At 45.9% G+C, this 144,179-nt stretch overlaps 3 protein-coding genes, 1 long non-coding RNA gene and 2 pseudogenes across 7 annotated transcripts in view; 5 read left to right on the top strand and 1 right to left on the bottom strand.

The window, feature by feature from the left end:
* The window catches only part of LOC115183938 (C-terminal-binding protein 2-like), a 10,416-nt gene extending 1,882 nt beyond the window's left edge, over window positions 1–8,534 (top strand). Inside the window, exons 2-4 of one of the 3 annotated variants that reach the window (XR_003874127.1) lie at window positions 1–66; window positions 3,761–3,834; window positions 7,833–8,448. The exon at window positions 1–66 is cut by the window's left edge and continues 52 nt beyond it. Coding sequence is in view for 2 of the 3 variants with exons in the window: in XM_029744921.1 (XP_029600781.1) it covers window positions 7,988–8,491 (504 nt within the window). In the remaining variant the exon portion in view is untranslated. Of the gene's footprint in view, window positions 67–3,662; window positions 3,835–7,832 lie in introns of those variants that run through there. The other 2 variants (XM_029744922.1, XM_029744921.1) reach the window with 2 other exon arrangements.
* A 20,223-nt stretch (window positions 8,535–28,757) lies between these two features.
* On the bottom strand, window positions 28,758–77,980 carry LOC115183942 (ubiquitin thioesterase ZRANB1-like; annotated as a pseudogene).
* Window positions 77,981–88,345: 10,365 nt separating this feature from the next.
* On the top strand, window positions 88,346–93,606 carry LOC115183934 (4-hydroxyphenylpyruvate dioxygenase-like protein). Its single transcript, XM_029744915.1, has 5 exons — window positions 88,346–89,246; window positions 89,647–89,813; window positions 91,134–91,285; window positions 92,231–92,367; window positions 93,151–93,606. Exons 1-5 carry the CDS (start codon window positions 88,546–88,548, stop codon window positions 93,377–93,379), a joined length of 1,386 nt encoding a protein of 461 aa, XP_029600775.1. The 5' UTR covers window positions 88,346–88,545; the 3' UTR covers window positions 93,380–93,606.
* Window positions 93,607–106,605: 12,999 nt separating this feature from the next.
* On the top strand, window positions 106,606–133,293 carry LOC115183939 (protein FAM53B-like; annotated as a pseudogene).
* On the top strand, window positions 114,733–116,228 carry LOC115183937 (circumsporozoite protein-like). The gene is made up of 2 exons (XM_029744919.1): window positions 114,733–115,489; window positions 115,525–116,228. The coding sequence occupies exons 1-2, from the start codon at window positions 115,354–115,356 to the stop codon at window positions 116,226–116,228; spliced, it is 840 nt and encodes a 279-aa protein (XP_029600779.1). The 5' UTR covers window positions 114,733–115,353.
* Window positions 125,236–126,604, top strand: LOC115183940 (uncharacterized). 2 transcript variants are annotated; one of them, XR_003874128.1, is made up of 3 exons: window positions 125,236–125,883; window positions 125,987–126,105; window positions 126,386–126,604. It is a non-coding gene; the product is annotated as an uncharacterized LOC115183940 (long non-coding RNA). The 2 variants fall into 2 exon arrangements; XR_003874129.1 differs by lacking the exon at window positions 126,386–126,604 and having other exon boundaries at window positions 125,236–125,508; window positions 125,596–125,883; window positions 125,987–126,198.
* Window positions 133,294–144,179: the final 10,886 nt, after the last annotated feature.

Genomic DNA, 144,179 nt, shown 5'->3' with positions numbered 1-144,179 from the left:
CACAGGACCGTGGGCAGTAATGGACCAGCAAGGTGTCCACCCAGAGCTCAATGGCACCACCTACAGGTAGGCTGAGGAAGCACAGTGACAAGTGTGACATCTACTGTGTGTGTGTGTGTGTGTGTGTGTGTGTGTGTGTGTGTGTGTGTGTGTGTGTGTGGTGTGTGTGTGTGTGTGTGTGTGTGTGTGTTTTCCTTCAGCATTCTCCCTTACACACACACACACACACACACACACACACACACACACACACCATTTTATTTTATTGCTCATTTCACCACTTGACATATAGGTTTCTGAGGTTATTTTCATAGTCCTGGATAACTTTACTTTACTAGTTCCATACGGCAGTCAGATACTTTTATGAAATACAGGGACATTTACAGGCACAGTAAGACGGTTGAGATAAAGAAACTGTCAGTTTAAAAAAAACATGAAAGAAATGTCAATGTTATGTTTTTCCTAGAATATAGTAGAAACTCTCCTGTAGGTTTTAACTGCAACCCTGTTCCTGGAGAGCTACCCTCCTGGAGGTTTAACTCCAACCTGTTCCTGGAGAGATACCCTCCTGGAGGTTTTAACTCCAACCCTGTTCCTGGAGAGATACCCTCCTGGAGGTTTTAACTCCAACCCTGTTCCTGGAGAGATACCCTCCTGGAGGTTTTAACTCCAACCCTGTTCCTGGAGAGATACCTCCTGTAGGTTTTAACAGGACAGCTCTAGTAACAGGGTCTAGTAACAGGGTCTAGTAACAGGGTCTAGTAACAGGGTCTAGTAACAGGACAGCTCTAGTAACAGGGTCTAGTAACAGGGTCTAGTAACAGGGTCTAGTAACAGGGTCTAGTAACAGGGCAGCTCTAGTAACAGGGTCTAGTAACAGGGTCTAGTAACAGGGCAGCTCTAGTAACAGGGCAGCTCTAGTAACAGGGCAGCTCTAGTAACAGGGTCTAGTAACAGGGTCTAGTAACAGGGTCTAGTAACAGGACAGCGCTAGTAACAGGGTCTAGTAACAGGGTCTAGTAACAGGGTCTAGTAACAGGACAGCTCTAGTAACAGGGCAGCTCTAGTAACAGGGCAGCTCTAGTAACAGGGTCTAGTAACAGGACAGCTCTAGTAACAGGGCAGCTCTAGTAACAGGGCAGGTCTAGTAACAGGGTCTAGTAACAGGACAGCTCTAGTAACAGGGTCTAGTAACAGGGTCTAGTAACAGGACAGCTCTAGTAACAGGGTCTAGTAACAGGGTCTAGTAACAGGGTCTAGTAACAGTGTCTAGTAACAGGACAGCTCTAGTAACAGGGTCTAGTAACAGGTTCTAGTAACAGGGTCTAGTAACAGGGTCTAGTAACAGGTTCTAGTAACAGGTTCTAGTAACAGGGTCTAGTAACAGGGTCTAGTAACAGGGTCTAGTAACAGGGTCTAGTAACAGGGTCTAGTAACAGGGTCTAGTAACAGGGTTTAGTAACAGGGTCTAGTAACAGGACAGCTCTAGTAACAGGGTCTAGTAGCAGGGTCTAGTAACAGGGTCTAGTTAACAGGGTCTAGTAACAGGGTCTAGTAACAGGACAGCTCTAGTAACAGGGCAGCTCTAGTAACAGGGCAGCTCTAGTACAGGGTCTAGTAACAGGACAGCTCTAGTAACAGGGCAGCTCTAGTAACAGGGCAGGTCTAGTAACAGGGTCTAGTAACAGGGTCTAGTAACAGGACAGCTCTAGTAACAGGGTCTAGTAACAGGGTCTAGTAACAGGACAGCTCTAGTAACAGGGTCTAGTAACAGGGTCTAGTAACAGGGGTCTAGTAACAGGGTCTAGTAACAGTGTCTAGTAACAGGACAGCTCTAGTAACAGGGTCTAGTAACAGGTTCTAGTAACAGGGTCTAGTAACAGGGTCTAGTAACAGGTTCTAGTAACAGGGTCTAGTAACAGGGTCTAGTAACAGGGTCTAGTAACAGGGTCTAGTAACAGGACAGCTCTAGTAACAGGGTCTAGTAACAGGGTTTAGTAACAGGGTCTAGTAACAGGACAGCTCTAGTAACAGGGTCTAGTAGCAGGGTCTAGTAACAGGGTCTAGTAACAGGGTCTAGTAACAGGGTCTAGTAACAGGACAGCTCTAGTAACAGGGTCTAGTAACAGGGTCTAGTAACAGGGTCTAGTAACAGGGTCTAGTAACAGGGTCTAGTAACAGGGTCTAGTAACAGGGTCTAGTAACAGGACAGCTCTAGTAACAGGGTCTAGTAACAGGACAGTTCTAGTACAGGACAGTTCTAGTAACAGGGTCTAGTAAACAGGGTCTAGTAACAGGACAGCTCTAGTAACAGGGTCTAGTAACAGGGTCTAGTAACAGGGTCTAGTAACAGGGTCTAGTAACGGACAGCTCTAGTAACAGGGTCTAGTAACAGGGTCTAGTAACAGGGTCTAGTAACAGGGTCTAGTAACAGGACAGCTCTAGTCCACAGGGTCTAGTAACAGGGTCTAGTAACAGGTTCTAGTAACAGGGTCTAGTAACAGGGTCTAGTAACAGGTGTCTAGTAACAGGGTCTAGTAACAGGACAGCTCTAGTAACAGGGTCTAGTAACAGGGTCTAGTAACAGGGTTAGTAACAGGGTCTAGTAACAGGACAGCTCTAGTAACAGGGTCTAGTAACAGGGTCTAGTAACAGGGTTTAGTAACAGGGTCTAGTAACAGGACAGCTCTAGTAACAGGGTCTAGTACAGGGTCTAGTAACAGGACAGCTCTAGTAACAGGGTCTAGTAACAGGGTCTAGTAACAGGACAGCTCTAGTAACAGGGTCTAGTACAGGGTCTAGTAACAGGACAGTTCTAGTAACAGGGTCTAGTAACAGGGTCTAGTAACAGGACGCTCTAGTAACAGGGTCTAGTAACAGGGTCTAGTAACATGGTCTAGTACAGGACAGCTCTAGTAAACAGGACAGCTCTAGTAACAGGGTCTAGTAACAGGGTCTAGTACAGGGTCTAGTAACAGGGTCTAGTAACAGGACACTCTAGTAACAGGGTCTAGTACAGGGTCTAGTAACAGGGTCCTAGTAACAGGGGGTCTAGTAACAGGACAGCTCTAGTAACAGGGTCTAGTAACGGGTCTAGTAACAGGACAGCTCTAGTAACAGGGGCTAGTAACAGGTCTAGTAACAGGACAGCTCTAAGGAACAGGGTCTGTAACAGGGTCTAGTAACAGGGTCTAGTAACGGGTCTAGTAACAGGGTCTAGTAACAGGGTCTAGTAACAGGGTCTAGTAACAGGTCTAGTAACAGGACAGCCTTATAGTAACAGGAGTCTAGTAACAGGGTCTAGTAACAGGGTCCTAGTAACAGGACAGCTCTAGTAACAGGGTCTAGTAACAGGGTCTAGTAACAGGGTCTAGTAACAGGACAGCTCTAGTAACAGGGTCTAGTAACAGGACAGCTCTAGTAACAGGGTCTAGTAACAGGGTCTAGTAACAGGGTCTAGTAACAGGTTCTAGTAACAGGGTCTAGTAACAGGGTCTAGTAACAGGGTCTAGTAACAGGACAGCTCTAGTAACAGGGTCTAGTAACAGGGTCTAGTAACAGGGTCTAGTAACAGGGTCTAGTAACAGGGTCTAGTAACAGGGTTTAGTAACAGGGTCTAGTAACAGGGTCTAGTAACAGGGTCTAGTAACAGGGTTGGAGAGGCCTGATAGAGCGTTACCTCTTACTCCTTCACCATGTGACCTCCCTGGATGTTGATCTGATCTCAGTCTGTCCACCTCCGTGTGCTTCTCTCACACAGCCAAGCCAACCAACCTCTGCACGCCCTAACAACCGGTGTTCCTCAAGACAAAATGTAATACCTTTAGCGCTCAGGTAAATACTGTGTGATGATCCGGGCCAGCCTCGTTCCGCCAGGCCTGGATATACTAACAACCATAGAAATATAATCTATAGAACTGTTCTCCCCATTCACTCTACAGACTGTATTTCTATGACTAGAACCTCCCTGTTTCTCACCTATTTGCTGTGGACTGTAATGTTGTTATCACCCTCTGTTCTGTTCTCTGAAAACATCCCTTTAGTGTAGAAATAGATATAGATAGATTTACTTCTTTCCGCATGGCTCTATTCAACTATTACTCCTCTTTGCTCCCTGTGGAGCAAAAGGCGACAACAAGTCCACACTTGTTGCATAGATTTATACGCTAGCAAAGGTAGTGTTCTCAACCCCCTCTACCATTAGACAGACCAACCCCCTCTACCATTAGATAGACCAACGCCCTCTACCATTAGACAGACCAACCCCCTCTACCATTAGACAGACCACCCCCTCCACCATTAGACAGACCAACCCCCTCTACCATTAGACAGACCAACCCCCCTCTACCTTTAGACAGACCAACCCCCTCTAGACAGACGCAACCCCCTCTAGACAGACCAACCCCCTCTACCATTAGACAGACCAACCCCTCTACCATTAGACAGACCAACCCCCTCTACCATTAGACAGATCAACCCCCTCTAGACAGACCAACCCCCTCTAACCATTAGACAGACCAACCCCCTCTACCATTAGATAGACCAACCCCCTCTACCATTAGACAGACCAACCCCCTCTACCATTAGACAGACCAACCCCCTCCACCATTAGACAGACCAACCCCCTCTACCATTAGACAGACCAACCCCTCTACCATTAGACAGACCAACCCCCTCTACCATTAGACAGACCAACCCCCTATACCATTAGACAGAACCAACCCCCTCTAGACAGACCAACCCCTCTACATAGACAGACCACCCCCTCTACCATTAGACAGACCAACCCCCTCACTACCATTAGACAGACCAACCCCCTCTACCATTAGACAGACCAACCCCCTCTACCATTAGACAGACCAACCCCCTCTACCAGACCAACCCCCTCTACCATTAGACAGACCAACCCCCTCTACCATTAGACAGACCAACCCCCTCTAGACAGACCAACCCCCTCTAGACAGACCAACCCCCTCTACCATTAGACAGACCAACCCCCTCTATACAGACCAACCCCCTCTACCATTAGACAGACCAACCCCCTCTAGACAGACCAACCCCCTCTACCATTAGACAGACCAACCCCCTCTAGACAGACCAACCCCCTCTACCATTAGACAGACCAACCCCCTCTACCATTAGACAGACCAACCCCCTCTACTATTAGACAGACCAACCCCCTCTACCATTAGACAGACCAACCCCCTCTAGACAGACCAACCCCCTCTACCATTAGACAGACCAACCCCCTCTAGACAGACCAACCCCCTCTACCATTAGACAGATAACCCCCTCTAGACAGACCAACCCCCTCTACCATTAGACAGACCAACCCCCTCTACCATTAGACAGACCAACCCCCTCTACCATTAGACAGACCAACCCCCTCTAGACAGTCCAACCCCCTCTACCATTAGACAGACCAACCCCCTCTACCATTAGACAGACCAACCCCCTCTACCATTAGACAGACCAACCCCCTCTACCATTAGACAGACAAACCCCCTCTACCATTAGACAGACCAACCCCCTCTACCATTAGACAGACCAACCCCCTCTAGACAGACCAACCCCCTCTACCATTAGACAGACCAACCCCCTCTACCATTAGACAGACCAACCCCCTCTAGATAGACCAACCCCCTATAGATAGACCAACCCCCTCTACCATTAGACAGACCAACCCCCTCTACCATTAGACAGACCAACCCCCTCTACCATTAGACAGACCAACCCCCTCTACCATTAGACAGACCAACCCCCTCTAGACAGACCAACCCCTTCTACCATTAGATAGACCAACCCCCTCTAGACAGTCCAACCCCCTCTACCATTAGACAGACCAACCCCCTCTAGACAGACCAACCCCCTCTACCATTAGACAGACCAACCCCCTCTAGACAGACCAACCCCCTCTACCATTAGACAGACCAACCCCCTCTACCATTAGACAGACCAACCCCCTCTACCATTAGACAGACCAACCCCCTCTAGACAGTCCAACCCCCTCTACCATTAGACAGACCAACCCCCTCTACCATTAGACAGACCAACCCCCTCTACCATTAGACAGACAAACCCCCTCTACCATTAGACAGACCAACCCCCTCTACCATTAGACAGACCAACCCCCTCTAGACAGACCAACCCCCTCTACCATTAGACAGACCAACCCCCTCTACCATTAGACAGACCAACCCCCTCTACCATTAGACAGACCAACCCCCTCTAGATAGACCAACCCCCTATAGATAGACCAACCCCCTCTACCATTAGACAGACCAACCCCCTCTACCATTAGACAGACCAACCCCCTCTACCATTAGACAGACCAACCCCCTCTACCATTAGACAGACCAACCCCCTCTAGACAGACCAACCCCCTCTACCATTAGACAGACCAACCCCCTCTACCATTAGATAGACCAACCCCCTCTACCATTAGACAGACCAACCCCCTCTAGACAGACCAACCCCCTCTACCATTAGACAGACCAACCCCCTCTAGACAGACCAACCCCCTCTACCATTAGACAGACCAACCCCCTCTAGACAGACCAACCCCCTCTACCATTAGACAGACCAACCCCCTCTACCATTAGACAGACCAACCCCCTCTAGACAGACCAACCCCCTCTACCATTAGACAGACCAACCACCCCCTCTACCATTAGACAGACCAACCCCCTCTACCATTTGACAGACCAACCCCCTCTACCATTAGACAGACCAACCCCCTCTACCATTAGACAGACCAACCCCCTCTACCATTAGACAGACCAACCCCCTCTAGACAGACCAACCCCCCTCTACCATTAGACAGACCAACCCCCTCTACCATTAGACAGACCAACCCCCTCTACCATTAGACAGACCAACCCCCTCTAGATAGACCAACCCCTATAGATAGACCAACCCCCTCTACCATTAGACAGACCAACCCCCTCTAGACAGACCAACCCCCTCTAGACAGACCAACCCCCTCTACCATTAGACAGACCAACCCCCTCTAGATAGACCAACCCCCTCTAGATAGACCAACCCCCTCTACCATTAGACAGACCAACCCCCTCTAGATAGACCAACCCCCTCTACCATTAGACAGACTTACCCCCTCTAGACAGACCAACCCCCTCTAGATAGACCAACCCCCTCTACCATTAGACAGACCAACCCCCTCTAGATAGACCAACCCCCTCTACCATTAGACAGACCAACCCCCTCTAGACAGACCAACCCCCTCTAGACAGACCAACCCCCTCTAGATAGACCAACCCCCTCTACCATAGACCAACCACTAAGCAGATCTAGATGTTGACACTGGTAGGAGGAGGTGTGTTGTTCAGGAAGCATGACGTCACCTACATGACTTCTGTCATTCACATGGACAGTCTGCTTCTTCATCTCCAGACTGACAGTGGTAGATATGTGTGTTATCACTGAACATATTTGTTTCAGTGTGATGTGGTAGAGGTAGTGGTAGAGGTAGAGGTAGAGGTAGAGGTAGAGATAGAGGTAGAGATAGAGGTAGAGATAGAGGTAGAGGTAGAGGTAGAGGTAGAGGTAGTGGTAGAGAGGTAGAGAGGTAGAGAGGTAGAGAGAGAGAGACAGACAGACAGACAGACAGACAGACAGACAGACAGACAGACAGACAGACAGACAGACAGACATTAAAGTGTCTCTGGGTGAAGAAAGGTCTTCTCCTACTTTGATGCCTGTCCTCATCACTCAGTCACACAACGCTTAGGACTCTTCAGCTCTGGGCTGCTTTGCTATTGCCTGTCTGTCTACGGATGACCTTTGACCCTGACCTCTAACCTCCCTCTCCCTAGGTACCCGCCAGGCATGATGGGCATGGCTCCAGGGGTGATCCCGAGTGGGTTAGAGGGGATGGTGCCAGGGGGGGTACCAATCGCCCATACCCTGCCCTCTGGTACGCACCCGTCCCAGGCACCCTCGCCCAACCAGCCAGCCTCCAAACACTGTCATGGAGAGACCAGAGAGCACCTCACCGAGCAATAGCACCCTGACCGCCAGCATAGCAGCCAGCCAACCAACCAGCAGAGAGGACAACAACAACAGGAAGAGCAACATGCTCCTCAACACCTCAAACTCAACCAGTAGAGAGGACAACAACATCCTCAACACCTCCTCAAACTCAACCAGTAGAGAGGACAACAACATCCTCAACACCTCCTCAAACTCAACCAGTAGAGAGGACAACAACATCCTCAACACCTCCTCAAACTCAACCAGTAGAGAGGACAACAACATCCTCAACACCTCCTCAAACTCAACCAGCAGAGAGGACAACAACAACAGGAAGAGCAACATCCTCAACACCTCCTCAAACTCAACCAGTAGAGAGGACAACAACAACAGGAAGAGCAACATGCTCCTCAACACCTCCTCAAACTCAAGCTATACTCACAACCAACTCAAGAAAAACAAACACACAAACAAAAGAGCCTCAGTGAAGTGGGACCAATAAGACACAGAACACAACGATAGAGAGCGTCAGTTCTGGGAATAAACATACCGAGCTGTGAAAGAAGAGAGGAAGCAGTTCCTTCACGGATTTGTACTTAACATTTTAGTTTTGACTGTCTCGTTGGTTGGTACGGTCTCTTTAGGTTCAGTACCAACTGCTACAGGACTCAGTTTTATTCCGGAACATGCCCATTTGGACCGTATGTGTGGGACCATGGGTCCAGTGTTAGCTATCTATCGCCGTCGTATAGTGGCAAGCAGAGAGGAGACTGACAGTCCCCGCCCACACCTCAGAGCATCATGGGAAGACTTCCTGACCAATGGGAGAACATTGAGAGAAACCTTTAACATCCCCCCCCCATCCTTTGACCCCTCATCCTTTGACCCCCATACTTTGACCCCCCCATACTTTGACCCCCCCCATCCTTTGACCCCCCCCCATCCTTTGACCCCCCCATCCTTTGACCCCCCCATTGTCAGGTCTCTAGGTTTATTCTGTTTTATGCCACAAAATATAAGATTTTTTATTTTGATCTTAATTAGATTTTGATCAAAAATATTTTTTGATCTAAAATAGACAAAGAAAATATGATAATAAACTATATATATATATATATATATATTATCATCAAACAGAAAGAAAAATACATTACAGATGACTTTATCATCAGCAATTGTAATCTGAGTGAACTTTAACCACTTTCCCGACCAATACGTCCTGCTATCATCATCATCATCATCATCATCAGGGTTTCACAGTTGTTTCAGTTCCCAGGTGTTTACCACCAAAGAGCCCTATTATACTGCAGCGGATTGGTGGAAATGCCCTTTTCCCTCCCTATTATACTGCAGCGGATTGGTGGAAATGCCCTTTTCCCTCCCTATTATACTGCAGCGGATTGGTGGAAATGCCCTTTTCCCTCCCTATTATACTGCAGCGGATTGGTGGAAATGCCCTTTTCCCTCCCTATTATACTGCAGCGGATTGGTGGAAATGCCCTTTTCCCTCCCTATTATACTGCAGCGGATTGGTGGAAATGCCCTTTTCCCTCCCTATTATACTGCAGCGGATTGGTGGAAATGCCCTTTTCCCTCCCTATTATACTGCAGCGGATTGGTGGAAATACCCTTTTCCCTCCCTATTATACTGCAGCGGATTGGTGGAAATGCCCTTTTCCCTCCCTATTATACTGCAGCGGATTGGTGGAAATGCCCTTTTCCCCTCCCTATTATACTGCAGCGGATTGGTGGAAATGCCCTTTTCCCTCCCTCAGCCACGGAATATCATAAACAACAAAGTGTTGTGTTACCGAGAGGGCATGTGTTGGCCGATCTCTGACATAACATATTGTAGATAGAGCCCCTGTAAGAACAGAGGACAAACGTAGCTGGTTACTACAGCATGGATGTGATGATGGCCCGGGATTCAATCCGATAACTTTTACATCCTCGTTTTACGCTGTTGAACGTGACGCGGCGTGACGTCATACTTCCAGGCTCAGTCCCGTAATCTTTTTTTTTGAATTCGGCTCGACAAATCTATCATCAAATTCGTGAAAACGCGGTCATTTAAGATATCACATTATATTTGTGGATGAATTTACTTTCTGCCAGATGCCTTTTTATAAAATTTTTGTTGTTGTTGCGATGAAGACCATTTGCGCTACGTTTTTTTTTTGCACGTTGAAGAACATTCAAAAAGCCAACAAAAGTTTTTTTTTAAAACGACAAGGCTACTTCCTAGAAAAAATGGCGTGTCACTTTCATAGCGTATAACGTGCTGGACTTAAAAGATAATTTACGATTGAGACGTCATATGAACTGTTTACCGTGAATGCGGTCATTGCCTTTTGTTAAGAGTCTAAGCCGGGTTTACTAAAGCTAACATATTGAAATTATTTTTAAGATGGTCCTACCAATGATTTTGAATCTTTTAGGACCCCCTTTAGGTATAACAAAAATATATATTTAAAAAATAATTATTTGATGAAATGTTGAATTTGGCCTTAATGCTCTTAGCCATAGAAACGCATTGAATAACATATTAATACATGGGGATAAAACAGTCAAAGAAAATTATCAAAAGGAAGTTTGTTTTAAAGTTTCTGCCCTATATCTGAGAGATATAAAGAAAGATCAGGAAATGATTCATATATATTTTTACCCATATTTACTGAGAAACAAAATTATTTTACTGGTACCAGGCTACCTTTAGACAAGTCTTGACAGGCTTTTGTGTTCGTGAGAGTCTCACCTTGCCATAGTGGTCATATTATACTGAACAAATATATAAAACGCAACATGTAAAGTGTTGGTCCCATGTTTCATGAGCTGAAATAAAAGATCCCAGGAATGTTCCAGATGCACAAAAAACATATTTCTCTAAAATGTTCTGCACAAATTTGTTTACATCCCTGTTAGTGAGCATTTCTCCTTTGCCAAGATAATTAATCCACCTGACAGGTGTGGCATATCAAGAAGCTGATTAAACAGCATGATCATTACAAAGGTGCACCTTGTGCTGGGGACAGACCACTCAAATCTGCAGTTTTGTCACACAACACAATGCCACAGATGTCTCAAATTTTGAGGGAGCGTACAATTGGCATGCTGACTGCAGGAATGTCCACCAGAGTTGTTGCCAGAGAATGTAATGTTAATTTCTCTACCATAAGCCACCTCCAACGTTGTTTTAGAGAATTTGGCAGTACGCCCAACCGGCCTCACAACCGCAGACCACGTGTAACCATGCCAACCCAGGACCTCCACATCCGGCTTCTTCACCTCCGAGATCGTCTGAGACCCCCCCCCCCCCATCCAGAGACAGCTGATGAAGCTGAGGAGTATTTCAGTCTATAATAAAGCCCTTTTGTGGGGAAAAATTCACTCTGATTGGCTGGGCCTGGCTTCCCAGTGGGTGGGCCTTAGCCCTCCCAAGCCCAACCATGGCTGAGCCCTTGCCCACTCCCATCCTAATTTATTCATTTCAATTGACTGATTTCGTTAAATGAACTGTAACTCAGCAAAATCGTTTAAATTGTTGCGTTTATATTTTTGTTCGGTATAGTTTTGTAGGCCAAACCTTTCGGGCGCTACAGACGTTTTCTTGAGAAGACCCATGGTCTCTTGGTCTGACAAACACCCTGCAGCTCAGCCACCTTCCACCACAGATGGAAGGCTGCCACTGGTGGATGCTATGAATTGAGACACAGTCCATGCAACAAAATATATATATATATTGTATCTCTAGCTTAGACATATTTGATGGGGATATTTTCTATTTACTATGCTAATTGATTTTCCGTGGGGGGGGCCACAGATATCGACTCTAGGGGATAAAAGTTGCACAGCCGACAAAAGCGCGATGGGATTGAATCGTGGTTACATTGAAAATATTCAAAATACATCAATAAGACATAAAAAATATTCAAAATACATCAATAACACATTAAAAATACATCTATAATACATTAAAAATATTCAAAATACATCAATAATACATCAAAAACACATTAAAAATATAAAAAATACATCAATAACACATTAAAAATATTAAAAATACATCAATAATACATTAAAAATATTAAAAATACATCAATAACACATTAAAAATACATCAATAATACATTATTTTGGCAATTGTAAGTTCCAAGGTAAAACAATATTGTTCCACATCGTCCAGTGTTCAACAACACGTTTCTCCCAACGCTCTGATTGTAGTTAATCATATCCGACTTATTGGGAGTCGAGTTACACACGGCGCTCCAGAGACAACAGGAGACAGTTCAGTTTATTACGGAGGGATTCCACTCCTCTCAGAGCTTTAGGATTCAATCTGATCGCGAGTTATAAGCCACTCCTCTCAGAGCTTTAAGATTCAATCTGATCGCGAGTTATAAGCCACTCCTCTCAGAGCTTTAGGATTCAATCTGATCGCGAGTTATAAAGCCACTCCTCTCAGAGCTTTAGGATTCAATCTGATCGTGAGTTATAAAGCCACTCCTCTCAGAGCTTTAGGATTCAATCTGATCGTGAGTTATAAGCCACTCCTCTCAGAGCTTTAGGATTCAATCTGATCGCGAGTTATAAAGCCACTCCTCTCAGAGCTTTAGGATTCAATCTGATCGCGAGTTATAAAGCCACTCCTCTCAGAGCTTTAGGATTCAATCTGATCGTGAGTTATAAAGCCACTCCTCTCAGAGCTTTAGGATTCAATCTGATCGTGAGTTATAAGCCACTCCTCTCAGAGCTTTAGGATTCAATCTGATCGCGAGTTATAAGCATTGTGGGTTTTTTTTTTCTTTTTTAAAGGCAATTTCTGATTGAGCCGACCCATTGCAGCGTTTACCGTAAATGGGATCTCCACGGACGCTGTAACATCACCTTAACACGCTGCGTTGTCGACAGCGTTTATACGGATTGAATCCCAGCCCGACTCTCTCTCTCTCTCTGAACCTCAACATGAAACTGGACTATTCCCTCAGATAGCCCTGTGTCTATCCTGAAAGACGCTGAGTGAGACTCTCTCTCTCTCTCTCTGAACCTCAACATGAAACTGGACTATTCCCTCAGATAGCCCTGTGTCTATCCTGAAAGACAGTGTGAGACACATCTCACTGTCAGCAAGAGGGGAGGACGTCATTTGCTGTACATTATTGGATAAGAATACATTTTGTGCAGCTGTCAAGATACACAATGTTTATTACTCACTGAAGAGGATGTTTGTGGTTTTAACTGTTTTGCGAGAGGACACACTGTCTGTTTTTCTCTCTGTTTGGCAAGATAACATTTTTATGGGTCTCCTTGCAAATGGACAAGCAAGTCTGACTCTCTCTCCCTTATTGACGGCGAAAGGAAACCGCTTGTGACTCTCCTACGTGAGCGATTTTAGTTGTGTTGAGCCCCACTACACATCTCTGATCGATTGATCTCCGTGATCAGGAAAGGATTCAAGCTCAACTTGCATTCCTTTATGACTCAGGAAAACACACCATTTTTTTGCAGATATCATTTCCCCTCCAAATGGCTTCCAATAATGTGGGTGGTTCTGGATATTTTCCCCCTCTTCCTTCCTTCCTCCATTGTGGTATTTTTATATAATGAGGCACATCCCCCCCATTGTTGGTGTTTAAAAGAGTTTTGCTAGATTTGTTCCTGTTAGATTTGTATTGCCTAGTTCAATGTTCCTATAACCATTAGTCCCATGTGATCCCTCCATCCTCCTCCTCTCTTCTTCGTGCTATTGAAAGACGTGGCTCTTTGGGCCGTTTTGCTATTTTACTCTATTATTTTAAAAAAACGGGTAGTTTGTATCCTGGATGCTGATTGGTTGATAGCCGTTAGTTATTCACGATAATACATAAATGCCTGTTTTACAGTTCCATTGGAATGAACTCTGTACTTGATCAGAGTACTAGGGAAACGGTGTCCCAGCAATAGCAAAAGAAGAGACAGCCAGCCAGCAGTGGGTTTTATTTTAGTGTGAGTATTTGTTACTTGTGCAAGGTGATCATTTATCATTCAGTGCAGCTCAAATAAAATAAAAAAATGATTGAGATTTAGCTGTGTGTGTGTGTGTGTGAGAGTGTTTAAAAGCAAATGACTCCATCATCTAACATCTACCTGGGGCTGGCAGGGAGCCTAGTGGTTAGAGGGGAGGGGAGGCAGGTAGCCTAGTGGTTAGAGTGGAGGGGTGGCAGGTAGCCTAGTGGTTAGAGTGGAGGGGAGGCAGGTAGCCTAGTGGTTAGAGTGGAGGGGCGGCAGGTAGCCTAGTGGTTAGAGTGGAGGGGAGGCAGGGAGCCTAGTGGTTAGAGTGGAGGCGCGGCAGGTAGCCTAGTGGTTAGAGTGGAGGGGACGGCAGGTAGCCTAGTGGTTAGAGTGGAGGGGAGGCAGGTAGCCTAGTGGTTAGAGGGGAGGGGAGGCAGGGAGCCTAGTGGTTAGAGGGGAGGGGAGGCAGGGAGCCTAGTGGTTAGAGTGGAGGGGAGGCAGGGAGCCTAGTGGTTAGAGGGGAGGGGAGGCAGGGAGCCTAGTGGTTAGAGGGGAGGGGAGGCAGGGAGCCTAGTGGTTAGAGGGGAGGGGAGGCAGGTAGCCTAGTGGTTAGAGTGGAGGGGAGGCAGGGAGCCTAGTGGTTAGAGGGGAGGGGAGGCAGGGAGCCTAGTGGTTAGAGGGGGGGGGGGGCAGGTAGCCTAGTGGTTAGAGGGGGGGGGCAGGGAGCCTGGTGGTTAGAGGGGAGGGGAGGCAGGTAGCCTAGTGGTTAGAGGGGGGGGGGCAGGGAGCCTAGTGGTTAGAGGGGGGAGGCAGGTAGCCTAGTGGTTAGAGTGGAGGGGTGGCAGGTAGCCTAGTGGTTAGAGTGGAGGGGAGGCAGAGAGCCTAGTGGTTAGAGTGGAGGGGAGGCAGGGAGCCTAGTGGTTAGAGGGGAGGGGAGGCAGGTAGTCTAGTGGTTAGAGGGGAGGGGAGGCAGGGAGCCTAGTGGTTAGAGGGGAGGGGAGGCAGGTAGCCTAGTGGTTAGAGTGGAGGGGAGGCAGGTAGCCTAGTGGTTAGAGTGGAGGGGAGGCAGGTAGCCTAGTGGTTAGAGTGGAGGGGAGGCAGGTAGCCTAGTGGTTAGAGTGGAGGGGAGGCAGGTAGCCTAGTGGTTAGAGTGGAGGGGAGGCAGGTAGCCTAGTGGTTAGAGTGGAGGGGAGGCAGGTAGCCTAGTGGTTAGAGTGGAGGGGAGGTAGGTAGCCTAGTGGTTAGAGTGGAGGGGTGGCAGGTAGCCTAGTGGTTAGAGTGGAGGGGCGGCAGGTAGCCTAGTGGTGAGAGTGGAGGGGAGGCAGGTAGCCTAGTGGTTAGAGTGGAGGGGGGCAGGTAGCCTAGTGGTTAGAGTGGAGGGGCGGCAGGTAGCCTAGTGGTTAGAGTGGAGGGGGGCAGGTAGCCTAGTGGTTAGAGTGGAGGGGAGGCAGGTAGCCTAGTGGTTAGAGTGGAGGGGAGGCAGGTAGCCTAGTGGTTAGAGTGGAGGGGAGGCAGGTAGCCTAGTGGTTAGAGTGGAGGGGAGGCAGGGAGCCTAGTGGTTAGAGTGGAGGGGCGGCAGGTAGCCTAGTGGTTAGAGTGGAGGGGCGGCAGGTAGCCTAGTGGTGAGAGTGGAGGGGAGGCAGGTAGCCTAGTGGTTAGAGTGGAGGGGGGCAGGTAGCCTAGTGGTTAGAGTGGAGGGGCGGCAGGTAGCCTAGTGGTTAGAGGGGAGGGGGGGAGGCAGGGAGCCTAGTGGTTAGAGGGGAGGGGCGGCAGGTAGCCTAGTGGTTAGAGTGTTGGGCCAGTAACCTGAAAGGTTGCTGGATTGAATCCCCGAGTTGACGAGGTAAAAATCTGTCGTTCACGGGCAGAACAAGGAAGTTAACCCACTGTTCCCCGGTAGGTCGTCATTATAAATAAGAAGAATTTGTTCTTAACTGACTTGCCTGGTTAAATAAAGGTTACACACACCATACTGACCCAAAAGTTATTTTATTGGCATTTACATATGTCCCCATTATCAGTAAAACATAATCAAAACCTATTTCTTTCACTTAATTGCTGTGTTGTTTCATTCTCAACCAGGATTTCTATGGAACGCCGTTTGGGTCAAAAAAGATACACGTCAAATAATCTTGTGGACCAATCAGGACCTGAATATGACTGCACGTCACATAATAATTTATGTGTTTAATTTAAATAAAGGTTAAATAAACAATAAGTACACAGACCTCTCTACATACATCTGCTGTATTCATATACACTGAACAAAAAATATTAAACGCAACATGTAAAGTGTTGGTCAAATTTTTTAAGAGTTGAAATAAAAAGACCCCCCCACAAAAAATGACATACACACAAAAAAGCTTATTTCTTGTTTACGTCCCTGGTAGTGAGCATTTCTCCTTTGCCAAGATAATCCATCCACCTGAGGCATATCAAGAAGCTGATTAAACAGCATGATCATTACACAGGTGCACCTTGTGCCGGGGACCAAGTGTAACCATTGCCAGCCCAGAACCTCCACATCTGGCTTTTTCACCTGTGGGATCGTCTGAGACCAGCCACCCGGACAGCTGATGAAACTGTGTGTTTGCACAAACTGTCAGAAACCGTCTCAGGGAAGCTCATCTGCATGTTTATCCTCCTCACCAGGGTCTTGACCAGACTGCAAATACTCACCTTCGATGGCCACTGGCATGCTGGAGAAGTGTGTTCTCTTCACGGATGAATCCCGGTTTCAACTGTACCGGGCAGATGGCAGAGTGTGTATTTAGGAAAGGTATTCCTTGCCACCCATTCTAAAACGAACTGCAGCTCTTTGTTAAGCGTGGCAGTAATTTCAGTCGCTGTAGTAGCTGACGGGTATAGTGTTGAGTCCATCCGCATACATAGACGCTCTGGCTTTACTCAAAGCCAGTGGCATGTCGTTAGTAAAGATTGAAAAAAGTAAAGGGCCTAGACAGCTGCCCTGGGGAACTCCTGATTCTAACTGGATTATATTGGAGAGGCTTCCATTAAAGAACAACCTCTGTGTTCTGTTAGACAGGTACCTCTTTATCCACATTATAGCAGGGGGTGTAAAGCCATAACACATATGTTTTTCCAGCAGCAGACTATGATCAATAATGTCAAAAGCCGCACTGAAGTCTAACAAAACATCCCCCACATTATTTTTTATCATCAATGTCTCTCAGCCAATCATCCGTCAATTGTGTAAGTGCTGTGCCTGTTGAATGTCCTTCCCTATAAGCGTGCTGAATGTCTGTTTACTGTAAAATAGCAATGTATCTGGTCAAACACCATTTTTTCCCAGAAGTTTACTAAGGGTTGGTAACAGGCTGATTGGTCGGCTATTTGAGCCAGTAAAGGGGGCTTTATACTATTCTTGGGTAGCGGAATAACTTTTGCTTCCCTCCAGGACTGAGGGCACACACTTTCTAGTCGGCTTAAATTGAAGATATCGCAAAAAGTAGTGGCAATATCGTCCACTTTTATCCTCAGTAATTTTCCATCCAAATTGTCGGACCCCGGTGGCTTGTCATTGTTGATAGACAATGGTTTTCACCTCTTCCACATTCACTTAACAGAATTCTAAATTACAACGCTTGTCTTTCATAATTTTGTCAGATATACTTGGATGTGTAGTGTCAGTGTTTGTAGCTGGCATGTCATGCCTAAGTTTGCTAATCTTGCCAGTGAAAAAAATCATTAAAGTAATTGTCAGTATCAGTGGGTTTTGTGATGAATGATCCATCTGATTCCATGAATGATAGAGCCGAGTTAGCCCCTTTTCCCCAAAATGTCATTTAAGGTGCTCCAAAGCTTTTTTTTACTATCATTCTTAATATAATTTATCTTTGTTTCATAGTGTAGTTTCTTCTTTTTTATTCAGTTCAGTCAAATGATTTCAAAATTTGCAATACGTTTGCCAATCGTTTGTGCCGCCAGATTTATTTGCCTCATCTCTCTCAACCGAACCATTTTTCAATTCCTCATCAATCCACAGTTTTCACAGTTATTTTCTTAACGGCTGCATGCTTATTAGTAACGGAAATAAGCAATTTCATCAATGTGTCAAATACAGCGTCTGTTTTGCTCCTCATTACACACCAACAAATATTATTTACGTCAACAACATAGGAATCACAACAAATCTTATTGTATGACCTCTTATACACTATATTAGGCCCAGCCTTTTGGAACTTTGGTTTTCCTACATGTGGCTATTATACTGTGATCACTACATCCGATGGATCTGGATACTGCTTTCAAGCACATCTGAGTTTGAGTTTTTTTTAAATTACAGGGACAGTGAACATTAAATCAACTTTTCAATAAAAGTGGCGGTTTTAGCCAGCCGGCTAATTTTCAACCGCAGTCCCTGGGCAGCTTATTAAAAACAATTATAGTAACAATACAAACAAACAATGAGCAGAGAGCTAATGCAGAGCAACATAGGACAAGCAACATGTAGCATGCAGACAGAGCAACATAGGACAAGCAACATGTAGCATGCAGACAGAGCAACATAGGACAAGCAACATGTAGCATGCAGACAGAGCAACATAGGACAAGCAACATGTAGCATGCAGACAGAGCAACATAGGACAAGCAACATGTAGCATGCAGACAGAGCAACATAGGACAAGCAACATGTAGCATGCAGACAGAGCAATAGCACAAACATAAAAAAAACTAAATACATAAAAAAAGGAAACAGTGTTTCCACACCTCACAAGCTACAGACAACATGGAAAGCGGCAATACACAGCTAGGGATTATGTTCACTAGTCTGACTGTCCTTTAGCCATGTCTTTATGTTGACAAGTCTGATTGTCCTTTAGCCATGTCTTTATGTTCTATGAAGCTCTCACAGAGAAAGCAGATTGACTAAAGGTGTTTTTCCTTAAGGGAACTATACAGTCACCTCTCGTGGCAGACCTTGTGGATCTACTGCTTTTGGGTTTTCTGTTTAACAAAAGTACTAAGTCTACTATTTCTGCAGCGTTAGTAAAGATGTGATCAATACATGTTGATGATTTTCATTCCTGTACTGTTTATACCCTGGTAGGTTGACTGGTTACAGTTTGAAGCTTTTTCTTGACTGGGCAGTTTGATGAAAGCCAGTCAATATTTAAAATTACCCAGAAAATATACCTCTCTGTTGATATCACATACATTATCAAGCATTTCACACATATTATCCAGAGACTGAATGTTAGCACTTGGTGGTCTATAGCAGCTTCCCACCGGAATGGGCTTTAGGTGAGGCAGATGAACCTGTAGCCATATTACTTCAACAGTATTTAACATGAGATCCTCTCTAAGCTTTACAGGAATGTGGTTCTGAATATAAACAGTAACATCTCCACCATTGGCATTTGTCTTTTCTGTAAATATTATAACTAGGGATGCACGATATATCGGTGAACATATCGGAAACATTGATGTATAAACTCAGTGAGCGAGTTTATTAGCAAGTGCATCAGTGATGTTGTACCCACTGTGACTATTAAAACCTTCCCTAACCAGAAACCGTGGATTGATGGCAGCATTCGCGCAAAACTGAAAGAGCAAACCACCGCTTTAAATCAGGGCAAGATGACTGGAAACATGACTGAATACAAACAGTGTTTGTATAACATGACCGAATACAAACTATTCCCTCCACAAGGCAACCAAACAAGCTAAGCGTCAGTATAGAGACAAAAGTAGAGTCGTAATTCAACGGCTCAAACACGAGACGTATGTGGCAGGGTCTACAGTCAACTACAAAACTGAAAACCAGCCCCGTCGCGGACATCAACGTCTTGCTCCCAGACAAATTAAACAACTTCTTTGCTCGCTTTGAGGACAATACAGTGCCACTAACACGGGCCGCTACCAAAGCCTGTGGGCTCTCCTTCTCCGTGGCCAACGTGAGTAAAACATTTAAACGTGTTAACCCTCGCATGGCTGCCGGCCCAGACGGTATCCCTAGCCGCGTCCTCAGAGCATGCGCAGAGCAGCTGGCTGGTGTGTTTACGGACATATTCAATCAATCCCTATCCCAGTCTGCTGTGGCAACATGCTTCAAGATGGACACCATTGTTCCTGTCCCCAAGAAAGCAGGTAACTGAACTAAATGACTATCGCCCCTGTAGCACTCACTTCTGTCATCATGAAGTGCTTTGAGAGACTAGTCAAGGATCATATCACATCCACCCTACCTGATACCCTAGACCCACTCCAATTTGCTTACAGCCCCCATAGGTCCACAGACGACGCAATCGCACACTGCCCTATCCCATCTCAACAAGAGAAATACCTATGTAAGAATGCTGTTAATTGATTACAGCTCAGCATTTAACACCATAGTACCCTCCAAACTCGTCATTAAGCTGGAGACCCTGGCTCTCAACCCCGCCCTGTGCAACTGGGTCCTGGACTTCCTGACGGGCCACCCCCAGGTGGTGAGGGTAGGAAACAACATCTCCACCCCACTGATCCTCAACACTGGGGCCCCACAAGGGTGCGTTCTCAGCCCTCTCCTGTACTCCCAGTTCACCCATGGCTGCGTGGCCATGCAAAGACCCACACGGCGTTCCATAGAAATCCTGGTTGAGAATGAAATGACTGACCAAATGAACAACGAAACAGCACAGGAAGTGAAAGAAACAGGTTTTGATGATGTTTTACTGGTAATGGGGACATACGTAAATGCCAACAAAATAACGTCTGGGTCAGTATGGTGTGTGTGTGTGTGTGTGTGTAACCTTTAACTAGGCAAGTCAGTTAAGAACAAATTCTTATTTACAATGACAGCCTACCCCGGCCAAACCCGGACAACACTGGTCCAATTGTGCCCTGCCCTATGGGACTCCCAATCACGGCCGGATGTTATACAGCCTGGATTCGAACCAGGGACTGTAGTGACGCCTCTTTCACTGAGATGCAGTGCCTTAGACCGCTGTGTCCGTGTGTGTGCGTTAACTATTTAACTGTACTAGAATGCTTAAAACGCCGCAAAAATGTATCGGTTATTGGGTTTTTTGGCAAGGAAAATATCGGATATTGGTATCGGACAAAAATGTCATATCGGTGCATCACTGGTTATAACCTTGTATTGCTACCACTGTATCAGAGGTATTATCTGTGTTTCAGAGATAGAATATGAATGTCATCTGTTACTAGCAAATTATTGATTTCATGAACCTTGTTTCTTAAGCTACATATGTTATCATGAGCTATTTTGGCCACTTTTCTGGGATGCTTGCTTGTTTTCATTGCTTTACTGGGAAGTTTAGCAGAAGTAGATATGCTCATGTTATTTACGTTAGTGCAAGGTGAGCTGCACACAGCGGACATCCTTCTAGGGTACGCCGCCTCAGTGCTAACAGTATAAATCTGGTTCATTGGCACATGATTACTGCATACAATAGCTGTAGGATTAGCAGAGGCTTTCAGGGCAGTAATTAGGTCACTTACATTGTATCTACCAATGCACCTGGTATAATGTACATTTACAAAAGCATTTTAATGACTAAGCGACACAATGGTAGGGATTAACTGAGCTGGGCTTGGGTCATTGATAAGTCATTGTCTCAATGCAGCTTTATAATGCTGTGAAAAGATCCAGGAACCCAAATGATTTGGGTGGAAACCATCCCCCTTATAAAACGTGTTTTGTATCCAAAAGGCATCGAAATTGTCTACATTAATCACGTAGCCAGTTGTGAAGAGAAAGAATCCTGCTAAAGCATTCAGTGCCACGATTCAGAGAGGGATCAGAGAGGGATCAGAGAGGGCACAGGGCCAGATATGATGGGTCTTTTATTAGTTTCTAGCAGAGAATCAATCAGCTCTTTAAAATCCTGATTCAACTGTTCAGAGATGCCCTTCATAATGTCATTAAAACCCACATGGACGACGATAGAATCGATTTCCATGTCCTGGTGTAGTACATTCAGGAGAGGCTTAGTAATGTAATTTAATCGAGCTCCGGGATAGGACATTGTTTTTACACTAGGAGCGGTCACATTTCTTACCATGGAGCCTCCCAAAATCACGGTTGGCGAGAAGGACGAGGGAATCCTTCCACTCCCACACTTCACAGGATTCTGAGAACCCTTTATGGACAGGCGGGAGGCAGGATAACATGAGCCCGTAACTCCTGGCTCAGGCCTACGACAGATGGAGAAGCCCCGCTCAAACCAGAAAAGGGAGGGAAGGTTGCCGACGTCGACTTCAAAAATCGTAGGGGAAGGAGTAGGCACAGCGGCCGCTGACACAGGTACCCCCAGCGATGAAGGTCCAGGAAGATCAGGCTCCAGGGTGGAGCCTGATCGGTGGTTTTGTGTCGGCTCTGGGCCTCTCGTTGGGGGTGTAGACTGCTTTGCGGGAGGCCGCCGCGCTTTGGATTCCACGATTCGTGTCATGCGACCATCGTTGATTGCCATGCTCCTCTTGCTGTGCTCCTTCGACTCCATTATCAGATGGGGGAGGAGAGGCAGGAGATGACAGCCCTGGTGAAAAAAAAACTCCGGGCAACACGAGCCCGTCGGATAACGACAAACGACAAGGCGGAAATGCATTCAACAAGCGTGAACGCCGTCCAGCCACCGGCGTAGAAAAGGTAAACATTCCACACTGCGTTTTCCCCAGTTTCTTTGTAGGCTGGCGACCTGCGTGATCAAGGAAGCCACCTCAAGCCTATAATCAATGGCCGCATTGAGTGATGTAAGATATGTAAAAATTAAAATGGCATTATTTAAAGTGACTAGTGATACCTTTATTAAATCCATTTATTAAAGTGGCCAGAGATTTGGGTCTGTATGTTGGCAGCAGCCTCTCTATGTTAGTGATGGCTGTTTAACAGTCTGATGACCTTGAGACAGAAGCTGTTTTTCAGTCTCTCTGTACCAGCTTTGATGCACCTGTACTGACCTCGCCTTCTGGATGTTAGCGGGGTGAACAGGCAGTGGCTCGGGTGGTTGTTGTCCTTTTTGGCCTTTCTGTGACATTGGGTGCTGTAGCTGTCCTGGAGGGCAGGTAGTTTGCCCCTGATGATGCATTGTGCAGACCGGTTGATGGCGGTGCAGTTGCCTATCACCTTACCAGGTGATACAGCTCGACAGGATGCTTTTAATTGTGCATCTGTAAAAGTTTGTGAGGGTTTTAGGTGACAAGCCAAATTTCTTCAGCCTCCTGAGGTTGAAGTGGAGCTGTTGCGCCTTCTTCACTACACTGTCTGTGTGGGTGGACCATTTCAGTTTGTCCGTGATGTGTACGCCGAGGAACATGAAGCTTTCCGCCTTCTCCACTGCGGTCCCATCAATGTGGATAGAGGGCTGCTCCCTCTGCTGTTTCCTGAAGTCAACGATCATCTCCTTTGTTTTGTTGACGTTGAGTGAGAGGTTATTTTCCTGACACCCCACTCCGAGGGCCCTCACCTCCTCCCTGTAGGCCGTCTCGTCGTTGTTGGTGATCAAGCCCACTACTGTTGTGTCGTCTGCAAACTTGATGATTGAGTTGGAGGCGTTTATGGCCACGCAGTCGTGGGTGGACAGGGAGTACAGGAGAGGGCTGAGCACGCACCCTTGTGGGGCCACAGTGTTGAGGATCAGCGAAGTGGAGATGTTGTTTCCTACCTTCACCACCTGGGGGCGGCCCGTCAGAAAGTCCAGGACCCTATTGCACAGGGCGGAGTTGACTAGAGGTTGACCGATTAATCGGCCATAGGGCCGATTTGAAGTTTTCATAACAATCGGTAATCTGCCTTTTTGGACGCCGATTACGGCCGATTACATTGCACTCCACGAGGAAACTGTGTGGCAGGCTGATCACCTGTTACGCAAGTGCAGCGTCAAAAGGACCTTGTGGCAGCAAGGAGCCAAGGTAAGTTGCTAGCTAGCATTAAACTTATCTTATAAAAAACAATCAATCTTAACATAACCACTAGTTAACTACACATGGTTGATGATATTACTAGGTTAACTAGCTTGTCCTGCGTTGCATATAATCAATGCGGTGCCTGTTAATTTATCATCGAATCACAGCCTACTTCAACTTCGCCAAACGGGTGATGATTTAACAAAAGGGCATTCGTGAAAAAAGCACAATCGTTGCACGAAATGTACCTAACCATAAACATCAATGCCTTCCTTAAAATCAATACACAGAAGTATATATTTTTAAACCTGCATATTTAGTGAAAAGAAATGTATGTTAGTAGGCAATATTAACTAGGGAAATTGTGTCACTTCTCTTGCGTTCAGCGCAAGCAGAGTCAGGGTATATGCAGCAGTTTGGGCCGCCTGGCTCGTTACGAACTGTGTGAAGACCATTTCTTCCTAACAAAGACTGTAATTAATTTGCCAGAATTTTACATAATTATGACATAACATTGAAGGTTGTGCAATGTAACAGCAATATTTAGACGTAGGGATGCCACACGTTAGATAAAATACGGAACGGTTCCGTATTTCACTGAAAGAATAAACGTTTTGTTTTCGAAATTATAGTTTCCGGATTTGACCATATTAATGACCAAAGGCTCGTATTTCTGTGTGTTTAATATAATTAAGTCTATGATTTGATATTTGATAGAGCGGTCTGACTGAGCGGTGGTAGGCAGCAGCAGGCTCGTAAGCATTCAAACATCACTTTACTGCGTTATCCAGCAGCTCTTAGCAATGCTTCAAGCACAGCGCTGTTTATGACTTCAAGCCTATCAACTCCTGAGATTAGGCTGGCAATACTATAGCGCCTATAAAAACATCCAATAGTCAAAAGGTCTATGAAATACAAAATGGTATAGAGAGAAATAGTCCTATAATAACTACAACCTAAAACTTCTACCTGGGAATATTGAAGACTCATGTTAAAAGGAACCACCAGCTTTCATATGTTCTCATGTTCTGAGCAAGGAACTTAAACGTTAGCTTTTTTTACATGGCACATATTGCACTTTTACTTTCTTCTCCAACACTGTGTTTTTGCATTATTTAAACCAAATTGAGCATGTTTCATTATTTATTTGAGACTAAATTGATTTTATTTATGTATTATATTAAGTTAAAATAAAAGTGTTCATTGTTCATTCAGTATTGTTGTAATTGTCATTGTTACAAATATATATATATAAGAATCGTCTGATTAATTGGTATCGGCTTTTTTGGTCCTCCAATAATCGGTACCGGCGTTGAAAAATCCTAATCGGTCGACCTCTAGTTGAGACCCAGGGCCTTAAGCTTAATGATGAGCTTGGAGGGTGTAATGGTGTTGAAGGCTGAGATGTAGTCAATGAACAGCATTCTTACATAGGTATTCCTCTTGTCCAGATGGGATAGGGCAGTGGGCAGTGTGATGGCGTTTACATCGTCTGTGGACCTGTTGAGGCGGTAAGCAAATTGAAGTGGGTCTAGGGTGGCCGGTAAGGTGGAGGTGATATGATCTTTGACTAGTCTCTCAAAGCACTTCATGATGACAGAAGTGAGTTCTACGGGGCGATAACTGAACTGAATGACTGACTACCTTTGCCTTCTTTGGTACAGTAGCTATCGAGGCCATCTTGAAGCATGTGGGGACAGCAGACTGGGATAGGGAGCGATTGAATACATCTGTAAACACACCAGCCAGCTGCTCTGCGCATGCTCTGAGGACGCGGCTAGGGATGCCGTCTGGGCCAGTAGCCTTGCGAGGGTTAACACGTTTAAATGTCTTACTCTCGTCAGCCACAGAGAAGGATGGGGGGGGCTGCAGTCCTTGGTAGGGGGACGCGTCGGTGGCACGGAATAATCCTCAAAGCGAGCAAAGAAGGTGTTTAGCTTGTCTTGTGTTTCCAGTACTTGTCTTATATTATGTCCAATGTAACGTCCATGTAAAAAACCTGTCTGATTAGGATGAATAATATCTGACAAAACATTTAAGTCATTTAGCAGATATTTAAGTCATTTAGCAGACGCTCTTATCCAGAGCAACTTACAAATTGGTGCATTCACCTTATGATATCCAGTGGAACAACCACTTTACAATAGTGCATCTAAATCTTTTAAGGGGGGGGGTTAGAAGCAGCTCCGTAGGCAAGCACCATGGTCTTGTAGCGGATGCGAGCTTCAACTGGAAGCCAGTGGAGAGAGCGGAGGAGCGGGGTGACGTGAGAGAACTTGGGAAGGTACTTTAATTCTATGCGCCAAGCGTTTAGCTACAATTTTTGCATCACAGCACTGAAGTGTAAGAGTCCACCAATTTTTTTTTTAAATGGACTGGATCTTTATATATATATATATACACACCACTTGGATCCTGTTTCAGTAATAATGAAATCAGACCTTGTCGAGTGTCTGATAATCTACCATTTATATAGAAGTGGTTAAAACATGCTAATAAAGTTCTCTTCAGTATATCAAAAAAAAGTTTGGTATACCTCCACTGGTATGCCATCCAGCCCTGGAGTTTTCACAGAATTAAAGGCTTTAATTGCATCAAGAAGTTCCTCCTCTATAATTTGGCCTTCACACGAATCTTTCTGTACAGATGTTAATTTCACATTATTAATAGTAAAAAAAAATCCATACAATTAGCTTCGGTTAGTGGAGATGGAGGAAACTGAAACGAAAACATGTTCTTAAAGTACTTTACTTCCTCTTTCAAAATATCGTTTGGTGAATCATGGGCAACTACATCATTTGTAGTTTCGGTAAAATAATTTTTGGTAGCATTTCTACGTTGACGATTTTTAAAAAGAATTTGGTGCATTTTTGCCCATATTTCATTCAGTTCGCTAAATTTTTTTATAATATATTACACTGGATCTTTCTTGAATAAGTTCCTCCATTTCTTTTACCTGGCACTGTTTCCAAATGCTAACATTTTTAGCATCTCATTCAAAGTCATGGTACTGATGTTAGCATTACAGTATGTACCAATCATCTACCAGAAGAGAAGATTGCAAAACGAGAGGGTTTACTTCGCCCCAAAAAATCTCTCAATAAGTGTTGGATTGTCAACAAAAAAAGTGAACCGCTAATTTGCTACGTGAGGTTTATATGCAGACTAGGGCGCGTGCGCCATCGCCCGCATGTGGATTTTGTACATCCACACCAGGCGCAAATCTGGACGCGTAGGTTGAAATACCAAAACGAACTCTGAACCAACTAACACATTAATGGACATTTTGGCTAGCTAGCTTGCTGTTGCTAGCTAATTTGTCCTGGGATATAAAAATTGGGTTGTTATTTTACCTGAAATGCACAAGGTCCCTTTTTTCTTCCTGGATCTTTCTAGAATTTCGACCCATTTTGGAGCCACATCGTGTTTTCTCTACTCTGACAATTCATCCACAGATAAAAAGGGGAAACCTAGTTGGTTTATAGTCATCATTTATCTTCTTCTTCTGTGGACTTTATAAGGCGGTTTGGTAACCAACTTTAAGGTGCGTTACCACCACCAACTGGACTGGAGTGTGGACCTCAGTTCACCTTTCAATCACCCACATGGGTATATGCTCCTAAAAACCAATGAGGAGATGGGAGAGGCGGGACTTGCAGCACGTCATCCAAACTGCTCGCGCACATCAACGAGCTTCTGTTTGGCTACTTGGCTCTATTTCCAAACTGCTCACGCGCGTCTAGCCAGCATGTTAGGTTGTTACAAATGGATGCCGTGGCATTTCGGCAACTGTGAAAAAAAACTACTTTATATGGGAGTTGTGCCCGTTGTTCACACTCGTATCTGCCCTCTCATTGGCTAGAATGGTCCCACTCAATTATCTTGTCAATATAATAGAACATCTTTGCTGTAAGTGACTCTGTTGAGCTTCACAATCCATTTGAGATACTTTCAGATGATTTGGACATGATGCCGGAAAATGCTAATAATCGCTAGCATGACGTGAATGGGATATGTGCCAAAAATGCTAAAACAGTGTCAGGAAATAAAACCAAATCATGGATTGTCGTCATACCTTCTCCATAAAACCGCTTACAGTGTAAGCAAATCAATTGTGTCATTTTGTAATTTGGGTGAACTATCCCTTTAATGGACTCCTTTTAGAAAAGCAGCTGAGTGTTTGTTATTTTAGGCCCATCTCTTCTCCCACCATAATATTGATCCACCGCTGGAACATCAATGACTTAATACATCACACTAACAAATGGCACCCAACTTGTACAGGTTTTCTCCTCACAGAGTGAATGATGGAAATAATCAAACAAAAACACAGAAAAACCAGAGCAGAAAAAAGTATAAAACTCTCCTCTCTCTGCCCCCCAGCCCTCTCTCTCTCGCTCTCCCTGTGCCTCTCTCTCTCTCTCTCCCTGTGCCTCTCTCTCTCTCTCCCTGTGCCTCTCTCTCGCTCTCCCTGTGCCCCTCTCTCTCTCTCGCTCTCCCTGTACCCCTCTCTCTCTCTCTCGCTCTCCCTGTGCCTCTCTCTCTCTCTCGCTCTCCCTGTGCCTCTCTCTCTCTCTCTCTCCCTGTGCCTCTCTCTCGCTCTCCCTGTACCCCTCTCTCTCTCTCTGTGCCTCTCTCTCTCTCTCTCTCCCTGTGCCTCTCTCTCGCTCTCCCTGTGCCCCTCTCTCTCTCCCTCGCTCGCTCTCCCTGTACCCCTCTCTCTCTCGCTCTCCCTGTACCCCTCTCTCTCTCTCTCTCCCTCGCTCTCTTAAACACAGTTTTACCATCCAACTTTTTTTAAAGGATTTTGCAGAAGGGATAAACGATCCAGAAAAACAGATGCTCTTCCTGGTTAACCTTGTAGATACACACATTGTGGGATGAAAAGTCTCCTTAATAACTCTGCTTTAGCTTTTAAGCTAATTCTGTTAGCATTTATAATCCTCTAAATAGAATAGTTTAATTTCATGAGTGCAGCAGTCTTTTAAGTTTCCTTAAATATAACTATAGCTTCCTAAACATAGTGCTACTTCTCTCTGGTGGAGGGGATTGAAAACGACAAGTATTCTCAATAACAAAATAGGTAGCGGAACACTTTAGAAAAATTGTTAAGTAATGTGGTTTCGTAGGTAGATGTCCATAGTAGTGATGGTCAATGAGGATTCCTGTCTTCCACTTTGATGCTGGTATTTTTGTTGTTGTTTCCTAGTACATCATTTATACAACACATGCATTATTACAATGATGGATAAATAATTACACTGGGAGAAATGGAAAAACTAAATATTTTAAAGATGATTAACATTTCACAAACTATAGTTGTTTATTTAAAATACTATGGGTTGCTACTTGTGGTAGTCGCTGTCCTTGGGGGCGTTCGTAAATTCACTCCGGCTATCTACTCCCATTTCAGAACACTGTCGTCAGTGTGAGAGAGGGACAGAATATCTGATTCATTTATAAAAACACGCAACACCCGCTGAATACGACCGGTGTCAGTAAACCTCTGCAAAAAAAACTAAAAATAACGTAATTCAATTGTTGCCAACAGAACAGTTACAAACACTCTGGATAACATGTAAACAGCCTAACCTGCTCTACTAGGGAGAGTAAAATAGTCAGAGTGAGTTGTTCTCTCATTATGTGTCTGGAAGTAGCTAGCAAGGTAGCCACCAGTTAGCCAGTTAGCTTGGGTGCTTGATTGCCGTTGTGCGCTCTGAATTTACAACCTGACAAGGCTCTCCTGAGTGAATTTACGAACGCACCCATTGTTGTTGTCATGGTTTTGTCGAGGAGATTCTAGAACGTGTTCTAGAGTGTTCTTTCAGAACCAGGGCAAGTCTCCTCTCTTCAGTGCTTCTGAGACGGCAGAGTGAAAAGACCATTGAACGCTCCGCCCGCGTCCCAAATGGCAACCTATTCCCTATATAGTGCGCACTACTTTTTTGAGCAGAACCCCTATGTGCTTTGGGATACAGCCTCAGGTGGCAGCGCAGAAGACCGTCGATCCTCTTCGAGGTGAGGAGGCGTATGGTACTGTATGAAGGATGCTAGTGGTCTCGAGTCCCATCCAGTGACGCCATCTCCTCCTCTGTCACCCTCTCCTGTGTCTGTCACTGTGTCCTTCACCTCCTTCACTCATCTTCATCCTCCTCCTCCCCGTCGGAGAGAGAGGCGCAGGGACAGATCTGTCGGTATCCATCCAGCCAGTTCTCCACCATTTGTGTGACCAGAGGGTGGTTGCGTCGACGGGACGACTTCTGCATTGCGGCCAGCATGCCTCCCTCCGTTACACAGCAGTCCAACCACTCCCTCAACAACTTCTCCTGCTGCTCCTCGTTACCCATCTAGAGAGAGAGAGAGAGAGAGAGGTAGGAGACAGAGAAAGAGAGAGAGAGAGAGAGAGAGGAGAAAGAGAGAGAGAGAGAGAGGTAGGAGACAGAGAGAGAGAGGTAGGAGACAGAGAGAGGTAGGAGAAAGAGAGAGAGAGAGAGAGAGAGAGAGGAGAAAGAGAGAGAGAGAGAGAGGTAGGAGACAGAGAGAGGTAGGAGAAAGAGAGAGAGAGAGAGAGAGAGGAGGAGAAAGAGAGAGAGAGAGAGAGAGGTAGGAGACAGAGAGAGAGAGAGAGAGAGAGAGAGAGAAACCATGCTTTAGACAATGTATCTGTTACACAGCAGTCCAACCACTCCCTCAACAACTTCTGCTGCTCCTCATTACCCATCTAGACAGATAGAGAGACACACATTGGAAAGAATTAACAAAAAAACTAAGCAAACTAGAATGTAATGTATGTGGGTATAACTGACAGTAAAGGGACAGTTATTAATGTATGTGGGTATAACTGACAGTAAAGGGACAGTTATTAATGTATGTGGGTATAAGTGACAGTTATTAATGTATGTGGGTATAACTGACAGTAAAGGGACAGTTATTAATGTATGTGGGTATAACTGCCAGTGATGGGACAGTTATTAATGTATGTGGGTATAACTGCCAGTGATGGGACAGTTATTAATGTGTGTGGGTATAAGTGACAGTAATAGGACAGTTATTAATGTATGTGGGTATAACTGACAGTAAAGTGACAGTTATTAATGTATGTGGGTATAAGTGACAGTTATTAATGTATGTGGGTATAAGTGACAGTTATTAATGTATGTGGGTATAACTGACAGTAAAGGGACAGTTATTAATGTATGTGGGTATAACTGCCAGTGATGGGACAGTTATTAATGTATGTGGGTATAACTGCCAGTGATGGGACAGTTATTAATGTATGTGGGTATAACTGCCAGTGATGGGACAGTTATTAATGTGTGTGGGTATAAGTGACAGTAATAGGACAGTTATTAATGTATGTGGGTATAACTGACAGTAAAGTGACAGTTATATATATATATATATATAAAAAAAAAACATCTTTCTATAGTTTAAACAGATGTATTTTAATATTATGTAATTAGATTTACGCTGGGGGCGCGCGGAAATTGTAGGCTAAGAGTTAATGTTTACCTCGTGTGCAGACAGGAAATGTACGTGCAGCAGTTTCCTCTCGCTGTCCACCAGCGGCAGGAAGGTTACGGTGACGTCGTCGTCGGTGTTGAGGTTGGCGCCCGCGCCGCGATTGTCGTAGCCGTCGTTCTCCATGGCGACCAGGGCAGAGAAGTGTCCACGCGTGTAACCCAGGGCGATGGGACTCTTCCAACAGAAGCTCTGCTCCCACAACAGGGGCAGGTACACACCTGTACAGGTAGAGAGACAGGTCAGTCTCAGACAGGTACACACCTGTACAGGTAGAGAGACAGGTACACACCTGTACAGGTAGAGAGACAGGTACACACCTGTACAGGTAGAGAGACAGGTACACACCTGTACAGGTAGAGAGACAGGTCAGCCGTGTACGTCCCAGTACATCACTAGTACAGAGGTCCCAGTCATCCAGGACCTCTATACCAGGCGGTGTCAAAAGAAAGGCTCTAAAAACTCCAGCCACCCAAGTCACAGTCTGTTCCCTCTGCTACCGCACGGCAAGCGGTACCGAGTCGTCGAGTCTAGGTCCAAAAGGCTCCTGAACAGCTTCTACCCCAAAGCCATTAGACTGTTGAACAGTTAATCAAATGGCTACCCAGACTTTGTGCCTTTCTCTCCTACCGACATGTACATAGATTTTTAGTACTATCCCTCCAACTACCTCGTACCCCACTACCCCGACTCACTACTACCTCGTACCCCAGTACCCCGACTCACTACTACCTCGTACCCCACTACCCCGACTCACTACTACCTCGTACCCCGACTCACTACTACCTCGTACCCCAGTACCCCGACTCACCTCGTACCCCAGTACCCGACTCACTACTACCTCATACCCCAGTACCCCAACTCACCTCGTACCCCAGTACCCTGACTCACTACTACCTCGTACCCCAGTACACCGACTCACTACTACCTCGTACCCCACTACCCCGACTCACTACTACCTCGTACCCCAGTACCCCGACTCACTACTACTTCGTACCCCAGTACCCCGACTCACTACTACCTCGTACCCCAGTACCCTGACTCACCTCATACCCCACTACACCGACTCACTACTACCTCATACACCAGTACACCGACTCACCTCGTACCCCAGTACACTGACTCACTACTACCTCATACACCAGTACACCGACTCACCTCGTACCCCAGTACACCAACTCACTAATACCTCGTACCCCACTACCCCGACTCACAACTACCCCGACTCACTACTACCTCGTACCCCGACTTCCTACTACCTCGTACCCCAGCACCCCGACTCACTACTACCTCGTACCCCAGTACACCGACTCACTACTACCTCGTACCCCACTACCCCGACTCACTACTACTACCTCGTACCCCAGTAAGTACCCCGACTCACTACTACCTCGTACCCCAGTAAGTACCCCGACTCACTACTATCTCGTACCCCAGTACACCGACTCACTACTACCTCGTACCCCAGTACCCCGACTCACCTCGTACCCCAGTACCCGACTCACTACTACCTCGTACCCCGACTTACTACTACCTCGTACCCCAGCACCCCGACTCACTACTACCTCGTACCCCAGTACACCGACTCACTACTACCTCGTACCCCACTACCCCGACTCACTACTACTACCTCGTACCCCGACTCACCACTACCTTGTACCCCAGTAAGTACCCCGACTCACTACTACCTAGTACCCCAGTACACCGACTCACTACTACCTCGTACCCCAGTACCCCGACTCACCTCGTACCCCAGTACCCGACTCACTACTACCTCGTACCCCGACTCACTACTACCTCGTACCCCAGTACCCGACTCACTACTACCTCGTACCCCAGTACCCCGACTCCCTACTACCTCGTACCCCAGTACACCGACTCACTACTACCTCGTACCCCACTACCCCGACTCACTACTACTACCTCGTACCCCACTACACCGACTCACTACTACCTCGTACCCCAGTACCCTGACTCACCTCATACCCCACTACACCGACTCACTACTACCTCATACACCAGTACACCGACTCACCTCGTACCCCAGTACACCAACTCACTAATACCTCGTACCCCAGTACCCCGACTCACCACTACCTTGTACCCCAGTAAGTACCCCGACTCACTACTACCTCGTACCCCAGTACACCGACTCACTACTACCTCGTACCCCAGTACCCCGACTCACCTCGTACCCCAGTACCCGACTCTCTACTACCTCGTACCCCGACTCACTACTACCTCGTACCCCAGTACCCCGACTCACTACTACCTCGTACTCCACTATCCCGACTCACTACTACCTCGTACCCCAGTACCCCGACTCACTACTACCTCGTACCCCAGTACCGACTCACTACTACCTCGTACCCCAGTAAGTACCCCGACTCACTACTACCTCATACCCCAGTACCCCGACTCACTACTACCTCGTACCCCACTACCCCGACTCACTACTACTACCTCGTACCCCAGTAAGTACCCCGACTCACCACTACCTCGTACCCCAGTAAGTACCCCGACTCACTACTACCTCGTACCCCAGTACACCGACTCACTAATACATCGTACCCCAGTAAGTACCCGACTCACTACTACCTCGTACCCCAGTACACCGCCTCACTACTACCTCGTACCCCAGTATCCCCGACTCACCTCGTACCCCAGTACCCCGACTCACTACTACCTTGTACCCCGACTTACTACTACCTCGTACCCCAGCACCCCGACTCACTACTACCTCGTACCCCAGTACACCGACTCACTACTACCTCGTACCCCACTACCCCGACTCACTACTACTACCTCGTACCCCAGTAAGTACCCCGACTCACCACTACCTCGTACCCCAGTAAGTACCCCGACTCACTACTACCTCGTACCCCAGTACACCGACTCACTACTACCCTCGTACCCCAGTACCACCCGACTCACCTCGTACCCCAGTACCCGACTCACTACTACCTCGTACCCCGACTTACTACTACCTCGTACCCCGACTTACTACTACCTCGTACCCCAGCACCCCGACTCACTACTACCTCGTACCCCAGTACACCGACTCACTACTACTCGTACCCCAGTACCCCGACTCACCTCGTACCCCAGTACCCGACTCACTACTACCTCGTACCCCGACTCACTACTACCTCGTACCCCAGTACCCGACTCACTACTACCTCGTACCCCGACTCACTACTACCTCGTACCCCAGTACCCCGACTCACTACTACCTCGTACCCCAGTACACCGACTCACTACTACCTCGTACCCCAGTACCCGACTCACTACTACCTCATACACCAGTACCCCGACTCACCACTACCTTGTACCCCAGTAAGTACCCCGACTCACTACTACCTCGTACCCCAGTACACCGACTCACTACTACCTCGTACCCCAGTACCCCGACTCACCTCGTACCCCAGTACCCGACTCTCTACTACCTCGTACCCCGACTCACTACTACCTCGTACTCCACTATCCCGACTCACTACTACCTCGTACCCCACTATCCCGACTCACTACTACCTCGTACCCCAGTACCGACTCACTACTACCTCGTACCCCAGTAAGTACCCGACTCACTACTACCTCATACCCAGTACCCCGACTCACTACTACCTCGTACCCCACTACCCGACTCACAACTACCTCGTACCCCACTACCCCGACTCACAACTACCCCGACTCACTACTACCTCGTACTCTACTACCCGACTCACTACTACCTCGTACCCCAGTACCCCGACTCACTACTACCTCTTACCCCAGTACCCCGACTCACCTCGTACCCCGACTCACTACTACCTCGTACCCCAGTACCCCGACTCACTACTACCTCGTACCCCAGTACCCGACTCACTACTACCTCGTACCCAGTACCCGACTCACTACTACCTCGTACCCCAGTACCCCGACTCACTACTACCTCGTACCCCACTACCCCGACTCACAACTACCCCGACTCACTACTACCTCGTACTCTACTACCCCGACTCACTACTACCTCGTACCCCAGTACCCCGACTTACTACCCTCGTACCCAGTACCCCGATCACTACTACCTCGTACACCCCTACCCCGACTCACTACTACCTCGTACCCCAGTACCCCGACTCACTACTACCTCGTACCCCAGTACCCCGACTCACTACTACCTCGTACCCCAGTACCCCGACTCACTACTACCTCGTACCCCAGTACCCCGACTCACTACTACCTCGTACACTGACTCATTACTACCTCATACTCCACTACCCTACTCGGTACAGCTACTCCTTGTATATAGACTGTATATAGCCTCGTTTATTTTATTGTGCTACAATTTTCTTATCAATTTGCTAATTTTCGTACTTTTTAACTGCAATGTTGGGAAAGAGCTCGTAAGTAAGCATGTCACGGTAAAGTCTACACATAAAATTTGATTTTATTAAGATTTTATTTGATCCCAAAATAATAGCAAATGAAAACACTTATTCCCAAACGAGGTCCTTGAGTGGTCCTTTTCATGATCTAGTGTTGCATGCATTGGTTGCTAGAGCTTTTCTATTAATTGTAGTCTGTTTAGAACATGAAAGGAAAGGATTTGGAGATCTGTGTAGTTTTGATGTTACCCAGCAACCATGTTGTTCCTATAAGGTTTCATATGTAGGCTCAGCTTAGGTACACACACACACACACACACACACAACACACACACACACACACACACACACACACAGTCTCTATCTACAGCTTCCTCTGGTCTAATAACACACTATTTCACCTGATTGTTTTCATGCAGGGTCCAGGTTGTTAAAGTCCTGCCACCCACTCTATAATGACATGAAGTGTGTGTGTTTCTCTCTCTCTACAGGTCTGGGGTCAGACTGACTGGTCTGTGAGTTATAGCTATAACCGTTACGTAGCTGCCCATTACGCTTGGAGGAATGAAGTGTCTGGGTCCTTGTAAAGCGCTACGTTAAACCTGCATATTATCACAATAGACTCCCAAGATAATGATTTTACCGCTCCACTCACCTTGGAAACGAGTGTAGCCTAACGTTTCTCCACTCCGCTCACCTTGGAAACGAGTGTAGCCTAACGTTTCTCCGCTCCGCTCACCTTGGAAACGAGTGTAGCCTAACGTTTCTCCACTCCGCTCACCTTGGAAACGAGTGTAGCCTAACGTTTCTCCGCTCCGCTCACCTTGGAAACGAGTGTAGCCTAACGTTTCTCCACTCACCTTGGAAACGAGTGTAGCCTAACGTTTCTGCACTCACCTTGGAAACGAGTGTAGCCTAACGTTTCTCCGCTCCGCTCACCTTGGAAACGAGTGGAGCCTAACGTTTCTGCACTCACCTTGGAAACGAGTGTAGCCTAACGTTTCTGCACTCACCTTGGAAACGAGTGTAGCCTAACGTTTCTGCACTCACCTTGGAAACGAGTGTAGCCTAACGTTTCTGCACTCACCTTGGAAACGAGTGTAGCCTAACGTTTCTCCGCTCCACTCACCTTGGAAACGAGTATAGCCTAACGTTTCTCCGCTCCACTCACCTTGGAAACGAGTGTAGCCTAACGTTTCTCCGCTCCACTCACCTTGGAAACGAGTGTAGCCTAACGTTTCTCCACTCACCTTGGAAACGAGTGTAGCCTAACGTTTCTCCACTCACCTTGGAAACGAGTGTAGCCTAACGTTTCTGCACTCACCTTGGAAACGAGTGTAGCCTAACGTTTCTCCGCTCCGCTCACCTTGGAAACGAGTGGAGCTAACGTTTTCTTGCACTCACCTTGGAAACGAGTGTAGCCTAAACGTTTCTGCACTCACCTTGGAAACGAGTGTAGCCTAACGTTTCTTCCGCTCCACTCACCTTGGAAACGAGTGTAGCCTAACGTTTCTTCCGCTCCACTCACCTTGGAACGAGTGTAGCCTAAACGTTTCTCCGCTCCCACTCCCTTGGAAACGAGTGTAGCCCTAACGTTTCTCCACTCACCTTGGAAACGAGTGGGAGCCTAACGTTTCTTCCGCTCCGCTCACCTTGGAAACGAGTGTAGCCTAAGGTTTCTCCGCTCCGCTCACCTTGGAACGAGTGTAGCCTAACGTTTCTCCGCTCCGCTCACACTTGGAAAACGAGTGTAGCCTAACGTTTCTCCGCTCACTCACCTTGGAAACGAGTGTAAGCCTAACGTTTCTCTCCGCTCGACCTATGGGAAACGAGTGTAGCCTAACGTTTTCGGCACCTCACCTTGGAAACGATTGGTAGCCTAACGTTTCCTCCGCTTCCGCTCACCTTGGGAAACGAGTGTAGGCCTAACGTTGCTGCACTCACCTTGGAAACGGAGTGTAGCCTAACGGTTCTTCTCCGCTCCACTCACCCTTGGAAAACGAGTGTTAGCCTAACGTTTCCGCTTCCGCTCTCCATCACCTTGGAAAAACGAGGTGTAGCCTAACGTTTCTCCGCCTCCACTCACCTTGGAAACGAGTGTAGCCTAACGTTTCTTCTCCGATCACCTTGAAACGAGTGTAGCCTAACGTTTCCTGCACTCACCTTGGAAACGAGTGTAGCCTAACGTTTCTCCACTCACCTTGGAAACGAGTGTAGCCTAACGTTTTCTCCTCTCCACTCTCCTTGGAAACGAGTGTAGCCCTAACGTTTTCTCCGATCACCTTGGAAACGAGTGTAGCCTAACGTTTCTGTACTCACCTTGGAAACGAGTGTAGCCTAACGTTTCTCCACGGAAACTCTTGTAATACTTCACTCCGTACACGATGATTGGTCGACGAAGAATGTGCGCTAGAACAAAGATGTGAGTCTGTTCCAGGCTGGCACCAGGCTGGGGGGAAAACAGACAGACAGGAAGACAGGAAAACAGACAGGAAGACAGACAGACAGGAAAACAGGCAGGTAGACAGGAAAACAGACAGACAGACAGACAGGAAAACAGACAGACAGACAGGAAAACAGACAGACAGACAGACAGGAAGACAGACACAGACAGACAGGAAAACAGGCAGGTAGACAGGAAAACAGACAGACAGACAGACAGGAAAACAGGCAGACAGGAAAACAGGCAGACAGGAAAACAGGCAGGTAGACAGGAAAACAGGCAGGCAGACAGACAGACAGGAAAACAGGCAGGTAGACAGGAAAACAGACAGACAGACAGACAGGAAAACAGACAGACATGAGATTGGTGATTAGGAGATATTCAATGTACTACAATACTTTAGTCTCCTCACAATGGAAGGCTTAAAGGGATAGTCTACCCAAATGACATTGGTTTTCTTATCCTGTCAACAATCTATGGACAAGGTATGACAGCAATCCGTTCTCTGGTTTAGTTTTCCTGGCCCTTTTGCCACATGCTAATGTTTTAGCATTGGTGGCACAAATCCCATTCAAGTCATTTTTATTTTTTATTTATTTGACCTTTATTTAACTAGGTAAGTCAGTTAAGAACAAATTCTTATTTATAATGACGGCCTACCAGGAAACAGTGGGTTAACTGCCTTGTTCAGGGGCAGAACAACAGATTTTTACCTTGTCAGCTCAGGGATTCAAACTTGCAACCTTTCGGTTACTAGTCCAACTCTCTAACCACTAGGCTACGCTGCCATTAGCATTTCAATCAATTTGAGAAACTTTCACATGATTTGGTCATGATAGTGACAGCTGTATATTGTATAACTCAGATCAGATAAACAAAGTACATCAAATAATAACATGGCATTATATAATACAAAAGCAGATAGAAAGGCTGATCTCTCTCTGTGTGTGTGTGTGTGTGTGTGTGTGTGTGTGTGTGTGTGTGTGTGTGTGTGTGTGTGTGTGTGTGTGTTACCTGGCTGGCCAGAGAGAGTATGAAAGCCCAGTCCTCCTGCCACTGTTCCTCTCGGAGGGAGAAGTGGAGACCAAAACTCTGAGAATACCAGACTCCCACTCCTTCCACCGTGTGTAGAACCTGGAATACAGAACAAACACCTCATTACCAGGACTCCCACTCCTTCCACCGTGTGTAGAACCTGGAACACAGAACAAACACCTCATTACCAGGACTCCCACTCCTTCCACCGTGTGTAGAACCTGGAATACAGAACAAACACCTCATTACCAGGACTCCCACTCCTTCCACCGTGTGGAGAACCTGGAATACAGAACAAACACCTCATTACCAGGACTCCCACTCCTTCCACCGTGTGTAGAACCTGGAATACAGAACAAACACCTCATTACCAGGACTCCCACTCCCTTCCACCGTGTGTAGAACCTGGAATACAGAACAAACACCTCATTACCAGGACTCCCACTCCTTCCACCGTGTGTAGAACCTGGAATACAGAACAAACACCTCATTACCAGGACTCCCACTCCTTCCACCGTGTGTAGAACCTGGAATACAGAACAAACACCTCATTACCAGGACTCCCACTCCTTCCACCGTGTGTAGAACCTGGAACACAGAACAAACACCTCATTACCAGGACTCCCACTCCTTCCACCGTGTGTAGAACCTGGAATACAGAACAAACACCTCATTACCAGGACTCCCACTCCTTCCACCGTGTGTAGAACCTGGAATACAGAACAAACACCTCATTACCAGGACTCCCACTCCTTCCCACCGTGTGTAGAACCTGCAACGCAGAACAAACACCTCATTACCAGGACTCCCACTCCTTCCATCGTGTGTAGAACCTGGAATACAGAACAAACACCTCATTAGCTTTTCCTGCCAAGGATCAAAGACAACCCAAAGAACCAGCTAGACAGCAGTAGCCATCATCTAATCTCCTATGGATGTAACTACCTGCCGGGAGTCTCCTACTCTGCAACAAGGCTCCACTTAGTGATGGAGGAAAATACTGATAGTTACATATCGGGATATCTGTCTCTGTCTCTCTGTAGCGGACCTATAGTGGGCCATATCTCTCTGTCTCTCTGTAGCAGACCTATAGTGAGCCATATCTCTCTGGAGCAGACCTATAGTGAGCCATATATCTCTGTAGCAGACCTATAGTGAGCCATATCTCTCTGTAGCAGACCTATAGTGAGCCATATCTCTCTGTAGCAGACCTATAGTGAGCCATATCTCTCTGTAGCAGACCTATAGTGAGCCATATCTCTCTGTAGCAGACCTAAAGTGAGCCATATCTCTCTGTAGCAGACCTATAGTGAGCCATATCTCTCTGTCTCCCTGTAGCAGACCTATAGTGAGCCATATCTCCCTGTAGCAGACCTATAGTGAGCCATATCTCCCTGTAGCAGACCTATAGTGAGCCATATCTCTCTGTAGCAGACCTATAGTGAGCCATATCTCTCTGTCTCTCTGGAGCAGACCTATAGTGAGCCATATCTCTCTGTAGCAGACCTATAGTGAGCCATATCTCTCTGTAGTGGACCTATAGTGAGCCATATCTCTCTGTAGCAGACCTATAGTGAGCCATATCTCTCTGTAGCAGACCTAAAGTGAGCCATATCTCTCTGTAGCAGACCTATAGTGAGCCATATCTCCCTGTCTCTCTGTAGCAGACCTATAGTGAGCCATATCTCCCTGTCTCTCTGTAGCAGACCTATAGTGAGCCATATCTTTCTGTAGCGGACCTATAGTGAGCCATATCTCTCTGTAGCAGACCTATAGTGAGCCATATCTCTCTGTAGCAGACCTATAGTGAGCCATATCTCTCTGTAGCAGACCTATAGTGAGCCATATCTCTCTGTCTCTCTGTAGCAGACCTATAGTGAGCCATATCTCTCTGTAGCAGACCTATAGTGAGCCATATCTCTCTGTAGCAGACCTATAGTGAGCCATATCTATCTGTAGCAGACCTATAGTGAGCCATATCTCTCTGTAGTAGACCTATAGTGAGCCATATCTCTCTGTAGCAGACCTATAGTGAGCCATATCTCTCTGTCTCTCTGTAGCAGACCTATAGTGAGCCATATCTCTCTGTAGCAGACCTATAGTGAGCCATATCTCTCTGTCTCTCTGGAGCAGACCTATAGTGAGCCATATATCTCTGTAGCAGACCTATAGTGAACCATATCTCTCTGGAGCAGACCTATAGTGAGCCATATCTCTCTGGAGCAGACCTATAGTGAGCCATATCTCCCTGTAGCAGACCTATAGTGAGCCATATCTCTCTGTAGCAGACCTATAGTGAGCCATATCTCTCTGGAGCAGACCTATAGTGAGCCATATCTCTCTGTAGCGGACCTATAGTGAGCCATATCTCTCTGTCTCTCTGTAGCAGACCTATAATGAGCCATATCTCTCTGTAGAAGACCTATAGTGAGCCATATCTCTCTGTCTCTCTGTAGCAGACCTATAGTGAGCCATATCTCTCTGTAGCAGACCTATAGTGAGCCATATCTCCCTGTCTCTCTGTAGCAGACCTATAGTGAGCCATATCTCTCTGTAGCAGACCTATAGTGAGCCATATCTCCCTGTAGCAGACCTATAGTGAGCCATATCTCTCTGTCTCTCTGTAGTAGACCTATAGTGAGCCATATCTCTCTGTAGCAGACCTATAGTGAGCCATATCTCCCTGTCTCTCTGTAGCAGACCTATAGTGAGCCATATCTCTCTGTAGCAGACCTATAGTGAGCCATATCTCTCTGTAGCAGACCTACAGTGAGCCATATCTCTCTGTAGCAGACCTATAGTGAGCCATATCTCTCTGTAGCAGACCTATAGTGAGCCATATCTCCCTGTAGCAGACCTATAGTGAGCCATATCTCTCTGTAGCAGACCTATAGTGAGCCATATCTCTCTGTAGCAGACCTATAGTGAGCCATATCTCTCTGTAGCAGACCTATAGTGAGCCATATCTCTCTGTCTCCCTGTAGCAGACCTATAGTGAGCCATATCTCCCTGTAGCAGACCTATAGTGAGCCATATCTCTCTGTAGCAGACCTATAGTGAGCCATATCTCTCTGTCTCTCTGGAGCAGACCTATAGTGAGCCATATCTCTCTGTAGCAGACCTATAGTGAGCCATATCTCTCTGTAGCAGACCTATAGTGAGCCATATCTCTCTGTAGCGGACCTATAGTGAGCCATATCTCTCTGTTGCAGACCTAAAGTGAGCCATATCTCTCTGTAGCAGACCTATAGTGAGCCATATCTCTCTGTAGCAGACCTATAGTGAGCCATATCTCTCTGTAGCAGACCTATAGTGAGCCATATCTCCCTGTCTCTCTGTAGCAGACCTATAGTGAGCCATATCGCCCTGTCTCTCTGTAGCAGACCTATAGTGAGCCATATCTCTCTGTAGCGGACCTATAGTGAGCCATATCTCCTCTGTAGCAGACCTATAGTGAGCCATATCTCTCTGTAGCAGACCTATAGTGAGCATATGTTTGGAACATCGAATCGCAATATGGGGGGGTTCACTGTAAATATGAACATAAAGTTATATTGTATTGTATTGGCAACAGCGTGTGGATACGGGGGCCACAGCCGGCCACAGCCCGGCCACAGTGTGTGTGTTTCTCAAACAGGAAGAGCAGTCGTGCAGTCTGTCCTGGAAATCTTTGCAGAGGACAGTGTGTGTGTGTGTGTGTGTGTGTGTGCTGTGTGGTGTGTGTGTGTGGTGTGTGTGTGTGTGTGTGTGTGTATCCATATATCCGTGTGTTTCCTACCAGTGAGAGCAGTCATGCAGGCTGTCCGTGGAGGGTCTTGCGGAGGACAGAGTCCTTGTCGTATATCCCCCAGGTAGCCTGCAGTACCGAGTCTAACAGGCAGTCTCCCCTGTGTTACGGTTCCACAGGGCATACAGTCTGCTGTCCAGCCTGGTACCCAGCTCACAAAGACCAGTTGATGATGGGAGACTCTTCCTCTAGCTCTGTAGAGACCACACACACACACACACACACACACAGAGAAAGGACACACACACACACAAAGAGAGAGAAAGGACACACAGACAGAGAGAAAGGACACACACACACACACACACACACACACACAGAGAGAGGACACATAAATTGTTATCCATTTGGAGAGGGAGGGAGAGAGAGGACACACACACACACACACACACACAGAGAGAGAGAACACACACATTGTTATCCATTTAGAGAGGGAGGGAGAGAGAGGACACAGCCACTCAATGACTATTTCTTCTCTCTCGTCTCCACTTGGCCCTGCAACAACCAACTGGAGCATCCTATTTCTCCCACGTAACCCAATACACTACTAGCTGAAATAGGTCACAAGACACCTCCGAGACCTAGAGCAACACCTGGGAAAATCAGAGCAAGTGAACACTTATAAGGATGTAGCAGCTGAAACGTCTGTATAGTTAACCCTGATGGTACTAGCTAGCCTGAGGAGAGGAGAGGGTGGTGAGGTAACTAGGCTAGCTGAGGAGAGGCGGTGAGGTAACCTAGCTAGCTGAGGAGAGGAGAGGTGGTGAGGTAACTAGCGAGCTGGGAGAGGGAGAGGGTGGTTAGGTAAACTAGCTAGCTGAGGAAGATGGCGGTGAGGTAACTCAGCTAGGCTTGGGAGAGGAGAGGGTGGTGAGGTAACATGCTAGCTGAGGAGAGGAGAGGGTGGTGAGGTAACTAGCTAGCTGGGGAGAGGAAGGGTGGTGAAGGTAAACTAGCTTAGCTGAGGAGAGGGCGGTGAGGTAACTAGCTAGCTGGGGAGAGGAGAGGGCGGTGAGGTAACTAGCTAGCTGGGGAGAGGGTGGTGAGGTAACTAGCTAGCTGAGGAGAGGGTGGTGAGGTAACTAGCTAGCTGGGGAGAGGGTGGTGAGGTAACTAGCTAGCTGGGGAGAGGAGAGGGTGGTGAGGTAACTAGCTAGCTGGGGAGAGGAGAGGGTGGTGAGGTAACTAGCTAGCTGAGGAGAGGAGAGGGTGGTGAGGTAACTAGCTAGCTGGGGAGAGGGAGGTGAGGTAACTAGCTAGCTGGGGAGAGGAGAGGGCGGTGAGGTAACTAGCTAGCTGGGAGAGGAGAGGGTGGTGAGGTAACTAGCTAGCTGGGGAGAGGAGAGGGTGGTGAGGTAACTAGCTAGCTGGGGAGAGGAGAGGGTGGTGAGGTAACTAGCTAGCTGGGGAGAGGAGAGGGTGGTGAGGTAACTAGCTAGCTGAGGAGAGGGTGGTGAGGTAACTAGCTAGCTGAGGAGAGGGTGGTGAGGTAACTAGCTAGCTGGGAGAGGAGAGGGTGGTGAGGTAACTAGCTAGCTGGGGAGAGGAGAGGGTGGTGAGGTAACTAGCTAGCTGAGGAGAGGAGAGGGTGGTGAGGTAACTAGCTAGCTGGGGAGAGGGAGGTGAGGTAACTAGCTAGCTGGGGAGAGGAGAGGGCGGTGAGGTAACTAGCTAGCTGGGGAGAGGAGAGGGTGGTGAGGTAACTAGCTAGCTGGGGAGAGGAGAGGGTGGTGAGGTAACTAGCTAGCTGGGGAGAGGAGAGGGCGGTGAGGTAACTAGCTAGCTGAGGAGAGGAGAGGGTGGTGAGGTAACTAGCTAGCTGGGGAGAGGAGAGGGTGAGGTAACTAGCTAGCTGGGGAGAGGAGAGGGCGGTGAGGTAACTAGCTAGCTGGGGAGAGGAGAGGGTGGTGAGGTAACTAGCTAGCTGGGGAGAGGAGAGGGTGGTGAGGTAACTAGCTAGCTGGGGAGAGGAGAGGGTGGTGAGGTAACTAGCTAGCTGAGGAGAGGTTGGTGAGGTAACTAGCTAGCTGGGGAGAGGAGAGGGCGGTGAGGTAACTAGCTAGCTGGGGAGAGGGGAGGGTGGTGAGGTAACTAGCTAGCTGAGGAGAGGGTGGTGAGGTAACTAGCTAGCTGGGGAGAGGGTGGTGAGGTAACTAGCTAGCTGGGAGAGGAGAGGGTGGTGAGGTAACTAGCTAGCTGGGGAGAGGAGAGGGTGGTGAGGTAACTAGCTAGCTGAGGGAGGGTGGTGAGGTAACTAGCTAGCTGGGGAGAGGAGAGGGTGGTGAGGTAACTAGCTAGCTGGGGAGAGGAGAGGGTGGTGAGGTAACTAGCTAGCTGAGGAGAGGAGAGGGTGGTGAGGTAACTAGCTAGCTGAGGAGAGGAGAGGGTGGTGAGGTAACTAGCTAGCTGGGGAGAGGAGAGGGTGGTGAGGTAACTAGCTAGCTGGGGAGAGGAGAGGGAGGTGAGGTAACTAGCTAGCTGGGGAGAGGAAAGGGTGGTGAGGTAACTAGCTAGCTGAGGAGAGGAGAGGGCGGTGAGGTAACTAGCTAGCTGGGGAGAGGAGAGGGTGGTGAGGTAACTAGCTAGCTGGGGAGAGGTAACTAGCTAGCTGGGGAGAGGAGAGGGTGGTGAGGTAACTAGCTAGCTGAGGAGAGGAAACTAGCTAGCTGAGGAGAGGGTGGTGAGGTAACTAGCTAGCTGAGGAGAGGAGAGGGTGGTGAGGTAACTAGCTAGCTGAGGAGAGGAGAGGGTGGTGAGGTAACTAGCTAGCTGGGGAGAGGAGAGGGTGGTGAGGTAACTAGCTAGCTGGGGAGAGGAGAGGGTGGTGAGGTAACTAGCTAGCTGAGGAGAGGAAACTAGCTAGCTGAGGAGGAGGAGAAGGGTGTGAGGTAACAGCTAGCTGAGGAGAGGAGAGGGTGGTGAGGTAACTAGCTAGGCTGAGGAGAGGAGAGGGTGGTGAGGTAACTAGCTAGCTGGGGAGAGGAGAGGGTGGTGAGGGAACTAGCTAGCTGGGGAGAGGAGAGGGTGGTGAGGTAACTAGCTAGCTGAGGAGAGGAGAGGTGGTTGAGGTAACTAGCTAGCTGGGGAGAGGAGAGGGTGGTGAGGTAACTAGCTAGCTGGGGAGAGGAGAGGGTGGTGAGGTAACTAGCTAGCTGAGGAGAGGAGAGGGTGGTGAGGTAACTAGCTAGCTGGGGAGAGGAGCAGATTGGGGCTCCTAAAGGAGGACTCTTCGCATTTTCACCAGCTCATCTGAAAGACTGACTGACGCAGAATTATCACCCATAAAATTCACACCTAATATACACTGAGTGTACAAAACATTAGGAACACCTGCTCTTTCAATGACAGACTGCCCAGGTGAATCCAGGTGAAAGCTATGATCCCTTAAATCCACTTCAATCAGTGTAGATGAAGGTGAGAAGACAGTTTTAAAGAAGGATTTTTAAGACTGGAGACAATTGAGACATGGACAAAATAGTTAAGTGCCTTTTGAACAGGGTATGGTAGTAGGTGCCAGGCGCACCAGTTTGAGTGTGTCAAGAACTGCAACGCTGCAGGGTTTTTCCCACACTCAACAGTTTCCCCGTGTGTATCAAGAACGGTCCACCACCCCAAAGGACATCACAGTCAACACGACAACTGTGGGAAGCATTGGATGTCAACATGGGCCAGCAGCCCTGGTGGAACGCTTTCGACACCTTGTAGAGTCTTCCATCATTTTATCTGGTCATCTGAGACCGGACGCAAAAGGATCACACACACACACACACACACACACACACACACACACACACACACACACACCTAACACATATTTGATTCTAATGGTAAATCTACAACATGCAGTACGTATCCCTGGCATGGGGTTGATGGGAGATATTGAGAAATACCCAGAATCCTCTGAGATCTTTTTACCTTTCTGTACATCTCGATCTAACACCTCATCAAACAGCTTCTCCTGGACTGCAGTGGGCAGGTCTTCGATGTCTGCAGAAACACACAATGAGAGAGAAAGAGAGAGAGGAATTAGGTGACTTAATAATATATTTGCTTTTTTTTTATCAGCTAGATTACAAAATGCCCCTTGTTCACATTTGCCTATATTGACTGCCTAACACCCCCACTAATCAAAACGGTCATAGTGAAAATAGAAACAGCACTGAGAAAAGATGCTTGTAATGCTGCTCCATAAAACGGTCTACATTTTGCCAATGGTGACTGAACAGTAAACATGCTCTTCATAAACTGCTGCCTTCACAAAGAATTCATACCCCTTGACCTATTACACACTGTGTTGTGTTACAGACAGAATTCAAAATGGATTAAATAACAAAAAATCTCCCCCATCTACCCACAATACCCCATAATGACGAAATTAAAACATGTTTTTAGACATTTTTACTAATTTAGTGAAAATGAAATACAGAAATATCAAATTTTCAAAAGTATTCACATCCCCTAGTCAATACTAATCCGTTTCAGCTTTGAGGCGTCTTGGGGATGTCTGTTTCAGCTTTGAGGCGTCTTGGGGATGTCCGTTTCAGCTTTGAGTCGTCTTGGGTGTGTCTGTATCAGCTTTGCACATCCTGGATTCGGGGATTTTCTCCCATTCTTCCTTACAGATTTCCTCAAGCTCTGTTAAGTTAGCTGGCGAGCGGCGGTGAACAGCAATCTTCAAGTCTATCCACAGATTTTCAAATGGGATTCAAGTCTGGGATTTAGCTGGACCACCCAAGGATTTTCACACACTTGTTCTGAAGTCATTTCAGCGTTTGAGTTTATTTTATTTTTACAGGGACAGTGCACATTAATCAACGTTTCAGTAAAAGTGTCGGTTTTAGCCAGCCGGCTAATTTTCAACCGCAGTCCCCGTTGCGCTTTGGCTGTATGCTTGGGGTCATTGTCCTGTTGAAATGTAAATCTCCACAGTTTAAGGTCGTTTGCACTCTGAAGCAGGTTCTCATCGAGGCTTTGCCTGTTTTTGGCTCTATACATTGTTCCCTCCATCCTTACCAGTCTCCCAGTCCCTGCCGCTGAAAAGCATCCCCATAGCATGATGCTGCCACCGCCATGCTTCACGGTAGGGATGGTGTGATGAGCTGTGTCTGGTTTTCTCCAGACATAGCGCTTTGCATTCAGGACAACAACAAAAAAAATCCGATGTGTCTCATCAGACCACAGAATCTTTTGCCTTTATGCTCTTAGTCTTTCACGCGCCTATTTGCAAACTCCAGGCGTGCTGTCATGTACCTTATTCTCAGGAGTGGCTTCCGTCTGGCCGCTCTCCCATAAAGCCCAGATAGGTGAAGTGCTGTAGAGACTGTTGTCCTTCTGGCAGGTTCTCACATCTCAGCCAAGGAACTCTGTAGTCATTGGTGGTCATTGGGTTCTTGGTCACCTCCTTGACCAAGGTCCTTCTAGCCCGGTAACTCAGTTTGGTCAGACAGCCAGCTCTAGGCAGCGTCTGGGTAGTTCAATATTTTTTCCATTTCCCAATTATGGAAACTTTCAAGATTCTAGAAATTGTTTTATACCCTTCCCCAGATATATGCCTCATCACAATTATCAGGGATCTACGGAGAGTTCCTTGGACTTCCTGGTATAGTTTCTACACGAACATGCGCTGTCAACTGTGAGACCTTATATAGACAGGTGTGTTTCTTTCTAAATCATGTCCAAACTATTTAAAATTGGCCGCAGGTGGACTCCAAATAAAGTTGCAGTGACATCAAGAACGACGAAAAGAAATTGAATGAACCTGAGCTCAATTTGGAGTGTCATAGCAAAGGGGTGTGAATACTTAAGTAAATTAGATTCCATTTTCAATATATTTGTAACCAAAAAAATTCTGAAAAACATGTCTTCACTTTGTCATTGCGGACTATTGTGTTTAGATGGTTGAGAAAAAGAAAAAGGGAGATAAAAAAAAAATCCATTCTGAATTCAGGCTGTAACAACAAAATGTGGAATAAATCAAGTGGTATGAATAGTTTCTGAAGGCACAGTAGCTGCATGGCTAACTGCATACACAGAAGAGAACACTGATGGCCATTCTCTGGCTCAATAGTGAATACACTGGACTTGACAGAGAGAGAGAAAACCCTCTCACTGTAATGGCCTGAAGCCAAGCTCTGCCTGCACAGAAATACTAGCCTGCTCTGAAACAGAATACAACCCGGCAACTCTACTGTGTGTGTGTGTGTGTGTGTGTGTGTGTGTGTGTGTGTGTGTGTGTGTGTGTGTGTGTGTGTGTGTGTGTGTGTGTGTACAGTTAAGTGCACATCTCTGAAATCTCAATGACGATATTATGCAGGCAGGAAAAGACTGGCTGCAGTCTCTCTCTCTCTCCCTCACTAAGGCTAGCTACTGTACTACAAGACTGGATGCAGTCTCTCTCTCACTAAGGCTAGCTACTGTACTACAAGACTGGATGCAGTCTCTCCCTCACTAAGGCTAGCTACTGTACTACAAGACTGGATGCAGCCTCTCTCTCCCTCACTAAGGCTAGCTACTGTACTACAAGACTGGATGCAGTCTCTCTCTCACTAAGGCTAGCTACTGTACTACAAGACTGGATGCAGTCTCTCCCTCACTAAGGCTAGCTACTGTACTACAAGACTGGATGCAGCCTCTCTCTCCCTCACTAAGGCTAGCTACTGTACTACAAGACTGGATGCAGTCTCTCTCTCACTAAGGCTAGCTACTGTACTACAAGACTGGATGCAGTCTCTCCCTCACTAAGGCTAGCTACTGTACTACAAGACTGGATGCAGCCTCTCTCTCCCTCACTAAGACTAGCTACTGTACTACAAGACTGGATGCAGTCTCTCCCTCACTAAGGCTAGCTACTGTACTACAAGACTGGATGCAGTCTCTCTCTCCCTCACTAAGGCTAGCTACTGTACTACAAGACTGGATGCAGTCTCTCCCTCACTAAGGCTAGCTACTGTACTACAAGACTGGATGCAGTCTCTCCCTCACTAAGGCTAGCTACTGTACTACAAGACTGGATGCAGTCTCTCCCTCACTAAGGCTAGCTACTGTACTACAAGACTGGATGCAGTCTCTCCCTCACTAAGACTAGCTACTGTACTACAAGACTGGATGCAGTCTCTCCCTCACTAAGGCTAGCTACTGTACTACAAGACTGGATGCAGTCTCTCCCTCACTAAGGCTAGCTACTGTACTGCAAGACTGGATGCAGTCTCTCCCTCACTAAGGCTAGCTACTGTACTACAAGACTGGATGCAGTCTCTCCCTCACTAATGCTAGCTACTGTACTACGAGGATAACCTACATTGTTTATTCACACACTTAAACATACTTGCTATATGTATTTTATATACAGAACAACTTGAAATTGGATCAAACATTTCAGTCCTTTTGCACATTTTTTTTATCATGATGAACAAATCTCCCTCGGACATTTAGCCTACAGCTTGTTAACCATCAATTCATCATCACTGAGGAACACTTGAGGACAAACAGCTTGATGTACAGTAAAGACAGGGCAGGTCGGTCACCTGCGGGCAGTGTGAAGGTCACCAGGTCAGAGAGGAAGTAACAGTTGAAGTCTCCTTTACGTTGGTGCAGAGAGGCAGCGATCTCCCTGCGGATCTGTTCTGTCAGCTCACCACACGCCATGGCAGGAATACACTTAGCTGCCTGCTGGGACACCTGCACGGGGATGGAGGGAGGAGAGACTCGTTATGACAAGACACGTTTTTATTTTCTGGTACCCTGCTGCTCCTGGAATAACCTCCTCCAGAATTAGTTGATTTTAGACAGTTTTATCCAGTTAAAGGAATTCAAGTTGACAGTAACAGACTTGCTACAGGAGATATGTAACTGAGAGGATGGATGACAGTAATAGACTTGCTACAGGAGATATGTAACTGAGAGGATGGATGACAGTAACAGACTTGCTACAGGAGATATGTAACTGGGAGGATGGATGACAGTAACAGACTTGCTACAGGAGATATGTAACTGGGAGGATGGATGACAGTAATAGACTTGCTACAGGAGATATGTAACAGAGGATGGATGACAGTAACAGACTTGCTACAGGAGATATGTAACTGGGAGGATGGATGACAGTAATAGACTTGCTACAGGAGATATGTAACAGAGGATGGATGACAGTAACAGACTTGCTACAGGAGATATGTAACTGGGAGGATGGATGACAGTAACAGACTTGCTACAGGAGATATGTAACTGGGAGGATGGATGACAGTAACAGACTTGCTACAGGAGATATGTAACTGGGAGGATGGATGACAGTAATAGACTTGCTACAGGAGATATGTAACTGAGAGGATGGATGACAGTAACAGACTTACTACAGGAGATATGTAACTGAGAGGATGGATGACAGTAACAGACTTGCTACAGGAGATATGTAACTGAGAGGATGGATGACAGTAACAGACTTGCTACAGGAGATATGTAACTGGGAGGATGGATGACAGTAACAGACTTGCTACAGGAGATATGTAACTGAGAGGATGGATGACAGTAATAGACTTGCTACAGGAGATATGTAACTGGGAGGATGGATGACAGTAACAGACTTGCTACAGGAGATATGTAACTGAGAGGATGGATGACAGTAATAGACTTGCTACAGGAGATATGTAGGACGTGCCTTGTTGATAGTGTTGTTAAAAAGGCAGAACAGCGCTTTACTACGGACAGACTTCTCCCCATCTTAGTTACTGTTGCATCAACATGTTCTGACCATGACAATTCACAATCCAGGGTGACTCCAAGCAGTCATCTGCAAACAGACACACTGGCTTTACTCAAGGCCAGTGGCATGTCATGAGTAAAGATTGAAAAAGGTAAGGGGCCTAGACAGCTGCCCTGGGGAATTCCTGATTCTACCAGGATTATGTTGAGAGGCTTCCATTAAAGAACACCCCCACTATACACACACGTACACATGGGTTTTGTGTTGTAGAGTAGGGACTTGAGGTGCACACACTTAATGCGTTTGGAAATATGTTGTGAATGTATTGTAATGTTTTTAAAATTGTATAACTGCCTTAATTTTGCTACACCTCAGGAAGAGTTTCTGCTGCCTTGGCAGGAACTAATGGGGATCCATAATAAACCCCAGGAAGAGTAGCTGCTGCCTTGGCAGGAACTAATGGGGATCCATAATAAACCCCAGGAAGAGTAGCTGTTGCCTTGGCAGAAACTAATGGAGATCCATAATAAATACAAACCAAACATTTTCTCATATTCTATGCTAGTTGTACCCATGCTAGCATCTTTAGATCTCCCCTTTCTTAATTTCTAACAGATATTTTAATCTCTGTCACATGAAACCGCTCACACATGCGGTGTGCTTTTGAGAACAATGTTTCCCCGCTAATTGCAATTTGGAAGATTTGCGCATACAGCCATGTGCGTATTGTTGAGCTTATAATATGAATAAATAAAACTGGATCAACATTTTAAGCTAAACGATCTGATATGTTGCATCAGCCTCATTGCATTAAAAAAAAAATTATAAAAATACTTGGATTAGTAAAAAAAAAAAAAAAAAAAAAAAAAAAATCTGTCCTACTTGCAAAAAAAAAGTTACATGTGACCCGTTTCAGGAAACTTATGTTGGATTTTCAAGATGTCTGATTCGGGAAACGAATGAGTACAGCTGCTTGCTTATATGTGAATTACAGTTGTGACAAGTCTGACCAAGAGTCAGATGCCATTTTGTTTTTTGTCTCCCTTTGTCTCCTTGACTTGCAACCACTTTACGTTCGAGCCATTAGGATAATTGGTACTGTTCTAAATAGCTAGTCGGTCCACGTGAGGGAAAAAAAATTATCCGAATCTGGACATTCACCTTCACTCTTATGTATTTAAAAAAAATAATAATAATGTAACTTTACCTCAGTGAGAAGGATAGCCAACATGTCTTGTCTCTGGAAGCGGATGGCCAGGTGAACTAGCGTAAAGCCATCGTTGAAGGCAGTGGCACGGTTCAGGAGACGGACCTCGTCTGAAGTCATCTGACGGGCGATGTCACCGCCGGACGACTTGTAGGCCTCGACAGCAGCCATGTTCCCCTCCACCACACCTGCAGCACAGACATTTTTTTCCCCCATTTAGGCTACATTTTTTAAATCATAAGTAGACACCTAGGCTACATTTAGACAGGCAGACCAATTCTGATTTTTAAAAAAAATAATTGCTTTGAAAAGAGCTTATGTGATCAAAAGAAGATCAGAATTGGGCTTCCTGTCTAAAGGTAGCCAGAGAGACAGGGGAAAGGGAGGGAAGAACTCATTACTGGGGATGACCCGGAACAAGTTATATTAAATTGAAACTTTATTTGTCTCTGCAGAGAAATTGATTGTGCAGCCAGGAGTAGGCTACACAAAACAACAAATAGTACTACAGTATACACGTTTTTTTTTAAACAAATTATGGATCTATACATAGTCTGTGAGGGTGCAGAAGAAGGGAGGAATGAAGTCGTAGTGTTGTGTGTTGGGGGGGGGAAATTCAGTCCATTGACTTCACTGAACACAACACACTGTGTACCTACCACTGTGAGACTGTCAAGATAAATAACAATTCTGTACAGACATTGTTTGAACACCCTCCCCCCCTCCTCCCTCCCTCACTACCACAAACACTGTTCTACTGTCAGATCCCGACTGTCCTCTCTCCCTACTCTTGTCACCCACAGAAAGGAGCTGGCAGTGAACAGTCAGGCTGGTCATTGTTAAGAGATTTACTGTAGGTCGAGGCCTGTAGAGCAGGCAGTGAACAGTCAGGCTGTCAGGCTGGTCATTGTTAAGATATATACTGTAGGTCTAGGCCTGTAGAGCTGGCAGTGAACAGTCAGGCTGGTCATTGTTAAGATATATACTGTAGGTCTAGGCCTGTAGAGCTGGCAGTGAACAGTCAAGCTGGTCATTGTTAAGAGATATACTGTAGGTCGAGGCCTGTAGAGCTGGCAGTGAACAGTCAAGCTGGTCATTGTTAAGAGATATACTGTAGGTCTAGGCCTGTAGAGCTGGCAGTGAACAGTCAGGCTGGTCATTGTTAAGAGATATACTGTAGGTCGAGGCCTGTAGAGCTGGCAGTGAACAGTCAGGCTGGTCATTGTTAAGAGATATACTGTAGGTCTAGGCCTGTAGAGCTGGCAGTGAACAGTCAGGCTGGTCATTGTTAAGAGATATACTGTAGGTCGAGGCCTGTAGAGCTGGCAGTGAACAGTCAAGCTGTCAGGCTGGTCATTGTTAAGAGATATACTGTAGGTCGAAGCCTGTAGAGCTGGCCGTGACCAGTCAGGCTGGTCATTGTTAAGATATATACTGTAGGTCGAGGCCTGTAAAGCTGGCAGTGAACAGTCAGGCTGGTCATTGTTAAGAGATTTACTGTAGGTCGAGGCCTGTAGAGCTGGCAGTGAACAGTCAGGCTGGTCATTGTTAAGAGATTTACTGTAGGTCGAGGCCTGTAGAGCTGGCAGTGAACAGTCAGGCTGGTCATTGTTAAGAGATATACTGTAGGTCTAGGCCCGTACGCTTGCTTCGCTTTGTGCAGGCCTTTAGCCTAGATAACGTCCCTCAATGTACTTTGACGTACATCCAACCCATGAAGCAAGTTTGCATCGTCAACATTCATGTCATGGCAGACAGATACATGAGCTTTCCATTTGAAATATTATGTGTAGCGTGGCCATTAAAGAAGAGATATCGTACATGGACTTTGTTATGAGATATAGTCCTACACAGCCTTCCCTGTGGCTCAGTTGGTAGAGCATGGTGTTTGGAACGCCAGCATGGTGTGTGCAACGCCAGGGTTGTGGGTTCGATTCCCACGGGGGGCCAGTACAAAAAAAAAATAACAACAAAAAAATGCATGAACTGTATTCACTACTGTAAGTCGCTCTGGATAAGAGCGTCTGCTAAATGACTAAAATGTAAATGTAAAAATGTACATTGCTTTGTGTGTCGCCTAGGTAATAAAAAAAAATATCCCTTGATGTTGAAATACACCTGTAAGGAAAGTTTAAAATCGTCAACATTCATATCATTGCATTACAGATGTAGAAGCTTTCCCATTTGAAATATGATGTCCCAAATGTGCAGCTTCTGCAACAGTATCTGAATGGATTGAAGCTTGGATCGACTCCAGAGGTACGTCCCCCATACAGAAAGCTGGTTAGAAAATGCTAGATGTAATTGACAGGCTGTGGTGTTCATTAAAAAGACCTACATCATTTTCCATCACATACTGAATGGGCTCCATACTGTTCCTAGTCTTCCATAGGGCTTTGGTCCTAAGTCCTTATGTAGGTTAGTGTTCCTAGTCTCCCATAGGGCTTTCGTCGTAAGTCATTATGTAGATTAGTAGGCTTTATGAAGCCATTATGTAGGTTATGAATGAAAGTCACCCAGTAAAAACACTACTTGAGTAAAAGTATAAAAGTATTTGGTTTTAAAGATACCCAAGTATCAAAAGTAAAAGTATAAACCGTTTCAAATTCCTTATATTAAGCAAACCAGAAGACACAATTTTATTTTTATTGACTGATAGCCAGGGGCACACTCCAACACTCAGACATAATTTACAAAACGAAGCATTTGTGTTTAGTGAGTCCGCCAGATCGGAGGAAGTAGGGATGACCAGGGATGTTCTCTTGATAAGTGTGTGAATTGGACCATTTTCCTGTCAAAATGTAACGAGTACTTTTGGGTGTCAGGGAAAATGTATGGAGTAAAAAATACATTATTTTCTTTAGGAATGTTGTGAAGTAAAAGTAGGCAAAAATATACTGCTCAAAAAAATAAAGGGAACACTTAAACAACACATCCTAGATCTGAATGAATGAAATAATCTTATTAAATACTTTTTTCTTTACATAGTTGAATGTGCTGACAACAAAATCACACAAAAATAATCAATGGAAATCCAATTTATCAACCCATGGAGGTCTGGATTTGGAGTCACACTCAAAATTAAAGTGGAAAACCACACTACAGGCTGATCCAACTTTGATGTAATGTCCTTAAAACAAGTCAAAATGAGGCTCAGTAGTGTGTGTGGCCTCCACGTGCCTGTATGACCTCCCTACAACGCCTGGGCATGCTCCTGATGAGGTGGCGGATGGTCTCCTAAGGGATCTCCTCCCAGACCTGGACTATAGCATCCGCCAACTCCTGGACAGTCTGTGGTGCAACGTGGCGTTGGTGGATGGAGCGAGACATGATGTCCCAGATGTGCTCAATTGGATTCAGGTCTGGGGAACGGGCGGGCCAGTCCATAGCATCAATGCCTTCCTCTTGCAGGAACTGCTGACACACTCCAGCCACACACTCCAGCCACTTTTTCTTGGGCCACTATAACTAACTATTTTGCCAACTTGGACAGGTCCCCCCTTCCACACGGAACCCCACTAACCCACAGACGGAAACGCACGAGGCGGCTAAAAACAGACCTCCCTCCCATCTTCCACCAGCTTGCTACCTATGGCCCGGCTAGCTGTCTGATTCTCACTGGACCCTCTGATCACTCGGCTAAGCATGCCTCTCCTTAATGTCAATATGCCTTGTCCATTGCTGTTCTGGTTAGTGTTTATTGGCTTATTTCACTGTAGAGCCTCTAGCCCTGCTCATTATACCTTATCCAACCTCTCAGTTCCTCCACCCACACATGCTATGACATCTTCTGGTTTCAATGATATTTCTAGAGACAATATCTCTCTCATAATCACTAAATGCCTAGGTTTACCTCCTCTGTACTCACATCCCACCATACCTTTGTCTGTACATTATACCTTGAAGCTATTTTATCGCCCCCAGATACCTGCTCCTTTTTCTCTCTATTCTGGACGTCACAGACGACCAATTCTTATAGCTTTTAGCCGTACCCTCATACTTATCCTTCTCTGCTCCGCTGGGGATGTAGAGGTGAATCCAGGCCCTTCAGTGCCTGGCTCCACACCTACTCCCCAGGCGCTCTCTTTTGATGACTTCTGTAACCGTAATAGCCTTGGTTTCATGCATGTTAACATTAGAAGCCTCCTCCCTAAGTTTGTTTTATTCACTGCTTTAGCACACTCTGCCAACCCGGATGTCCTGGCTGTGTCTGAATCTTGGCTTAGGAAGTCCACCAAAAACTGTGAAATCTTCATCCCTAACTACAACGTTTTCAGACAAGATAGAACGACCAAAGGGGGCGGTGTTGCAATCTACAGCAGAGATAGCCTGCAGAGTTCTGTCCTGCTATCCAGGTCTGTACCCAAACAATTTGAACTTCTACTTTTAAAAATCCACCTCTCCAAAAACAAGTCTCTCACCGTTGCCGCCTGCTATAGACCCCCCTCGGCCCCTAGCTGTGCTCTGGACACCATATGTGAACTGATTGCCCCCCATCTATCTTCAGAGCTTGTGCTACTAGGCGACCTAAACTGGGACATGCTTAACACCCCAGCCATTCTACAATCCAAGCTTGATGCCCTCAATCTCACACAAATTATTAATGAACCCACCAGGTACAACCCCAAAGCCGCAAACACTGGCACCCTCATAGATATCATCCTAACCAATGTGCCCTCTAATTACACCTCTGCTGTTTTCAACCAAGATCTCAGCGATCACTGCCTCATTGCCTGCACCCGTAATGGGTCAGCGGTCAAACGACCTCCACTCATCACTGTCAAACGCTCCCTGAAACATTTCAACGAGCAAGCCTTTCTAATCGACCTGGCCCTGGTATCCTGGAAGGATATTGACCTCATCCCGTCAGTAGAGGATGCCTGGTTATTTTTTAAAAATGCCTTCCTCTCCATCTTAAATAAGCATGCCCCTTTCAAGAAATTTAGAACCAGGAACAGATATAGCCCTTGGTTCTCCCCAGACCTGACTGCCCTTAACCAACACAAAAATATCCTGTGGCGTTCTGCATTAGCATCGAACTGCCCCCGCGATATGCAACTTTTTAGGGAAGTTAGAAACCAATACACACAGGCAGTTAGAAACGCCAAGGCTAGCTTTTTCAAACAGAAATTTGCTTCGTGCAACTCCAACTCTAAAAAGTTCTGGGACATTGTAAAGTCCATGGAGAATAAGAACACCTCCTCCCAACTGCCCACTGCACTGAGGATAAGAAACTCTGTCACCACCGATAAGCCCACTATAATTGAGAATTTCAATAAGCATTTTTCTACGGCTGGCCATGCTTTCCACCTAACTACCCCTACTGCATTCAACAGCACTGCACCCCCCACAGCTACTCGCCCAAGCCTCCCCCATTTCTCCTTCTCCCAAATCCATTCAGCTGATGTTCTGAAAGAGCTGCAAAATCTGGACCCCTACAAATCAGCTGGGCTTGACAATCTGGACCCTTTCTTTCTAAAATTATCTGCCGAAATTATTGCAACCCCTATTACTAGCCTGTTCAACCTCTCTTTCGTGTCGTCTGAGATTCCCATAGATTGGAAAGCAGCTGCTGTCATCCCCCTCTTCAAAGGAGGTGACACTCTTGACCCAAGTTGCTACAGACCTATATCCATCCTACCCTGCCTTTCTAAGGTCTTCGAAAGCCAAGTCAACAAACAGATTACCGACTATTTTGAATCCCACCGCACCCTCTCCGCTATGCAATCTGGTTTCAGAGCTGGTCATGGGTGCACCTCAGCCACGCTCAAGGTCCTAAACGACATCGTAACCGCCATCGATAAGAAACATTACTGTGCTGCCGTATTCATTGACCTGGCCAAAGCTTTTGACTCTGTTAATCACCACATCCTCATCGGCAGACTTAGTAGCCTTGGTTTCTCAAACGATTGCGTCGCCTGGTTCACCAACTACTTCTCTGACAGAGTTCAGTGTGTCAAATCGGAGGGCCTACTGTCTGGACCTCTGGCAGTCTCTATGGGGGTACCACAGGGTTCAATTCTTGGGCCAACTCTTTTCTCTGTATACATAAATGATGTCGCTCTTGCTGCTGGTGAATCTCTGATCCACCTCTACGCAGACGACACCATTCTGTATACTTCTGGCCCTTCTTTGGACACTGTGTTAACAACCCTCCAGACGAGCTTCAATGCCATTCAACTCTCCTTCCGTGGTCTCCAACTGCTCCTAAACACAAGTAAAACTAAATGTATGCTCTTCAACCGATCGCTGCCTGCACCTGCCCGCCCATCCAGCATCACTTCTCTGGACGGTTCTAACTTAGAATTTGTGGACAACTACAAATACCTAGGTGTCTGGTTAGACTGTAAACTCTCCTTCCAGACTCACATCAATCATCTCCAATCCAAAGTGAAATCTAGAATTAGCTTCCTATTTCGCAACAAAGCATCCTTCACTCATGCTGCCAAACATACCCTCGTAAAACTGACCATCCTACCAATCCTCGACTTCGGCGATGTCATTTACAAAATAGCCTCCAATACCCTACTCAACAAGCTGGATGCAGTCTATCACAGTGCCATCCGTTTTGTCACCAAAGCCCCATATACAACCCACCACTGCGACCTGTATGCTCTCGTTGGCTGGCCTTCACTTCATCATCGTCGCCAAACACATTGGCTCCAGGTCATCTACAAGACCCTGCTAGGTAAAGTCCCCCCTTATCTCCGCTCACTGGTCACCATAGCAGCACCCACCTGTAGCACGCGCTCCAGCAGGTATATCTCTCTGGTCACCCCTAAAGCCAACTCCTCCTTTGGTCGTCTCTCCTTCCAGTTCTCAGCTGCCAATGATTGGAACGAACTACAAAAATCTCTAAAACTGGAAACACTTATCTCCCTCACTAGCTTTAAGCACCTGCTATCAGAGCAGCTCACAGATCTCTGCACCTGTACATAGCCCATCTTTAATTGAGCCCAAACTACTACCTTTTCCCCTACTGTATTTATTTTATTTATTTTGCTCCTTTGCACCATATTATTTATATTTATATTTTAACTTTTAACTTTCTTCAAACTACAAATCTACCATTCCAGTGTTTTTTTCTTGCCATACTTTATTTACTTTGCCACCATGGCATTTTTTGCCTTTACCTCCATTATCTCACATCATTTGCTCACATTGTATATAGTCTTATTTTTTTTTATTTTTTATTTTTTTTTCTACTGCATCATTGATTGTATGTTGTTTTACTCCATGTGTAACTCTGTGTTTTTGTATGTTGTCGAACTGCTTTGCTTTATCTTGGCCAGGTCGCAATTGTAAATGAGAACTTGTTCTCAACTTGCCTACCTGGTTAAATAAAGGTGAAATAAATAAATAAATAAAAACATGAGGTCTAGCATTGTCTTGCATTAGGAGGAACCCAGGGCCAACCGCACCAGCATATGGTATCACAAGGGGTCTGAGGATCTCATCTCGGTACCTAATGGCAGTCAGGCTACCTCTGGCGAGCACATGGAGGGCTGTGTGGCCCCCAAAAAATGCCACCCCACACCATGACTGACCCACCGCCAAACCGGTCATGCTGGAGGATGTTGCAGGCAGCAGAACGTTCTCCACGGCATCTCCAGAATGTCACGTCTGTCACATGTGCTCAGTGTGAACCTGCTTCATCTGTGAAGAGCACAGGGCGCCAGTGGCAAATTTGCCAATCTTGGTGTTCTCTGGCAAATGCCAAACGTCCTGCATGGTGTTGGGCTGTAAGCACAACACCCACCTGTGGACGTCGGGCCCTCATACCACCCTCATGGAGTCTGTTTCTGACCGTTTGAGCAAACACATGCACATTTGTGGCCTGCTGGAGGTCATTTTGCAGGGCTCTGGCAGTGCTCCTCCTGCTCCTCCTTGCACATAGGCGGAGGTAGCGGTCCTGCTGCTGGGTTGTTGCCCTCCTACGGCCTCCTCCACATCTCCTGATGTACTGGCCTGTCTCCTGGTAGCGCCTCCATGCTCTGGACACTACGCTGACAGACACAGCAAACCTTCTTGCCACATCTCGCATTGATGTGCCATCCTGGATGAGCTGCACTACCTGAGCCACTTGTGTGGGTTGTAGACTCCGTCTCATGCTACCACTAGAGTGAAAGCACCGCCAGCATTCAAAAGTGACAAAAACATCAGCCAGGAAGCATAAGAACTGAGAAGTGGTCTGTGGTCACCACCTGCCGAACCACTCCTTTATTGGGGGTGTCTTGCTAATTGCCTATAATTTCCACCTGTTGTCTATTCCATTTGCACAACAGCATGTGACATTTACTGTCAATCAGTGTTGCTTCCTAAGTGGACAGTTTGATTTCACAGAAGTGTGATTGACTTGGAGTTACATTGTGTTGTTTAAGTGTTCCCTTTATTTTTTTGAGCAGTGTATAAAATAGTAAAATAAAAGTACAGATACCCCAAAAAACGACTTGAGTAAAAATACTTTAAAGTACTATTTAAGTACTTTACACCACTGGTAAGGAGGTGAAGGTGGATAATGGAGGAGGAAGAGGGTCTGAATTGACAGCAGGTAGAAGGACTCAGGAGAAATACACCTCAGTCTTCTTATGTACGTGCTTCTGAAAAGAACTTGGATGAATCCTACGGAGAGGCGTGGCTTAACGTGAGTAGGGTACCCACAGCACACCGATTTCCCATCGTCATAGCGATGTATATCCTGAAACCATGAGGTCGGTCTAACTTGGGCCTTGGACAGTTGATGAAACTTGATTTGATGGTGTTTTGTCCTACTATTTGTTCAGGCAACAACAACAAAAAAGGTACCAGCAGCTTTTAGCATCTTAGCTATAAAAGCACGGTTAGTTAGCTAACGATAGCTAGCTGAAGAAAGTCCATTGGTATCGGGCTCTTTGGCTGATAATCGTGACGTACATTCCATGCGACAGTCTCTGTCCATTGCTAACATTTTTACGTTTAGAATCAAAAGCTGTTTTTGAATACTCATGCTAACCGCACTAAGTGTACCATTTGTGACATAAATGGAGTATATAGTATGCTTTTTGGTCATAGTATGGATGTAGATAGTATGCTAAAAGTTCCCGGATGTCGTACTAAATTCGACAAAACACAAAGTGGACACTATTTCCGTGCTTTTAGAGCCCATAATACAATTCAGAAAATGGGCGTGGCTTCACAACGTTTTCAGATTTGGAAAAAATGAAGGAAAATATGCAGCCCAAGTCCGACGAGAGCGGATACAAATTTGTTATTTTAACTAATTATGAAAAATGTTAAGAAAATGTTGAGCAATGCAATAAAGTCGACTTCTCCAATAAGTTACGTTGGCCGACAATTTGCTAGCTACGCTATCCTTACGAACCGCATAGCATATCATTACAGCAGTATGTACCAGGTATGTGAGCTACCTACTGTAACGTTAGTTGGCTACTAGTACATCGAACTTGCCAGTAAATTTAATTTACGCTATCTAACTAACTACCCAACGTTTATTGACTTGATTATTCACGTCATTCATAGCTTAGCTAAGTGGTATAGTCGTTAGGGTCCGTTTGTAAATTCGCTCTGGCTATCTACTACGATTTCAGAGCACTCTCATCTGACTGCCTGAGGCAAAGCACAGTATAACTGATGAATTTACGAATGTTCAACACCCATTGAATATGGACGGTGTCAGTAAACGTTGGCGAAAAAGGGTCATTAAATTGTTGCCAGCTGCAAAGTTAGTCACCAACGCTCTAGATAACATGAAAACAGCCTAACCAGCTCTGCTAGGGCCAGTAAAATGGTCAGAGTGAGTTCTCTCATTATGTATCTGGAAGTAGCTAGCAAGCTAACCAACATTAGCCAGTTAGCTTGGGTGCTTGATTGCTGTTGTGAGGTCAAAACGCTCGGATCAACCCTACTCCTCGGCCAGAGCATCCAGTGTGCGCTCTGAATGTCCCGATCGGGACAACGCCCTGAATTTACGAACGCCCAGAGCGCACTCTGGCACTCCAGGTTGAATTTACAATCACACCCGAAGTCTAGCTAGTAATATGTTACGCTAACAAGCTAGCAAGAGGTTGCATAGCAACAGCATCAACATCCGGTAGACAGGCGAAGCGCTAGTACGCTCAACTGAAAGGATACCGTTCGTTTACAGTATACTAAAAGTAACTAATAGTATATACTCATTAAGTAAGTAGTATACAGTATGTTAATACGGGTATTCGAACACAGCGGTTGTGTTTGTAGGTATGATGTAGTTTGTTGATTAGAACGACGTGGAAGTATGTTAAAAAACGACCAACCAAGCATATCCCAAATGTTCATAGAACGATAAAAACATTATTAAAAAAATACAGCCGTTGTGGGGTTATGAGTAAAGTAGGCGATTTAACATGGGAGTGTGCCTCCCGGGTGGCGCAATGGTCTAAGGCACTGCATGGCAGTGCTAGCTGTGCCACCAGAGATTCTGGGTTCGAGCCCAGGCTCTGTCGCAGCCGGCCGCGACCAGGAGACCCATGGGGCGGTTAGGGGAGGGTTTGGCCGGCAGGGATATCCTTGTCTCATCGTGCACTAGTGACTCCTGTGGCGGGCCGGGCGCAGTGCACGCTGACCAGGTCACCAGGTGTAACGGTGTTTCCACCGACACATTGGTCCGGGTTGGATGTGCATTGTGTCAAGAAGCAGTGCGGCTTGGTTGGGTTGTGTTTCGGAGGACGCATGGCTCTCGACCTTCACCTCTCCCGAGTCTGTACGGGAGTGGCAGCGATGAGACAAGACTGCAACTACCAATTAGATACCACAAAATTGGGGAGAAAAAAGGGGTAAAAAAATGTAAAATGTACCCTACTCGGGGGTGTGGTCACGTTAAGCCACGCCTCACCGTGTACATCCATCTTTCAGTATGATTAAATGTATACACTCAGTACCATGCTGAATCCTATTTCCCCATCCTCTCTATTCAATTGACAAATAGGCTAATAGTATTGTCAGAACACTGCATTGTATAACATTTTATCCAACTTCACTCAATTCAACACATCAAAGTTTATAATGTAACGACTTGACATGGACTCATTCTTTCCAACAGGAAAACATGAACAAAGTTATTGTTGTTGGCTTACCGAAACGGAACAATATTACACAAACACTGCCTGCTTCCTTCTGCTATGGAAAACCAATGAGATCATCTGATCAGAGTTTTACTTCAGAATAACCAGCACTGAAACTAAAACCAATGAGATCTGATCAGTTTCCTTCAGAATAACCAGAACTGAAACTGAAACCAATGAGATCCGATCCGTTTCCTTCAGAATAACCACTACTGAAACTAAAACCAATGAGATCATCTGATCAGTTTCCTTCAGAATAACCAGTACTGAAACTAAAACCAATGACATCTGATCAGTTTCCTTCAGAATAACCAGAACTGAAACTAAAACCAATGAGATCATCTGATCAGTTTCCTTCAGAATAACCAGTACTGAAACTGAAACTAAAACCAATGAGATCTGATCCGTTTCCTTCAGAATAACCAGCACTGAAACTAAAACCAATGAGATCTGATCAGTTGTTTCAGTGCTGGTAGGCCGTCATTTGTAAATAAGAATTTGTTCTTAACTGACTTGCCTAGTTCAATAAAGGTTAAATAAATATAACAATATAACCTAACCTAATAACCCAGTTAATATCACATTCATTGGTCAATATGCATGTCCCAAGACAATATCGTGTCTCAACAAACTCTCTAGCCAGTCTTATTGTATCTCAACAACAGACTCCCTGGCCAGACATTATGTCGGCTATGGGTTGTGAAGTCATTATGTAGGTTAGCAGGTGTTATGACATCATTATGTAGGTTAGTAGGAGTTATGACATTATGTCGGCTATGGGTTGTGAAGTCATTATGTAGGTTAGCAGGTGTTATGACATCATTATGTAGGTTAGCAGGAGTTATGACATCATTATGTAGGCTATGGGTTGTGAAGTCATTATGTAGGCTATGGGTTGTGAAGTCATTATGTAGGCTATGGGTTGTGAAGTCATTATGTAGGCTATGGGTTGTGAAGTCATTATGTAGACTATGGGTTGTGAAGTCATTATGTAGGTTAGCAGGAGTTATGACATCATTATGTAGGTTAGCAGGAGTTATGACATTATGTAGCCTATGGGTTGTGAAGTCATTATGTAGGCTATGGGTTGTGAAGTCATTATGTAGGCTATGGGTTGTGAAGTCATTATGTAGGCTATGGGTTGTGAAGTCATTATGTAGGCTATGGGTTGTGAAGTCATTATGTAGGCTATGGGTTGTGAAGACATTATGTAGGCTATGGGTTGTGAAGTCATTATGTAGGTTAGAAGGTGGTATGACATCATTATGTAGGTTAGAAGGTGGTATGACATCATTATGTAGGTTAGTAGGTGGTATGACATTATGTAGGTTAGTAGGTGGTATGACATCATTATGTAGGTTAGTAGGTGGTATGACAGGGCAGCCAAATGATTGCGGTCACCGGAATAACTGTTCGAATAACATTTTATTGTATTTAAAAAAAATTAAAAAAAGGTTCTCTTTAACACACAATTTCTCCAATCCTCCGCTTCTGACCGCATGTGCTGCCATAGAAATATAATGAATAGAACGGGCATCCTCATTCAGGAGCGAAGCAGGAAGTAAAATATCTGCCATGTGATTTGTTGATTCAACTCAACTGACATTAGAAAAAAAATACATTCCATTGTATGAGCCACATCGCTTCCATGATCTGAATGAACATTCTACATTACCGTGTATAGTGTAGGCTGACCCTGGTGTGATGTTTTGATTACCATGTAGTGTAGGTTTACCCTGGTGTGATGTTTTGATTACCATGTAGTGTAGGCTGACCCTGGTGTGATGTTTTGATTACCATGTAGTGTAGGCTGACCCTGGTGTGATGTTTTGATACCCATGTAGTGTAGGCTGACCCTGGTGTGATGTTTTGATTACCATGTAGTGTAGGTTTACCCTGGTGTGATGTTTTGATTACCATGTAGTGTAGGCTGACCCTGGTGTGATGTTTTGATTACCATGTAGTGTAGGTTTACCCTGGTGTGATGTTTTGATTACCATGTAGTGTAGGTTTACCCTGGTGTGATGTTTTGATTACCATGTAGTGTAGGTTTACCCTGGTGTGATGTTTTGATTACCATGTAGTGTAGGCTGACCCTGGTGTGATGTTTTGATTACCATGTAGTGTAGGTTTACCCTGGTGTGATGTTTTGATTACCATGTAGTGTAGGTTTACCCTGGTGTGATGTTTTGATTACCATGTAGTGTAGGCTGACCCTGGTGTGATGTTTTGATTACCATGTAGTGTAGGTTTACCCTGGTGTGATGTTTTGATACCCATGTAGTGTAGGCTGACCCTGGTGCGATGTTTTGATTACCATGTAGTGTAGGCTGACCCTGGTGCGATGTTTTGATTACCATGTAGTGTAGGCTGACCCTGGTGCGATGTTTTGATTACCATGTAGTGTAGGCTGACCCTGGTGCGATGTTTTGATTACCATGTAGTGTAGGCTGACCCTGGTGTGATGTTTTGATTACCATGTAGTGTAGGCTGACCCTGGTGCGATGTTTTGATTACCATGTAGTGTAGGCTGACCCTGGTGCGATGTTTTGATTACCATGTAGTGTAGGCTGACCCTGGTGCGATGTTTTGATTACCATGTAGTGTAGGCTGACCCTGGTGGGATATTTTGATACCCATGTAGTGTAGGCTGACCCTGGTGTGACGTTTTGATACCCATGTAAATCTCTCTCGGACAAGGATGACTTTAATCAATATATTTCCACTCATACTTAGAAAATGCTAACTAGCATCAAAGTAGACACGCAACACTACAAATCCCTGCAAGTCATCTCTAGCTGAAAGCTTTTCTAAAACAGGTTGTGTCAATTTAAAAAACACTTACGAGACAGTTCACACAATTGTCAATTTAAAGAAATACAGACAATTTATTCATTATTACATTTATGTAGCATTAGATGGTTAATCCAGAGATTCTGACCTTTGCCTCGACTCGGCCGTCTAACCCAGACCTCCGTGCTATTTTGTAGTTCTTTATGAAATAATCCGTGCTATTTTGTAGTTCTTTATGAAATAATCCAAGCTTGATGATGAGTTGGTTATTTGAATCAGCTGTGTGGTGCTGGGGGGGAAAAACCATAATGTGCACAACCCTGGCCTAGGAAACCAAAGACTTGTTTCCTTGTTTCCTTCCTTGTTTCAGTAGGGAGCAACAAAGTTACATCACATTGTTAAGAGTCCATGTTATGGCTGTTCATTCCACAATTATGATTTAAAAAAAAAAAAAAATATATATATATATATATATATATATATATATATATATATATATATATAGATAGAGATATAGATATTTATTTCTGTTTATGATGTTATTTTATTTCATGACAGTCTTCATCCATAACCGTCGGTTATACGGTAGTTGTACCAGCCCTAGTCATGAAGTCGTTAGGTAGGATAGTAGGTACCCTTCAAGGTGTTAACCAACTTTGTCTCAAAGACTCAAGACAGTATTGTATCTAAACAACAACAACAAACTCCCTAGCCGGACAGAGACAGACATCGGACCATGGATGGGGGGGAGAGGTTAGCCGACCTAATGTTCATCAGCAAGGTCAAATAATAAAACTGTGATCTGATGTCACAGAAGAGAGGTTAACCTAATCATAAACAGTGATCTGATGTCACAAAAGAGGAGGTTAACCTAATCATAAACTGTGATCTGATGTCACAGAAGAGAGGTTAACCTAATCATAAACTGTGATCTGATGTCACAGAAGAGAGGTTAACCTAATCATAAATTGTGATCTGTCACAGAAGAGGTTAACCTAATCATAAACTGTGATCTGATGTCACAGGAGGTTAACCTAATCATAAACTGTGATCTGATGTCACAGAAGAGAGGTTAACCTAATCATAAATTGTGATCTGTCACAGAAGAGGTTAACCTAATCATAAACTGTGATCTGATGTCACAGGAGGTTAACCTAATCATAAACTGTGATCTGATGTCACAGAAGAGAGGTTAACCTAATCATAAACTGTGATCTGATGTCACAGAAGAGAGGTTAACCTAATCATAAACTGTGATCTGTCACAGAAGAGGAGGTTAACCTAATCATAAACTGTGATCTGATGTCACAGGAGGTTAACCTAATCATAAACTGTGATCTGACGTCAAAGGCCTGATAGTCAATATAAATATCAATAGAAAATATTATTTGTGTCTCAACAACAAACTCCATAACCGGACAGAGACATCTGCCGTAGGGAGGACAGTAAATGTATTCATCACTAAGTTAGATGAGCTGTGAGTTGGTGAGAGTTATATGACAGCCCTAGTCCTCACAGAGCCCTCACAGAGCCCTCACAGAGCCCCCACAGAGCCCCCACAGAGCCCCCACAGAGCCCCCACAGAGCCCTCACCCAGTCAACATCAGTCATTGGTCAATATGCATGTCCCAAGACAATATTATTTGTGTGTCTCGACAACAGACCAAAGCCAGACTGACTGTGGACAGAGGGGAGTAAATCAGAGCCAAGGTCAGACTGTCACAGTGTTGTCATGTGTTGTGCTCATGTTATGTCAAGGCTATTTTTAACTTCCTGCTATGACGGATGGCTGACTGCTTGGCCCAGCAAGAGCAGTCAACACTAACCAGGTTAAAGAAGCATCAGTGAGTTATGTTTACATGAACATTAATAATTGGATATTAAACTGATTAAAATGGCAGAAGGCCGAGTATGACAGTCATGTAAACAACCTTTCTCTGTTCATCTTAAATCTGCGTCAGGTCCTATTTGAAGTAAGCGTACGCTGATTAAAACACCTGGTTTTCTGAGCAATCTTTCCAATTATTAGGACATAAAGTGGCAAGAAAAAGTATGTAAACCCTTTGGAAATACCTGGATTTCTGCATAATTTAGGTCATAAAATTTGATCTGATCTTCATCTAGGTCACAACAATAGACAAAACACAGTCTGCTTAAACTAATAACACACTAACAATTATATGTTTTCATGTCTTTATTGAACACACTGTGTAAACATTCACAGTGCAAGGTGGGAAAAATATGTGAACCCTTGGATGTAATAACTGGTTGACCCTCCTTTGGCAGCAATAACCTCAACCAAACGTTTTCTGTTGTTGTGGATCAGACCTGCACAACGGTCAGGAGGAATTTTAGACCATTGCTCTTTACAAAACTGTTTCAGTTCGGCAATATTCTTGGGATGTCTGGTGTGAACTGCTCTCTCGAGGTCATGCCACAGCATCTCAATCAGGTTGAGGGTCAGGACTCTGACTGGGCCACTCCAGAAGGCGTATTTTTCTTCTGTTGAAGCCATTCTGTTGTTGATTTACTTCTGTGTTTTGGGTCGTTGTCCTGTTGCATCACCCAACTTCTGTTGAGCTTCAATTGGCAGACAGATAGCTTAACATTCTCCTGCAAAATATCTTGATAAACTTGGGAATTCATTTTTTCGTCGGTGATAGCAAGCTGTCCAGGCCCTGAGGCAGCAAAGCAGCCTCAAACCATGATGCTCCCTCCACCATACTTTACAGTTGTTATGAGGTTTTGACGTTGGTGTGCTGTGCCTTTTTTTCTCCACACAGTGTTGTGTGTTTCTTCCAAACAACTCAACTGTAGTTTCATCTGTCCACAGAATATTTAGCCAGTACCGCTGTGGAACATCCAGGTGCTCTGTTGTAAACTTCAGATGTTTTTTTGGACAGCAGTGGCTTCTTCCGTGGTGTCCTCCCATAAACACCATTCTTGTTTAGTGTTTTACGTATCGTAGACTCGTCAACAGAGATGTTAGCATGTTCCAGAGATTTCTGTAAGTCTTTAGCTGCCACTCTAGGATTCTTCTTAACCTCATTGAGCGTTCTGCTCTGTGCTCTTGCAGTCATCTTTGTAGGACGGCCACTCCTAGGGAGAGTAGCAACAGTGCTGAACTTTCTACATTTATAGACGATTTGTCTTACCATGGACTGATGAACATCAAGGCTTTTAGAGATACTTTTGTAGCCCTTTCCAGCTTTATGCAAGACAACAATTCTTAATCTTAGATCTTCTGAGATCTATTTTGTTCAAGGCATGGTTCACATCAGGCAATGCTTCTTGTGAATAGCAAACTAACATTTTGTGAGTGTTTTTTATAGGGCAGGGCAGCTGTAACCAACATCTCCAATCTCGTCTCATTGATTGGACTCCAATTAGCTTTTGGAGAAGTCATTAGCCTTGGGGTTCACATACTTTTTCCAAGCTACACTGAATGTTTAAATGATGTATTCAATAAAGACAAGAAAAATACAATAATTTGTGTGTTATTAGTTTAAGCACACTGTCTATTGTTGTGACAGATCAAATTTGATGACAAATTTATGCAGAAATCCAGGTAATTCCAAAGGGCTTTTTCTTGCCACTGTATAAAACACCTTGATCTGCGTTCCAGAGGTGTATTTGATATGAGAACGTTCTAGCACCAGCCAAGCGAGCCTCCCTCTTTAGCGCGAGTGAAGTGTTTTTGGGAACAAATTAGAAGTTGTTATCACATACAAACTTTATATATGCCGGAACTCAGAATCAAAATGTGCTTTCCAAAAAACACCATGTTGGCTGTGGTAGAACGGTCATTTTGACTCCCTCAGGAGAGACAGCCAGAAGAGGCCGTCCCTCAGGAGAGACAGCCAGAAGAGGTCGTCCCTCAGGAGAGACAGCCAGAAGAGGCCGTCCCTCAGGAGAGACAGCCAGAAGAGGCCGTCCCTCAGGAGAGACAGCCAGAAGAGGCCGTCCCTCAGGAGAGACAGCCAGAAGAGGCCGTCCCTCAGGAGAGACAGCCAGAAGAGGCCGTCCCTCAGGAGAGACAGCCAGAAGAGGCCGTCCCTCAGGAGAGACAGCCAGAAGAGGCCGTCCCTCAGGAGAGACAGCCAGAAGAGGCCGTCCCTCAGGAGAGACAGCCAGAAGAGGCCGTCCCTCAGGAGAGACAGCCAGAAGAGGCCGTCCCTCAGGAGAGACAGCCAGAAGAGGCCGTCCGTCAGGAGAGACAGCCAGAAGAGGCCGTCCGTCAGGAGAGACAGCCAGAGGAGGATGTCCCTCAGGAGAGACAGCCAGAGGAGGATGTCCCTCAGGAGAGACAGCCAGAGGAGGATGTCCCTCAGGAGAGACAGCCAGAGGAGGATGTCCCTCAGGAGAGACAGCCAGAGGAGGATGTCCCTCAGGAGAGACAGCCAGAGGAGGATGTCCCTCAGGAGAGACAGCCAGAGGAGGATGTCCCTCAGGAGAGACAGCCAGAGGAGGATGTCCCTCAGGAGAGACAGCCAGAGGAGGATGTCCCTCAGGAGAGACAGCCAGAAGAGGCCGTCCCTCAGGAGAGACAGCCAGAGGAGGCCGTCCCTCAGGAGAGACAGCCAGAGGAGGATGTCCCTCAGGAGAGACAGCCAGAGGAGGCTGTCCCTCAGGAGAGACAGCCAGAGGAGGCTGTCCCTCAGGAGAGACAGCTAGAAGAGGCTGTCCCTCAGGAGAGACAGCTAGAAGAGGCTGTCCCTCAGGAGAGACAGCTAGAAGAGGCTGTCCCTCAGGAGAGACAGCTAGAAGAGGCTGTCCCTCAGGAGAGACAGCTAGAAGAGGCTGTCCCTCAGGAGAGACAGCTAGAAGAGGCTGTCCCTCAGGAGAGACAGCTAGAGGAGGCTGTCCCTCAGGAGAGACAGCTAGAAGAGGCTGTCCCTCAGGAGAGACAGCTAGGAGAGGATGTCCCTCAGGAGAGACAGCTAGGAGAGGCTGTCCCTCAGGAGAGACAGCTAGGAGAGGCTGTCCCTCAGGAGAGACAGCTAGAAGAGGCTGTCCCTCAGGAGAGACAGCTAGAAGAGGCTGTCCCTCAGGAGAGACAGCTAGAAGAGACTGTCCCTCAGGAGAGACAGCTAGAAGAGGCTGTCCCTCAGGAGAGACAGCTAGAAGAGGCTGTCCCTCAGGAGAGACAGCTAGAAGAGGCTGTCCCTCAGGAGAGACAGCTAGAAGAGGCTGTCCCTCAGGAGAGACAGCTAGAAGAGGATGTCCCTCAGGAGAGACAGCTAGAAGAGGCTGTCCCTCAGGAGAGACAGCTAGAAGAGGCTGTCCCTCAGGAGAGACAGCTAGAAGAGGATGTCCCTCAGGAGAGACAGCTAGAAGAGGATGTCCCTTATTTGTATCAATCAAGGAGGCCATTTTTTGTTGTTGCAAACTCTACAAATCACATGAGCGCTACAGAAACATCACCAATCAAACAAGGGTCTCTGGCTGGTGCACAATTGAATTACAGGGCAACTATACCCCAAAACCTGGAAAAAACCCAGGAGAAAATACAAAAACGGAATCAGGCTAAAAATATAACAGATTTTATAGTCCTACTCTCCCAACGACAGCCTCTCTGCGTCTCCCGGTCGGTCTCTTTCCCTCCCCCCCGGTCCGTCTCTTTCCCTCCTCTCCCGGTCCGTCTCCTCTCCCAGTCGGTCTCTTTCCCTCCTCTCCCGGTCCGTCTCCTCTCCCAGTCGGTCTCTTTCCCTCCTCTCCCGGTCCGTCTCCTCTCCCAGTCGGTCTCTTTCCCTCCTCTCCCGGTCCGTCTCCTCTCCCAGTCGGTCTCTTTCCCTCCTCTCCCGGTCCGTCTCCTCTCCCAGTCGGTCTCTTTCCCTCCTCTCCCGGTCCGTCTCCTCTCCCAGTCGGTCTCTTTCCCTCCTCTCCCGGTCCGTCTCCTCTCCCGGTCGGTCTCTTTCCCTCCTCTCCCGGTCCGTCTCCTCTCCCGGTCGGTCTCTTTCCCTTCCTCCCGGTCGGTCTCTTTCCCTCCTCTCCCGGTCGGTCTCCTTCCCTCCTCTCCCGGTCGGTCTCCTTCCCTCCTCTCCCGGTCGGTCTCCCGGTCGGTCTCTTTCCCTTCCCCCCGGTCCGTCTCTTTCCCTTCCCCCCCCGGTCCGTCTCTTTCTCCCGGTCGGTCTCCCGCTCACTCTGTCCCTCCCTCTGTCGCCACTCTCCCACTGGACCCAGACAGACAGCAGACCTCTCCTCCTCCTCCTCTCTGTCACAGTCTGCTCCCCAGCCTAGTCAAAGTAGCTGCTCATCCCTACAGGCCTGAGGGATTACTTTCACTATCAGAGACAGAGATTCTCCCAGAACAGCAAGGACAAACACTCAGGGATTCAATGGGTCCAAGATTCCCTTCTAACTAAACCCTCCCTTAATTAATAATACTGTAGTTCTGTGTGTGTTGTGTTTATTATGTAACAATGCAGCTGCTGTGCCACTAACTGTAACAAGTCTATTTTCATTTTAGATAGTTATTCCTCCAACAAACACCTTGTGTATCCACAAAACATCTCTCTACTCGAGTGCATTCAATCTAGCCAAGGCCTAGTCGTGCTTAGAGAGAAAGCTCACAGTTTCTATCAAATGGTAGGCTTATAGGCTACCTTGCACTCTGTCCTCTGGCAACAGCCTGACTCGTACTGGCACACGCACATGACGTTTACACAGAGGTACATGTGGGTCGCTCTCCCGGGGGTCGCTCTCCCCGGGGGTCGCTCTCCCAGGCTCTCACCGGGAGTCGCTCTCACCGGGAGTCGCTCTCCCCGGGAGTCGCTCTCACCGGGGGTCGCTCTCACCGGGGGTCGCTCTCCCCGGAGGTCGCTCTCACCGGGGGTCGCTCTCACCGGGGGTCGCTCTCACCGGGGGTCGCTCTCCAACATCATATGTGCCTTGAGTATTTTTTTTTACGTTCAATTATTATTTTAAAAAATTCTCGCGTCGCATCAATTAAGCATCGGCACAATGTAACGGAACCACTGTAGTCACATTTAAGACCTGGAAAAACTGAATGAAAGACAGTTTGAGAGTAAGGACCAACGGACATCCTGAAAACAGAGAACACCATCGTGAGAGTCTCATCTTTCCATAGACTTTATAGACCAAACGGTTGGGACGCTACAAACGTTTTCATGAAAAAAAGCAATATTTTCTGGATGTCTCGTGTCTTGACAAACACCGCTGTAGCTCGGCCACCTTCCACCGCAGGTACGGAAGGCCGCCATTGGTGGATGCTATGGATTGAGACACAGCCCATACAAAAAAAAACCCACTTAAGACAGATCGATTGGATTTTTGTATTATGCTAATTAGATTTCCGCGGTGGCGCAGACATCGACTACACGGTGGGTTAAAAAGAATAAGCTATAGGATTAAAAATACCAGAGTTTGGCGCTGGTACAGCTGACTAGCGCAAGCTAACACCACAAAATGGATACCTGGGAGTCAAAGTATCGATATAATATGTCTTACAAAATAATATTGTGATATCTAACTATAGACCCTCCGCCCTCCATCACTTTGTAGCGTGGCCAGTTAGTAACAACCAGGGTGAACTACAGCAGCGTGGCCAGTTAGTAACAACCAGGGTGAACTACTGCAGCGTGGCCAGTTAGTAACAACCAGGCTGAACTACTGCAGCGTGGCCAGTTAGTAACAACCAGGGTGAACTACTGCAGCGTGGCCAGTTAGTAACAACCAGGGTGAACTACTGCAGCGTGGCCAGTTAGTAACAACCAGGGTGAACTACCGCAGCGTGGCCAGTTAGTAACAACCAGGGTGAACTACCGCAGCGTGGCCAGTTAGTAACAACCAGGGTGAACTACTGCAGCGTGGCCAGTTAGTAACAACCAGGGTGAACTACAGCAGCGTGGCCAGTTAGTAACAACCAGGGTGAACTACAGCAGCGTGGCCTGTTAGTAACAACCAGGGTGAACTACAGCAGCGTGGCCTGTTAGTAACAACCAGGGTGAACTACTGCAGCGTGGCCAGTTAGTAACAACCAGGGTGGACTACAGCAGCGTGGCCAGTTAGTAACAACCAGGGTGAACTACAGCAGCGTGGCCAGTTAGTAACAACCAGGGTGGACTACAGCAGCGTGGCCAGTTAGTAACAACCAGGGTGGACTACAGCAGCGTGGCCAGTTAGTAACAACCAGGGTGAACTACTGCAGCGTGGCCAGTTAGTAACAACCAGGGTGGACTACAGCAGCGTGGCCAGTTAGTAACAACCAGGGTGAACTACTGCAGCGTGGCCAGTTAGTAACAACCAGGGTGGACTACTGCAGCGTGGCCAGTTAGTAACAACCAGGGTGGACTACAGCAGCGTGGCCAGTTAGTAACAACCAGGGTGGACTACAGCAGCGTGGCCAGTTAGTAACAACCAGGGTGAACTACAGCAGCGTGGCCAGTTAGTAACAACCAGGGTGAACTACTGCAGCGTGGCCAGGAACGAGAGCGTTTCATTCATTTTCACCTGATCTTGTGTCTGTGTAATGTCCAATCACAGACAGGAGGACTTTATGTACAGTAAGACTAACTTACATCCTATAATAACCACTCACTCACCTGCACAAGCATTGAGGAACAGCCAGTCAGTTTTCCTCATCCTGTTCTTAATCTGTTTGGTCTTCTTGAAGTCGATGTTCTCCGGATGGTGATGCTGCTCCTCTCCGCTGCCCATTGCCCCGGCCGCCAGCTCAATCCTCTGGAAGTCCATCTTTACCTCCGCCTCTCTCTTAGAGGTGGGTGGAGAGGTCATCCTCAGTCCCTGTCTCTGTCCCCCGCTCAGCCCCCTACTGCAGCTCCCTCTCCACCTGGCCCCGTCTCTGTCCTGTTCATTGATGTTTGAGGATGTGGATGAAGGAGCCTCCTCGGACTGCCCAGCCAACTCTATAGGAATAGCCTCCCGGTTATTAGGTTGAGGCTGGGGGTGGTCGCAGACGATGCACTTCCGGGTCTTGGGATAGTTCTGGTAAGTACAGGCAGTGCAAGTCCAGTGCTGGCTACTGCTGCTACCACCACCACCACCACCACCTCGGGTGTTGAGTCTGTTGAGTCTGTTACGGTCGTTGTACTCCTCTGTACATGGATCCATGGGGGGAAGGGCTTGGCGGTAGCCCACGTTGGAGCCTGACGTCTGGGGGGCCTCCGTGGGACTGCAGGGGGTCCTCTGGTGGCGCTGACACAGACACTGGGTACAACGAATGGCACGAGGCCAGTTCAGGTAGGTGCACATGTGACAGGACCACTTGGAGCTATTCTCAGTCACGCCGGGAGGCTTGACACGAGGCCTGGCACTGGAATCTGGGTAGATCAAGAGGCTACCGCAACTTCCCTCTGGGTTTGGAGGGTCCTGCCAATCACAACCAGGCTCCATAGTAACACTGCTGGGGCTGCTGCTATTGTAGGTCTCCTTTGTGATTATGGGGCTGCTGGGACATTGTGCACGACACATGGTGCACTTAACAGCGGACGGCCAGTTCTCATAAGTGCAGTAGTCGCAGGCCCACTTCACTCCCACCTCTGTCATCACGGATGAGGTAGAAGGAAAACGGTTCTGTTCCCGTTACCAAGGGGATCAGTACGGCACTGGCTGCGGAGACAGAAATGCACAGAAATGTAATAACTACTTTAGCAAAACTGTTTGAATACATTTTTTTTTTTTTTAATTGGTAGATACATAACAAATGGGATAGGGTAAACCTTTAGCTGAACAGACAATAAGATAAGTGTTTGGAAAGACGACACATTTGTCTGCATTTCATTCCTGTTTTTTTTTTAAGCTTACCGAGGACAATTTCATGTTCAGTACACTCCCAACTCAGGAAATACTAGCTAGCTAGTAGCTAAGGAGCCCCACCACAGAGTTGAGTACCTTGAGTAAACACTGTACTTTGCCAAGCAACTCAACCCCCTCCTCCTCAAGCCATCGTTCATTGACGTTAGCTAGCGCCAAATGCTAACTAGTTCGCTTTTGTTATGGAGGCACCACCTGTCGGGGTTTCAAACCGACAGCCATGTTTTTTGGTTTTTACCGTCTGTGTCGGGGTGAAATATTGAAATAACCCCCTCCAACATCCCGTTTTTAAAAAGGATATTGTTCGAAGTTAACTAACTAGTTAGCTACGCTTGCTAGTTAGCTAACGGTTAGCTTGCTAGCTAGCTTTGCCTGTTTGCCAATCGATCAACTGTTAATATTAGCTAACGTTAGCTACTAGCTAGCTAATCCTATTATACTCAATAACGAAAAACATTGTCTTTGTCATCGATCAAATTGATCATTAGCTACTAAAACTATAGCTAGCTAGCTACCTAACTAACTCATTGATGAATCGTATCTTTCCCTGTGTACTTTTCCTCTTTGGGTCCAGAACCATAATAACAAACCTGAATCGCTCAGTCCTGCCTCCTCTTCCTTCTATCAAGCCTTCCTAGTCCGTTCTTCCAGTGGATTTCTTTACCTCCTTTTTCTCTCACATGTTTTTCTTTGACCACTGTAAACTCTATAGGAGGGGGGGAGAAATGGACTGTGTTATAGTGTAAAGCTCCTTTCCGCTTCGGCTCTTTATATCATGTTGTCAATCCACCGGACTCCATGGTTAGTGGTGATGAATCGTTCGCGAACAACAACGATCGGTTCTTTTTTTTTGAACAGGTCTTTTTTGATGAACGTCGGGAATCGAATTTCATTTGTGAAAGAGCGGTTCATTTGACTCTCTAGTTTGCTTACTGTTACAACTGTTTCGGTGGCTTTTTTTTTTTAGTTCCAGACGATTTAAACTGCAGATAAATTATTATTTTTTAAAGTATCTGAAGATTGTTCTTGCGGTGAGGAATTACTATCGTTTGTGATGATACTCATTCTGTTCCACACCACATTTTTTTGCAGTGCTTTTTAATGTGTTTCTCCATTTCTTTTGCAGGACATCTAATCATTTGGTCAGGTGAAATGTATTTGAAGTCACATGTCACGATCTGACATGATGTCAGGCAACTGTTTAGGCTTTACATTAGAGATTTGCAATAATTTTTTTCACGGTTTTAGGTAGCTTCGTTTTTAAACACTAGGCCTACTGAACGTAGTGCCGTTTATGAGCTAAATGAACGGCTATTTTAGCTGAACGTAGCCAAATGAACCGGACCTCCGAAAAGACCCGAGGTAATGTGGTCCGGTGTGGCTCAGTTGGTAGAGCATGGTGTTTTGCAACGCCAGGGTTGTGGGTTCGATTCCCACGGGGGGAAAAAATACAACGTAATGGAAGTATATATATATACTCACTACTGTAAGTCGCTCTGGAAAAGTCTGCTAACTGACGTAAATGTATCAAATGTAGAAGAGAGAGGACGCGAGGATAAAGCAATTGAGGTACTCCTCTTGCGTCATTTCTCCGCGCCTCCTCAAAAACCATTGGATGAGAAGCTCAGAGGTCTCTCCTCTCTGAATGCCGAGCCATAACAAAACATCGCTGGTTTTTATTGCCGGGGACGAAGATACATTGTGATCTGCCTGAAGGAGTAGTACCACAGATACTTTGGTATAGATCTTTTGAATATTGTGACGATAAACCCAGGGTTGTCACAATATGTTTTTCACCTTTCCCCCAGTCCCCATTCTGCGTTAAAGTGTTTCAGTTTTCACCCCACCCAGTAGGTGGCGGCAATACACCTTTTTTGGTTGCAGTCAGACAGAGATGAAGAAGATTGGGGGGGGGGGGGGGTGCAAAGATGATATATTATATTGATAAGATAGTTAAGTGACCGCTCTCACAATGGAAATACATGTCCTCAAAGAGGGAAGGCAGGCGGGAGGGGAGATCAGGTGGGACGATTCTAGCCAATGAGAGGGCCGATACGCAAAGGTGCGTAAAGTAATTAACTGGCACGAGCAGACAAATCTTCTCGCTTCGACACTTCCTCTCTGGAAAATGTCCATATTCTCGCAAGCAATGCGTTTTTCTAAAAGAGCCACTTCAAAATGCTCACCTGTTTAGCTAAAAAAAATATATATATATACAGTACCAGTCAAAAGTTTGGACACACCTACTCATTCAAAGGTTTTTCTTAATTTTTATACTATTTTCTACATTGTAGAATAATAGTGAAGACATCAAAACTATGAAATAACACATATGGAATTATTTAGTAACCAAAAAAAGTGTTAAACAAATCAAAATATATTTTATATTTGAGATTCTTCAAAGTAGCCACCCTCTGTCTTGATGACAGCTTTGCACACTCTTGGCATTCTCTCAACCAGCTTCAGGAGGTAGTCACCTGGAATGCATTTCAATTAACAGGTGTGCCTTGCTAAACGTTAATTTGTGGACTTTCTTTCCTTCTTAATGCGTTTGAGCCAATTGGTTATGTTGTGACAAGGTAGGGGTAGTATACAGAAGATGACCAAGTCCATATTATAGCAAGAACAGCTCAAATAAGCAAAGAGAAACGACCGTCCATCATTACTTTAAGGCATGAAGGTCAGTAAATCCGGAAAGTTTCTTCAAGTGCAGTCACAAAAACAATCAAGCGCTATGATGAAACTGGCTCTCATGAAGACCGCCACAGGAAAGGAAGACCCAGAGTTCCCTCTGCTGCAGAGGATAAGTTCATTAGAGTTACCAGCACCTCAGAAATTGTGGTCCAAATAAATGCTTCACAGAGTTCAAGTAACAGACACATCTCAACATCAACTGTTCAGAGGAGACTGTGTGAATCAGGCCTTCATAGTCCAATTGCTGCAAAGAAACCACTACTAAATGACACCAATAAGAAGAAGAGACTTGCTTGGGCCAAGAAACACGAGCAATGGACATTAGACCGGTGGAAATCTGCCTTTTGGTCTGATGAGTCCAAATTTGATATTTTTGGTTCCAAATGCTGTGTCTTTGTGAGACGCAGAATAGGTGAACGGATGATCTCCGCATGTGTGGTTCCCACCGTGAAGCATAGAGGAGGAGGTGTGATGGTGTGGGGGTGCTTTGCTGGTGACACTGTCTGTGATTTATTTAGAATTTAAGGCACACTTAACCAGCATCGCTACCACAGCATTCTGCAGCGATACGCCATCCCATCTGGTTTGCACTGTTTTGCATGTTATTTTGGCATTAATACGTGTCACGTTTGCAAACAATGTATAAAAAAAAAAGATCATTGAGTTAATAAAGCCACATACAAACATGGTCTCTTTTTTGGTTTCTTGAGGAAGGCAGCTCCAGAATGCAGGTGTTTCAGCCTAGCTCAGTGCTTCCTGTGGTGGTGGGGCAGCCAGTGGAAAATACAGAGCGTAGGGGTTGGTAGTGTTCTCTAGTTGTGCCGTGATTGGCTCAGTGTTCTGTCACTCATGGGTACACTATGTCACCGCAAAATCTACAGGGAGAGCTCAAAAATTCAAGCCCCTTGGGTGCTGCTGTAGATTTACATTAGAAGTGCCCATCCAAGAAGGCTCAAGGTCATTTGTAATCACTAGCCTGCTATTCAGTGGAGAGGGTGTGTGTTCCAAGTCTGGGTTTAAGGGATTCTTTTCCAATCTTAAAAGGACAAACATTCCCATGCAACACCATGGGCCAGAAAAGGTTGAATACATTGGCCATGCTGTCAATCCAGCATGACTTCTGCCGTGTTCAAAACACCTGGAAACTCGGAACTGGGAAATCTCAGACTTCAATGAGTTCAAGACAACTGGGAATTTGGAAAAAAAACAAGCTCTGACTGGGAAAATAAGTTTTGAACGATCATTCAAATCGGAATTCCAAGTCGAGAACTCAAGCCTCTTTCTAGAGGATCACTGATGTCATGATTAAACCTTGTTTTTTTTTCCAAGTTCCCAGTTGACTTGAAAGCAACATAAATCCAGAGAATGCCAGACTTTGATGACAAAGAGAACGACTGCCACCTTCCTGTAAAAGTGAGCACGGCACAACAAAGTCCAAAAAATGTCTTGTATGCTGCTGCATAAATGATGTAATATGCCGGGGAGATGTGTATACTGTAGCTAAGAAAGTAATGTTAAGTGTAAGTTGTGTAGTAAGCTGTTAGCAATGTGCCTCACCCTAATAATTTGGTCCCTCTCCCCCTCATAACTTATCCTACGGTTCTGACTTGGTGGTGCACATGTAGCCTATAACCTGTTTTAGAGAAATGTCATCATTGAATATTGTAAGAGCTTTCATTGTCTGCTTATATGCCCCCTTTATTTATCCTACGGTTCTGACTTGGTGTACAGAGAGAATACTGTAAGAACGTCCCATGTTCTGAATTCTGTCAGTGTACATTTCAAAAGTGCTGAACAAATAGTTATATTGACTACGTCTGTCCTAGCTCAATCATTGTCTTAATTGAAATTACGGAATGCCTCTTATCCGCTCATCGTTCCCTTATGCCACAGTTTGTACATCTCAATTGTCAGTAGAAACCACATTTGTTTTAAGCAAGTCAGCCATTTCAGCTATGTTTTTTTTTTAAAGGCAGTAAATGAGGCTGAATGAACTGTGTCCCTGCCAGACAAGGCTCCACTGATCGCCAGGTGTAGCGGTGGTAAAGATTCACTCCATGGTGCTGAAAAGAAAGCTCTGCTGTTGGGACAGCTTTATGTAGGCCCTAACAGTTTGTGGGCATTATAGTGCAATTAATGTAATGTTTATTGTTGTGTTGCGTAGTGGCTTTGCTGACATGCATACAAAAAAAATGGCATGTTAAAATCCCCAATACATCTGCCATACACCATTCTGGATCTAGAGTAATGTACCTGAAGTAGAACTGCACTTTCTAGCAAAACCAACTCTGAATTTTGCCCAAGGAAGTACATACGTCTCAACAGATCTCATATAGTGAGTGTCTTGGCCTTCTCTGCTCCTGTTGCAGTATGCCATTCTCTGTCTGTATTTAGATGAGACCTGTTGAAGCTCTGTGTTTTGAAGGACCTTTTGCCCAGTCAAGCACACACAGAGGACTTGGAACCTCACGATGGCATTCTTCAACTCCCACAACTGGCTCAACTTCTTCACATCAGCGAAGAAGAAGGTTGGTTCAGCAGACGCCACTTACGGTCATGCATGAATACCAATATGGGTGGGCCCTCGGAATCAAACCCACAATCGAGGAGTTGCAAGAACCAAGCTCTACCAACGGATCCATACAGGACCCTGCCTGCCTGCCTGCCTGCCTGCCTGCCTGCCTGCCTGAGACAGTTTATCACTCTATCCTATAGTATCAGGAATTGTCCCAGATGTACCTGTGTTACCGGTGTGAAATGGCTAGCTAGTTAGTGGTGCGCTAGTCAGCGGAGGCTGGTGGGAGGTGCTGAGTCCCGTGTGGTTCAGGTGGTAGAGCATGGCGTTTGTAACACCAAGGGTTGTAGGGTTTGATTCCTGCTGGTACCACCCATGCATAAAATGTCTGCACTCATGATTTAAGTGGCTTTAAATAAAAAGCATCTGCTAGATGGCAAATATTGTTATTATATTACAGGTGCAGGAGCTCCAACAACAACAAGAAGGACGTAAGTTGCAAGCTTCTGCTAATTGACATACATATATTATAAAATATTCTAAACGGTCAGACCTCTTGACAAGGTCGCTGTGACTCCTTTGTTTCATTTTCATTAGAGAAAATCATTTGAATTTGCATCCCTCGGGATCTCTGGCCAATAGGGTCCAGCTGAGACATCATCTCTCAGAGCAGTCATCCCTCAGGATCTCTACGGCCAATAGGGTCCAGCTGAGACATCATCTCTCAGAGCAGTCATCCCTGAGGATCTCTACGGCCAATAGGGTCCAGCTGAGACATCATCTCTCAGAGCAGTCATCCCTCAGGATCTCTACGGCCAATAGGGTCCAGCTGAGATATCATCTCTCAGAGCAGTCATCCCTATGCTGCCCCCTGCTGATAGCTCATCTCTCAGGGCATCTATGAGGAGAAGTGGGGGTTTCGAAAGGTGCCACTCAAGACGTTTGGGTTATAGGACATTACTCATGGTCTGAAGAAATGGCAGTAAGGAATTTCAGTTAAGCCCCAAAAATGTCTTCCCTCACTGTGAGCTGTGAACTTTACCTGCAGGTAGCCACGTATGTAACGTTACGTTTTCCAGACATCTAAACGCTAGCTGACGTTAGCTACCTTAACTTATAAAAAAAAAAAATATGCATTACATTTTACAATGTTTTGTTTATTATTGAATATTATATGGTTCCTTTCGAAACCCCCACTTCTCCTCATAGATGCACTGAGATGACATATCAGCAGGGGGCAGCATAGAGACCCTGAGAGACGACTGCTCTGTGCAGGGACGGACTGGGAATGAAAAATGGCCCTGGACTTTTTGACTCAGACCGGCCCATCAAACCCCCCCCCCTCCCCAGCAATACACCACCACCCACACAACCCACGCCACACTTTATGTCAACAAGATTACTGAATAATATTTATAACAAATCACTTTTAGTAAAATAGAACAGAGGGGAACGTGTTGCTCTTATGAGGAGGCTGGCTAGAAGGAGCACATATTGGCACAATGTCACCGGCAGCAAGACGGCAAGAATCTCTGGAACCATCTGACCAGCAGAATAGATAATACAGGAGGACATTTTGTTGGTGAAAAGACTGGTGAGTAGACAAGTCATAGAATAAAATTAAAAATAAATGGTTTTCTTCTTTCGAGACCTTTTTCGTTGGCATAGTCTTCATTTCCTTCAGGTTCATTGATCTTCCGTAGTCCTGGTTGTGTATTCTTCAAATCCCGATTGTTTTAACCTAGTCCGCTGTTCTGCCAGACTCATGAGCTCACTCTGTAAATTGTCCACCGTTGCTCTGCTCTGAAATTCAATCATACATTTGCTTAGTTCTTGAAGGTGCTCTGTGGAAGGCCACTGGCACTAAAGGTTTTAGGGTCCAGAAGAGCCATGTCGACCATACAAAGTGTCATTACTCAGAAATCACAAATGGATGCCATCTATAACTGTATCCAGAATTTGATTATGGACACCAACCCTGTATGCACTCTCTGCCCCAGTAAAAGTCTCATCTAGTGCCATCTCATCTAGTGCCATCTCATCTAGTGCCATCTCATCTAGTGCCATCTCATCTAGTACCATCTCATCTAGTGCCATCTCATCTAGTGCCATCTCATCTAGTGCCATCTCATCTAGTACCATCTCATCTAGTGCCATCTCATCTAGTGCCATCTCATCTAGTGCCATCTCATCTAGTGCCATGGTTTTCTTCTTTCGAGACCTTTTTCGTTGGCATAGTGTTCTCTAACTCCAGCTCTGTCTGTTTCCTCATCTCGTTGCTGCAACTTCCTGTTGGCCCACTGAACAAATATGTCTGCAGCTGCCTTGACTTTTTCCAAAAAATCTCTTGCTGTTCCTTTCAGCTGCTCCTCTGTAGACACAACCATACGATGCGCAGACAGAATGTCCATTCCACTTGTTTGAAGATATTTTTTTTAAACTGGTGAGGTGACCTGAAATATTCTAAGGAATATCTGAGCTGTATTGTATTGTTTCATACTTCAGCAACCCCTCAATGTATCCTTGTGCCTTGACCCGTGCAGTAGTGTTGATGTGAGAAGGGCATCAACATACACAGAGCCTCATCTGGATTTCCTAAAAATCTCCAAAGATCTTCTTTAATAAAGGCACTGTCTTTAGCCCACCAGCGAGTCTCTCCGAATTGGAGCAAGATGTCTGTGTCTTGGGTCCTTGCTCTCCTTCTCCCAAATGTTCATCCTCTGGTAGGATTCACAGAAGAACACAGCAATGTTGTTCATGAGAGAGAGAGAAAAAAAGTGACCCACTTGGCAAGACACTCTCTCTGTTGTGTCTGCCAAAACAAGGTTAAAAAAATGTGTGCATAGCAACCACACATGCAATGGATTGGTGGACTTTACAGAGAGCAGGGCAGAGAAGCCTTTATACTGGCCTTACTGGAGGCTCCATCAGTGGAATTGCCAATGCACTTGCTGATGTCAAGCTTCATGTTTTCCATGTTTCTACTCAGTACCTGGACAAAGTATAGTCCAGTGGGATGCCTCACATTTCACCACAGCCACAAGCCTCTCATGGACGACGTTCGTCACATACCCGACTATGACAGAGCATTGATCTTGTGTTGTAATATACTGCGTAGTGTCAATCTGGACTGAATTACATACCAGCTTCATGGGTTTCACTTGCTATGGTGGCCTGCATTGTTTGTCGGATGGTGTTAATGACGTTATCGATGGTAGTCCTTAATGATAGAGTGATTACAGAGCATCTGCCCCCTTTCTTGACACAGGCAGTTTCCTGCTTTTCTCTTATGCAGGAAGTGAGATGCTCTTTCATACACATGTCGTACTTTCCCAGCAGAATGATCATCTCTAAAAAGTTGACATGGTCAATGCTGCTGTCACCTAGCGTATAAGCTGCTTCAGACTGCATGCCTCTGCTGTCACCTAGCGTATAAGCTGCTTCAGAATGCATGCCTCTGTAGCTCAATGCTGCTGTCACCTAGCGTATAAGCTGCTTCAGAATGCATGCCTCTGTAGCTCAGACCCCTCTGGCCTATTTATTTCTTTTATTTATTTATTTCACCTTCATTTAACCAGGTAGGCAAGTTGAGAACAAGTCCTTTATTTAACCAGGTAGGCTAGTTGAGAACAAGTCCTTTATTTAACCAGGTAGGCTAGTTGAGAACAAGTCCTTTATTTAACCAGGTAGGCAAGTTGAGAACAAGTTCTCATTTACAATTGCGACCTGGCCAAGATAAAGCAAAGCAGTTCGACACAAACAACACAGAGTTACACATGGAGTAAAACAACATACAATCAATGATGCAGTAGAAAAAAATAAAAAATAAAAAAGACTTTAACAACTATCTATAATGCTCTCTAGCACTTGCCGTCTTCTGCACACTTGCTCTCTATGAGCAGACATCTGACTGCCGAGGAACAGGGCTCTCAATGTTACCTTTGGAGGACCTTAGAAAGTAGGCCTCAGCATAACCTCTAGTAGGCCTCAGCATAACCTCTAGTAGGCCTCAGCATAACCTCTATGGATAATGCTCTTCTCATGCTCCTCCACTCTCTGATGGATCTGCTTCTGTAACAGTCTAGCTTCCGTCCCTCTCCTCGCCCCAACCTGGGCTCGAACCAGGGACCCTCTGCACACACCAACAACAGTCACCCACGAAGCATCGTTACCCATCGCGCCACAAAAGCCGCGGCCCTCGCAGAGCAAAGGGGGAACAACTACTTAAGGTCGCAGAGCGAGTGACGTCACCGATTGAAACGCTATTAGCGCCACCGCTAACTAGCTAGCCATTTCACGTCGGTTACACTTCCAGTCTGCCGTTCCGTTCATGAAAAGGGCTGTTCTCTGTGGGCTTTTTAAATACCATACAAACGAAAGCAGAATAAAGCATTGTTCTCTTCATTGTAAATGACAACCACTTCTTGATTGGTCCCCTCTTTACAAAAGGAAACCTTCTGCACCACGGACTTTTCCCACTTTCGTTGGGGGCGGAAACAACAAAAAAACAAAACATATCTAGGTCCCCATGACTACGGCCTCTTTAAAATTAGGTTGGCATCCTGGCTCTGGCTTAATCTACATCTGTCCACTGAAGATACACTATCCTCAACCTGGACGAGTAATTACTATACATTTGTATATTATTATAATATTATAACATTAAATGCAAAGTATAATGTATAATATGAATATATTAATTATATAATGTTAGTATGCTCATATAATAGTATACTGTATACCACTAGTATAATATTAATATGTTAATTATATAATAGGATACTGTATACCACTAGTATAATATTAATATGTTAATTATATAATAGTATACTGTATACCACTAGTATAATATTAATATGTTAATTATATAATAGGATACTGTATACCACTAGTATAATATGAATATATTAATTATATAATGTTAGTATGCTCATATAATAGGATACTATATACCACTAGTATAATATTAATATATTAATTATATAATAGTATACTGTATACCACTAGTATAATATTAATATGTTAATTATATAATAGGATACTGTATACCACTAGTATAATATTAATATGTTAATTATATAATAGGATACTGTATACCACTAGTATGATATTAATATGTTAATTATATAATAGGATACTGTATACCACTAGTATAATATTAATATGTTAATATTATAATAGGATACTGTATACCACTAGTATGATATTAATTCCAATTGGACAATACAGCAGTTTAGGAAATACACAACCACAACATTTCTAATTTTTGTTGTAGGTTTTGTTCCGTCATTAAATCCCTGTGAAAGAAAAATGTTCTCCATTTGGTGGTTAGTCTCTAGTGTGTTAATGCTTAGTACTAACTTGTCAATAATCAGAACCAGTCATGCAGAACAATGTTTCCAATGTTTGCTGTAGCAAGTAAACCCTTTTTGTTAATGTCCCGCCCCATCCAGGCTGTGATTGGTCGCTTCACGAAAAGTGACATTGACGAGCGTTTGTTTCAACAAAAAGGCACCCGATATATATAGCTAAATAGCCAGCTAGCCAAACCCAAACGTTGCTTATCTTATCCCTATTGTCTTCTGTCTTACCGCTTCAGCTGCAAAATCCTTTAACTAACAGTTGAACTGGTATCGCTGGGCTCAATGGGTTGCTCTCTCTCTCCTCTCTGCTGCCAGTGCCTTCAGGCTCACTAGGCTGAGATGATTGATTGGTAACGGCGCCAAATGAATAATTTGCCATTTTAAAACTGGATCAGCCTCAAGGGACTGCAACCTCTTTTCTCTCATATTAGGGCATGGAACCAGTAGAGCCACATAAATAGTTCAGAAATAGACCTGCCTTAAGCCAGGTTCATGCATGTAGGAACCATAATAACAATCCTTGGCACTCTACAGAAATAACCATACGTGTCATCCTGCTAACTCCTCTGAAAGGGACACCCATGTTCTGGAAAAGACCCCAAGAGGTGTAACCATAGCAACAGTACATAGTTGGCCACAACACAGTTACATGAATAACCAGGCATGTCTACACCCCAGACAGGTGCATGTCTAAGGCTGTCCAATGACACAGAGCACGTATAGAGTGCACTAGTTTTGCTGGCTCCTTCTGAAATAAATAATTGCCACATATGTACTGAAAAATTCACAATACACCACCTTTTAAAGTTTTTTTCTCTTTTTGTTTTGTCCATCTTGCTCCAATCCACTATTTATCCAAATGTCACCATTTAAACAGAGATGGGAAAGGGGCGGGGCCCAGGTAAAGTTAGAATGGACTGGTCAGTCAGACACACAGCACTGGACCCTATATAGGGCATAGAGAGTTAGACTGCTCTGAGAGAAGATGTCTCAGCTGGACCCTATATAGGGCATAGAGAGTTAGAGACAGTGAGAGATGACGTCGCAGCTGGACCCTATATAGGGCATAGAGAGTTAGACTGCTCTGAGAGAAGATGTCTCAGCTGGACCCTATATAGGGCATAGAGAGTTAGACTGCTCTGAGAGAAGATGTCTCAGCTGGACCCTATATAGGGCATAGAGAGTTAGACTGCTCTGAGAGATGACGTCACAGCTGGACCCTATATAGGGCATAGAGAGTTAGACTGCTCTGAGAGATGACGTCACAGCTGGACCCTATATAGGGCATAGAGAGTTAGAGACAGTGAGAGAAGATGTCGCAGCTGGACCCTATATAAAGTATGTTTCTTTTCGGTGACACGCACCAGCTTGACGTCATAACAAAATGGCAGCCTACTTGAGCCGGTTGCACCACATTTCACTCCACGTTACAAACGTGGATAAAATAGCGTATGAACTGGTTTCTAAATTTAAGTTTAATTTATTTGTTGCGAGGCTGACGGAGAAGTCTAAACAGTTGGCTTTTAGAAAAGGAGCTGCAGTTTTCGTCGTCAATGAAAGACCAAACATGTCCCCTCTTGAATTGAATGGAGTAACGCTATCGACCGAGAGAGGGATTTCTCCTTCAGAGTCGGAACCGGGATGGACTAACAACATTCAACCGGGGGAAAACAACGACAAGGATCCGAATTGTCTTTACGATGTCCACCCACATTATCCCGTCGATACCGCGTCTAACGTCTGTTTCGAAGTGGAAGATGTGGAAAGGTCATTCAAGTCTCTTCGTAACCTCGGCTGCGATTTCTTGGTTCCCCCAACAGAGGTGTGTGACGACAAGGGACTTGTCACCTATTCAGTCGTCAAATCAATCTTGGGAAATGTGAACCACACGCTCGTTGACACGAGTAAATATAACGGGAGCTTCTTACCCGGGTTTCAGGAGGTGGAAAACGTGGCTAAGAGTACAGAGTCATGTCCAATCACTCATTTTGATCACATCACCTATGCTTGTCCAAGACGATGCACACCGCAGGTGATGAGCTGGTATGAGCGACACTTTGGCTTCCAGAGGTTCTTCATTGACAGGTTAAGTGGCTTTGTTAAAAAATAAAAATTCGTTCTGCAATTGAAAATAATGAATTGTTAGATGATTATTGATCATGCATCTCAATACAAAGTGATATGAATAAAAGTTATTGTGAGTACAGAACATTTTTGTTTGGGTTGGACACCAGACCTGTTAGTGTTGTCATGCTACTCTGTGTCATAAGCCAAACATATGACAGAGTGGAATGATGGCACAAACCGGGTTTGGTACCCAGGCTAAGCTATAAGGATAAACCATATAATTAGGCATTTTTAATACTAATTAAATAGTATGTCTATGGGATAAACAATTAAGAAAAATAGATTATTTTTCTGTAAGTGTTGTTTTTTTTTCATCTGGGACAATAAATAAATGGATTCTGTCTGTTTCCCTGAGCAGTAATGAGGATGTGGATGAGGGCTATGTTCTGAACAAGGAGGGCATTGGACTGCGTCTCACAGCCATGGAGTATTGGAAATGCAGCGAAACAGGAATCGAGCTTCCCTTCACAGATAAGAAACAACCGGACTGCAAGTTTGTCATTGCAGAGTCGCTGCCTGAACAAGGTCATCGCTTTCTAAGAGTTATTATACTGCTCATTTCTTCATATTTTTATTTTTTTTCCCACGGTTCCTCAAATCCTCTCTTCTCCTCTTTCTCACCTGTTTTGGAAGAGAAGGTCAAAGGTCTCTCGTCTTCAATTTGATTTGAGGAGGTTAGGTGTAGAGGTTGACACGGGAATGAAAATTCAGTCAAATCCCCCCCCCCCCCCCCCCCGTACTTCCCTGATCCGGCAACAGTTCTATAACCCCAGAACTTTCCTGTCCCTTCCTGATAAAAATCCGTCCCGTGCGCAGAAATATGTAGGCTATTGTGTTTGTTTAGGAAGTATTACAAATAATGTAATATTGCGACTGTGATTATGTGGTTGTATTGTGTAATTGTAGTTAAATGTTCAGACTGTAGGCCTAAACCTCTCTGGATGAGAAGGTATTCTATATGACCTAAATAGATGGAGGATGAGGACAGCGCCCCCTGCAGGATGGTCTGTTCACTAGCGTAAATCTGTAGCCTGACATCTGAGCACATATTAACATTTACAACGTCAACCTAAAAAAATAAAATATTAAAATACAAGAACACCTAAACCGACAGTACAGCACAAGTCGATCTATTTTCATTTCACTCTTCACCTCAAATGTCACGGGTTTTTAGTTAAATACTCAAACAATTGGTCTTGATGGTAAAGTTGTTGTGGGTAGAGCAGCTCTGCCGCTTCAGGCCGCTTGTCCCGCTCTGCGGTTGGTTGGACTATTTGTTTGAAACGCAGCATTTGTGTTTATTTTTTAATTTTTTTACAAGCCGTGTACTCGGGGTTTCTTCGTTGTCAAAGACAACTCCCATCAAATTTAGCTTAAACGTCGCTCTTTCCTTGGCTGTACTGTTAGCGATGGGACCTTGTTATGTAACAAGACATTGTAATTCCTCCATTGAAGACTTCATAATTTAGCCTGTTATTGTCGGTTAGCATCTGAGGTAACCTAATGACTGACGCGAGAGTGAGCCGCGGGAGAAATTACCTTATTTTTAATTTTAATCAAATTGCTAGACTGTTGTTTTGAAGAAATGCTCCTTCACATTACATATTTCTGCCCCCCCCAAAAACCTCAGTTTATAACTATTTGTATAGACTGTTGATCCTGTCCCGAAATGGACTCGATAACTTCACTTCCTGTTCCGGTGTCGACCTCTTAGTTAGGAGAGATGATGTGAGGAATAGATGGACTGAGAGAAAGAGATTTTACATTTACCCATGACCAATTTTCATTGTAATGAATTACCACCTGCCGAGACCTGAATCTTGTCCGTCTCTGTCTGTGTGCCAGGCAGGAACCAGGTGGACACCTTCCTGGAGCAGCACAGAGGCCCAGGGATCCAGCACATTGGATTGTACACACAGGACATAGTATCCACAGCACAGACCATGGGCCAGGCAGGAGTCCACTTCTTCTCTCCTCCACCTGCCTACTACACGGAGGTTTGTCTCACTCAGTCACCATAGCACCCAATGGCTCATCCCAAATGGAACCCCTAGAGGATTTGATTGGTATAAGCAATATGGTGACACCTCCACTTAGCCTATCAGAGAGCAGGGTGGAGCTACTACCATATTGATTGCAGCTAATAGTTATAAATAATTTATTGACATTTTATAGCACTTTTCATAATAATCTAAAATCTCTGACTCATGTCCGCCCGTCTCTCACTCACGTCCCCCTCTCTCTCATGTCCGTCCCCCTCTCTCTCATGTCCGTCCCCCTCTCACTCATGTCCGTCCCCCTCTCTCTCACGTCCGTCCCCCTCTCTCCCTCATGTCCCCCTCTCTAACTTGTGACTGAAACAGGTGTGAGATGCCCCAATGCATTGTGGTTCCAGTACATGTATCATTCAAAGGAACCCAAACATTCCTCTGTAGCTCTACATGCATCTACAGGAAGTTGTTTTCTGGAAGTAGGAAGTTGTAGTGTGATTGAACACTACAGGAAGTTGTTTTCAGCAAGTAGGAAGTTGTAGCGTGATTGAACACTACAGGAAGTTGTTTTCAGGAAGTAGGAAGTTGTAGCGTGATTGAACACTACAGGAAGTTGTTTTCAGGAAGTAGGAAGTTGTAGCGTGATTGAAGCGTGTTGTTGGTTGATTTCCTCTCGACTACATTGCGGACGCGTCCCAGATCTTACAGCTCATTGATAGGTATTTAACATGTCAGCTAACCACATCGTATGACGTAGCCATCTGACGCCCGTCTGCACAATGGATGACGTGGCACGCAACCATTGGTTAATGAAACGCCTGCACATCTAGTCAGGCAGGAAGTCGAGCGTTACGTCGACTACCACTGTGCTCGTTGACCAATGTGGCAGGAAGTCAAACGTAACGTCGACTACCACTGACCTCATTGACCCCTGTGTCTTTCCTGTGGCAGGTGGGTAAGCAGCAGGAGATGGAGGACGCAGGTTACGACCCCCAGATGCTGTCTCAGCACGGCATCCTCCTGGACACAGACCTGCGCCAGGCCCAGACTGACCCCTCCTGTCAGACTACGGACACGCAGAAGAAAAGGTACCAGATTCATTAGCTAGCCTGTAGGTATCAAATGCTAGTGTTCCTCAAAAGCTGTCAAGGGTTTTCAATATAGTACTTTATTTCACCTCTGATGAGACCGCAGTATGTCTACTGTTCTGCTTCATCACAACACAGAGTGTGGAGACCGGTCGGTCAGGAGTGTGGAGACCGGTCGGTCAGGAGTGTGGAGACCGGTCGGTCAGGAGTGTGGAGACCGGTCGGTCAGGAGTGTGGAGACCGGTCGGTCAGGAGTGTGGAGACGTTAGTCTCAACTACACCAACATCTCCGTTTTGAAATGTTTTCTAATGATGATCAAACACCTTCAAGGAAGTGAGACACCCAGCTTTTAATGACTGACTGAGGTGGAGGCTACCCAATATATCTACCCTATGTTTTCCTCTCTTCTCATTCCCTCTAAACAGATACCTGTTCCAGGTGTTCACCAAGTCCATCTTCTCATTCCCTCTAAACAGATACCTGTTCCAGGTGTTCACCAAGTCCATCTTCTCATTCCCTCTAAACAGATACCTGTTCCAGGTGTTCACCAAGCCCATCTTCTCATTCCCTCTAAACAGATACCTGCTTCAGGTGTTCACCAAGCCCATCTTCTCATTCCCTCTAAACAGATACCTGCTTCAGGTGTTCACCAAGTCCATCTTCTCATTCCCTCTAAACAGATACCTGCTTCAGGTGTTCACCAAGCCCATCTTCTCATTCCCTCTAAACAGATACCTGCTTCAGGTGTTCACCAAGCCCATCTTCTCATTCCCTCTAAACAGATACCTGCTTCAGGTGTTCACCAAGCCCATCTTCTCAGAGGACACTTTCTTCCTGGAGCTAATAGAGAGGAGAGGTGCGTCAGGGTTCGGAGAGGGGAACATCCAAGCCCTGTGGAGGTCTGTCCAGGCATACATGGACACAGAGAGGGCAGAGACTGAGGCACAAGGAGAGAACACAACTCAACCACAGAACATAACCCCAGAACCGAAGCACTGCCACAACGCGTAACATCTTACAGCGAACACTGCAGCAGAAGCGAACTCCTTCCTCCGCTACTCTTTCGTCTGTGTGAGGCTACAATACACTGAGGTTCCCCGGGAAGCTGTGAAGCGCCGGGGAAGCATGATTGAATGACTGTGTTTGAGTCTGTTATTAAATGTTTATGTTTAATGATTTTTCATTAAATCATGTATGACTACAAATATTTGTATGGCTTATATAAATTATTATACAGTACCGGTCAAAAGTTTGGGTTTTTGTTTATTTTGACTATTTTCTACATTGTAGAATAATAGTGAAGACATCAAAACTATAAAATAACAAACATGGAATCACGTAGTAAACAACAACAAAAAAGTGTTAAACAAATCAAAATATATTTTAGATTCTTCAAAGTAGCTTCCATTTGCTTTGACAACTTCTACACACTCTTGGCATTCACTCAACCAGCTTCATGAGGGGAAGCTTTTCCAATAGTCTTGGCGTTCACTCAACCAGCTTCATGAGGGAAGCTTTTCCAATAGTCTTGGTGTTCACCTAACCAGCTTCATGAGGGGAAGCTTTTCCAATAGTCTTGGCGTTCACTCAACCAGCTTCATGAGGGAAGCTTTTCCAATAGTCTTGGCGTTCACTCAGCCAGCTTCATGAGGGGAATGCTTTTCCAATAGTCTTGGCGTTCACTCAGCCAGCTTCATGAGGGGAATGCTTTTCCAATAGTCTTGGCGTTCACTCAACCAGCTTCACGAGGGGAATGCTTTTCCAATAGTCTTGGCGTTCACTCAACCAGCTTCATGAGGGGAAGCTTTTCCAATAGTCTTGAAGGAGATCTTTGGTGGTGGAAAACCAGCAATTTGCTGCTCCATTCTCATTTCACCTCTTAGCTGCTGTCGTTGCAAATGCCTCAGTGAACTTCCAAACGGTGGGTTATAGGGCTGTTACGGTGACCAAATTACCTCCACACCGCCAGTCAAGTTCAACGTGACCGTTTAGCTGAGGGTCATTAGTAGCCTACCAAACTTGCTAACTGCCTGGTACTCAGCACTCTATTGTCCCTCTAATCTCTCTGACATCAATGCAAAATGTAATAGAAAATCTAATCAAACACTTCATGAGAGTTCATGTTGCGCAACATTTCTATAGGCTATGCAATTGCGTGAGAACAGATTGATGGCCTCTATTAAAAAGAGGAGGATCCCATCAGCTTTCTATAGGCTTGGCCTACTATATTTATTTCTCAACTTTCCTAATATTAAGCACATTGCTTCTCTTTATAACAGGAGTACAGCCTACCTGGCTGGCATGAAAATGAACCATGGGAAAAGCGTCCTCCATTCACTATTTAAGTGCATAGATTACATGTATTTTTTTTCCCTTGCCCCTGTTTTGAGGCAGGTGAATGATTCATGGTCAATTCTAAATCAAAACTAATTCCACATGGTCATGGCTCACATCAACACCATCATGCCGGAAACCCTAGACCCACTCCAATTTGCGTACTGCCCAACCAGATCCACAGATGATCCAATCTCTATCGCCACTCCACACTGCCCTTTCCCACCTGGACAAAAGGAACACCTATGTGAGAATGCTGTTCATTGCCTACAGCTCAGCGTTCAACACCATAGTACCCACAAAGCTCATCACTAAGCTAAGGACCCTGGGACTAAACACCTCCCTGTGCAACTGGATCCTGGACTTCCTGACGGGCCACCCCCAGGTGGTAAGTTTATACAACAACACATCTGCCAGTCCCATACTGTCCATTGTAGTCCCATCCTGTACTCCCTGTTCACCCACGACTGCGTTGCCAAGCACGACTCCAACACCATCATTAAGTTAGCTGACGACACAACAGTGGTAGCCCTAATCCCTGACAACGATGAGACAGCCTATAGGGAGGAGGTCAGAGACTGCCAGGACAACAACCTCTCCCTCAACGTGAGCAAGACAAAGATCGTGGACAAAAGGAAAAGGAGGGCCGAACAGGCCCCCCTTAACAATGACGGGGATGTTGTGGAGCGGGTCGAGAGCTTCAAGTTCCTTGGTGTCCACATCACCAACAAACTATCATGATCTAAACATACCAAGACAGTCATGAAGAGGGCACGACAACACCTTTTCCCCCTCAGGAGACTGAAAAAAATTGGCATGGGTCCCCAGATCCTCAAAATGTTCTACAGCTGCACCATCGAGAGCATCCTAACCGGTAACTGGCAACTGCTCGGCATAAATGTAGATAAAATGTAGCATTGTTTTGTTTGATAAAATCTATTTTTATGTTCAAATGTAGGAACCGGGTTCTACAGTTTGACCCCACTGCTGTCTCTGGCTCCACACCCACCCCTCCCGGCCATCTAGATGTGTGAAAGTTTGTCTATAAGCTAATGATCCATCACATACAACATTCCTGGGAGTGTGTAAACATACATTTTTTTATTAACATAGCATTTTGTATGTTCTCAGTAGTTATGTACTTGAAAATGTATCATGTTGACCAATTCGGCACATTTGGTCAAACTCCTGGCAGACTAATTCTTCACTGGATCAGTCTGAAACTTTGCACACACACTGCTTCCATCTGGTGGCTAAAATCTAAATTACACCTAGACTCCAATCTGAAGATATGGCCTTTCTCTTGCATTTCAAAGATGATGAGATTTTTTTTTTGAAAACGCATGTTTTTTGGTTTGTATTATCTTTTACCAGATCTAATGTGTTATATTCTCTTACATTAATTTCACATTTCCACAAATTTCAAAGTGTTTCCTTTCAAATGGTATCACAAATATGTATATCCTTGCTTCAGGTCCTGAGCTACAGGCAGTTAGATTTGGGTATGTCATTTTAGGTGAAAACTGAAAATTATAGTACGATCCTTGTGTAAGCACGGTAATAAGGTCTACACCTGTTGTATTCGGCATCCTTGGGTAAGCACGGTAATAAGGTCTACACCTGTTGTATTCGGCATCCTTGGGTAAGCACGGTAATAAGGTCTACCTACACCTGTTGTATTCGGCATCCTTGGGTAAGCACGGTAAGGTCTACACCTGTTGTATTCGGCATCCTTGGGTAAGCACGGTAATAAGGTCTACACCTGTTGTATTCGGCATCCTTGTGTAAGCACGGTAAGGTCTACCTACACCTGTTGTATTCGGCATCCTTGGGTAAGCACGGTAAGGTCTACACCTGTTGTATTCGGCATCCTTGGGTAAGCACGGTAATAAGGTCTACACCTGTTGTATTCGGCATCCTTGTGTAAGCACGGTAATAAGGTCTACACCTGTTGTATTTGGCATCCTTGTGTAAGCACGGTAATAAGGTCTACACCTGTTGTATTCGGCATCCTTGTGTAAGCACGGTAAGGTCTACCTACACCTGTTGTATTCGGCATCCTTGTGTAAGCACGGTAATAAGGTCTACACCTGTTGTATTCGGCATCCTTGGGTAAGAACGGTAATAAGGTCTACACCTGTTGTATTCGGCATCCTTGGGTAAGCACGGTAAGGTCTACCTACACCTGTTGTATTCGGCATCCTTGTGTAAGCACGGTAATAAGGTCTACACCTGTTGTATTCGGCATCCTTGTGTAAGCACGGTAAGGTCTACCTACACCTGTTGTATTCGGCATCCTTGGGTAAGAACGGTAAGGTCTACCTACACCTGTTGTATTCGGCATCCTTGGGTAAGCACGGTAATAAGGTCTACACCTGTTGTATTCGGCATCCTTGTGTAAGCACGGTAATAAGGTCTACACCTGTTGTATTCGGCATCCTTGTGTAAGCACGGTAAGGTCTACCTACACCTGTTGTATTCGGCATCCTTGTGTAAGCACGGTAAGGTCTACACCTGTTGTATTCGGCATCCTTGGGTAAGCACGGTAATAAGGTCTACACCTGTTGTATTCGGCATCCTTGTGTAAGCACGGTAAGGTCTACACCTGTTGTATTCGGCATCCTTGGGTAAGCACGGTAATAAGGTCTACACCTGTTGTGTTCGGCATCCTTGTGTAAGCACGGTAAGGTCTACACCTGTTGTATTCGGCATCCTTGGCTAAGCACGGTAATAAGGTCTACACCTGTTGTATTCGGCATCCTTGGCTAAGCACGGTAATAAGGTCTACACCTGTTGTATTCGGCATCCTTGGGTAAGAACGGTAATAAGGTCTACACCTGTTGTATTCGGCATCCTTGGCTAAGCACGGTAATAAGGTCTACACCTGTTGTATTCGGCATCCTTGGCTAAGCACGGTAATAAGGTCTACACCTGTTGTATTCGGCATCCTTGGCTAAGCACGGTAATAAGGTCTACACCTGTTGTATTCGGCATCCTTGGCTAAGCACGGTAATAAGGTCTACACCTGTTGTATTCGGCATCCTTGGGTAAGCACGGTAAGGTCTACACCTGTTGTATTCGGCATCCTTGTGTAAGCACGGTAAGGTCTACACCTGTTGTATTCGGCATCCTTGTGTAAGCACGGTAAGGTCTACACCTGTTGTATTCGGCATCCTTGGGTAAGCACGGTAATAAGGTCTACACCTGTTGTATTCGGCATCCTTGTGTAAGCACGGTAAGGTCTACCTACACCTGTTGTATTCGGCATCCTTGGGTAAGCACGGTAAGGTCTACACCTGTTGTATTCGGCATCCTTGTGTAAGCACGGTAATAAGGTCTACACCTGTTGTATTCGCCATCCTTGTGTAAGCACGGTAAGGTCTACCTACACCTGTTGTATTCGGCATCCTTGGGTAAGCACGGTAATAAGGTCTACACCTGTTGTATTCGGCACATGTGACAAATAAAATTTGATTTGATTTGAGGGCAGACACAACAGGGACAGAGCACTCCTAACGTTACAATGCAAATTTGTCAATATTAACTGCCTGCAAAGTTATTTAACGTAAACAAAATATTCCACTATCATTTTATCTAGTTACCCAGAGTCCGATGAACTCGTGGATTCCATTTTTATGTCTTTACATGCGGTATGAAGGTAGTTACAGGTAGTTTTGCGCTCCAATGTTCACAAGCCTTACAGCAATGACAGGAAGTCTACCGGTACAGAGAAGGCAGAGACACGACAAGGATGGGGACAGAGAACTCCTAATGTAACTGGCCAAACTAGTCAACATTATTAACAATCAAACCATTTATAAAAACACATATTTACACTTTGTGACCTGTTGTAATTTTTAAATAAATACAATACCATAAATAAATCATTTATCTGTAAGTTATAAATGTGTTTTTATAAATTGTACTTTATGAATTCAATGTCATTTCACTGCATCTCAATTATACACTGAACAGAAATATAAACGCAACATGTAAAGTGTTGGTCCCATGTTTCATGAGCTGAAATAAAAGATCACAGAAATGTTCCATACGCACAAAAACCTTATTTGTCTAAAATTTTACACACAAGTTTGTTAACATCCCTGTTAGTGAGCATTTCTCCTTTGCCAGCATGATCATTACACAGGTGCACCTTGTGCTGGAGACAATAAATGTGCAGTTTTGTCACACAACACAATGCCACAGATGTCTCAAGTCTTGAGGGAACATGCAATTGGCATGGTGACTGCAGGAATGTCCACTAGAGCTGTTGCCTGAGAATTTAATATTAATTTATCTACCATAAACCGCCTCCAACCTCGTTTTAGAGAATTTGGCAGTACGTCCAACCGGCCTCACAACTGCAGACCACATTTATGGTGTTATGTTGCTGATGTCAAAGTTGTGAACAGAGTGCCCCATGGGGGCGGTGGGGCTATGGTATGGGCAGGCGTAATGTACTGACAACAAACACAATTGCATTTTATCGATGGTAATTTGAATGCACAGAGATACTGTGACGAGACCCTGAGGCCCATTGTCGTGCCATTCATCCACCACCATCACCTCATGTTTCAGCATGATAATGCTCGGCCCCATGTCGCAAGGATCTGTACACAATTCCTGGAAGCTGAAAATGTCCCAGTTCTTCCATGGCCTGCGTACTCACTAGACATGTCACCCATTGAGCATGTTTGGGATGCTCTGGATCAACCTGTATGACAGCATCTTCCAGTTCCCGCCAATATCCAGCAACTTCGGACATCCGTTAAAGAGGAGTGGGACAACATTCCACAGGCCACAATCAACAGCCTGATCAACTCAATGCGAAAGAGATGTGTCATGGCAGCATGAGGCAAATGGTGGTCACACCAGATACTGACAGTTTTTTTTAATCCACGCCCCAAGTCATTACTGTAATTGATCATAAAGTGGTACCTCAAGTCATTACTGTAATTGATCATAAAGTGGTAGCGCAAGTCATTACTGTAATTGATCATAAAAATAAAATAATTACCTGCTTGGATTTGGTCAACTGTTTCCATGACAATAGTTGAACACTAGTACATTTCCCAGTTGATCAACTGTCTCCATGACAACAGTTGGACGCTAGTACATTTCCCATTTGGTCAAATGTTTCCATGACAACAGTTGGACGATAATACATTTCCCATTTGATCAACTGTTTCCATGACAACAGTTGGACGCTAGTACATTTCCCATTTGATCAACTGTTTCCATGACAACAGTTGGACGCTAGTACATTTCCCATTTGATCAACTGTTTCCATGACAACAGTTGGACGCTAGTACATTTCCCATTTGGTCAACTGTTTCCATGACAACAGTTGGACGCTAGTACATTTCCCATTTGATCAACTGTTTCCATGACAACAGTTGGACGCTAGTACATTTCCCATTTGATCAACTGTTTCCATGACAACAGTTGGACGCTAGTACATTTCCCATTTGATCAACTGTTTCCATGACAACAGTTGGACGCTAGTACATTTCCCATTTGATCAATCGTCCCAACTACTAATTGGCGATTCCACTCAGCAAAAAGAGTTGCTCAACAGATGTCAGTCATATGGATGTAGTTCTGCAACTCTGCCAGTTGGTGTCCCTGTTTTCCTTTCACTTAAACGTTGTCTTGTCTGTAGTAGCCTGCCTTGTCTCGGATTTGTAATAAAAGAGATAATACTTAGCTTTGATGGTCTACTGCGGGTAAGGGCCCTTTATTGGTAGATGGCTAACTGCAACACACAATCCTCAGTTAGCACCAGTACACCGGCTACGGTAGTGAAGATTAGTGTGTCACGTCCTGACCCTAGTAAGATGTCATTTTCTATAGTAGAGTTGGTCAGGGCGTGACAGGGGGTGTTTTGGGGTTTTCTATGTTTTCTATTTCTACGTTTACGTTCTAGTTTTTCTATTTCTATGTTGGGATTGTTTAGGTTGATCTCTAATTGGAGGCAGCTGAACCTCGTTACCTCTAATTAGAGATCATATTTAAGTAGGGGTTTTTCTTCCTGGGTTTTTGTGGGTAGTTGTTTGCTGTTTAGTGTATGTTCATCTGACGGAACTGTTGTCGGTCGTTTTGTTGTAGTGTCTTCATAATAAAAGTGAATATGAGCACTATAGACGCTGCACCTTGGTCCCCTTTATACGACTCGCATTACATAGTGACAGTTTGTGCATTCAAAATTTGTAACCTGGACCGCAAATTACTTACAGTGCAATAAAATGTTTGTTACAGCAAAGACAAGACACCAAGACAGACATGAAATGGCAAGAATGACCATGAAATAAATTGTGTAGAATTGTATCAACTTATTTTAAATTGTTTTTTTTGCTTTTGTTTTATTGATGAGAGGTGGATTGCTTTTTTTGAGAGCTTTTAGATCAAAAATAGGCTACTGTATGTTTCAATTAATTATCATTTTAATTAGAAACCCAGATGGCTGCACACATCCCCTGCATGAGGTTCTGGAGCTAGGACCATTACTCCCTGCATGAGGTTCTGGAGCTAGGACCATTACTTCCTGCATGAGGTTCTGGAGCTAGGATCATTACTTCCTGCATGAGGTTCTGGAGCTAGGATCATTACTCCCTGCATGAGGTTCTGGAGCTAGGACCATTACTTCCTGCATGAGGTTCTGGAGCTAGGATCATTACTCCCTGCATGGGGTTCTGGAGCTAGGATCATTACTCCCTGCATGGGGTTCTGGAGCCAGGACCATTACTCCCTGCATGAGGTTCTGGAGCTAGGATCATTACTCCCTGCATGGGGTTCTGGAGCTAGGACCATTACTTCCTGCATGAGGTTCTGGAGCTAGGATCATTACTCCCTGCATGGGGTTCTGGAGCTAGGATCATTACTCCCTGCATGAGGTTCTGGAGCTAGGATCATTACTCCCTGCATGAGGTTCTGGAGCTAGGATCATTACTCCCTGCATGGGGTTCTGGAGCTAGGATCATTACTCCCTGCATGAGGTTCTGGAGCTAGGATCATTACTTCCTGCATGAGGTTCTGGAGCTAGGACCATTACTCCCTGCATGGGGTTCTGGAGCTAGGATCATTACTTCCTGCATGAGGTTCTGGAGCTAGGATCATTACTCCCTGCATGAGGTTCTGGAGCTAGGATCATTACTCCCTGCATGAGGTTCTGGAGCTAGGATCATTACTCCCTGCATGAGGTTCTGGAGCTAGGATCATTACTCCCTGCATGAGGTTCTGGAGCTAGGATCATTACTCCCTGCATGGGGTTCTGGAGCTAGGACCATTACTCCCTGCATGAGGTTCTGGAGCTAGGATCATTACTCCCTGCATGAGGTTCTGGAGCTAGGATCATTACTCCCTGCATGAGGTTCTGGAGCTAGGATCATTACTCCCTGCATGGGGTTCTGGAGCTAGGATCATTACTCCCTGCATGGGGTTCTGGAGCTAGGATCATTACTCCCTGCATGAGGTTCTGGAGCTAGGATCATTACTCCCTGCATGAGGTTCTGGAGATAGGATCATTACTTCCTGCATGAGGTTCTGGAGCTAGGATCATTACTCCCTGCATGGGGTTCTGGAGCTAGGATCATTACTCCCTGCATGGGGTTCTGGAGCTAGGATCATTACTCCCTGCATGGGGTTCTGGAGCTAGGATCATTACTCCCTGCATGGGGTTCTGGAGCTAGGATCATTACTCCCTGCATGGGGTTCTGGAGCTAGGATCATTACTTCCTGCATGAGGTTCTGGAGCTAGGACCATTACTCCCTGCATGGGGTTCTGGCCATAGCTGCTTGACATGGTAGCTGCTTGACATGCGCTATAAAACAGACCTTGAATTCGTCCCAAATGGCTCCCTGTGTAGTGCATAGGGCTCTGAGCAAAATAAGTGCACTATGGAATGGGGTGCTATTTGGGACAAATATTTACAGAAGCCAGAAATGTTAGCAGATTTCTGATGCTGATCCATGACCATTATAACGTACCAGACAGTACGGATGGATTTGGATCCAGAAATGGATAGATTTTGTTTGCCTTACTTACTGTACTTACTGAAGTTACTGAACAGAAGGTGATCCAATTGGCGTTACATACAAGACTTTCAAACACAAAGCGTAAAAGATACTGTCCTTCATGTACAGTAGACTGTTAGTCTGCATGTTGGTTAACACTGCCCCGTATGGTTTGAAAGGACAAGGACACAGCACATGTATATCCTGATACTGAAAAGGCATTGACCAGCCACCAGCTATGGTTTGCATGCCCTGTCATGTGGGAATAAGTGTTTGGAATTGGTCAGTGTACCACCAGCTAGACCATAGACTGCTGCTTATGTATATTTTGATAATAATTATTAGCCTACCTCAATATAATTAGCCTACCCCCTGTTTGTCATGATTGTGATGTCGCCAGATTGACCTTAGATGCAGTATAACTTTAGGTTAGCCAGCTAACGTTAGCTAACTAAGACTGGGGACAACTGTGTTTTAGCTAGCTAACATTATCATTGCTAGCTATTTTTTTTTAACGAACTTTGCTGGTAACAGTAATGGAAACATTGCCATCTCTCTAAAATAAATTAGACGACATCACAACATGGCAAAGTTGTATCCTTCTAATTATATTTACCTGCTTTAGCCAATGTCATCATATTCCAATGCCACTCAATGCTACGTTTTGCTATAGCCCTGGGTTGGTTTGAGTTGGTTACCTACTAGTTAGGTACACTGTTGTAGTCAGACATGAGTTAACTAGTAACCACTATAGCTGCATCCCAATATTTATTTGTGCCCTATACATGCGTTGTAACCTCGGGAAGATAATGTGACTGTTTCGTCTAATTGACACTAATATAGAGTGGTATGGAAATGCGATGGCATTGCTAAAGTCGGCAAATAATTAGGTGGAATAATGGTTACTAGTTAACTCATGTCTCATGTCTGATCACTGTGTTCACCATATAATGTCCAGGGTATAACCTAGCCTGATGGAACCAGCCTGATCACTGTGTTCACCATATAATGTCCAGGGTATAACCTAGCCTGATGGAACCAGCCTAATCACTGTGTTCACCATATAATGTCCAGGGTATAACCTAGCCTGGTGGAACCAGCCTGATCACTGTGTTCACCATATAATGTCCAGGGTATAACCTAGCCTGGTGGAACCAGCCTGATCACTGTGTTCTCCATATAATGTCCAGGGTATAACCTAGCCTGATGGAACCAGCCTAATCACTGTGTTCACCATATAATGTCCAGGGTATAACCTAGCCTGGTGGAACCAGCCTGATCACTGTGTTCACCATATAATGTCCAGGGTATAACCTAGCCTGATGGAACCAGCCTGATCACTGTGTTCACCATATAATGTCCAGGGTATAACCTAGCCTGATGGAACCAGCCTAATCACTGTGTTCACCATATAATGTCCAGGGTATAACCTAGCCTGATGGAACCAGCCTGATCACTGTGTTCACCATATAATGTCCAGGGTATAACCTAGCCTGATGGAACCAGCCTGATCACTGTGTTCACCATATAATGTCCAGGGTATAACCTAGCCTGATGGAACCAGCCTGATCACTGAGTTCACCATATAATGTCCAGGGTATAACCTAGCCTGATGGAACCAGCCTGATCACTGTGTTCACCATATAATGTCCAGGGTATAACCTAGCCTGGTGGAACCAGCCTGATCACTGTGTTCACCATATAATGTCCAGGGTATAACCAGCCTGAACACTGTGCTCACCATATAATGTCCAGGGTATAACCTAGCCTGGTGGAACCAGCCTGATCACTGTGTTCACCATATAATGTCCAAGGTATAACCTAGCCTGGTGGAACCAGCCTGATCACTGTGTTCACCATATAATGTCCAGGGTATAACCAGCCTGAACACTGTGCTCACCATATAATGTCCAGGGTATAACCTAGCCTGGTGGAACCAGCCTGATCACTGTGTTCACCATATAATGTCCAGGGTATAACCTAGCCTGGTGGAACCAGCCTGATCACTGAGTTCACCATATAATGTCCAGGGTATAACCTAGCCTGATGGAACCAGCCTGATCACTGTGTTCACCATATAATGTCCAGGGTATAACCTAGCCTAGTGGAACCAGCCTGATCACCATATAATGTCCAGGGTATAACCTAGCCTGGTGGAACCAGCCTGATCACCGTGTTCCTATATAATGTCATTCCTATATAATGTCATTGCCATTCCCTATATAAGGGAATGGCAATGAAAGGTGAAAGGTGAAAGGTGAAAGGTGCACATTGTTATATAAGTAGATCACTGATTCTATGGTATTCTGTAAAGGGTTGTTTATTCTTCATGGACCTGATACTACACTTGAAAGTTATCAAAACACCTAGTTTAGATTCAGCAATTGCATTCTCATATTACTGTCGGCTACTGACCTATTCAAAGCTTCCGCCGGCATCTCGCCACACATCTGCTTGTCAAAAGTAGTGCACTACATAGGGAATAGGGTGCCATTTTGGATGCATCCCATGACTCACGCTATGAGGACCAATGATGTATATAAACCCTGGATTTCTGATGCTATGCATCGGCCAATAAGATGTTTTGAAAGCTATCGGTCAGCCATGTTGGAACTCAGAAAAGCAGTCCTTCCTAGGAATTAATGGAAATCTACAGTATTTCATTGAAATGTTTCAAGGATAAAATTACATGTGTTTAAAGTATTTCTGCTGTTGTAGTGGGGACAATAATTTTAGTACTTTCTAAAAATTATAAGTTTGTATATATTTTATTTGTATGTTTAGCTCACATAATATAATTTTAAAGTATGTATTAAGGTGTCTATAACCGTATAAACGTGTCAAGAACAAATGTAGACATTAATAAATGTATTTCTATAGGTTTCTAAATATTCTTTACGTCGGTGGGGGAGTGCCAAGATGGAGGCATGGTGGCTTCAAAACAGCGCTCCCTGGTGGTCTTCTAGTGTAATTTATAAATCATTGATTAGGACACATCTCATTATGCAAGGCAAAAACTGGTTATTCACAAGACCTTTCTATTCAAATCAAACTTTATTTGTCACATGTGCCGAATACAACAGGTGTAAACCTTAACAGTGAAATGCTTACTTACAAGCCCTTAACCAACAATGAGTTTTAAGAAAATTGAAAATATATATGTATAAATATTACAAATAGTTAAGGAGCAACAATACAATAACAGTAGCGAGGCTATATATACAGGAGGTTCTCCTCTAATCCGACAATTAGAATATATAATGAAACATGACTAGTGGTGAAATGCAGTTAACCCTCAAATAAATTGGACCACATTTGCAACTTTTCCTGGACCAAAAACAAGTGTTCTATTGACATACTGCATAATATTATGCAAATATCTGGTGGTATTCCATCATCCCAACCCATAATGCTTTTAGGTCATTTGAAAACACTTTAAAATAAACTTCCACTGTGAGACTATTTGCTCAGAAAGTCAAAAAAAAAACACATTTCAGTAGTTTTGGCAATATAACTATGGTTATTAACCAATCTTTCATCGTGGTTTACACATACATGTGCATTGTGTAATCCTTGTACATATTACCACATTTTTCACAAAGTTGTTTACGGTCAGACAACAACTATTACAAACATTAAATCTGATTAATGTTTTTTTATATGTGCCTTCCGATTACAGCGGTGTGGATGAGACCATAGTTTAGGTGAGGCGGCCGCTATGTGATCGGTAAACGTCTGGTACAGTATCTCTCACTATCTTTACAAAAGTTTTGATTATTGACCGTATCAAAACTTTCATAACCACATAATGTATCGCTAAATGGTGCGACAACCTTGTTGATGATATTAATCAGTAGACCGACCACCCCCCCCCCCTACGAGTTATAAACGGTTCGCTCCAAAGTGCATGTTGTCACATGTAGACTCTGGCTCAGTGTCTGGTAGTTGAGAGTTCAGTCCCCTGCTTGTGTCCAACACGGGAACTTTCGACTCGCTGCTTTTAAGTCTTTTTTTTTTGGGGTTTGTTGTTGTTGTTGCAGTAGCTATGTTTTTGCAACAAAAAAACAACAACTTAAAAGACGATTTAGCATTTCTAACTTTAAGTTGGTGTGTTAGTTTGTCAAGTATTGGACCATCGAGATGTGCAGCTTGATTCTCGTGAGTTATAACACTGTTTAGCTACTATATTAACACTGTTTAGCTACTATAGTTACACTGTTTAGCTACTATAGTTACACTGTTACTATAGCTACTATAGTTACACTGTTTAGCTACTATAGTAACACTGTTTAGCTACTATATTAACACTGTTTAGCTACTATAGTAACACTGTTTAGCTACTATAGTAACACTGTTTAGCTACTATAGTTACACTGTTTAGCTACTATAGTTATAACACTGTTTAGCTACTATAGTAACACTGTTTAGCTACTATAGTTATAACACTGTTTAGCTACTATAGTAACACTGTTTAGCTACTATAGTTATAACACTGTTTAGCTACTATAGTAACACTGTTTAGCTACTATAGTAACACTGTTTAGCTACTATAGTTATAACACTGTTTAGCTACTATAGTAACACTGTTTAGCTACTATAGTAACACTGTTACTTTAGCTACTATAGTTATAACACTGTTTAGCTACTATAGTAACACTGTTTAGCTACTATAGTAACACTGTTTAGCTACTATAGTAACACTGTTTAGCTACTATAGTTACACTGTTTAGCTACTATAGTAACACTGTTTAGCTACTATAGTTATAACACTGTTTAGCTACTATAGTTATAACACTGTTTAGCTACTATAGTAACACTGTTTAGCTACTATAGTTATAACACTGTTTAGCTACTATAGTTATAACACTGTTTAGCTACTATAGTAACACTGTTTAGCTACTATAGTTATAACACTGTTTAGCTACTATAGTTATAACACTGTTTAGCTACTATAGTAACACTGTTTAGCTACTATAGGTACACTGTTTAGCTACTATAGTAACACTGTTTAGCTACTATAGGTACACTGTTTAGCTACTATAGTAACACTGTTTAGCTACTATAGTTACACTGTTTAGCTACTATAGTAACACTGTTTAGCTACTATAGTAACACTGTTTAGCTACTATAGTAACACTGTTTAGCTACTATAGTTATAACATTGTTTAGCTACTATAGTAACACTGTTTAGCTACTATAGTTATAACACTGTTTAGCTACTATAGTAACACTGTTTAGCTACTATAGTTATAACACTGTTTAGCTACTATAGTAACACTGTTTAGCTACTATAGTTACACTGTTTAGCTACTATAGTTACACTGTTTAGCTACTATAGTAACACTGTTTAGCTACTATAGTAACACTGTTTAGCTACTATATTTACACTGTTTAGCTACTATATTTACACTGTTTAGCTACTATATTAACACTGTTTAGCTACTATAGTTACACTGTTTAGCTACTATAGTAACACTGTTTAGCTACTATAGTAACACTGTTTAGCTACTATAGTAACACTGTTTAGCTACTATAGTTACAACACTGTTTAGCTACTATAGTTATAACACTGTTTAGCTACTATAGTAACACTGTTTAGCTACTATAGTAACACTGTTTAGCTACTATAGTAACACTGTTTAGCTACTATAGTAACACTGTTTAGCTACTATAGTTATAACACTGTTTAGCTACTATAGTAACACTGTTTAGCTACTATAGTTACACTGTTTAGCTACTATAGTTACACTGTTACTATAGCTACTATAGTAACACTGTTTAGCTACTATAGTAACACTGTTTAGCTACTATAGTTACACTGTTTAGCTACTATAGTTACACTGTTACTATAGCTACTATAGTAACACTGTTTAGCTACTATAGTTATAACACTGTTTAGCTACTATAGTAACACTGTTTAGCTACTATAGTAACACTGTTTAGCTACTATAGTTACACTGTTTAGCTACTATAGTAACACTGTTTAGCTACTATAGTAACACTGTTTAGCTACTATAGTAACACTGTTTAGCTACTATAGTAACACTGTTTAGCTACTATAGTAACACTGTTTAGCTACTATAGTTATAACACTGTTTAGCTACTATAGAAACACTGTTTAGCTACTATAGTTACACTGTTTAGCTACTATAGTTACACATTTTAGCTACTATAGTTACACTGTTTAGCTACTATAGTAACACTGTTTAGCTACTATAGTAACACTGTTTAGCTACTATAGTAACACTGTTTAGCTACTATAGTAACACTGTTTAGCTACTATAGTAACACTGTTTAGCTACTATAGTAACACTGTTTAGCTACTATAGTAACACTGTTTAGCTACTATAGTTACACTGTTTAGCTACTATAGTTATAACACTGTTTAGCTACTATAGTTACACTGTTTAGCTACTATAGTTATAACACTGTTTAGCTACTATAGTTACACTGTTTAGCTACTATAGTTATAACACTGTTTAGCTACTATAGTTATAACACTGTTTAGCGACTATAGTTACACTGTTTAGCTACTATAGTTATAACACTGTTTAGCTACTATAGTAACACTGTTTAGCTACTATAGTTATAAAACTGTTTAGCTACTATAGTAACACTGTTTAGCTACTATAGTTACACTGTTTAGCTACTATAGTTATAACACTGTTTAGCTACTATAGTTACACTGTTTAGCTACTATAGTAACACTGTTTAGCTACTATAGTAACACTGTTTAGCTACTATAGTTACACTGTTTAGCTACTATAGTTATAACACTGTTTAGCTACTATAGTTACACTGTTTAGCTACTATAGTAACACTGTTTAGCTACTATAGTTACACTGTTACTTTAGCTACTATAGTTACACTGTTTAGCTACTATAGTAACACTGTTTAGCTACTATAGTAACACTGTTACTTTAGCTACTATAGTTACACTGTTTAGCTACTATAGTTACACTGTTTAGCTACTATAGTTACACTGTTTAGCTACTATAGTAACACTGTTTAGCTACTATAGTAACACTGTTTAGCTACTATAGTAACACTGTTTAGCTACTATAGTTACACTGTTTAGCTACTATAGTAACACTGTTTAGCTACTATAGTAACACTGGTTAGCTACTATAGATAGTTACATGTTAGCTAGGAGAGTCTAGGTTAGCATGCTAGGTAGCTGTGCTGCTAGGCTACCAAGCCATCTAGCTGGCTGCATAGAAAGCTAGCTAGTAGTAAACGTGCTTACCCCGAGGTAGGCTTATGTCAAAGACAAATAATTGTGTGTTTGTATGATTTAACAAGTTATTATTCAGTCATTAAGCTTGCTATGTAACTATGTCTGATAGGAAGGAAAAAGTTACAGCTACAATGTTTGCTACTTTGCTCCCTTTTGTCTAGCCAGTTGTGCAGCCTAGTTATTAGTAAGCATAGAAAAACAACTTGTATATTAGCGAAGATGTTCATGAGATAGCTGTTTGAGTAAAATGGTCTCATTTGTCAAATTTGTTAGCAATTGATGTGTGAAAATGTTGCTACATTTCATCACAACTGTCAAAGAAATGGAGGTTGAATGTTCTTTATTGTACTGCGGATAACACTTTTCTGTAAAACTAACTAAAATGTGTTTACTAGCTCTGCCTTCGAGGAGCATGGCTTGGACTCAGTAGTAGCTAGTTTTTATGGGTATCTACTACTACCAACTAGCCTCTACTATAGCAGTCTGCTAGCTAGTGGTGTTATGTTGCAAAGTCCTGCTCTGCGAGATGCCTTTCTCTTTTCAAAACCATGTCATTGCGTTAAGCGACTTTATCCAGGAGAGATTTTGTCGGGTCTGAACTTGGCTTTTGTACTGCTGCGTTGCTGTCCCCTTAAATCAAATCAATCCAGAATGAACTGTAGGAAATAGGGGAGTTCTTGTTCACTTTTTAATGGCTGTTGTAATTAATTGGGCGCATTGTTACTATCATTTTCATCCCATGACTTTGACAAGCAGATCCTGTGGCAGGAACATGTATCTTTTGGACCATAAAGTATCAAGCAGCATTTATAGACGTTAACATTTCACTTATTCAGAACTTATTTTACCATAAGAGAATGTTCATAATGAATAATGTTCCTCTCAGGTAGGTCGGGTTGACATGCTACCCAATATAACGTGGACCCATAATGTGGTCAAGGACAGGATGTTGGCTTGCTATTCAACTTTCTCTATTAACAATGTGTAGGACCATGATATTTAGCCTGTATCTCAATACTGTACTTTTTTTGCTGATCAACATCAGTTGTCAGATGAGAGAGAGAGAGAGAGCGAGAGAGAGAGAGGGATCCAATAAGGTAGTTGGTGATTGCTACGCCAACTAGTTTTTCGAAGCAGGTCTCTTCATATTGTGTTATTACTTACTAGCAGTTTGTGGCCTTTCCCCCCAAGGTTAAAGTGTGTGTGTGTGTGTGTGTGTGTGTGTGTGTGTGTGTGTGTGTGTGTGTGTGTGTGTGTGTGTATGTGTGTGTGTGTGTGTGTGTGTGTGCGTGCGTGCGTGCGTGTGTGTTCCGTAGCCTCATTGTAACATTCGGTGGTCTTCTGCAACACCAACCTGCCTGCCAAACTCCTTTCCTTTTCAGAGGGGCTTTGGAAACAACCAGACCTAGATAGTTTATGTGCGTTGCTTGGGCCGTATATTTAGGTAGTTATTAAACCTTATCATAGTCATTTGAGGAAGTGGAGCCAGAGAAGGGGATCGTTCATGGTAAACAGGCGTTTTGAGTCATACGTTAACATGTGGTATTACACCTCTTGATCTGTATCACAACTGGATGTGAGAACATGTCGACAGTTGTGGTTTAGTTATTACAGTGACAGGGCTCCGTTTAGCCGAGGCAGCAGGACAGAGTGTTGCGATGACTCTTGCGGTTATTGTCCATGTACGCTATTAAATAGGTCAGTGACAATGCAGTTAGACGTGTTTTTTGTTGTTGTTTTTTTAAAAGGTTGATTGGGAGTGTCTCGAGATTACTCACAGTACCTCACCTTCCCGTGGACTAGATATTTGGCCTAATGCTGACAAGCCTAACATTTTAGAAAAGGGACTCTTAAGCCTGTGTCCTAAGTCGTTCCCCTATTCCCTTTATAGTGTACTACTTTTGGGCCCATAGGGGCTCAAAGTAGTGGACGATATAGGGAATAGGATGCCACTTGGGATGTAGCCTTCTTCCCATGTTATCTTATGACATTCAATAGGCCTGCCCTACCTGCAGTGTAGGTTGGCCCTGTTATTTTAATGGGCATATTCATGTCGACATTGACAGGGCTGGTGGAAAGACATGTTGTTTAAACACCTCCACCATTCTCTCGTTTCTGAACCATGGAGGCCTGTATAGACGTCAACCAAACCGGTGCTGTTGTTTCCTAACCCACGGTGTTGTTTCCTAACCCACGGTGGTGTTGTTGTTTCCTAACCCACGGTGTTGTTGTTTCCTAACCCACGGTGTTGTTGTTGTTGTTTCCTAACCCACGGTGGTGTTGTTGTTTCCTAACCCACGGTGTTGTTGTTTCCTAACCCACGGTGGTGTTGTTGTTTCCTAACCCACGGTGCTGTTGTTGTTTCCTAACCCACGGTGTTGTTGTTGTTTCCTAACCCACGGTGTTGTTGTTGTTTCCTAACCCACGGTGGTGTTGTTGTTGTTTCCTAACCCACGGTGGTGGTGTTGTTGTTTCCTAACCCACGGTGGTGTTGTTGTTGTTTCCTAACCCATGGTGTTGTTGTTTCCTAACCCACGGTGGTGTTGTTGTTTCCTAACCCACAGTGTTGTTGTTGTTGTTGTTTCCTAACCCACGGTGTTGGTGTTTCCTAACCCAGGATGTTGTTGTTGTTTCCTAACCCACGGTGCTGTTGTTGTTTCCTAACCCACGGTGCTGTTGTTGTTTCCTAACCCACGGTGTTGTTGTTTCCTAACCCAGGGTGTTGCTGTTGTTTCCTAACCCACAGTGTTGTTGTTTCCTAACCCAGGGTGTTGCTGTTGTTTCCTAACCCAGGGTGTTGCTGTTGTTTCCTAACCCACGGTGTTGTTGTTTCCTAACCCACGGTGTTGTTGTTTCCTAACCCACGGTGTTGTTGTTTCCTAACCCAGGATGTTGTTGTTGTTTCCTAACCCACGGTGTTGTTGTTTCCTAACCCACGGTGGTGGTGTTGTTGTTTCCTAACCCAGGATGTTGTTGTTGTTTCCTAACCCACGGTGTTGTTGTTTCCTAACCCACGGTGTTGTTGTTTCCTAACCCAGGATGTTGTTGTTGTTTCCTAACCCACGGTGCTGTTGTTGTTTCCTAACCCACGGTGCTGTTGTTGTTTCCTAACCCACGGTGCTGTTGTTGTTTCCTAACCCACGGTGCTGTTGTTGTTTCCTAACCCACGGTGTTGTTTCCTAACCCAGGGTGTTGCTGTTGTTTCCTAACCCACGGTGTTGTTGTTTCCTAACCCACGGTGTTGTTGTTTCCTAACCCATGTATACAGTGCTGTTGTTGCAGGCTGTAGGCCTTCTTTATATAAAGTAAACCCACTAAAAAGCAGGCCTCTTTGCCTTGGCTGCCATGGATAGGCTTGCTGGGTGGGTCTTTGTGTTTATGGTAAGTGGCTGGGGCAGCTGCATGCTTATGAAACCATTACTGTGTCCCACTAGTCTCTCAGACATGGCTCAGGGCCTCCTAAACCCTAAACCATTACTGTCTCCCACTAGTCTCTCAGACACGGGTCAGGGCCTCCTAAACCATTACTGTGTCCCACTAGTCTCTCAGACACGGCTCAGGGCCTCCTAAACCATTACTGTGTCACACTAGTCTCTCAGACACGGCTCAGTGCCTCCTAAACCATTACTGTGTCCCACTAGTCTCTCAGACACGGATCAGGGCCTCCTAAACCATTACTGTGTCCCACTAGTCTCTCTGACACGGCTCAGGGCCTCCTAAACCATTACTGTGTCCCACTAGTCTCTCAGACACGGGTCAGGGCCTCCTAAACCATTACTGTGTCCCACTAGTCTCTCTGACACGGGTCAGGGCCTCCTAAACCCTAAACCATTACTGTCTCCCACTAGTCTCTCAGACACGGCTCAGGGCCTCCTAAACCCTAAACCATTACTGTGTCCCACTAGTCTCTCAGACACGGCTCAGGGCCTCCTAAACCCTAAACCATTACTGTGTCCCACTAGTCTCTCAGACACGGCTCAAATTGTTTTTGACGCACAAAACAATTTAGGCAACAGGGGATCTTGATTCAGAAGGGGGTTGAATATCCGCTGTAACCATGAAGCTTGATCTTGACATGTAGCTGCTTAGCTAGCAAGTTAGCAAACCAGATGCATAGCTGGAACCCTCTTAGATGTCCTATAGTTTTATAAAGCAGTAGTGTAGCTTCGCAGTACCGCACGATGAGGGTGCACCCAACCTAGATGTTTCAGTATGGTAGAATGGCATTCTACCATGGGAGAACTATAGTGTCATGTCCCCAAGTCAACTTCAGGGAAACCTAAGACGATGTCTAGTCGTCTCCTCTCTGTGATGTGGTCGTCTCCTCTCTGTGATGTGGTCGTCTCCTCTCTGTGATGTGGTCGTCTCCTCTCTGGTCGTCTCCTCTCTGTGATGTGGTCGTCTCCTCTCTGTGATGTGGTCGTCTCCTCTCTGGTCGTCTCCTCTCTGTGATGTGGTCGTCTTCTCTCTGTGATGTGGTCGTCTCCTCTGGTCGTCTCCTCTCTGTAATGTGGTCGTCTCCTCTCTGTGATGTGGTCGTCTCCTCTCTGTAATGTGGTCGTCTCCTCTCTGGTCGTCTCCTCTCCTCTCTGTGATGTGGTCGTCTCCTCTCTGTAATGTGGTCGTCTCCTCTCTGTGATGTGGTCGTCTCCTCTCTGGTCGTCTCCTCTCTGGTCGTCTCCTCTCTGTGATGTGGTCGTCTCCTCTCTGTGATGTGGTCGTCTCCTCTCTGGTCGTCTCCTCTCTGGTCGTCTCCTCTCTGTGATGTGGTCGTCTCCTCTCTGTGATGCGGTCGTCTCCTCTCTGTGATGTGGTCGTCTCCTCTCTGTAATGTGGTCGTCTCCTCTCTGTAATGTGGTCGTCTCCTCTCTGTGATGTGGTCGTCTCCTCTCTGGTCGTCTCCTCTCTGTGATGTGGTCGTCTCCTCTCTGTAATAAGCCTTTAGCCGGCCAAAAATAGGACTAATTGATGTACTGTTATCTCCGGAGCACTTTAACCACCAAAATCCTGCTTTGACAAATTTGAATACTTTTCACCAACACAGACCTAACTGTCAAGGTTCTGGTATCATACAACCCGTTCACCAACCCAGACCTAACTGTCGAGGTTCTGGTACCATACAACCCGTTCACCAACCCAGACCTAACTGTCAAGGTTCTGGTATCATACAACCCGTTCACCAACCCAGACCCAACTGTCAAGGTTCTGGTATCGTACAACCCGTTCACCAACCCGGGCCTAACTGTAAAGGTTCTGGTATCATACAACCCGTTCACCAACCCAGACCTAACTGTCAAGGTTCTGTATCATACAACCCGTTCACCAACCCAGACCTAACTGTCAAGGTTCTGGTACCGTACAACCCGTTCACCAACCCAGACCTAACTGTCAAGGTTCTGGTATGGTACAACCCGTTCACCAACCCAGACCTAACTGTCAAGGTTCTGGTATCGTACAACCCGTTCACCAACCCGGGCCTAACTGTCAAGGTTCTGGTATCATACAACCCGTTCACCAACCCAGACCTAACTGTCAAGGTTCTGGTACCATACAACCCGTTCACCAACCCAAGGTTCTGTATCATACAACCCGTTCACCAACCCAGACCTAACTGTCAAGGTTCTGGTACCGTACAACCCGTTCACCAACCCAGACCTAACTGTCAAGGTTCTGGTATCGTACAACCCGTTCACCAACCCAGACCCAACTGTCAAGGTTCTGGTATCGTACAACCCGTTCACCAACCCAGACCTAACTGTCAAGGTTCTGGTATCGTACAACCCGTTCACCGACCCAGACCTAACTGTCAAGGTTCTGGTACCGTACAACCCGTTCACCGACCCAGACCTAACTGTCAAGGTTCTGGTATCGTACAACCCGTTCACCGACCCAGACCTAACTGTCAAGGTTCTGGTATCGTACAACCCGTTCACCGACCCAGACCTAACTGTCAAGGTTCTGGTATCGTACAACCCGTTCACCGACCCAGACCTAACTGTCAAGGTTCTGGTACCGTACAACCCGTTCACCAACCCAGACCTAACTGTCAAGGTTCTGGTATCGTACAACCCGTTCACCAACCCAGACCTAACTGTCAAGGTTCTGGTACCGTACAACCCGTTCACCAACCCAGACCTAACTGTCAAGGTTCTGGTATCGTACAACCCGTTCACCAACCCAGACCTAACTGTCAAGGTTCTGGTATCGTACAACCCGTTCACCAACCCGGGCCTAACTTGTCAAGTCTCAAGGTTCTGTATCTTACTGGTATTTTAATAGTGAAGATTTGCTGATGTAGCAACAAGAGGTCTGAAATGGGTTTTCTTTTATCTCAGTCTTTTTAGTGTTCCCACTGTTCCTGTCCTGTATACCATGTCAACATAGACCATCAGGACATAGGAAGACGTCTAGGGCATATGAACCCGAGGTACATGAGATGACGTGTGGATCATTTCCAAGCTGAATGCAGCGCTGAAAGGAATGTACCAGCAGCCAATAGCTAAGGGACAGAGTTAGCTAGTAGAGACATTTCAAGAACATGACTGGTTCTTCTCAAGCACTAGCCTCTGGTCCCAGATCTGTTTCGCCAACTCCTATGGTCATTCTCACACGTATGACAATGACCGTAGAGGTTGGCAAGACAGCAGAAACTGATCTGGGACCAGGCTACTTGATCACCAGCTAGCAGACACTAGGATTAGGCTACAGTACAGACGAGGGCTACAATCCTGAGACCATTTGACCCAGTCCCTGGGGCCCTGGTGGAACACAGCCGGGTCTTTGTTGGAACACAGCCGGGTCTTTGTTGGAACACAGCCGGGTCTTTGTTGGAACACAGCCGGGTCTTTGTTGGAACACAGCCGGGTCTCTGTTGGAACACAGCCGGGGCCCTGGTGGGACACAGCCGGGTCTCTGGTGGGACACAGCCGGGTCTCTGGTGGGACACAGCCGGGGCCCTGGTGGGACACAGCCGGGTCTCTGTTGGGACACAGCCGGGTCTCTGTTGGAACACAGCCGGGGCCCTGGTGGGACACAGCCGGGTCTCTGTTGGGACCCAGCCGGGTCTCTGGTGGAACACAGCCGGATCTCTGGTGGAACACAGCCGGGTCCCTGGTGGGACACAGCCGGGTCTCTGGTGGGACCCAGCCGGGTCTCTGGTGGGACCCAGCGGGTCTCTGGTGGAACACAGCCAGGTCTCTGTTGGAACACAGCCGGGGCCCTGGTGGGACACAGCCGGGTCTCTGTTGGGACCCAGCCGGGTCTCTGGTGGAACACAGCCGGATCTCTGGTGGAACACAGCCGGGTCCCTGGTGGGACACAGCCGGGTCTCTGGTGGGACCCAGCCGGGTCTCTGGTGGGACCCAGCGGGTCTCTGGTGGAACACAGCCAGGTCTCTGGTGGAACACAGCCGGGTCTCTGGTGGAACACTTACCCAGCGTCAGATGAACTAGTGGATACTGTTTGTATATGTCTCTGTGTGCAGTATGAAGGAAGTAAGGGGTAGTTTTGCGAGCCAATGCTAACTAGCCAGAATCTCACATTTATCCCTTTTTTAAAAGTTGTAGATTAGATCTGATGCTTACAGCTTCTGGTCACCAATAAGCTTCCTACTAATTACCAGTAGAGTTATCCTACTGTAGACCTATATAGGCTACTTTGTTGTCCCATCGATTTCAGTTAGGGGGGCTATTGTCAAATGTGGAGTCAGAGTATCACGGGCTCTGGTCAAAAGTAGTGCACTATATTGGGAATAAATACGGTGTCATTTTAGGCCTCAGATGTTCTATGTAGGTCAGTTCTCAGTTTGAAATGGTTTCAGAATATTGAATGATTTGATCCTGTGAACTAGTCTGTTGGGTGTTTTCTAATAAGGTAATCACAGAAACCCTGAACTGAAAGCTAGTATGTGTCAGTAGGTTCTGGGGAGAGATGATGAGGGGGGGATCTGAACTGAATGACTACCGACCGGGTAGCGCTCTCTTCCGTCGTCATGAAGTGCTTCGAGAGGCTAGTCAAAGACCACATCACCTCCTCCGTCCTCCCCGACACACTCGACCCTCTCCAATTCATCTACCGCCCTGGCAGCTCCACCGATGACACAATCACAATATGACCGCACGCTGCCCTCACCCACCTGGATAAAAAGAACGGATATGTGAGGATGCTGTTCGTTGACTTCAGCTCGGCCTTCAACACCACAGTGTCCTATCGGTTCGTTACAAAGCTCACGGCCCTGGGTCTGAACTCCTCCCTGCGCAACTGGGTCCTGGGCTTCCTGACGGGCCGCCACCCAGGTGGTGAAGGTAGGAAACATTACCTCGTCTACACTGATCCTCAACACGGGGGCTCCACAAGGTTGTGTCCTCAGTCCCGTCCTGTATAACTACGACTGCGTGGCCTCACACCGTTCCAACTCCATCATCAAGTTGGCTGACGACGTGACAGTAGTAGACCTGATTACCAACAACGACCAGACGGCCTACAGGGAGGAGGTAGACACTCTGACAGTAGTAGACCTGATTACCAACAACGACCAGACGGCCTACAGGGAGGAAGTAGGCACTCCGACGGCGTGGTGCCAGGTAAACAACCTCTCCCTCAACGTTAACAAAACAAAGGAGCTAATTGTGGACTTCAAGAGGAACAAAGCTGGACACGCCTCCATCCTCATCAAGGATGGAGGTCAATAATTTCTAATTCCTCGGCGTACACATCTCCGAGAAGCTGAAATGGTCTAACCACACGGACACCGTAGTAAAGTGACAACAGCGACTCTTCAACCTCTGGATGCTGTAGAATTCCGGCCTGTCCCTGAGGGCCCTCAGTGTTCTACAGGAGCACCATCGAGAGCATACTGTCGGGCTGCATCACAGCCTGGTACAGCAACTCTACCGCCGCGGACCGTAAAGGCTCTTCAGAGGGTTACACGTGCAGCCGAACACACCATTGGTCCCTACAGGACACCTACAACACCAGGTGTCACAGGAAGGCCAAGAACATCATCAGGGACCCCTGTCTCCTAGAGATGAACATATATTGGTGCGAAAAGTGCAACTCAATCCCAGAACAACAGCAAAGGACCTTGTGAAGATGCTGGAGGAAACAGGTACAAATGTATCTATATCCACAGTAAAACGAGTCCTATATCAACATAACCTGAAAGGCTCAGGAGGGAGCAAGGAAGAAGCCAATGCTCCAAAAGCGCCATACTACGGTTTGCAACTGCACATGGGGATAAAGGTCGTACTTTTTGGAGAAATGTCCTCTGGTCTGATGAAACAAAAATATAACTGTTTGGCCATAATGACCGTCGTTATGTTATAGGAAAAAGGGGGAGGCTTGCAAGCCAAAGAACACCATCCCAACTGTGAAGCACGGGGGTGGCAGCATCATGTTGTGGGGGTGCTTTGCTGCAGGAGGGACTGGTGCACTTCACAAAATCGATGGCATCATGGTGAAGCGAAATTATGTGCATATATTGAAGCAAAATCTCAAGACGTTCTCAGGAAGTTAAAGCTGGTCGCAAATGGGTCTTCCAAATGGACAGTGAGGTAGGCCTTGAAATACATCCACAGGTACACCTCCAATTGACTCAAATGACGTCAATTAGCCTATCAGAAGCTTCTAAAGCCATGACATAATTTTCTGGAATTTTCCAAGCTGTTTAAAAGCATGTAAACTTCTGACCGACTGGAATTGTGATACAGTGAATTATAAGTGAAATAATCTGTCTGTAAACAATTGTGCATGACAAGTAATTTTTCCAACAAAAGTAGATGTCCTTACCGACTTGCCAAAACTATAGTTTGTTTCAATCATTTTGAATTATTATCATTCAATGATGCAAAACATCATACAACTGTATTTCTGCCTGCTAGCTCAGATACCATGAGACCATGAGATGACCCTGGGAATCGATGCTAGCTCAGATACCATGAGACCATGAGACTACCCTGGGAATCGATGCTAGCTCAGATACCATGAGACCATGAGATGACCCTGGGAATCGATGCTAGCTCAGATACCATGAGACCATGAGATGACCCTGGGAATCGATGCTAGCTCAGATACCATGAGACCATGAGATGACCCTGGGAATCGATAGAACATTTCTCAGAGACACAAATATGATGTAACATTTTTTTTTAAGGCTCTCTTAAACTGCAGTCTCAACTTGTTCTCTACAGGATCACACTAACGCATAATGCAATTCTTCTAACTGAATAGTCTCCCCATGTCTCAATTTGTTCTGTACTGAACACAGAAACCTTGCAGCTCTGCTCCTATCAGCTCCAGAACAGTTCAGGGCGACCCAGCTCTGCTCCTATCAGCTCCAGAACAGCTCAGGGTGACCCAGCTCTGCTCCTATCAGCTCCAGAACAGCTCAGGGTGACCCAGCTCTCCTCCTATCAGCTCAGGGTGACCCAGCTCTCCTCCTATCAGCTCCAGAACAGCTCAGGGTGACCCAGCTCTGCTCCTATCAGCTCAGTGTGACCCAGCTCTGCTCCTATCAGCCCCAGAACAGCTCAGGGTGACCCAGCTCTGCTCCTATCAGCTCCAGAACAGCTCAGGGTGACCCAGCTCTCCTCCTATCAGCTCAGGGTGACCCAGCTCTGCTCCTATCAGCTCAGGGTGACCCAGCTCTCCTCCTATCAGCTCAGGGTGACCCAGCTCTCCTCCTATCAGCTCAGGGTGACCCAGCTCTCCTCCTATCAGCTCAGGGTGACCCAGCTCTCCTCCTATCAGCCCCAGAACAGCTCAGGGTGACTCAGTTCAGAGTATTCTACACCGTTGTGTATATCCATCCTCCTGTCCTCATTTGGTACTGTGGTTTCCTCTAGACCCAGTTGTTTCTCTCTGGTGTTTTAATGCACGAGATGGCCTTAGCTGTTTCAGCAACTCTATACACCTCAGAAATGCCACTGTTGAAAGGCTGACTGTGATCACAGAGGAAGTCTTTGTCTCCGTTCTCCATCACTAATCAAGCCCAATACTGCAGAGAGACGTCGCAACTTCTAACACCCCAAAATAGTCTGCCGCGGTCGAGAACCAGCTCGCTGGTTAAAACTGGCACATTTGCAGACCTGTTTATTAATGTGCACTGTCCCTGTAAAAACTAAAGTAACAGACAGCACTAGCAGCATGTCTAGTCTAGGTACTCCTGGGACAGCCAGACTGTCACTAACTTTAAGCATCAGCTGTCAGAGCAGCTTACAGATCATTGCACCTGTACATAGCCCATCTGTAAATAGCCCATCCAACTACCTCATCCCCATATTGTTATTTATTTTTTTGCTCCTTTGCACCCCAGTATCTCTACTTGCACATTCATCTTCTGCACATCTATCACTCCAGTGTTTAATTGCTAAATTGTAATTAATTCGCCACTACGGCCTATTTATTGCCTTACCTCCCTAATCTTACCTCATTTGCACAGACTGTATATAGATTTTTCTATTGTGTTATTGACTGTAAGCTAAAATATGTAACTTTTTTTCTGACCTGATCAAATTCTCATAGAAATGTGAGTTATAGATCTGTCGTTCTTATTGAAAGCAAGTCTAAGAAGCGGTAGATATGTTCTATGTGCACAATTTCTAGGCTTCGCGTTCTTAAGTTTCATTTTTTGCGTCTTTTTGGTTTTGTTTCAAACGGATGAAAATACAATATTTTTTTGTTTATTGACAAGATATTTCCCAGCGGTTAAGATGGTACAAACCCTAACCCGGACGACGCTGGGCCAATTGTGTGCCGCCCTATGGGACTCCCAATCACGGCCGGTTGTGATACAGACCACTGCACCAATCGGGAGCCCAATTAGGCAACCTATTAGAATTTTAGCAAACAGGAAATGGCGTGACGTCCTGTCTCAAGTTGCTGTGACTTGATGTGATCACTGTTAGGCCTAGTGATGGAGATCATGCGGTACGGTCACGATGGTCAGTCAGCCCCCTGCCGTCTTGTGACGAGTTTATATTCTGACTTCTCTCCTCTCTGTCAGCTCGTATTGTTTCCACTCTCTGTTCATTATGATCAAGACAAAACGCCTTTGTTCCACAGACAACAGCTCTCCCCCCTTCCTCCTCGCTCTCCCCCCTTCCTCCTCGCTCTCCCCCCTTCCTCCTCGCTCTCTCCCCTTCCTCCTCGCTCTCTCCCCCCTTCCTCCTCGCTCTCTCCCCTTCCTCCTCGCTCTCCCCCCTTCCTCCTCGCTCTCCCCCCTTCCTCCTCGCTCTCTCCCCCCTTCCTCCTCGCTCTCTCTCCCCTTCCTCCTCGCTCTCTCCCCCCTTCCTCCTCGCTCTCTCCCCTTCCTCCTCGCTCTCTCCCCTTCCTCCTCGCTCTCTCCCCCCTTCCTCCTCGCTCTCTCCCCCCTTCCTCCTCGCTCTCCTCTCTCTCCTGCCTCCCTGTTCTCTCCTCTCCCTCCTCACTCTCTCCTCCCTCCCAGCGCTTTCCTCCTCTCTGCAGTTCTGTCATTCATCTGACCCTCTCTTCACCCAACCCCTCTTCACACCCTCTGTGCAGTCCTCCTCTCAGCTCCTACTATCTTCAGACCCTCTGTGCAGTCCTCCTCTCATCTCCTACTATCTTCAGACCCTCTGTGCAGTCCTCATCTCAGACCCTCTGTGCAGTCCTCATTTCAGACCCTCTGTGCAGTCCTCATCTCAGACCCTCTGTGCAGTCCTCATCTCAGACCCTCTGTGCAGTCCTCATCTCAGACCCTCTGTGCAGTCCTCATCTCAGACCCTCTGTGCAGTCCTCATCTCAGACCCTCTGTGCAGTCCTCATCTCAGACCCTTGTGCAGTCCTCATCTCATCTCCTACTGTGGTTCTGGATTGAATGGATCTTGTCCAACCACTGACTTTCTCCTTTTGGTATCTGCAAGAGCGTGTCGTTGGAATCCTCAAATTCTGATGAGACTCTGACTGTGTCTGTCTGAGCTGAGCTGCAAGATAGCTTAAAACGCCTGGGTCTGGAGAGATGCAGTAGCCTGGTCCCAGATCTGTTTGTACGGTATCGCCAACTCCCGTGATCATTGTCATTTCCATTGCAAACAGATCTTGGATCAGGCTTACGAGAGAGCTCCTACAGAGGAGCCCCTTCAGGGATTCTTACTGACCGCCCCACAGTTCAGCTGGAACATGAGATCTGGGTTGATGGTCGTTCGAGAAATTAAGGTCCTGAACTCCAGAAATGGACAGAATTCTAATCCCTTTGATCGTCTGCGTGTTTCTGTCGACAGACGGAGTGACAGGAAGTAAGACATTCCAGGAGGCGCTGAGGATCGTCAAGATGGCCTCCACCACCAACCCCATTCACGGCCCAATGCGCTGGAACAGAGTGTGGCGGCGGAGATGCGGGGCGGCGTTGCCATGGTGATCATTTACGCACAAATTACTGGAAAAGAAGCCCGGGCGTCGACGATGTAAAGTCCAAAGTCAAAGAGACGGATTTGGAGCTGGTGAGAAGTTCTCCCCACACACACGCACACACACACACACACACACACACACACCGTTGTATATGACTTTGTTATTTGCGTATATTCTATGGGATTGTATGTTTGTACTGTGTTTAGTCAGTATGCTGATGTTAACCATCCTGTCAGTCGGTAGGAAAACACCAAGCTCAGTGTAGAATAACGTCTTCAAGCTGTCTAATCTAACTGCCACGTTCTTCACCATCCCAAAGATGGAACGGTTTACTGCCTTACAGTATAATAAATGATTGTCCTATTCAATATAAAGACTATCTATCAACCTATTCCACTATAAAGGGGAATATGGCTGTTCCATTTGGGATGCGTCCTGTGACTACAGCGGTTGGGTTTGATGCTGTAAGCCTTTACTAATGGACTTAGGCCTGACTTCTCTTGGGTTGAATTCACTCCAACTCAAAAGCATTGCTTTCTACTGCTATCATTTCCATTCAGGAAGTGATGGAAAACGCTCTTACATTATTTGAACATTACTCACTTGATTAAAATGGTAGTTTTTATTACATTGAATCATGATTGAATGGTAAAAGCTCAGCATGTTATCACGAGGGACTGAAGGAAGGCTGTGTCATGTAGTTCCTTCCGTTCCGGAGGCCTCTTGTTTCCTTCCATTCCGCAGGCCTCTTGTTTCCTCCCATTCCGGAAGCCTCTTGTTTCCTCCCATTCCGGAAGCCTCTTGTTTCCTCCCGTTCCGGAGGCCTCTTGTTTCCTCCCATTCCGGAAGCCTCTTGTTTCCTCCCGTTCCGGAGGCCTCTTGTTTCCTCCCGTTCCGGAGGCCTCTTGTTTCCTCCCATTCCGGAAGCCTCTTGTTTCCTCCCATTCCGGAGGCCTCTTGTTTCCTCCCATTCCGGAGGCCTCTTGTTTCCTCCCATTCCGGAGGCCTCTTGTTTCCTCCCATTCCGGAAGCCTCTTGTTTCCTCCCATTCCGGAGGCCTCTTGTTTCCTCCCATTCCGGAGGCCTCTTGTTTCCTCCCATTCCGGAAGCCTCTTGTTTCCTCCCATTCCGGAGGCCTCTTGTTTCCTCCCATTCCGGAGGCCTCTTGTTTCCTCCCATTCCGGAAGCCTCTTGTTTCCTCCCATTCCGGAAGCCTCTTGTTTCCTCCCATTCCGGAAGCCTCTTGTTTCCTCCCATTCCGGAGGCCTCTTGTTTCCTCCCGTTCATTAGTCTTCTGAAAAACAAAGGGCCGTTATCTATAAAGTCCACTACTTTTGACCCGGGCCCATAGGGTTCTGGTCAACAGTAGTGGACAATATCACTCAACCTTTAGAAACAACAAGGCTGGTCAACTCTGACTTGTGTTTCTCACCGGAGAAGAGAAGTGTTCAGAGTGAAAATTCTCCCTGTAATGTGGACTGAGTTTGCTCTCTGTCCACCTGAAACGTCATCATCATGCCCAATCTCAGGACTGATCCTCAGTTTAAAGTCGAGACTGGACTGACTATGACTGTGTCTTTTAAAGGGCACCCTATTTCTAATACAGTCACATGACTTTGGACCAGAGCTCTATAGGCCAATATGTAGTGGATAAGAGGCCATTTTAGATTTCCCCAGGGGGAATCCATTCCACAGTCACAGCTGCAGTCACCCTCTCTAACGTCCTCTTTCATGCCACATTTACATAGACCTACAAAAATACCACACACACACACACACACACACACACACACACACACACACACACACACACACACACACACACACACACACACACACACACACACACACACACACACACACACTGGTAGAGACTATTGTTTTTGTGGTTTGCAGCTGACCCATCTTTGCATTACATATCTAGGGGGTAGGTGATGCTAGCTTACACTTCCTGTTTCATTGTGTAGAGTTCTGTGTATGTACAGACAGAACGTTAAGCTCCAGTGGTGAGGTGACAGAACGTTAAGCTCCAGTGGTGAGGTGACTTGGTGACAGAACGTTAAGCTCCAGTGGTGAGGTGACTTGGTGACAGAACGTTAAGCTCCAGCGGTGAGGTGACTTGGTGACAGAACGTTAAGCTCCAGTGGTGAGGTGACTTGGTGACAGAACGTTAAGCTCCAGTGGTGAGGTGACAGAACGTTAAGCTCCAGTAGTGAGGTGACAGAACGTTAAGCTCCAGTAGTGAGGTGACAGAACGTTAAGCTCCAGCGGTGAGGTGACTTGGTGACAGAACGTTAAGCTCCAGCGGTGAGGTGACTTGGTGACAGAACGTTACGCTCCAGTGGTGAGGTGACAGAACGTTAAGCTCCAGCGGTGAGGGGACTTGGTGACAGAACGTTAAGCTCCAGTGGTGAGGTGACTTGGTGACAGAACGTTAAGCTCCAGTGGTGAGGTGACTTGGTGACAGAACGTTAAGCTCCAGTGGTGAGGTGACTTGGTGACAGAACGTTAAGCACCAGTGGTGAGGTGACTTGGTGACAGAACGTTAAGCTCCAGTGGTGAGGTGACTTGGTGACGGAACGTTAAGCTCCAGTGGTGAGGTGACAGAACGTTAAGCTCCAGCGGTGAGGGGACTTGGTGACAGAACGTTAAGCTCCAGTGGTGAGGTGACTTGGTGACAGAACGTTAAGCTCCAGTGGTGAGGTGACTTGGTGACAGAACGTTAAGCTCCAGTGGTGAGGTGACTTGGTGACAGAACGTTAAGCACCAGTGGTGAGGTGACTTGGTGACGGAACGTTAAGCTCCAGTGGTGAGGTGACAGAACGTTAAGCTCCAGTGGTGAGGTGACTTGGTGACAGACCGTTAAGCTCCAGTGGTGAGGTGACTTGGTGACAGAACGTTAAGCTCCAGCGGTGAGGTGACTTGGTGACAGAACGTTAAGCTCCAGTGGTGAGGTGACTTGATGACAGAACGTTAAGCTCCAGCGGTGAGGTGACTTGGTGACAGAACGTTAAGCTCCAGTGGTGAGGTGACTTTGTGACGGAACGTTAAGCTCCAGTGGTGAGGTGACAGAACGTTAAGCTCCAGTGGTGAGGTGACTTGGTGACAGAACGTTAAGCTCCAGTGGTGAGGTGACTTGGTGACAGAACGTTAAGCTCCAGCGGTGAGGTGACTTGGTGACAGAACGTTAAGCTCCAGTGGTGAGGTGACTTGGTGACAGAACGTTAAGCTCCAGTGGTGAGGTGACTTGGTGACAGAACGTTAAGCTCCAGTGGTGAGGTGACTTGGTGGAAGGGCTTTCCAACCCAAAGGGAGATGTTGTTTACTGATGTGATGTCTTGTGTTTCCACAGATCAAGGCAGAGACCATGAGCCTCCAGGGGACAGCACTCTTCTCTTGCGGAGTCATGGGTGAGTGTGGATATCATGGCTGTAGGAGTGGCCCATGGACTAGGCCCAATGGCTGTAGGAGTGGCCCATGGACTAGGCCTAATGGCTGTAGGAGTGGCCTAATGGCTGTAGGAGTGGCCCATGGACTAGGTCTTATGGCTGTAGGAGTGGCCCATGGACTAGGCCTAATGGCTGTAGGAGTGGCCTAATGGCTGTAGGAGTGGCCCATGGACTAGGCCTAATGGCTGTAGAAGTGGCCCATGGACTAGGCCCAATGGCTGTAGGAGTGGCCCATGGACTAGGCCCAATGGCTGTAGGAGTGGCCCATGGACTAGGCCTAATGGCTGTAGGAGAGGCCTAATGGCTGTAGGAGTGGCCCATGGACTAGGCCTAATGGCTGTAGGAGTGGCCCATGGACTAGGCCTAATGGCTGTAGGAGTGGCCTAATGGCTGTAGGAGTGGCCCATGGACTAGGCCCAATGGCTGTAGGAGTGGCCCATGGACTAGGCCCAATGGCTCTAGGAGTGGCCTAATGGCTGTAGGAGTGGCCCATGGACTAGGCCCAATGGCTGTAGGAGTGGCCTAATGGCTGTAGGAGTGGCCCATGGACTAGGCCTAATGGCTGTAGGGGAGGCCTAATGGCTGTAGGAGTGGCCCATGGACTAGGCCTAATGGCTGTAGGAGTGGCCCATGGACTAGGCCTAATGGCTGTAGGAGTGGCCTAATGGCTGTAGGAGTGGCCGATGGACTAGGCCCAATGGCTGTAGGAGTGGCCCATGGATTAGGTCTAATGACTCTAGGAGTGGCCCATGGACTAGGCCCAATGTGTTGTCGGCTATATGTTCCCCCCTGACTATTACCATGTTGTGTTTCAGAGACCGGCAGCAGGTGGGGTGACGCGGGTCTGGGCCTGGGGTGTTATGGAGCTCTGCATCACCAGAGACCCTCAGTGGAGTCCAGTTGCCTGGAGAACCTTTGGGATGTCCTGCCCTCTGAGGTTCTACCCCCCCACTACTACCAGAGCCCAGTCCGCTGGGGGGACAGAGACGCAGGACTGGGTCCCACCAGCATCACCTCCATCCCAGGCACCATCACCAGTCTGCTACAGGACCTGAGCCTGGGTGAGGCTTCAGCCGCTTCGGCCTCCTCACCCTCCACCGCTCCACCCTCCAAGCGCCAGTGCCGCTCCCTCTCCTGCTCAGAGGACCTGGGAGGCTGTCGGTCGGCCTGGAGGCCCCAGGGGTCCGGGGTGTGGACGGCTGTGGCGAAGAGGCGATGCCACAGCGGAGGAAGTGTCCAGAGAGGATTTGCAACAGGAGGAGGGACACGCTCTCAGCAGCTTGGGTTCCCTGCCATGCAGCGTAGCTCCAGCTTCAGCCTACCAGCTCGCTCCAACACCCTCTCCCTGGATCTCCCTGGCTTTACCCCCTGCTCTTCTTACTTCAGCGGCTTAGCCCCCCACTCTTACTCCTCCGTGTCCTCAGAGCCCCCCAGGCCCTTCCTCTACCTCTCTCATGAACAGATCTGCCTCCCAGAGATCCAGGGAGGCCCGGCGTCGCCCCTGAGCTCCCCGGACTCCACCCCAGAGATGAAGCGTCGTGCTGGGCAAGGGGGGCTGGCCCGGAGTCGCTCTCAGCCCTGCGTCCTCAACGACAAGAAGATGGGTATGAAGCGGAGGAGACCAGCCGACTCACACAAACAGAGGCCTTCTCTGGACCTGACCAAGATGACACAGGTTAGAAGGGGCATAATATCATGGGTTTACGTGTGCTGTAATTCATGCTAATTAGTAGACTAATTAACCTCTCTGGGCCAGTGGGACGCTTGCGTCCCACCTACTCAACAGCCAGTGGATATTCAAATACCTTAGAAATGCTATTACTTCAATTTCTCAAACATATGACTATTTTACACCATTTTAAAGACAAGACTCTCGTTAATCGAACCACTCTGTCCAATTTCAAAAAGGCTTTACAACGAAAGCAAAACATTAGATTATGTCAGCAGAGTACCCAGCCAGAAATAGTCAGACACCCATTTTTCAAGCTAGCATATAATGTCACAAAAACCAAAACCACAGCTAAATGCAGCACTAACCTTTGATGATCTTCATCAGATGACAGTCCTAGGACATTATGTTATACAATACATGCATGTTTTGTTCAATCAAGTTCATATTTATATCAAAAACCAGCTTTTTACATTAGCATGTGACTAGCATGTGACTAGCATTCCCACCGAACACTTCCGGTGAATTTACAAAATTACTCACAATAAACGTTCACAAAAAACACAACAATTATTTTAAGAATTATAGATACAGAACTCCTTTATGCACTCGCTATGTCCGATTTTAAAATAGCTTTTCGGTGAAAGCACATTTTGCAATATTCTGAGTAGATAGCTCGCCATCACGGGCTAGCTATATAGACACCCACCAAGTTTAGCCCTCACCAAAGTCAGATTTACTATAAGAAAAATTGGATTACCTTTGCTGTTCTTCGTCAGAATGCACTCCCAGGACTTCTACTTCAATAACAAATGTTGGTTTGGTTCCAAATAATCCATAGTTATATCCAAATAGCGCCGTTTTGTTCGTGCGTTCAAGACACGATCCGAAGGGTAAAGAAGGGTGACGCGCCCGACGCGTTTCGTGACAAAAAATTTCAAAATATTCCATTACCGTACTTCGAAGCATGTCAAATGCTGTTTAAAATCAATTTTTATGCGATTTTTCTCGTAAAAAAGCGATAATATTCCGACCGGGAGTCGTTGTTTTCGTTCAAAGAGAGAGAAAGTAAACATGGTGTTGGCTCGTGCACGCGCCTCCAGTCTCATTGTCCTCAGATCGACCACTATCCAAATGCGCTACTGTTTTTCAGCCATGGCCTGCAAAGTCACCATTCATCATTCTGGCGCCTTCTGAGAGCCTATGGGAGCGTTAGAAAATGTCACGTTATGCCAGAGATCCCCTGTTTTGGTAAAGATGATCAAGAAGGCCAAGAAATAGTCAGAGAGAGCGCTTCCTGTTTGGAATCTTCTCAGGTTTTGGCCTGCCAAATGAGTTCTGTTGTACTCACAGACACCATTCAAACAGTTTTAGAAACTTTAGGGTGTTTTCTATCCAAATTTCCAAACAATTATATGCATATTCTAGTTACTGGGCAGGAGTAGTAACCAGATTAAATCGGGTACGTTTTTTTATCCGGCCGTGCAAATACTGCCCCTTATCCCCAACAGGTTTTAAGGGGTCTGGACTCTCTACATGGTTTGGTGACTACATAAGGGACTGGAGACTCTCGTGAGTCTACATATCATGGTCATAACTCCAGTAGTCTCTTTGGGTCAATGACCTGAGAGTCAGCCTCAGTAAATGGCCAACCCAGCTGGAGGGTCTGGTCTGCTAGCTAGCTCAGCCACACTCTCAGCTGGAGGATCTGGTCTGCTAGCTAGCTCAGTCAGTCAGCCACACTCCCAGCTGGAGGATATGGTCTGCTAGCTAGCTCAGTCAGTCAGCCACACTCCCAGCTGGAGGATATGGTCTGCTAGCTGGCTCAGTCAGTCAGCCACACTCCCAGCTGGAGGGTCTGGTCTGCTAGCTAGCTCAAATCTTTCCTGTACTGTTGGGTAAACCAAACAATTAAAAAGGTCAAGATATATGTGTGTGTGTGTTTCTTCAACCACTATTATTGAACAAGTCCAATACTGTCCGTGTAGCCAGCGAAATATTGCATCTCCGTGGAAACCAACTGTAGAGTAACTGCCAATGCTGCTCATGGGGACTGACTGAGTATGTCTGTTCAATATCCTGCATGTTGTGTAAATCTCTCTCCTCTCTACCCCAGTCCAGTCCTGGTTTGCTTTAGTTTCTGCTTTTTCCTGTGTGACCAAAATAAATATTCATAACAAAAATGTTTTTGTTGTTGTTGTTTTTATCCACAGAAACTTCGGAATTTCCAAAGCCTCAGCTGCCCTGGGATCACTGGGGACGACAGCTATCAATCAACCCAGTGCCCGATCCCTCTGAGGACCACTGATCAATGTGAGACTGACTTCGCCTCCGCAGGCCATCAGGGATTGGACGATCCGACCGCCAGCTCCAAAGAGGGCGGAGTCGTCACCGGTGTCTCTAGGGAGGAGGATCCAGCCATCTCCATCGAGGAGCTGGATTGGCTGAGCTCCCCGGTCTGCGATGACGTGACAGCCACTGGCATTAGGAAGGATGTGTATCAGCTGGGAGGAGATCTGGACATCGATCAGATCGAGAGGAACTGAACCGGGCCGTGTTCATTAGGCACCAAACGGAAGAAAACAGACTGAAACGGGGAGGGTGAACCTGGATGTGTCCAATGAGAAATGCTGCAAAATGTTACTGCATATTTTTTTTCTCATGTTCCCGAATGAATATGACCCTGAGCTATACTTACCACCCTCAGGGGAATGAATGAATATGACCCTGAACTATACTTACCACCCTCAGGGGAAAGGGACTGAATGAATATGACCCTGAACTATACTTACCACCCTCAGGGGAATGGGACTGAATGAATATGACCCTGAACTATACTTACCACCCTCAGGGGAAAGGGACTGAATGAATATGACCCTGAACTATACTTACCACCCTCACGGGAAAGGGACTGAATGAATATGACCCTGAACTATACTTACCACCCTCAAGGGAATGGGACTGAATGAATATGACCCTGAACTATACTTACCACCCTCAGAGGAATGGGACTGAATGAATATGACCCTGAACTATACTTACCACCCTCAGAGGAATGGGACTGAATGAATATGACCCTGAACTATACTTACCACCCTCAGGGGAAAGGGACTGAATGAATATGACCCTGAACTATACTTACCACCCTCAGAGGAATGGGACTGAATGAATATGACCCTGAACTATACTTACCACCCTCAGAGGAATGGGACTGAATGAATATGACCCTGAACTATACTTACCACCCTCAGAGGAATGGGACTGAATGAATATGACCCTGAACTATACTTTTAGTCCATGTGAAGGGACCAGGCTCTGTCTAAACCCTGTAGAGTACAGTAGTCCATGTGAAGGGACCAGGCTCTGTCTAAACCCTGTAGAGTACAGTAGTCCATGTGAAGGGACCAGGCTCTGTCTAAACCCTGTAGAGTACAGTAGTCCATGTGAAGGGACCAGGCTCTGTCTAAACCCTGTAGAGTACAGTAGTCCATGTGAAGGGACCAGGCTCTGTCTAAACCCTGTAGAGTACAGTAGTCCATGTGAAGGGACCAGGCTCTGTCTAAACCCTGTAGAGTACAGTAGTCCATGTGAAGGGACCAGGCTCTGTCTAAACCCTGTAGAGTACAGTAGTCCATGTGAAGGGACCAGGCTCTGTCTAAACCCTGTAGAGTACAGTAGTCCATGTGAAGGGACCAGGCTCTGTCTAAACCCTGTAGAGTACAGTAGTCCATGTGAAGGGACCAGGCTCTGTCTAAACCCTGTAGAGTACAGTAGTCCATGTGAAGGGACCAGGCTCTGTCTAAACCCTGTAGAGTACAGTAGTCCATGTGAAGGGACCAGGCTCTGTCTAAACCCTGTAGAGTACAGTAGTCCATGTGAAGGGACCAGGCTCTGTCTAAACCCTGTAGAGTACAGTAGTCCATGTGAAGGGACCAGGCTCTGTCTAAACCCTGTAGAGTACAGTAGTCCATGTGAAGGGACCAGGCTCTGTCTAAACCCTGTAGAGTACAGTAGTCCATGTGAAGGGACCAGGTCATGTCTCTAGGAGTGAAAGGTGAAGGAGGGTCTCTGTCTGTTGTCTGTCTGGGCTATCAGCATTTCTCTCGTAGCCTGAATGCCTTATTTATAACAATGTACTAGGTATAAACAGAATAAACAGCTGGTTACTATAACGACGTACTGGGTATGAACAGAATAAACAGCTGGTTACTATAACGACGTACTGGGTATGAACAGAATAAACAGCTGGTTACTATAACGACGTACTGGGTATAAACAGAATACACAGCTGGTTACTATAACGACGTACTGGGTATGAACAGAATAAACAGCTGGTTACTATAACGATGTACTGGGTATGAACAGAATAAACAGCTGGTTACTATAACGACGTACTGGGTATGAACAGAATACACAGCTGGTTACTATAACGACGTACTGGGTATAAACAGAATACACAGCTGGTTACTATAACGACGTACTGGGTATGAACAGAATAAACAGCTGGTTACTATAACGATGTACTGGGTATGAACAGAATAAACAGCTGGTTACTATAACGACGTACTGGGTATGAACAGAATAAACAGCTGGTTACTATAACGACGTACTGGGTATGAACAGAATAAACAGCTGGTTACTATAACGACGTACTGGGTATGAACAGAATACACAGCTGGTTACTATAACGACGTACTGGGTATGAACAGAATAAACAGCTGGTTACTATAACGACGTACTGGGTATGAACAGAATACACAGCTGGTTACTATAACGACGTACTGGGTATGAACAGAATAAACAGCTGGTTACTATAACGACGTACTGGGTATGAACAGAATAAACAGCTGGTTACTATAACGACGTACTGGGTATAAACAGAATAAACAGCTGGTTACTATAACGACGTACTGGGTATAAACAGAATAAACAGCTGGTTACTATAACGATGTACTGGGTATAAACAGAATAAACAGCTGGTTACTATAACGATGTCCTGGGTATGAACAGAATAAACAGCTGGTTACTATAACGACATACTGGGTATGAACAGAATAAACAGCTGGTTACTATGACGATGTCCTGGGTATGAACAGAATAAACAGCTGGTTTGTATAAATTCTCTGCACTAGGACAAGTGGATGTCGTCCCAATCGGTCACCTAAACCCGATGCACGTTGGGGATCTGAGATAATTTGACCGGTGCAATCAATAAATGATTTATAATTACTAGGTCAATCAATATGGTAGTAGCTCCCGCCCCCTTTCCCTCTGATAGGCTAGGTGGAAGTTTCACCCTATTGCCTATACCAATCAAATCCTCTCCGTAGGGGCCTAGGGGCCTGTCTGGGATTGGGCTCTGTTTTCAACGCCACTTCCTCCCACAGTACATTAACAGGGACATGAGGACGGCGATGGAGAGGACTTGGAGAGCTACTGTCTGTCTGTCTATACATTCCTTCCTTTGTCTTTTTAATGGGGGAAAATTAATTTCACACGCAGCACCCCCAGACCTGGGTTCAGATACTATTTGAAATCTTTCAAACAAATCAAAGCAAATGTTATTTATTAAGCCCTTCTTACATCAGCTGATATCTCAAAGTGCTGTACAGAAACCCAGCCTAAAATCCCAAACAGCAAGCAATGCAGAAGCACGGTGGCTAGGAAAAACTCCCTAGAAAGGCCAAAACCTAGGAAGAAACCTAGAGAGGAACCAGGCTATGAGGGGTGGCCAGTCCTCTTCTGGCTGTGCCGGGTGGAGATTATAACAGAACATGGCCAAGATGTTAAAACGTTCATAAATGACCAGCAGGGTCAGATAATAATAATCACAGTAGTTGTCGAGGGTGCAACAGGTCAGCACCTCAGGAGTAAATGTCAGTTGGCTTTTCATAGCCGATCACTCAGAGTATCTCTACCGCTCCTGCTGTCTCTAGAGAGTTGAAAACAGCAGGTCTGGGACAGGTAGCACGTCCGGTGAACAGGTCAGGGTTCCATAGCTGCAGGCAGAACAGCTGAAACTGGAGCAGCAGCACGGCCAGGTGGACAGCAAGGAGTCATCATGCCAGGTAGTCCTGAGGCATGGTCCTAGGGCTCAGGTCCTCCGATTGAAAGAGAGAATTAGAGAGAGCATACTTAAATTTACACAGGACACCGGATAAGACAGGAGAAATACTCCAGATATAACAGACTGAACCTAGCCCCCCGACACATAAACTACTGCAGCATAAATACTGGAGGCCCTGACAGGAGGGGTCGGAAGACACTGGCCCCATCCGACGATAAACACTTTTATCGTTTGCTTTAGGCCTGGACTGCCAGATGGGACTATTATTCTGGTTAAATTGCAACAGACAAGATCTGTCGAGCCCAGTTAAAAGTATTTGAAATGATTTCAAATAGTATTTGAACACAGGTCTGCCCCACACACACACACACACACACACACACACACACACACACACACACACACACACACACACACACACACACACACACACACACACACACACACACACACACACACACACACACAAACACACACAGCCTATACAGAGTATATCAATGAAACATTCACACAATAACATTGAAATAAAATCTTCTCTCCTCGTTCGTCTGAGAGAAACTTAGTGATGATGCTAATAGCGTTTAATATTCTTTATTTTTTAACAAGTTGTTACTACAACGCTATGTCAGTAAAACATGAACATATTTCTATTGGAATAAACATGGTTGTTTTACATGTTAATCTACTGTCTTCAGATATATGAATATAAACTCAGCAAAAAAAATAACAAACGTCCTCTCACTGTCAACTGTGTTTATTTTCAGCAAACTTAGCGTGTAAATATTTGTATGAACACAAGATTCAACAACTGAGACATAAACTGAACAAGTTCCACAGAATTGAAAATTCCCAAAAATGACGTCATGGCTTTAGAAGCTTCTGATAGGCTAATTGACATCATTTGAGTCAATTGGAGGTGTACCTGTGGATGTATTTCAAAGGCCTACTTTCAAACCCAGTGGCTCTTTGCTTCACATCATGGGAAAATCAAAAGAAATCAGCCCAAAAAAAATAATTGTAGACCTCCACAGGTCTGGTTCATCCTTGGGAGCAATTTCCAAACGCCTGAAGGTACCACGTTCATCTGTATAAACAATAGTACGCAAGTATAAACACCATGGGACCACGCAGCCGTTATACCGCTCAGGAAGGAGACGTGTTCTGTCTCCTAGAAATGAATGTACTTTGGTGCGAAAAGTGTAAATCAATCCCAGAACAACAGCAAAGGACCTTGTGAAGATACTGGAGGAAACAGGTACAAAAGTATCTATATCCACAGCAAAACGAGTCCTATATCGACATAACCTGAAAGGCCACTCAGCAAGGAAGAAGCAACTGCTCAAAAACCGGTATAAAAAAAGCCAGACTACGGTTTGCAACTGCACATGGGGACAAAGATCATACTTTTTGGAGAAATGTCGTCTGGTCTGATGAAACAAAAATAGAACTGTTTGGCCATAATGACCATCGTTATGTTTGGAGGAAAAAGGGGGAGGCTTGCAAGCCGAAGAACACCCTCCCGACCGTGAAGCACGGGGGTGGCAGCATCATGTTGTGGGGGTGCTTTGCTGCATGAGGGACTGGTGCACTTCACAAAATAGATGGCATCATGAGGATGGAAAATTATGTGGATATATTGAAGCAACATCTCAAGACATCAGTCAGGAAGTTAAAGCTTGGTCGCAAATGGGTCTTCCAAATGGACAATGACTCCAAGCATACTTCTAAAGTTGTGGTAAAATGGATTAAGGACAACAAAGTCAAGGTATTGGAGTGGCCATCACAAAGCCCTGACCTCAATCCCATAGAAAATTTGTGGGCAGAACTGAAAAAGCGTGTGCGAGCAAGGAGGCCTACAAACCTGACTCAGTTCCACCAGCTCTGTCAGGAGGAATGGGCCAAAATGCACCCAACTTATTGTGGGACGCTTGTGGAAGGCTACCTGAAACGTTTAACCCAAGTTAAACAATTAAAAGGCAATGCTACCAAATACTAATTGAGTGTATGTAAACTTCTGACCCACTGGGAATGTGATGAAATAAATAAAAGCTGAAATAAATCATTCTCTCTAATATTATTCTGACATTTCACATTCTTAAAATAAAGTGATGTTCCTAACTGACCTAAAACAGGGAATTTTTACTAGGATTAAATGCAGGAATTGTGAAAATGAGTTTAAATGTATTTAGCTTAGGTGTATGTAAATAGGCCAGGGGGGATGACAGGCCAGGGGGGGATGACAGGCCAGGGGGGATGACAGGCGAGGGGGGATGACAGGCCAGGGTGGGATGACAGGCCAGGGGGGGGTGACAGGCCAGGGGGGGATGACAGGCCAGGGGGGGATGACAGGCCAGGGGGGGATGACAGGCCGGGGGGGATGACAGGCCGGGGGGGGATGACAGGCCGGGGGGGGATGACAGGCCAGGGGGGGATGACAGGCCAGGGGGGGATGACAGGCCAGCGGGGGATGACAGGCCAGGGAGGGATGACAGGCCAGGGGGGGATGACAGGCCAGGGGGGGATGACAGGCCAGGGGGGATGACAGGCCAGGGGGGGATGACAGGCCAGGGGGGATGACAGGCCAGGGGGGATGACAGGCCGGGGGGGATGACAGGGCCGGGGAGGATGACAGGCCGGGGGGGATGACAGGCCGGGGGGGGGATGACAGGCCAGGGGGGGATGACAGGCCTAGGGGGGATGACAGGCCAGCGGGGGATGACAGGGCCAGGGGGGGGATGACAGGGCCAGGGGGGATGACAGGCCAGGGGGGGGATGACATGCCAGGGGGGGATGACAGGCCAGGGGGGGATGACAGGCCAGGGGGGATGACAGGCCAGGGGGGATGACAGGCCAGGGGGATGACAGGCCAGGGGGGGAGGACAGGCCAGGGGGGATGACAGGCCAGGGGGGATGACAGGCCAGGGGGATGACAGTCCAGGGGGGGATGACAGGCCAGGGGGGGGATGACAGGCCAGGGGGGGATGACAGGCCAGGGGGGGATGACAGGCCAGGGGGGATGACAGGCCAGGGGGGGATGACAGGCCAGCGGGGGATGACAGGCCAGGGGGGGGATGACAGGCCAGGGGGGATGACAGGCCAGGGGGGGATGACAGGCCAGGGGGGATGACAGGCCAGGGGGATGACAGGACAGGGGGGATGACAGGCCAGGGGGGATGACAGGCCAGGGGGGGATGACAGGCCAGGGGGGGAAGTCCTCTTGTCCCTTTTAAATGGTGGGTTGCATGGTGGCAGTGCAGCCTAGAGGCCTCCCTTCCTCCCTCCCTCCCTCCCTTCCTCCCTTCCTCCCTCCCTTCCTCTCTCCCTCCCTCCTGGGAAACAAAGGGGCTTTTTATCTGAAGAGCAGCAGTGACATGGGAGGAGAGGACGGGGAGGGAGGAGAGGACGGGGAGGGAGGAGAGGACGGGGAGGGAGGAGAGGAGAGGGCAGGCGGACGGACGGACGGCTGTGAATGTGTCAGGACTGTTGGTGCTGCTTCTCTCCTTTGCTCTCTAGTCCTGTCTCCCCTCCCTCCCTCCCTCCCTCCCCACTGGGCTCTCTAGTCCTGTCTCCCCTCCCTCCCTCCCTCCCTCCCTCCCTCCCTCCCTCCCCACTGGGCTCTCTAGTCCTGTCTCCCCTCCCTCCCTCCATCCCTCCCTCCCTCCCCACTGGGCTCTCTAGTCCTGTCTCCCCTCCCTCCCTCCCTCCCTCCCTCCCCACTGGGCTCTCTAGTCCTGTCTCCCCTCCCTCCCTCCCTCCCTCCCCACTGGGCTCTCTAGTCCTGTCTCCCCTCCCTCCCTCCATCCCTCCCTCCCTCCCCACTGGGCTCTCTAGTCCTGTCTCACCTCCCTCCCTCCCTCCCTCCCCACTGGGCTCTCTAGTCCTCCCTCCCTCCCTCCCTCCCTCTCCACTGGGCTCTCTAGTTCCACCCTGGTGTGACTGATAGTATGATTCCTGGGTCTCTCTCTGTTTTTCTTCACTCCTACACAGGGGTGTAAAGTACTTACAGTGAGGGGAAAAAAGTATTTGATCCCCTGCTGATTTTGTACGTTTGCCCACTGACAAAGAAATGATCAGTCTATAATTTTAATGGTAGGTTTATTTGAACAGTGAGACAGAATAACAACCAAAAAAATCCAGAAAAACGCATGTCAAAAATGTTATAAAATGATTTGCATTTTAATGAGGGAAATAAGTATTTGACCCCTCTGCAAAACATGACTTAGTACTTGGTGGCAAAACCCTTGTTGGCAATCACAGAGGTCAGACTTTTCTTGTAGTTGGCCACCAGGTTTGCACACATCTCAAGAGGGATTTTGTCCCACTCCTCTTTGCAGATCTTCTCGAAGTCATTAAGGTTTCGAGGCTGACGTTTGGCAACTCGAACCTTCAGCTCCCTCCACAGATTTGCTATGGGATTAAGGTCTGGAGACTGGCTAGGCCACTCCAGGACCTTAATGTGCTTCTTCTTGAGCCACTCCTTTGTTGCCTTGGCCGTGTGTTTTGGGTCATTGTCATGCTGGAATACCCATCCACGACCCATTTTTAATGCCCTGGCTGAGGGAAGGAGGTTCTCACCCAAGATTTGACGGTACATGGCCCCGTCCATCGTCCCTTTGATGCGGTGAAGTTGTCCTGTCCCCTTAGCAGAAAAACACGCCCAAAGCATAATGTTTCCACCTCCATGTTTGACGGTGGAGATGGTGTTCTTGGGGTCATAGGCAGTATTCCTCCTCCTCCAAACACGGCGAGTTGAGTTGATGCCAAAGAGCTCCATTTTGATCTCATCTGACCACAACACTTTCCCCAGTTGTCCTCTGAATCATTCAGATGTTCATTGGCAAACTTCAGACGGGAATGTATATGTGCTTTCTTGAGCAGGGGGACCTTGCGGGCGCTGCAGGATTTCAGTCCTTCACGGCGTAGTGTGTTACCAATTGTTTTCTTGGTGACTATGGTCCCAGCTGCCTTGAGATCATTGACAAGATCCTCCCATGTAGTTCTGGGCTGATTCCTCACCATTCTCATGATCATTGCAACTCCACGAGGTGAGATCTTGCATGGAGCCCCAGGCCGAGGGAGATTGACAGTTCTTTTGTGTTTCTTCCATTTGCGAATAATCGCACCAACTGTTGTCACCTTCTCACCAAGCTGCTTAGCGATGGTCTTGTAGCCCATTCCAGCCTTGTGTAGGTCTACAATCTTGTCCCTGACATCCTTGGAGAGCTCTTTGGTCTTGGCCATGGTGGAGAGTTTGGATTCTGATTGATTGATTGCTTCTGTGGACAGGTGTCTTTTATACAGGTAACAAGCTGAGATTAGGAGCACTCCCTTTAAGAGTGTGCTCCTAATCTCAGCTCGTTACCTGTATAAAAGACACCTGGGAGCCAGAAATCTTTCTGATTGAGAGGGGGTCAAATACTTATTTCCCTCATTAAAATGCAAATCAATTTATAACATTTTTGACATACGTTTTTCAGAATTTTTTTGTTGTTATTCTGTCTCTCACTGTTCAAATAAACCTACCATTAAAATTATAGACTGATCATTTCTTTGTCAGTGGGCAAACGTACAAAATCAGCAGGGGATCAAATACTTTTTTCCCTCACTGTAAGTAGTACTTTAAAGTCCTTTTCAGTATATTTTTACTCAAGTAGTATTTTACTGGGTGACTTTCACATTATATTTAAGTCATTTTCTATGAAGATATCTTAACTTTTACTCAAGTATGAGATTTGGGTACTTTTTCCACCCACTGGTCCTACAGCTGTATGTCACCAGCCATGGCTTTGGGCCTCCGCTGTCCCTGCCTCGCAGTTCAGACCTGCTACCACAATGTCCTTTACTGATTCTTGTCATGAAATACTACATGAGTCTCAGCCTGCCGTGTAGCTGGAACAACATTCCTCCTCCAGTAGTCCAAGCGGCTAACTTCTCCACCGGTTAACACGCTGTACACCGGGTATGTCAAACCCAACACACAGTAATTGGAGACTTTAATAACTACACTAAAAAGGGGGAGGGGGAGGGAGGGACGATCGGTATTTATTTAATGGATTGGATTATGTGGGCGAGGAATCTGTCCACTTGCACAATGACCTTTTTCTAAGTTGGCCTTGTCAGAGAGAGAGAGAGAGAGAGAGAGAGAGAGAGACAGAGAGAGAGAGAGACAGAGAGAGAGAGAGAGAGAGACAGAGAGAGAGAGAACTTGGCTGTTCTGTACAAGGAGGCTTGTTTTGGCTGAGTCGACCTCGTTGGGGCAGTGAGTTCAGAAGGAAACGAGTGGAGACACACACACACACACCCCTCCACAGCCTTTAATCTGCCTAGCGACAGAAATTACACACCCTCTCCGACCTCCACAGCCTTTAATCTGCCTAGCGACAGAAATTACACACCCTCTCCGACCTCCACAGCCTTTAATCTGCCTAGCGACAGAAATTACACACCCTCTCCGACCTCCACAGCCTTTAATCTGCCTAGCGACAGAAATTACACACCCTCTCCGACCTCCACAGCCTTTAATCTGCCTAGCGACAGAAATTACACAGCCAGTCTGTCCTATCAACTGATGTCAGCCAGTCTATCAACTGATGTCAGCCAGTCTGTCCTATCAACTGATGTCAGCCAGTCTGTCCTATCAACTGATGTCTGCCAGTCTGTCCTATCAACTGATGTCAGCCAGTCTATCAACTGATGTCAGCCAGTCTGTCCTATCAACTGATGTCAGCCAGTCTGTCCTATCAACTGATGTCAGCCAGTCTGTCCTATCAACTGATGTCAGCCAGTCTATCAACTGATGTCAGCCAGTCTGTCCTATCAACTGATGTCAGCCAGTCTATCAACTGATATCAGCCAGTCTGTCCTATCAACTGATGTCAGCCAGTCTGTCCTATCAACTGATGTCAGCCAGTCTATCAACTGATGTCAGCCAGTCTGTCCTATCACTGATGTCAGCCAGTCTATCAACTGATATCAGCCAGTCTGTCCTATCAACTGATGTCAGCCAGTCTGTCCTATCAACTGATGTCAGCCAGTCTATCAACTGATATCAGCCAGTCTGTCCTATCAACTGATGTCAGTCAGTCTGTCCTATCAACTGATATCAGCCAGTCTGTCCTATCAACTGATGTCAGCCAGTCTATCAACTGATGTCTGCCAGTCTGTATCGCTGTGGATCGACTGTATTGTTTCAATAGAATGTTGGCAGTTAATTTGAAGAACAATATTGTATCATCTCTCTAAAACTGTCTGGCTGGCTGACTGGCTGGCTGGCTGATTGGCTGACTGGCTGGCTGATTGGCTGACTGGCTGGCTGACTGGCTGACTGACTGGCTGGCTGACTGGCTGGCTGACTGGCTGACTGGCTGGCTGGCTGACTGATTGGGTGGCTGACTGACTGACTGGCTGGCTGGCTGGCTGGCTAACAAACATAAGGTGTAAATAAATTAATAAAATTCATTGTTTTACAGAGTGGTATCACAGGCCTGGCTGACCATGGTTGACCAACTCCCTGAGCAAAATGTCTGACCTTTCATCCCATCATAGGAAGGTTCATGTCCGTTCTACTATTCTATACTGAACACAACATGGTCCCATGTTTACTGAGCATTTCTCCTTTGCCAAGATCATCCATCCACCTGACAGGTGTGGCATATCAAGAAGCTGATTATACAGCATGATCATTACAAAGGTGCACCTTGTGCTGGGGACGACAAAAGGCCACTCTAAAATGTGAGGTTTTGTCACACAACACAATGCTACAGATGTCTCAAGTTTTGAGGGAGTGTGTAATTGGCATGCTGATTGCAGGAATGTCCATCAGAGCTGTTGCCAGAGAATTTAATGTTAATTTCGCTACTATAAGCCGCCTCAAGTCGTTTTAGAGAATTTTTGACAGGATGTCCGACCGGCCTCACATCCGCAGGCCACGTGTAACCACGCCAACCCAGGACCTCCAAATCCAGCTTCTTCACCTGCGGGATCATCTGAGACCAGCCACCCAGACAACTGATGAAACTGTGGGTTTTGCACAACCAAAGAATTTCTGCAGAACGTGTCAGAAACCGTTTCAGGGAAGCTCATCTGCGTGCTCGTCGTCCTCACCAGGGTCTTGACCTGACTGCAGTTCTGTGTCGTAACGGACTTCAGTGGGTAAATGCTGACCTTCGATGACCTCTGGCACGTGCTGGAGATGTCTTCTCTTCACGGATGAATCCCGGTTTCAACTGTATCGGGCAGATGGCAGACAGCTGACATCAACGTTGTGAAAAGAGTGCCCCTTGGTGGCGGTGGGGTTATGATATGGGCCCCTTGGTGGCGGTGGGGTTATGATATGGGCCCCATGGTGGAGTTGGGATATGGTATGGGCCCCATGGTGGGGTTATGGTATGGGCCCCATGGTGGAGTTGGGATATGGTATGGGCCCCATGGTGGGGTTATGGTATGGGCCCCATGGTGGAGGTGGGGTTATGGTATGGGTCCCGTGGTAGAGGTGGGGTTATGATATGGGCCCCATGGTGGAGGTGGGGTTATGGTATGGGCCCCATGGTGGAGGTGGGGTTATGATTTGGGCCCCGTGGTGGAGGTGGGGTTATGGTATGGGCCCCGTGGTGGCGGTGGGGTTATGGTATGGGCCCCGTGGTGGAGGTGGGGTTATGATGTGGGCCCCATGGTGGAGGTGGGGTTATGGTATGGGCCCCATGGTGGAGGTGGGGTTATGATGTGGGCCCCATGGTGGAGGTGGGGTTATGGTATGGGCCCCGTGGTGGAGGTGGGGTTATGGTATGGGCCCCATGGTGGAGGTGGGGTTATGGTATGGGCCCCATGGTGGAGGTGGGGTTATGATGTGGGCCCCATGGTGGAGGTGGGGTTATGGTATGGGCCCCATGGTGGAGGTGGGGTTATGGTATGGGCCCCATGGTGGAGGTGGGGTTATGATGTGGGCCCCATGGTGGAGGTGGGGTTATGGTATGGGCCCCGTGGTGGAGGTGGGGTTATGGTATGGGCCCCATGGTGGAGGTGGGGTTATGATGTGGGCAGGAATAATCTACAGACAACAAACACAATTGCATTTTTTCGATGGTAATTTTAATGCACAGAGATACCGTGATGAGATCCTGAAGTTCATTGTTGTGCCATTCATCCGCCTCCATCACCTCATGTTTCAGCATGATAATGCATGATAATGGCATGATAATAGCATGATAATGGCATGATAATAGCATGATAATAGCGTGATAATAGCATGATAATGCACGGCCCCATGTCTCAAGGATCTAGCCTGCTCACGTCGTCTGAGGGTTAACTGACAAATGCTCTGATTCATTAAAAGACATTCAAGGGCTTATGTCCCAAAATGGCACCCTATTCCCTACATAGCGCACTACTACCCTATAGGTCCTGGTCAAAAATAGTGCACTACGTAGGGAATAGGGTGCCATTTTGGGACGCAACCTGGGGTTGAGACGAGGGGGTATCCCTTCAGCTCTGGGATTCTAGGATCCTGGGTGGGATCAGTGTGACAGGAGGACTCAGGCTGAATGGCTTCCCTTCTACCCTAACCCTCTGGTGTCTGGTCAACGCTGTTCTAGACAGGTATCCTCCTGCCTCTGGTCAACGCTGTTCTAGAGACAAGCCTCCAGATTAGAACCCCCCTGGACAACGCTGTTCTAGAG

This window comes from Salmo trutta, unplaced genomic scaffold (assembly GCF_901001165.1).
Source record: "Salmo trutta unplaced genomic scaffold, fSalTru1.1, whole genome shotgun sequence".
Classification (NCBI taxonomy): Eukaryota; Metazoa; Chordata; class Actinopteri; order Salmoniformes; family Salmonidae; genus Salmo; species Salmo trutta.
The sequence above is the reverse complement of the archived record's forward strand: the minus strand, read 5'-3'. Positions and strand labels throughout refer to the sequence as shown.

What these genes read in the sequence shown, in the direction of transcription:
- LOC115183934 (XM_029744915.1), top strand. Translation starts at nt 88,546, where the DNA reads ATGGCAGCCTACTTGAGCCGGTTGCACCACATTTCACTCCACGTTACA. An exon ending in AGAGTCGCTGCCTGAACAAG is followed by an intron (nt 89,814 to 91,133) that starts GTCATCGCTTTC and finishes TCTGTGTGCCAG; the next exon opens with GCAGGAACCAGGTGGACACC. An exon ending in ACGGACACGCAGAAGAAAAG is followed by an intron (nt 92,368 to 93,150) that starts GTACCAGATTCA and finishes CCCTCTAAACAG; the next exon opens with ATACCTGCTTCAGGTGTTCA.
- LOC115183937 (XM_029744919.1), top strand. Translation starts at nt 115,354, where the DNA reads ATGGTACAACCCGTTCACCAACCCAGACCTAACTGTCAAGGTTCTGGT. An exon ending in ACCCAGACCTAACTGTCAAG is followed by an intron (nt 115,490 to 115,524) that starts GTTCTGGTACCA and finishes CACCAACCCAAG; the next exon opens with GTTCTGTATCATACAACCCG.